Source organism: Triticum aestivum, chromosome 4A (assembly GCF_018294505.1).
Source record: "Triticum aestivum cultivar Chinese Spring chromosome 4A, IWGSC CS RefSeq v2.1, whole genome shotgun sequence".
Taxonomy (NCBI): domain Eukaryota; kingdom Viridiplantae; phylum Streptophyta; class Magnoliopsida; order Poales; family Poaceae; genus Triticum; species Triticum aestivum.
In genome coordinates, this window is record NC_057803.1 from 186,499,591 (window position 1) to 186,643,769 (window position 144,179).

Sequence of the window (144,179 nt, forward strand, 5' to 3'; positions counted from 1 at the left end):
GACCGTTAGGATTTTTGGTGGGACTGAGATGCAACTCGGTAGGACCGATATGGTTAGGGTTAGGGCATAACGTAATCTCGGTGTGACCGATTACACAAACTCGGTGGGACCGATTTTGGTAATAAGCTAACCAGAGAGTTGGTCAGGTAAACTCGGTGGGACTGATTTGCTCATTTCGGTGGGACCGAAACGTTACAAAAGGGAAACAGAGAGTTTACATTGCAATCTCAGTGGGACCGAGCGCTAATCTCGGTACGACCGAAACGTTACGAAGGGAAATAGAGAGATTACAACCCCATCTCAGTGTGACCGAGATCCCTATCGGTGAGACTGATTTGCCTAGGGTTTGTGGCAGTGGCTATGACATCTGAACTCGATGGCGCCGGATAGAAAGAATCGGTGGGGCCGAGTTTGACTTTTGGTTTAGGTCATATGTGGATGTGGGAAGGTAGTTGAGGGTTTTGGAGCATATCATTAAGCACTATGAATCAAGAACCTCATCAAGCAACACCTTATCCCTCCTTGATAGTATTGGCTTTTCCTATAGACTCAATGTGATCTTGGATCACTAAAATATAAAATGTAGAGTCTTGAGCTTTGAGCTTGAGCCAATCTTTTTGTCCTTAGTATTTTGAGGGGTCCACTTTCCTCATCCATGTCATGCCATTCATTGAGCTTTTCCTGAAATATTAATCTTGGAATAATGTTAGCTCAATGAGCTATATGTTGCTACGAATTACCAAAACCACTCAGGGATAGTTGCACTTTCAATCTCCCCCTTTTTGGTAATTGATGACAACATATAGATCAAAGCTTCGATGAATGATAATAAGAGTGAAAAACATTGTCGCTTTGAGAAGTATGTGAAAAGCAAGAGCTCCCCCTAAATTTGTGCATAGTTTATGATTTGCTTTGGACTGCAAATTCGTAGAGAGTTAGGCTCATGGGTTACTCTTCCATGTCACATACATCTTGGTGGAGCGCTCAAAATGATAATAATTAAATACATGCACTCATCACCAAGCAAAGTGAATGATCATATAGGGATAAAATGGTAATGTCATCCAAAAAGCATTAATGTAGCATATGATCAAACACACATGATCATCCAAGTATCACACAGACAGAAAGTATCTCAATCAAGCAAATAAAGTTCAACCACCAAAGCAAGAGAGAATAAAAAAGCAACACACTCTCTCGAAGCCTATGATCTATACATTTTTCTCCCCCTTTGGCAACAAGTTACCAAAAAGTTCATAGAAAATGCATAGCACTAAATCGTCTCTCAGGCTTGGTCTTCAGGTGGTGGTGTCCGGAGAACTCCAAGAACGAAGGCTTCAGTCGATGTAGACGGAGCTGGTGGAGTAGGTGCTGGAGCTTGTGGCACTGAAGCTGTAGCTGGTGTAGATTAAGTGGCTCTGGTGTCTGTTACTGGCACTGCAGTTGACCTCTGAGCTCTAGGCACTCTGGCAAATGCATCAGTGGTTGTCTTGCCCTTCCTCTCCTGCATATCATCCTGAAGTTGCTCCACAACAGACTGGATCTCAGTTACCTTCACATCCATGTCATAGAACTTCTGCTCCACGATCCTTTCCAAGCTCACCTGGTTTTGAGTCAGTGTGGCCAGCCCTTTCTCAATCCTTAGAGTGGATGCAATCAAGTAGCCAAGCTGATCTTGCTTGCTCTTCAGAAGATACTGAGATGCCTCTTCCATGGTTGGCACCGTTGCAGCTTTCTCAGCCTTTGCCTTCTCCCTCTTTGCTTGAACGTGCACAGAAGTTGGTTCATCCTCATTCATAACCACTTGGTTGTCCTCAAAGTCTGGATAGATAGGCATGTGCTTCTTGTCCAACAAGTATGTGCCAGTGCCCATCTTGGAGTTAATCAACTCCTGGATCTGTGGTGCATACCCATAGCTTCTCTTTTGGTCAACAGCTGTCCTCTTGATAGTTTCAACTATAAGACTCATGACCTTGAACTTTTGTGGCACATCAAATATATGTAGCAGATTGATGGACTGGCCTCTGATCATTTGTGATCACCAGACTTGGGCAAAAGAGTGTTCCTGAGGATCCAATTGATAGTAGGCAGTCCTGACAGCAGGTGTTTCACCGATCCAAATTGGTGAGTCTCAAGATATGCATCAGGAATCTCCTTGTACATGCTAGCCATGGAGTTGTGATCCTTCTTCTTCTTAGCATAGACATCCAAGTCATCTTCATTCTCCTCAGGAGCATTGATCAATTGAGCCCATTCTGCTACTATTGACTGGTATCTAGTGCCTTCAGACATCCAGACTATCTTGCCATCTGGGTAGAAGTGAGCTGTGGAGTAGAACACCATGATAAGCTCATCATTCCACTTTGTGAGCTTCTGAGCAACAAACTCATCAACTCCACAAGCCTTGAAACTGTCATATACTCCTGGATAGTGTTCTTCATTCTCCTTGATGTACTCCCAGTTGACCCATCTCATGTCACATACTATTGGTTTCTTGTCAAGAAACACTGTCTCATAAAAATCCTGCTGTTCTTTGGTATGGAACCTGTAGTGCATAGCAGTTCTCCTTCTGGTGGCATATGGATCTGACTCTCTCCATAGCCTCAATCCCGAGTCCTTCCTGATCTTCATGTTTTCTGCTACAGGATGAGCATCATTATGATCTAGAATTTTTGGCTTTAACTTCCTCAAAACATGTGTCTCATCATCTTCTTCTTCAGCAACAGTTTCAGGCATTGGGGCCTTGTTTTTCTCAGCAGCTGGAATGTTCCTGGTACTCCTCTTTGGTGCAGTTTTGGGTTTTGGAGCAGCTGGCTTGGGAGCTTCTTTGGGCTTAGATGTAGCAGCCCCTGATCTTATGGCATCTCCCATAAGTTTCTATGCCTTAGGTGCTGGTGCAGCATTTTCTTCCTCTTCTTCTTCAAAGTCTCTCATCATAGAATAGCTCCCAAGCACTCTGGCAGTGGTCTTCTTGACCCTCTCTTTCCTTTTCTTTTCTGCCACAGCCTGCTCTTTGGGTGCAGATCCCAAAGTCTCTTGAGTAGATGCTTTGGTTTTAGACATTGGAGCTCTCTTGGCAGGAACCTTTTGCTTCATCCCTGGCTTGGTGGCAGCAGCTGTGCCATATTCCTTTTTGAGCACTTTCCTCTTTGAGGTGGTTTCTTCTTCCTCAACTGCATAGTCTTCATCCTCAGATTCAGAATTTTTCTTCTTTCTGGCCCTGGTGGCAGCTTTTGGCAAGTTGCTGGGTGTGCTCCTGCTTCCATCATCTGAGCTGCTAGAGGGACTAGTGCCCTCACTCATGTGAACCTGCTCCTCTGACTTGTTCTGACTGTCACTTTGATCAGACATAATGCAATCTCTGACAGCTGACCCTGTGAATAGATTATAGATGAGGTAGAGTGGATGAGCATCACAAAATACAGAGCTTTTTGCAAAAGAATGAATCAAAAACTTAGTTTTAGTTTTCCTCAGAAAGCATTTCGGATCAACCGATTTGTAAACTCGGTGATACCGAAGCAGCTGTTGGAACCTAAACTAGTGAACTCGGTCAGACCGAGTCACAGTTCGGTGGCACCGAGACTGCTAGGGTTTCACAAAGTCCTGAACTCGGTCACACCGATTTTCAATTCTCGGTCAGACCGAGAATCACATGTGCAATGGCCTGAGCCGAATCGGTGGTACCGAGTTCCACAACTCGGTTGGTCTGAGATGGTTTCGGCAGAAACCTAACCCTAAATTCTCAAATCATCTCTAATCTACGGAGTGTTTTTGACTGGATAAGATAGTTTCAATCGTGGCAAGATTCATGGCGAACACAATGTGCTAGGAATCAAATAAGGATAGCACAGTGATCAAGTTCGTACCCTAGTTCGGCGATGAACTCACTACGGCGGCAACGGCGGGGATGGTTCCTGTTGACGGCGGCGGAGACCAGCGGCAGGAGGCAACTAGCGATGAGGAGGATGATCCGGAGACCCTGGAGGTAGAGCGGGCTAAGCGCGGGCGAAAGAGTTCGAAGAAAATTTTCAAAATTTTGCCCGTGGGTATATATAGCCCGACCTTGTCGGTGTGACCGAGTGGAACAACTCGGTGGCACCGAGATGCATAACTGCAAGCAGTTGCTGCAACTCGGTGTGACCGAAAAATTCAAATCGGTTGCATCGAGATTGAAAACCTAGATCGACTTACTGGTCTCCGTATGACCGAAATGGGTGAATCGGTCAGACCGAAACGGACAAAGAAGTTTTGGAAGTTTAAGTCTATGACGAATCGGGGACTCCGAGTGCTCCTCACATAGAGTGGTTCGAATCTGACTTTATCAAATTTTGTGATGTAGCATGAATAGAGTTTGAGACGAGAAAAGCATAGATAGCTAGAGAAGGTTCTTAGGCATTCTTGTCCATCCACTTGGCAAGAGAAAAAGAAACCAATCAATCAAAACAACAAGTGGATGTCCTTGAATGAGTAAATTATGCAACCAACATGCTCACACAATAAAATGGCAATTGAAATATGTGGCAAAGCATGCACAACCAATTCTAGCATCTATCAAGCAATTGGCGATGACTAGGTCATCTATATATGAGTATATTGACTTAGGAGTCAAATGAGAACATTTGATCATAGGTCATACTCATCGTTTAAGCACAAGTGGGGTTACCACTTTTACATAAAGCGTTGTTGTTTTCACACCATTAGAGTTGCTTTAGCTCAATTCTTAGAGTAAAGCTCCCCCTAGATGTGAGATCCCCCCTAAGAGGGATGAACTAACCTTGGGTTTTGTCGATGATGACTTCATGTAGATGTTGAAGATGTGGATGCTCAATGTTGATGTAGATCATTTGGAGCTATCCTTTGGAGTGAGTTGCACTTTCAATACCTACACGGGTTAGTCCCACAAGGAACAAACAAGGATATCCATAGGCATAGAGTGATGCACACACAAGATGATGTCTATGAAAGCTTTAGGTTACCTTGTCCCTTGTCTTACCAACAAGAGGGTTTGTGACTCCTTGAACTAGTGCAAGATGTGGAAGTTGATTGCACTCGTTCTTGCCAAAATGATAAGAGTGAAGTATGTTGGCGGAGTCACCCTCAAGAACTCTCTAGTTCTTCTTCTTCGGGATCCACACCATCTTGATGGGAATCCTCGGAGTTGTAGTTGTACTTGATGAAGTGGAACTTGATGTAGTCTTGGGAACCCACTTGACCAAGGCCTTAGGAGCTTCTTCAAATGCATCAATTTCCTCTTGAAGCTTGTCCTTGCCTTTTTGCTTGTGGTCTTGTGGTGGAAGATCATCTTGAGCTTGTGTCCCTTTGAAAGAAGTAGGATCATACTTCTCTTGTTGAGGAACAAACTTCGTCTTGGGGTATTGATCTTCTTCCCACTCAACTCCATTGGCATTGAACTTTCGTTCAAAACCAACACCTTGGTTCTTCCGATGCCTTCCTTGCTTGCGTACAATTTCCTCGAATTGCTTACTCCCGGCAAGGCTCTTGTAAACACCTTTCTCTATAATTCCCTTCAATAAGCTATTTTCTTGCTCAAGTGTAACTTGGCTAAGAGAATCATTAGTGGAATCAAGAGAACTACTAGAAGCAACAACATTGGATTTAGCATGATTATTGTTACTACTAGAGGAAGAATCTTTCTTGTTCTTGTTACTAGACTTGACTTGAGGCATGTAAGTGGATAAGAGTAAACGCTTGGCAATGTAAGAAGAACTTTTCTTGCGAAGATCATCATTGATTGCCTTCAAGAACTCATGCTCTTGCTCAAGGTTGAGCTTTTCAAAACGTAATTTCTCATGAGTCCTTAAAAGTTCTCGATGATCTCCTAAGATAGTTTCATGAGCTAACTTAAGAGTGTTTAGTTCTTTAGTTAGAGACTCAATCTTCTCCTTATCATTGTCATTCGTTTCATCTTGATTAGCATGATTAATTGACGTTTCATCATAGTATTCATTACTATAGTTGTCAACAAGTAAATCATCATCACCTAACAAGTCATCTTCATCACTATTGAAATCAACATACTCGGGGTGTGATACCTTTGGACATTTGGCCATGAAGCATCTTCCAATTCCTTCATTTGGTGAATCAAATATGTCGTAGGAGTTGGTTGACACAAGTGCTAGACCGGCAACACCTTCATCTTGAGTATATTTGGAGTCGGAGTGATAGCTTCTCTCGGAGTCATTGTCGGAGTTGGAGCCGGATACCCATTCACCAACATTAGCTTGATGTCTTCTTTTTGTGTAGCTCCTTGATGACTTGTCCTTTCTTTCCGAATCCTTGCTTCTCCATGACGGTCTTCGTTCATAACGATCATCTCTACTCCTTCTTTCTCTAGGTGGTGATTCTTCTCTTCTACTTCTTTTTGGAGAATCTTCTCTTCTTTTGTGGGGTGCCGTACACTCATTGGAATAGTGTCCGGGCCTTCCACAATTGTAGCAGTTTTGCTCTCGACTAGAAGATCTTTTGTCATTGTAGGACCTTGACTTGGAGTTTCTCTCTTTGCTTATACTCTTGTAGAATTTGTTGAAGTTCTTCACCATTAAGCTCAATTCTTCATTGAAGGTTTGTTTCTCACTTGATGATGTGGGGGCTTCGCATGAGGCTTTGTAAGCACCACTTGATTTGTTGTGAAGTTCCTCCTTATCCTTGAGTGACATCTCATGAGCAACAATTCTTCCAATGACTTCCGTTGGCTTGATATCTTTGTAATTGGGCATCATTTGAACCAATGTGCACATGGTATCATATTTTCCATCCAAGGCTCTTAGGATCTTCTTGATGATGAATCTGTCGGTCATCTCTTCACTTCCTAAGCCGGCAATCTCATTTGTGATAAGAGCAAGCCTAGAGTACATTTCAGCGACACCTTCACCATCCTTCATTTTGAACTTGTCAAGTTGACTTTGAAGCACATCCAACTTGGATTCCTTGATGGAGTCGGTACCTTCATGCATGTCAATCAAAGTATCCCAAATTTCCTTCGCATTCTCAAGATAGTTGATTTTGTTGAATTCTTCGGGGCACAATCCGTTGAACAGGATATCACAAGCTTGAGCGTTGTATTACAGCATTTTAATCTCTTCCGCGGTGGCTTCACGATTCGGTTCTCTCCCATCAAAGAATTCACCTTGCAAGCCAACACACACAATAGCCTAAACGGAGGGGTTATGTCCAAGAATATGCATTTTCATCTTATGCTTCCAACTAGCAAAATTAGTACCATCAAAGTAAGGACCTCTACGATGATAATTTCCCTCGCTAGACGCCATACTCTCCTAGGTTGTGAAACCAAGGCTATGACCACCAAAAGCTATGGAAATCAAAGCAAATGGAGACCAAAGCTCTGATACCACTTATAGGATCAAAAGTATGTCTAGAGGGGGGTGATTAGACTACTTGACCAATTAAAAATCTATCCTTTTCCCAATTTTAGTCTTTGGCAGATTTTAGCTATCTTAGCACAAGTCAAGCAATCTTAACACAATTCAAGCAAGCATGCAAAGAGTCTATGAGCAGCGGAAAGTAAAGCATGCAACTTGCAAGAATGTAAAGGGAAGGGTTTGGAGAATTCAAACGCAATTGGAGACATAGATGTTTTTGTCGTGGTTCCGATAGGTGGTGCTATCATACATCCACGTTGATGGAGACTTCAACCCACGAAGGGTAACGGTTGCGCGAGTGCACGGAGGGCTCCACCCGCGAAGGGTCCACGAAGAAGCAACCTTGTCTATCCCATCATGGCCATCACCCTCGAAGGACTTGCCTCACTAGCGGTAGATCTTCACGAAGTAGGCGATCTCATTGCCCTTACAAACTCGTTGGTTCAACTCCACAATCTTGTCGGAGGCTCCCAAGTGACACCTAGCCAATCTAGGAGACACCACTCTCCAAGAAGTAACAAATGGTGTGTTGATGATGAACTCCTTGCTCTTGTGCTTCAAATGATAGTCTCCCCAACACTCAACTCTCTCTCTCACAGGATTTGGATTTGGTGGAAAGAAGATTTGAGTGGAAAGCAACTTGGGGAAGGCTAGAGATCAAGATTCATATGGTGGGAATGGAATATCTTGGCCTCAACACATGAGTAGGTGGTTCTCTCTCAGAAAATGTGTATTGGAAATGTAGGTATGTTCTGATGGCTCTCTCCATGAATGAAGAGTGGGTGGAGGGGTATATATAGCCTCCACACAAAAACTAACCGTTACACACAATTTACCAATCTCGGTGAGACCGAATTGAGAAACTTGGTCGGACCGATTTAGCAAACCTAGTGTCCGTTAGGATTTTCGGTGGGACTGAGATGCAACTCGGTAGGACCGATATGTTGGGGAACGTAGCAGAAATTCAAAATTTTCTACGCATCACCAAGATCAATCTATGTAGTAATCTAGCAACGAGGGGAAGGAGAGTGCATCTACATACCCTTGTAGATTGCTAAGCGGAAGCGTTCAAGTGAACGGGGTTGATGGAGTCGTACTCGTCGTGATCCAAATCACCGATGATCCTAGTGCCGAACGGACAGCCCCTCCGTGTTCAACACACGTACAGCCCGGTGACGTCTCCTACGCCTTGATCCAGCATGGGGAGAAGGAGAGGTTGGGGAAGACTCCATCCAGCAGCAGCACGATGGCGTGGTGGTGGTGGAGGAGCGTGGTACTCCAGCAGGGCTTCGCCAAGCACCGCAAGAGATGAGGAGGGAGAGGGGTAGGGCTGCGCGAAGAAGGAGATGTTCTCGTGTGTATGGCAGCCCAAAACCTCAAGTATATATAGGGGAGGGGAGGGGCTGCACCCCCACCTAGGTTTCAACCCCTAGGGGTGGCGGCCAGCCCTAGATCCCATCTAGGGGGCGGCCAAGGGGGGAGAGAGGGAGGCGCACCACTAGGTGGGCCTTAGGCCCATCTGAGCCTAGGGTTTCCCCCTTTTCCCTTCTCTCTTCGCCTTGGGCCCTGGTGGGGGGGCGCACCAGCCCACCTGGGGCTGGCCCCCTCTCACACTTGGCCCACGCAACCCTCTGGGGTAGGTAGCCCCACCTGGTGGACCCCCGGGACCCTCCCGGTGGTCCCGGTACGTTACCGATAGCACCCGAAACTTTTTTGGTGACCAAAACAGGACTTCCCATATATAAATCTTTACCTCCAGACCATTCCGGAACTCCTTGTGATGTCCAGGATCTCATCCGGGACTCTGAACAACATTCGGTAACCACGTATATCTATTCCCTATAACCCTAGAGTCATCGAACCTTAAGTGTGTAGACCCTATGGGTTCGGGAGTCATGCAGACATGGTCGAGACAACTCTCCGGTCAATAACCAACAGCGGGATCTAGATACCCATGTTGTCTCCCACTTGTTCCACGATGATTTCATTGGATGAACCATGATGTCAAGGACTTAATCAATCCCGTATACAATTCCCTTTGTCTAGCGGTACGATACTTGCCCGAGATTCGATCGTCGGTATCCCGATACCTTGTTCAATCTCGTTACCGGCAAGTCTCTTTACTCGTTCCGTAACACATCATCCCGTGATCAACTCCTTGGTCACACTGTGCACATTATGATGATGTCCTACCGAGTGGGCCCAGAGATACCTCTCCGTTACACGGAGTGACAAATCCCAGTCTCGATTCGTGCCAACCCAACAGATACTTTCGGAGATACCTGTAGTGTACCTTTATAGCCACCCAGTTACGTTGTGACGTTTGGCACACCCAAAGCACTCCTACGGTATCCGGGAGTTGCACAATCTCATGGTCTAAGGAAATGATACTTGACATTAGAAAAGCTTTAGCATATGAACTACACGATCTTTGTGCTAGGCTTATGATTGGGTCTTGTCCATCACATCATTCTCCTAATGATGTGATCCCGTTATCAACGACATCCAATGTCCATGGTTAGGAAACCGTAACCATCTATTGATCAACGAGCTAGTCAACTAGAGGCTTACTAGGGACATGTTGTTATCTATGTATCCACACATGTATCTGAGTTTCCTATCAATACAATTCTAGCATGGATAATAAACGATTATCATAAACAAGGAAATATAATAATAACCAATTTATTATTGCCTCTAGGGCATATTTCCAACAGTCTCCCACTTGCACTAGAGTCAATAATCTAGTTCACATCGCCATGTGATTAACACTCACAGAGTTCTGGGTTTGATCATGTTATGCTTGTGAGAGAGGTTGTAGTCAACGGGTCTTGCCATATTCAGATCCCCATGTACTTCGCAAAACTTTATGTCATATTGTAGATGCTGCTACCACGTTCCACTTGGAGCTATTCCAAATTGTTGCTCCATTATACGTATCCGGTATCTCTACTCAGAGCTATCCGGATAGGTGTTAAGCTTGCATCGACGTAACTCTTTACGTCGAACTCTTTATCACCTCCATAACCGAGAAACATTTCCTTATTCCTCTAAGGATAATTTTGACCGCTATCTGGTGATCTACTCCTAGATCACCTTTGTACCCTCTTGCCAGACATGTGGCAAGGCACACATCAGGTGTGGTACTCAGCATGGCATACCGTATAGAGCCTATGACAAGATCATAGGGGACGACCTTCGTCCTTCCTCTTTCTTCTGCCATGGTTAATCTTTGAGTCTTACTCAACTTCACACCTTACAACTCAGGTAAGAACCCCTTCCTTGACTGATCTATTTTGAACTCCTTCAAAAACATGTCAAGGTGTGCGTTCTTTGAAAGTACCATCAGGCGTCTTGATCTATCTCTATAGATCTTGATGCCCAATATGTAAGTAGCTTTATCCAGGTCTTCCTTTGAAAATCACTCTTCAAACAAACCCTTTATGCTTTCCAGAAATTCTACATTATTTCGGATCAACGATATGTCATCCACATATACTTATCAGAAATGTTGTAGTGCTCCCACTCACTTTCTTGTAAATACAAGTTTCTAGCAAACATTGTATAAACCTAAAAGCTTTGATCACTCCATCAAAACATATATTCCGATTCCGAGATGCTTGCTCTAGTCCATAGAACGATTGCTGGAGCCAGCATACCTTTTAGCATCCTTAGGATCGACAAAACCTTTTATTGTATCACATACAACTTTTCTTACGAAAACTGCTAAGAAAACTTGTTCTGACATCCATCTGTAAGATTTCATAATCGAAAGATACAGCTAATGCTATCATGATTCCGACAGACTTAAGCATCGCTACGGGTGAGAAATTCTCATCGTAGTCAACTCCTTGAACTTGTGAAAAGACTCTTTCCCACAAGTCGAGCTTCATAGATGGTAATATTACCGCCTACGTCCGTCTTCTTCTTAAAGATCCATTTGTCTCAATGGCTTGCCGATCATCGGGCAAGTCCACCAAAGTCCATACTTTGTTCTGATATATGGATCCTATCTCGGATTTCATGGCTTCTAACCATTTGTTGGAATACGGTCCCACCATCGCTTCTCCATAGATCGTAGGTTCATTGTTGTCTAACAACACGATATCTAAGACAGGATTACCGTACCACTTAGGAGTAGTACATATCCTTGTCGACCTACGAGGTTCGATAGCAACTTGATCCGAAGCTTCATGATCACTATCAGTAACTTCCTATTCAACAGACATAGGCTCCACAGAAAACATCTTTCTATGTTGCATCACTCTCTGGTTGAAATAAAGGTTCGACAACCTCATCAAGTTCTATCTTTCTCCCACTCAATTCTTTCGAGAGAAACTCCTTCTCGAGAAAGGACCCGTTCTTAGCGACAAACAATTTGCCCTCGGATCTGAGATAGAAGATATACCCAACTATCACCTTTGGGTATCCTATGAAGATGTGTTTGTCCGGTTTGGGTTCGAGCTTCTCCGGCTGAAGCCTTAAGCATCGCAGCCCCAAACATTAAGAAATGACAACATTTGTTTCTTGCCAAACCAATGTTCATACGACGCCGTCTCAACGGACTTAGATGGTGTCCTATCTAAAGTGAATGCAACTGTCTCTAACGCATAACCTCAAAATGAAAACGGTAGATTGGTAAGAGACATCATAGATCGCACCATATCTCATAGGGTTCGATTACGACTTCCGGACACACCATTACAACCGTGGTGTTCCAGGTGGCTTCAACTGTGAAACAATTCCACAATGTCTTAAGTGATTTGCCAAACTCATAACTCAGAAATTCCCCTTTTGATCAGATCGTAGGAACATGATCTTCTTTGTTATGATGATTCTTAACTTCACTCTGAAATCGCTTGAACTTTTCAAACATTTCAGACTTGTGCTTCATTAAGTAAGTATACCTATATCTACTCAAATCGTCAGTGAAGATGAGAAAATAGCGATATCCACCGCACGCTTCAGTTCTCATTGGATCACACGCATCAGCATGCATGATCTCCAACAAGTCACTTGCCCGTTTCATTGTACCTGAAAACGGGGTCTTAGTCATCCTGCCCATGAGGCATGGCTCGCATGTGTCAAGCAATTCAAAATCAAGTGACTCCAAACATCCATCGACATGGAGTTTCTTCATGCATCTTACGCCAATATGACTTAAGCGGCAGTGCCACGAGAAAGTGGTACTATCATTATTAACTCTACATCTTTTTGGCGTGAACATGTGTATTACCACGACCGAGATTCAATGAACCATTCACATAGGGTGCATGACCATGAAAGGTATTATTCATGTAATCAGAATAACCATTATTCCCTAACTTAAATGATTAACCGTATTGCAATGAACATGATCTAATCATATTCATGCTCAGCGTAGACATCTGATAACATTTATCTAGGTTCAATACTAATCCCGAAGGCAGATGGAGTGTGCGATGGTGATCTCGTCAACTTTGGAAACACTTCAAACACACATCGTCACCTCGCCCTTAGCCAGTCTCCGTTTAGTCCGTAGCTTTTGCTTCAAGTCACCAGTAATAGCAACTGAACCGGTATCCAATACCCAGGTTCTACCAGGAGTACTAGCGAGGTACACATTAATAACACGTATATACTTTGTTGAAGTTGCCAGCCTTCTTATCTACGATGCATTTGGGGTAATTCCGCTACCAGTGACCGTTCCCCTTACAATAGAAGCACTCAGTCTCGGGTTTGGGTTCAACCTCGGGTTCCTTCACTGGAGCGGCAACTGGTTTGCCATCCATGAAGTTTCCCTTCTAGCCCTTGCCCTTCTTGAAACCAGTGGTCTTGTTAAACCATCAACACTTGATGCTCCTTCTTGATTTCTATCCATGAAGCACTATGAAGCAAGAACCTCATCAAGCAACACATCATCCCTCCTTGATAGTATTGGCTTTTCCTATAAACTCAATGTGATCTTGGATCACTAAAATACAAAATGTAGAGTCTTGAGCTTTGAGCTTGAGCCAATCTTTTTGTCCTTAGTATTTTGAGGGGTCCACTTTCCTCATCCATGCCATGCCATTCATTGAGCTTTTATTGAAATATTAATCTTGGAATAATGTTAGCTCAATGAGCTATATGTTGTTAGGAATTTCCAAAACCACCCAGGGATAGTTGCACTTTCACAAGGACGTGAAGCGCAAGGGAGTTGACGTACTGGCGGCGGAGCCGGCCATGAAGCACGGCTGGGACCACCCCAAGTCGTCCAAGAGCAGCCGTCCATTTTGCGCCTTCCACAACGTACACAGCCACAACACCAACGATTGTCAAGAGCTCAGGGCCATCTGAGATGGACGCTTCGGTCAACGCCCCGAGCGCAGTGACTAGGGCTACGGCCGAGGAGGAGGACGAGGTGGAGGACGCTGGGATGACCGCGGCCCCCGCCAGGAGTGGCGCGACTGACCTCGTGAGGACCACTGGCAGGAGCAGCCTCGTGAGGGCGCCTGGCGTGGCCAACCTCGCGAGGACCGTCCTCAGGGCAATCCTAGCCTCCCTCCACTGCCGCCACCACCAAGAAGGAACGACGACCACCATCAGGACGAGGGGGCTGGGGGCTTCCAGGAGCCACGCACCATCGCTTGCATCTTGGGCGGTGCTCAGGCCCTGGCTTCCCAGCGCATCTTCAAGTAGTTCTCTCGCGAGGTGAATGTAGCCCTCCCCAGGCTCGAGGCCATGCGCCCGCTCAGGTGGTCCAAGTACGACATCACCTTCAGCTTGGCGGACCAGATCAAATGCGCGGCGACCGCCGGCGTCCTCCCGATGCTCTGTTCACCCGTCATCAGCAACGTCCAAGTCACCAAGAACCTCATCGATAGCGGTGCGGGGCTCAGTGTCCTGTCTGTCGAGACGTTTGATAGCCTTCAAGTACCCTATGATCAGCTGCAACCTACTAAGCCCTTCTCAGGAGTTACCGACGGCTCCACCACCCCGATAGGGCAAGTTCGTCTCCGTGTCACCTTCGGATAACGCAACAATTACCACACCGAGCTCGTCGACTTCGATGTCGCCCACATCCATCTGTCGTACAATGCCATCCTCGGGTACCCAGCATTAGCCAAGTTCATGTCAGTGACCCACCATGGCTACAACATCCTCAAGATGCCAGGAAGCAGTGGAATCATCACAGTCCTATGTGAAGAAAGAAATGCGGTGTTCTCCCTCGAGCGCGCCTTCCAAGCCGCAGTAATCGAAGATCCTAAGAGCGAGGGCACGTAGTACCCTCCTGAGGCCATCCCCAAGAAGAAGAAGCAGCTACTCCGCATAGGGCCTCAGGGGGGCGGTGTCTCTAGCGACGGCGCCTCAGGATCAACACCCGCACCTGGGGCACCTCCCTCCCTCGCATAGGAAGGCACGCCCGGTGCCCTCCTCGGGCGAGGCTTGGGGCTCTCTTCTGGAGGGCCTCAGACCTAGCCAACATCAAGAGGGAGGTGCTCAGGCACCACGTGGAGGCCTGCTTCGCGGCACGTTTCCCTCAGGAGGGCACCGGGCGAGGAGAGCCCGGCGCTCAGGAGTTCATCATCAAGGCCACCCAGGAGCTTCGAGAAGCAAGGGCTATGCACGGCGCCCACCGCCCACCTAGTGCAGATCCCCATCCGGGCGAGGGTGGCGAGCTGCGCGTCTGCATCGACATCCCATGGCTCAACAGGGCCGCATCTCATGAGTGCTTCTGGCCTTCGCGCGCTGGCTAGTGCGAGGGTCCACCTCACAGCTATGTTCGCATGCCGTTTGGCTTGTCGAGCATGGCAGTCTCCTTCCAGCGCAACCTACGGAGCATCCTGGCAACCCAGGAGGCCAGGCATCACGCGGTCCTGGCAGAGATGGAGATGGTCCTCAAGGAGCCACCTGAGCCCCCAGAGCCTCCCGAGGCTCAGGGTCTTGGCGGCTCGTGAGGAACGACTTCTTCAGTGCGCGCCTTCAGCTACCCCAACGCTCCTTCGACAACAAAACCAGGTGACATTTTCCAAGTTTATTCAGCTGGGAGCGCCCCTCGGGATGCATTATTCCCAGGTCGCATGGGTATGTCCCTACGGCATGAATCCTTTCGCTTTTTAGCTTACCTTACCGGGGGCACCCCTCGGGCTGCATCATCCCCAGGCCGCTCGGGTCCGTCCCAGTGGCATGTATCGTTCTCGCATCTATCTAAGCTAGCCGGTTCCCATGCATGATTTATTTATAGTCATTCCTTGCTTTATTGTCATTTGCCGTGGCCGCCTGCATGGCCGATCGATCCCTCGATCATCCCGCAACAGGGGCTACTCATGCTGGCACGACGCTTGTGCTCAGGCCCGTCCCTGCAACACTAACAAATCTGAGCGGTCAAGCTCTGGCTCGCGGCACGCCCGCGTACGTCACCTCACTAGGCCCTCAGTGCCTTCGTCTTCTCGCGTAACGACTAGTGGCAGGCCGGCAAGCGTGGTTGAAATTTGTACTCCTCTTCGCGCTAACCTGCAGGAACCTCCCAAGGGAGACAGCAGGCGGTACCGCGGGCTCCCTCTTTTCCCATGCGATTTGCTTGCGCGTTAAAGGGGGGGTCCTGAGCATCGCGACTCAGGAGCTCTTACTGGCTCTCCAACCCTCACCCCTGGCCTTGACCACGGTATCGCGACCTGGCATACCGGTGGCGGCTGAGCTCGCTCGAGGGCCGGGACCCGTGGACGTAGAGCACCCAGAAGAGTGTGGGAAAGAGGGGGAGACTTGCGCGGGCCTAACCTGGCTACATTATGGCCGTCGACGCGGAAGCCTGGCGCTGCACAAGGAATCAACTCTGGACTGCCAAGATAAGTTTCGCACCCGGGTCGGCCGAGCGCTACGGCATAAGATTCCCACCTCTTGCAGCCCTGCTGCGGTGACATCACCTCCCTTTCCCACCTTTAGGTAGCTGCTTGCACACTAAAGGGGACCTCTTGAGAATCGCACCTCAGAAGCTCTAACTGGACCTCGGGCCGCTCACCTCCTGGCCTTGACCACGGCATCGCGGCCTGGCATACCAGCGACGGTTGTAGCCTGCCTGTGGGCCGCGACCTGTCGGCGTAGAGCACCAAGCTACCGTGAAGTTGGAAAGGGGAGACCGAGCCGAAGCAGGACATGCATTCGTAAATCTTCATAATAAGGACGATAGCAACAAAAGGCATTACAGACCCTTTACACGCCCCCACGGGGTCCATCTTGATTCCTCATAGGGAACAAAAGAAGGAAGTTCTAGGAGCCCTATCTACATGCGCCAAACGCCGCTGACGCCATCATCAATAGTGGGCCACGGGAGGATGACGCTAACCTCATCCAAATCAGCGGCGGCCGGATGCCGCGGCAGTGCTCCGGGCACGGCGCGAGCTCGGAGGCACGTAGCTGTCGTCGCTTGTCTCTGGAGTCTCGTCAAGCTCGGGAGAGTCACTGGACCACCATGAGTCACCGGTGCTGCTGGAGGAGCTCTCAGCAGGTCCAAGGGCAGGTTGAGCACCTGCCGCCGCAGCGTCCTGGCGGCCCCCTTCAGGACAGCACTCCAAGCGGCGGCCTTCCTCGTCGAAGACCTTGAAGAACATCATGGAGGCGCCGCCGTACTCGAAGTGGATGGAGAGGGCACCCTCCGTGCAGCAGACGCGGATGACCTCACCCCATCCGCGGGTCATGAAGACCTTGCCAGGGGAGATGACCTCAACCTCCGCAACCGTTGCCGGGGTGTCGCACCCAGCGTGCTGCAGCCATAGCTCCAGCGGCCCCCTCGGCAGCATTACCTCGGTGATGAACAGCGGGAACCGAATCCATGTGCTCGGTGGCATCACCACCCACACCACGAGTTCACGCGAGGAGACCTCGGCGTGGGTTCCCGGGGCGGCAGCGCGCGCCGCCACTATACGGCCACCGCGGTCATGGTGCGGGGGGGGGGGGGGGGCGTCGGTCCCTGCTACCTCTTCTGGAGCCCTCTACCTGGGCATACAAAGGCAACGGATAGCCCGGGGGAGGCGTTTGTGCCAGGACCTTGTCACCTCCAGCCTCACAATGGCATCGCGGCAGCGGGCAAGTCTCGTCTTCGGGGGAAGCAGCCTCTGCTCTTCGCGGGGGGTTTTCCCCTTCTCGGTGGCGGAGAACCTCCGAATTGGCGCCATAGGTGACGTGGTGTGGCAGCAAAGCAAGGAGGAAGAAGAAGAAGCAGGAGTAGCGAAGGAAGGGATGGGTGACGGGGGCTCTGCCCCCCTTCCTATTTATAGCCAGGAGGAGGCCAACCGCCGGCCTCCACAATCTAAGGTAATAATGACCTTTTTATGCATGCAAGAGGGATTCGTCAAGTTGGGCAGTTGCCAAGGCAGCGTGGGGAAGCGGAGACGCCCACGTCCCATCAATCGACACGCGTCAACTGAGGTCGTAGGCTGTTGGGGCCTGCGGCGCTCCGCACTAGCCCCTTGGCTTCGCCTCGATGCCAAGTCCGAGTGCGCCTTGGGCCCGGGGGCTATTGTCGGCGTCCTGGGAATGGGGGTCCCCAGACTTTCCTGCCTGCGGCAGGCGGCGTCGCTCCACCAGCGGCCCTGTACGACCCATCTTCATCGGCGAACACTCAAGACCCTCGCGAGGGGCCAAGCCTCGCGAGGCGGACGACGCAAGACCTCCTCGGGGGCGGCCTCACCAGGCTGGCTCATGAGGGGTGGAGAGATCAAGATGAGGGGCACCTCGCGAGGTCCTTGTGATGCAAGCCATGAAGACCAAGGCCAGGCGGGCGCCAGCGCGCGCAGTGTACTCGTATCCTCCTTGGTGCTAAAGAGGCAAGCGCTGGCGAGGAGTCCCGAGGCATCGGGCAAAGGTTTCCATATCAGTGCAACAAGACCTAGACCAGCAGGATGGTAGGATGGAGGTCGCCATGGAGCCCAGGACGGCGTCACTCCCAGAGCCTTTGGCAGGCGAAGACCACCTTTTGTCAGGATAACTTGTACTAGTTGTCTCCCTTCAAATTTGGCCGTTGTTGGATCCCTTCCCGCCTACATTTGGGAAGAGGACCAGGGCCTCTATAAATAGGGCTAGCCACCACCGTAGTCAGGCATCTCATCTAGAACTAGACCCACTCCACCAAGACCACCATACAAGCTCATCGAGCCCAAGAACACCTCTCCTCAGGAGGCTGTTCTTCCCTTGTACTTATTCATCCTCAGCCCAAGAGGCAATCCACCACACCACACTGGAGTAGGGTATTACACCACAACGGTGCCCCGAACGAGTATAAACCCTGTGTCCTTTATTCTGTGAGCTCGACGCGCTGAGCTTTGAGATCATGGTGAGAGCGTGAGCTAGGGGGAGAGATCTTCATGCTCACCCCAGAGTTCGAACCTCAAGGGTTTTGCCGGAACCCGAAATCCAACAATCACTGACAACGGCTCACAATTCACCAGCAATCTATTCAAAACATATTGTGCTTATCTTGGAACGCAAATATGCTACGCCTCGGTGGCACACCCCAGGAGCAACGACCATGCTGAGCGCGCCAACGCGGAGGTCCTGTGGGGCCTCAAGACAAGAACCTTCAAGAAGAAGCTCGAGGCTTGTGGCAGGGGCTGGCATGATGAGCTCCAGTCCATGCTGTGGTCCATCTGCACCACCTCCACCAAGCCAACAGGCGAGACCCTGTTCTTCCTCATCTACAGAGCCGAAGTTATTCTCCCTCACAAGGTCAAGCATCGCTCCGCGCGGGTCTTGGAGTTTGCCGAGGCACGTCAGGACGCTACACGGGGGATGGACCTCATGCTGGGGGACGAACACCGCAGCCAAGCCTCACTCCAAGCGGCAAGGTACCATCAGGCGCTGCGACGGTACCACTGCTACAGCGCTCGCTCCAGTATGCTCGAGGTGGGTGATCTCGTCCTGAGGCGGGTGTTCTCCAGGGAAGGGCTGCATAAGCTCTCACCCATGTGGGAGGGCCCGTTTAGGATCGCCCGCGTCTCCAGGCCTGGTGCTGTGCGCCTAGAGATGCAGGACGTGATCCCCATCCAGAACGCCTGGAACATCCAGCACCTCCGGAAGTTCTACCCATGAAGCAAGGCCCAGTGCCTATGAAGGTCTCCGCTCGTGACACTCTCACTTAATAATGAGTGGGGTTGTACATGCTCCAAAGTCTCTGGAGTGCCGCCCTCGGGCCTCGGGGGCTCCCTCCCATGTCCTAGTGGCAACACTTAGCTCCTCCCTGCTGAGAAGACTAGACTAGGTGCCGAATGCGGTTGTTCATTTGCTTTCTCTAGCTGGTTGCAGCCTTTTTGTGAAATTTGGACTTCTGGCATTTCTCGATTGCTTGGTTGAGCCCCCCTTTTCTCTATTTCTTCGCTTGCTTCTTTGTTTTGCGCCAGGGAGGACGGCAGTTGTCCGACGTTCTCCCTCGTGCGCCACACGCGGGGGCTTGGCAGGTGTGTGCGTGCGCTGGGCTAGCCTGAACCACAGACACACCTCGCCAAAGCCCTGTTACCCCAGAGCTTCGACTCCCTTGATGTCTGCGAGGCGCCCTCAATCGAGCTCGTGATTGGCGCACCCCCACTAAGTTCGTGCCCCATGGGTATTGCGATGCGGTGCACTAAGCCATGTTTAGCCCATGCCTGAGGGCTCACGTAAGGAGCAGTAAGGCACCCGAGAGATGACATAACAAACTCTGCAGCTTGCGACGCCTCCTGAGGTCAGCGGCTCCCAAGTCGACAACAAGGAGGCCTCACTAGATGCCGGGAGGCGCCCCCCTCCCCCAAGCCAGGAAACTACCCCGAGTGTATCAAGCTAAGTCACCCCCTTCTTTTTGCATCCACGCGGAACACGAACAACGTTGGAGCAATAAACATAACATAGCAGCATAGAGGTCACAGTTCATTACATGCCCCAGGAGGGCCATCTACCTTTTTTTTCAAAACACGGGAAGAAAGGAAAGGTCAAACAAAAGCGACCGCATGACCACGACAGCTGACGAGGCGCGACTCCAAGGGCCTCCCGGACTCAGCTCAATATGAGTCCCTCTCGCGCTTCACCGTCGCATGGCGGTGGGTCGTCCTCAAAGAGGGCCCGGCGGCAAGGCAAGGACAAGCTCGCCCTCAGCCTCGTCACGGCCGTCACCCAGACCGAGATCGTTGTCGTCACTGCTGTCTTTGGGGCGGCACCCTGCGTGACAACTATCTTCCCCAAACACCCTCACGAAGAGTGTCGCGGCACCATCATACCTGAAGTGGAGGGTACACCACCCGCTCAGGCCGTGCGCATGGGCAAATGTCTGCCAGCCATGGGCCAGGGCCACGTTGCCTGCGGCTGAGACCTCCACTACGACCCATGAGGCCTTGCTGCAGCAACTGTCGGCCTGCAGCCAGAGGCCGGCAAGACCCCGGGCTGGCAGCTCGCCGGCAAAGGAGCGCGGAAGCTGGAGCTAGGTGCCGGCCAGACTCTCCAACCATACCACGAACTCCGGGAGCGCCTCCAGCAAATGGAAGCGCGGCCGGGGAGGCCGGGCGACCACGGCATGCCTCCCCTCGGTGCAGGGGTTACTCCGCCTGGAGCGGCCCTCGCCGTGGGAGGAGACACCATTGCATCCACCAAGGACAACGCTAGTCCCCAAAGGAGTGCGACCGCGCCCCCGAGGAGCCACGGCAGAGGTCACGGTATGCTTACGAGGACGACCCCGCCCCCTCTTGGGCGTTGGCGAGCTGGGCCCCTCCTGGCAAGCCTTGCCCTTCTCCGCCACCAAGAACCTCTTCGTGGGCGTCATGGGATTGCAGCAAGATGGCAAGGCGAGGAGGGAGAAGAAGGAGCAATCGGCCAGGAAGCAGAGATGAGCGAGGGAGCTCTACCCTCCCCTCATTCATAGCCAGAAGGAGGCCAACCGCCATCCTCCATGATCACAGGTAATGATGGTTTTCTTCTGCATGCAGCAAGGTCTCATCAAGTCGAACGGTTACCGAGGCAGCATGGGAAAGCGGAGACGCCCACGTCCCATCAATCACCACGCATTAATCAAGGCCGCAAGCGGTTGGGGCCGGCGGCACTCCGCACTTTCCATACTGTACCTGCTCCCTTGCTGGAAAGTAGTTCATCACAGAAATTAGTTCCAGTGATTCCTACACCAATTAGTGAGGAAGCTAATGATGATGATCATGAAACTTTTGATCAAGTTACTACAGAACCTCGTAGGTCAACCAGAGTAAGATCCGCACCAGAGTGGTACGGTAATCCTATTCTGGAGGTCATGTTACTTGACCATGACGAACCTACGAACTATGAGGAAGCGATGATGAGCCTAGATTCCACGAAATGGCTTCAGGCCATGAAATCTGAGATGGGATCCATGTATGAGAACAAAGTGTGGACTTTGGTTGACTTGCCCGATGATCGGCAAGCCATAGAGAATAAATGGATCTTCAACAAGAAGACTGACGCTGCCGGTAATTTTATTGTCTACAAAGCTCGACTTGTTGTGAAAGGTTTTTGACAAGTTCAAGGAGTTGACTACGATGAGACCTTCTCACCCGTAGCGATGCTTAAGTCCGTCCAAATCATGTTAGCAATTGCCGCATTTTATGATTATGAAATTTAGCAAATGGATGTCAAAACTGCATTCCTTAATGGATATGTTAAAGAAGAGTTGTATATGACGCAACCAGAAGGTTTTGTCGATCCAAAAGGTCCTAACAAAGTGTGCAAGCTCCAGCGATCCATTTATGGACTGGTGCAAGCATCTCGGAGTTGGAATATACGCTTTGATAATGTGATCAAAGCATACGGTTTTATACAGACTTTTGGAGAATCCTGTATTTACAGGAAAGTGAGTGGGAGCTCTGTAGCATTTCTGATATTATATGTGGATGACATATTGTTGATCGGAAATGACACTGGATTTCTAAATAGCATAAAAGGATACTTGAATAAGAATTTTTCAATGAAAGACCTCGGTGAAGCTGCTTACATATTGGGCATCAAGATCTATAGAGATAGATCAAGACGCTTAATTGGACTTTCACAAAGCACATACCTTGATAAAGTTTTGAAGAAGTTCAAGATGGATCAAGCAAAGAAAGGGTTCTTGCCTGTGTTACAAGGTGTGAAGTTGAGTCAGACTCAATCCCCGACCACTTCAGAAGATAGAGAGAAAATGAAAGTTATTCCCTATGCTTCAGCCATAGGTTCTATCATGTATGCAATGTTGTGTACCAGACCTAATGTGTTCCTTGCTATTAGTTTAGCAGGGAGGTACCAAAGTAATCCAGGAGTGGATCACTGGACAGCGGTCAAGAAGATCCTGAAATACATGAAAAGGACTAAGGATATGTTTCTCGTTTATGGAGGTGACAAAGATCTCGTCGTAAATGGTTACGTCGATGCAAGATTTGACACTGATCCGGATGACTCTAAGTCGAAAACCGGATATGTATTTTTATTGAATGGTGGAGCTGTTAGTTGGTGCAGTTCTAAGAAGAGCGTCGTGGCGGGATCTACGTGTGAAGCGGAACACATAGTTGCTTCAGAAGCAGCAAATGAAGGAGTCTGGATGAAGGAGTTCATATCCGATCTAGGTGTAATACCTAGTGCATCGGGTCCAATGAAAATCTTTTGTGACAATACTGGTGCAATTGCCTGGGCAAAGGAATCCAGATTTCACAAGAGAACCAAGCACATCAAAAGACGCTTCAATTCCATCCGCGATCAAGTCAAGGAGGGAGACATTGTGATTTGCAAGATACATACGGATCTGAATGTTTCAGACCCGTTGACTAAGCCTCTCTCATGAGCAAAACATGATCAGCACCAAGGCTTCATGGGTGTTAGAATCATTACTGTGTAATCTAGATTATTAACTCTAGTGCAAGTGGGAGACTGAAGGAAATATGCCCTAGAGGCAATAACAAAGTTGTTATTTATATTTCCTTATATCATGATAAATGTTTATTATTCATGCTAGAATTGTATTAACCGGAAATGTAGTATATGTGGGAATACATGGACAAACAGAGTGTCCCTAGTATGCATCTACTTGACTAGCTCATTAATCAAAGATGGTTAAGTTTCCTAGCCATGGACATGTGTTGTCATTTGATGAACGGGATCACATCATTATAGAATGATGTGATGGACTAGACCCATCCGTTAGCTTAGCACTATGATCGTTTAGTTTATTGCTATTGCTTTCTTCATGACTTATACATGTTCTTATGACTATGAGATTATGCAGCTCCCGAATACCAGAGGAATACTTAGTGTGCTATCAAATGTCACAACATAACTGGGAGATTATAAAGATGCTCTACAGGTGTCTCCGATGGTGTTTGTTGAGTTGGCATAGAGTGAGATTAGGATTTGTCACTCCGATTGTCGGAGAGGTGTCTCTGGGCCCTCTTGGTAATGTATATCACTATAAGCCATGCAAGCAATGTGACTAATGAGTATGTTGCGGGATGATGCATTACGGAACGAGTAAAGAGACTTGCCAGTAACGAGATTGAACTAGGTATGATGATACCGACGATCGAATCTTGAGCAAGTAACATACACATGACAAAGGGAACAACTTATGTTGTTATGTGGTTTGACTGATAAAGATCTTCCTAGAATATGTAGGAACCGATATGAGCATCCAGGTTCCGCTATTGGTTATTGATCGGAGATGTGTCTCGGTCATATTTACATAGTTCTCGAACCCGTAGGGTCCGCATGCTTAACGTTCGATGACGATATGTATTATGAGTTATGTGATTTGATGTACTGAAGGTTGTTCAGAGTCCCAGATGTGATCACGGACATGACGAGGAGTTTTGAAATGGTCGAGACATAAAGATTCATATATTGGAAGGCTACATTCGGACACCGGAATGGTTCGAGTCGTTTCGGATAAGTTTCTGAGTACCGGGGGTTACTGGAACCCCCTCCAGGAAGTTATTGGGCCTCGTGGGCCTAATTGTGGAAGAGAGGAGTCAGGACAAGGTGTGGCGCACACCCCCCAGCCCAAACCTAATTGGACTAGGGCTAGGGCCCCCCTTTCCTTCTCTTCTTCCTCTACTTCCTTCTTCTCCTAATAGGACTAGGAAAGGGGGGAACCTACTCCTACTAGGAGTAGGATTCCCCCCCTTGGGCGCGCCCCTTGTGGCCGGCCCTCCTCCTCCTCCCCTCATTTATATACGGGGGAGGGGGCTCCTCATAGACACACAAGTTGATCTTTAGCCGTGTGCGGTGCCCCCCTCCATAGTTTTACACCTCGGTCATATTGTCGTAGTGCTTAGGCGAAGCCCTGCATCGGTAACTTCATCATCACCATCAACACGCCATCGTCTTGACATAACTCACACTCGGCCTCAGCTGGATCAAGAGTACGAGGGACATCACCGAGCTGAACATGTGCAGATCACAGAGGTGTCGTCCGTTCGGTACTTGATCAGTTGGATCGCGAAGACATTCGACTACATCAACCGCGTTACTTAATGCTTCCGCTTTCGGTCTACAAGGTTATGTAGACACACTCTCCCCTCTCGTTGCTATGCATCTCCTAGATAGATCTTGCGTGATCGTAGGAAACTTTGAAATACTACGTTCCCCAACAGTGGCATCCGAGCCAGGTCTATGAGTAGATGTTATATGCACGAGTAGAACACAAAGAGTTGTGGCGATAATAGTCATACTTCTTACCAGCATGTCATAGTTTGATTCGGTGGTATTGTTGGATGAAGCGGCCCAGACTGACATTACATGACCGCGTTCATGAGACTGGTTCTACCACCGTGCTTTGCACACAGGTGGCTAGTGGGTGTCTGTTTCTCCATCTTTAGTTGAATCGAGTGTGACTACGCCCGATCCTTGTTGAAGGTTAAAACAGAACACTTGACGAAAAATCATTGTGGTTTTTGATGCGTAGGTAAGAACGGTTCTTTCTAAGCCCGTAGCAGCCACGTAAAACTTGCAAAAACAAAGTAGAGGATGTCTAACTTGTTTTTGCAGGGCATGTTGTGATGTGATATGGTCAAGACATGATGCTAAATTTTATTGTATGAGATGATCATGTTTTGTAACCGAGTTATCGGCAACTGGCAGGAGCCATGTGGTTGTCGCTTTATTGTATGCAATGCAATCACGCTGTAATGCTTTACTTTATCACTAAGCGGTAGCGATAGTCGTGAAAGCAATAGTTGGCGAGACGACAATGATGCTATGATGGAGATCAAGGTGTCAAGCCGGTGACGATGGTGATCGTGATGGTGCTTTGAAGATGGAGATCAAAGGCACAAGATGATGATGGACATATCATATCACTTACATTGATTGCATGTGATGTTTATCTTTTATGCATCTTATTTTGCTTAGTACGGCGGTAGCATTATAAGATGATCTCTAACTAAATTTCAAGGTATAAGTGTTCTCCCTGAGTATGCACCGTTGCTACAGTTCGTCGTGCCAAGACACCATGTGTTGATCGGGTGTGATAAGCTCTACGTTCACATACAACGGGTGCAAGCCAGTTTTGCACAAGAGGAATACTCAGGTTAAACTTGATGAGCCTAGCATATGCAGATATGGCCTTGGAACACTGAGACCAAAAGGTCGAGCGTGAATCATATAGTAGAAATGATCAACATAGTGATGTTCACCATTGGAAACTTCTCCATCTCACGTGATGATCGGACATGGTTAAGTTGATATGGATCACGTGATCATTTAGATGACTAGAGGGATGTCTATCAAAGTGGGAGTTCTTAAGTAATATGATTAATTGAACTTTAATTTATCATGAACTTAGTACCTTATAGTATTTTGCATGTCTATGTTGTTGTAGATAAATGGCTCGTGCTACTGTTCCTTTGAATTTTAATGCATTCCTAGAGAAAGCTAAGTTGAAATATGATGCTAGCAACTACACGGACTGGGTCCGTAACTTGAGGATTATCCTCATTGCTGCACAGAAGAATTATGAAGCACCGCTAGGTGCAGAGCCCGCTACAGGAGCAACACCAGATGTTATGAACGTTTGGCAAAGCAAAGCTGATGAGTACTCGATAGTTCAGTTTGCCATGCTTTATGGCTTAGAATCGGGACTTCAATGATGTTTTGAACGTCATGGAGCATATGAGATGTTCCAGGAGTTGAAGTTAATATTTCAAGCAAATGCCAGAATTGAGAGATATGAATTCTCCAATAAGTTCTATAGCTGCAAAATGGAGGAGAATAGTTTTGTCAGTGAACATATACTCAGAATGTCTGGGTACCACAACCACTTGACTCAACTGGGAGTTAATCTTCCTGATGATAATGTCATTGAAAGATTTCTTCAATCACTGCCACCAAGCTACAAAAGCTTCATGATGAACTATAATATGCAAGGGATGGATAAGATAATTCTCGAGCTCTTCGGAATGCTAAAGGCTGCGGGGGTAGAAATCAAGAAGGAGCATCAAGTGTTGATGGTCAACAAGACCACTAGTTTCAAGAAGAAGGGCAAAGGGAAGAAGGGGAACTTCAAGAAGAATGACAAACAAGTTGCTGCTCAAGTTAAGAAGCCTAAGTCTGGACCTAAGCTTGAGACTGAGTGCTTCTACTACAAAGGGACTACTCAGTGGAAGCGGAACTGCTCCAAGTATTTGGCGGATAAGAAGGATGGCAAAGTGAAAGGTATATTTGATATACATGTTATTGATGTGTACCTTACTAATGCTCGCAGTAGCGCCTGTGTATTTGATACTGGTTTTGTTGCTCATATTTGCAACTCGAAATAGGGGCTACGGATTAAGCGAAGATTGGCTAAGGGCGAGGTGACGATGTGCGTGGGAAATTGTTCCAAAGTCGATGTGATGGCGGTCGGCACGCTACCTCTACATCTACCTTTGGGATTAGTATTAGACCTGAATAATTGTTATTTGGTGCCAGCGTTAAGCATGAATATTATATCTGGATCTTGTTTGATGCGAGACAGTTATTCATTTAAATCGGAGAATAATGGTTGTTCTATTTATATGAGTAACATCTTTTATGGTCATGCACCCTTGATGAGTGGTCTATTTTTATTAAATCTCGATAGTAGTGATACACATATTCATAGTATTGAAGTCAAAAGATATAAGGTTAATAATGATAGTGCAACTTATTTGTGGCACTGCCGTTTAGGTCATATTGGTGTAAAGCACATGAAGAGACTCCATCCTGATGGGCTTTTGTAATCACTTGATTATGAATCACTTGATGCTTGCGAACCATGCCTCATGGGCAAGATGACTAAGACTCCGTTCTCAGGAACAATGGAACGAGCAACAGACTTATTGGACATAATACATACTGATGTATGCGTTCTGATGAGTGTTGATGCTCGTGGAAGGTATCATTATTTTCTCAGCTTCACAGATTATTTGAGAAGATATGGGTATATCTACTTGATGAAACATAAGTCTGAAACATTTTAAAAGTTCAAAGAATTTCAAAGTGAAGTGGAAAATCATCGTAATAAGAAAATTAAGATTCTACGATCGGATCATGGAGGTGAATATTTGAGTTATGAGTTTGGTCTTCATTTGAAACAATGCGGACTAGTTTCGCAACTAACGCCACCTAGAACACCACATCATAACGGTGTGTCCGAACATTGTAACTGCACTTTATTAGATATGGTGCGATCTATGATGTCTCTTACTGATTTACCGCTATCATTTTGGGGTTATGCTTTAGAGACGGCTGCATTCACATTAAATAGGGCACCATCGAAATCCGTTGAGACGACACCATATGAACTATGGTTTGGAAAGAAACCCAAGTTGTCGTTTCTTAAAGTTTGGGGCTGCAATGCTTATGTGAAAAAGCTTCAACCTGATAAGCTCGAACCCAAATCGGAGAAATGTGTCTTCATAGGATACCTAAAGGAAACTGTTGGGTACACCTTCTATCACAGATCCGAAGGCAAGATATTCATTGCTAAGAATGGATCCTTTCTAGAGAAGGAGTTTCTCTCGAAAGAAGTGAGTGGGAGGAAAGTGAACTTGATGAGGTAACTGTACCTGCTCCCTTATTGGAAAGTAATTTATCACAGAAATCACTCCCAGTGATTCCTACACCAATTAGTGAGGAAGTTAATGATGATGATAATGAAACTTCTGATCAAGTTACTACAGAACCTCGTAGGTCAACCAGAGTAAGATCTGCACCAGAGTGGTACAGTAATCCTGTTCTGGAGGTCATGTTACTTAACCATGACGAACCTATGAACTATGAGGAAGCGATGATGAGCCCAGATTCCGCGAAATGGCTTGAGGCCATGAAATCTGAGATGGGATCCATGTATGAGAACAAAGTGTGTACTTTGGTTGACTCGCCCGATGATTGGCAAGCCATAGAGAATAAATGGATCTTCAAGAAGAAGACTGACGCTGACGGTAGTGTTACTCTCTGCAAAGCTCGACTTGTTGTGAAAGTTTTTCGACAAGTTCAAGGAGTTGACTACGATGAGACCTTCTCACCTGTAGCGATGCTTAAGTCCATCCGAATCATGTTAGCAATTGCCGCATTTTATGATTATGAAATTTGGCAAATGGATGTGAAAACTGCATTCCTTAATGGATATCTTAAAGAAGGGTCGTATATGATGCAACCAGAAGGTTTTGTCGATCCAAAAGGTGCTAACAAAGTGTTCAGGCTCTAGCGATCCATTTATGGACTGGTGCAAGCATCTCGGAGTTGGAATATATGCTTTGATAGTGTGATGAAAGCATATGGTTTTATACAAACTTTTGGAGAAGCCTGTATTTACAAGCAAGTGAGTGGGAGCTCTGTACCATTTCTGATATTATATGTGGATGACATATTCTTGATCGGAAATGACACCGAATTTCTGAATAGCATAAAAGGATACTTGAATACGAAGTTTTCAATGAAAGACCTTGGTGAAGCTGCTTATATATTGGGCATCAAGATCTATAGACATAGATCAAGACGCTTAATTGGACTTTCACAAAGCACATACCTTGATAAAGTTTTGAAGAAGTTCAAGATGAATCAAGCAAAGAAAGGGTTCTTGCCTGTGTTACGAGGTGTGAACTCGAGTCGGACTCAAACCCCGACCACTGCAGAAGATAGAGAGAAAATGAAAGTCATTCCCTATGCTTCAGCCATAGGTTCTATCATGTATGCAATGTTGTGTACCAGACCTGATGTGTGCCTTGCTATTAGTTTAGAAGGGAGGTACCAAAGTAATCCAGGAGTGGATCACTGGACAGCGGTCAAGAACATCCTGAAATACCTGAAAAGGACTAAGGATATGTTTCTCATTTATGGAGGTCACAAAGAGCTCGTCATAAATGGTTACGTCGATGCAAGCTTTGACACTGATCCGGATGACTCTAAGTCAAAAACCGGATACGTATTTTTATTGAATGGTGGAGCTGTTAGTTGGTGCAGTTCTAATCAGAGCGTCATGGCGGGATCTACGTGTGAAGCGGAATGCATAGCTGCTTCAGAAGCACCAAATGAAGGAGTCTGGATGAAGGAGTTCATATCCGATCTAGGTGCAATACCTAGTGCATCGGGTCCAATGAAAATCTTTTGTGACAATACTGGTGCAATTGCCTTGGCAAAGGAATCCAGATTTCACAAGAGAACCAAGCACATCAAAAGATGCTTCAATTCCATCCGCGATCAAGTCAAGGAGGGAGACATCGAAATTTTCAAGATGCACACGGATTTGAATATTGCAGACCCGTTGACTTAGCCTCTCTCACGAGCAAAACATGGTCAGCACCAAGACTCCATGGGTGTTAGAATCATTATTGTGTAATCTAGATTATTGACTCTAGTGCAAGTGGGAGACTGAAGGAAATATGCCCTAGATGCAATAATAAAGTTGTTATTTATATTTCCTTATACCATGATAAATGTTTATTATTCATGCTAGAATTGTATTAACCAGAAACTTAGTGCATGTGTGAATACATGGACAAATAGAGTGTCCCTAGTATGCCTCTACTTGACTAGCTCGTTAATCAAAGATGGTTAAGTTTCCTAGCCATGGACATGTGTTGTCATTTGATGAACGGGATCACATCATTAGAGAATGATGTGATGGACTAGACCCATCCGTTAGCTTAGCACTATGATCGTTTAGTTTATTGCTATTGCTTTCTTCATGACTTATACATGTTCCTATGACTATGAGATTATGCAACTCCCGAATACCGGAGGAACACTTAGCGTGCTATCAAATGTTAAAACGTAACTGGGTGATTTTAAAGATGCTCTACGGGTGTCTCCGATGGTGTTTGTTGAGTTGGCATAGATTGAGATTAGGATTTCTCACTCCGATTATCGGAGTGGTATCTCTGGGCCCTCTCGGCAATGCACATCGCTATAAGCCTTGCAAGCAATGTGACTAATGAGTTAGTTGCGGGATGATGCATTACGGAATGAGTAGAGAGACTTGAAAGTAGCGAGATTGAACTAGGTATGATGATACCATGATCGAATCTCGGGCAAGTAACATACCAATGACAAAGGGAACAACATATGTTGTCATGCGGTTTGAACGATAAAGATCTTTGTAGAATATGTAGGAACCAATATGAGCATCTAGATTTCGTTATTGGTTATTGACCAGAGATGTGTCTCGGTCATGTCTACATAGTTCTCGAACCCATAGGGTCCGCACGCCTAGCGTTCGATGACGATATGTATTATGAGTTATGTGATTTGATGTACTGAAGGTTGTTCGGAGTCCCGGATGTGATCACGGGCATGACGAGGAGTCTCGAAATGGTCGAGACATAAAGATTCATATATTGGAAGGCTACATTCAGACACCGGAATGGTTCGGGTCGTTTCGGATAAGTTTCGGAGTACCGGGGGTTACCGGAACCTCCTCCAGGAAGTTATTGGGCCTCATGGGCCTAATGGTGGAAGAGAGGAGGCAGGCCAAGGTGTGGCGCGTGCCCCCCCTAGCCCAAACCGAATTGGACTAGGGCTAGGGGGGCCGCCCCCCCTTTCCTTCTCTTCTTGCACTCCTTCCTTCTTCTCCTACTAGGACTAGGAAAGGGGGGAACCTACTCCTACTAGGAGTAGGATTCCCCCCTTGGGCGCGCCCCTTGTGGCCGGCCGGCCGTCCTCCTCCTCCCCTCCTTTATATACGGGGGAGGGGGCACCCCATAGACACACAAGTTGATCTTTAGCCGTGTGCGGTGCCCCGTCCACAGTTTTACACCTCGGTCATATTGTCGTAGTGCTTAGGCGAAGCCCTGCGTCGGCAACTTCATCATCACCGTCAACACGCCGTCGTGCTGACGAAACTCACCCTCGGCATTAGCTGGATCAAGAGTACGAGGGACGTCACCGAGCTGAACTTGTGCAGATCGTGGAGGTGTCGTGTGTTTGGTACTTGATCGGTTGGATCACGCAGACGTTCGACTACATCAACGGCGTTACTTAATGTTCCTCTTTCGGTCTACGAGGGTACGTAGACACACTCTCCCCTCTCGTTGTTATGCATCTCCTAGATAGATCTTGCGTGATCGTAGGAATTTTTTTGAAATATTGTGTTCCCCAACAACACTCTACATAGTGTGTGTGCTTGGGAAAGAGAGATGCCAGGAGACCTAGAGAGTGGGGTAAGAGATGTGTGCATGCCCGAGAGACAAAGTGATAGAGACCTATATTGGGGTTTGGACTTGAGAAGAGAGGGGGTGTTAATGTGCTCGTGTGTTCGTGTCTGGGGGAGAGAACAACTTGTGTGTGTCAGGGGGCGCGGGTGGCTTTAGATAAAGAGTGAGGTGTCTATATTTGAGGGACTTTAGCATAATTGAGATAACAATACACTCATGGTTGATCAATTTGTTTCACGGCTTGGACAATGAGATAACGATACTTTTGAACATGCCTGATATACCTTGAAGTACCAGAATTACAAACCTAAGATTGGAATTTGGGAATTCGACTCCATCATTAGCTTTTGTAGTTCATTTTAACGGAGGTACATTTTTAAGCCAGGATTTCTTGATTTCAAATTCATATATCAAACCTAGAGATATACACATACGGGCATGTTCAAACTTTATAATCATCCACTTTATTCATACACATACACATTTTTGCTTTTGTCATCATATTTAGGGTAAACACATTTGGAATTTCATTTGTATTGGACCGTATGATGGTATTTGCTTGTACTAGCTCAATGATCCATATTTGACTTGAATGGACAATCTAAGTTTCGAGTTCGAGACACTGATTTTCAAAACTTGCACTTTTTTGCATGCAAAACAAATAAATTCTCGGCCATGATATCATAGTCGGCCATACAAGAGCAGAACACTTATAATTTCAGGCGCCAAAAGCTTTCAAACTTCCCGCTCACATCGAAATATCTCGCGCCCGAAAGTTTAGCCCTGCGATATTCCTGTTTTACCCTGCCACATGAACGGAAAAGGGCTGCTTTGGTAACTCCATTGTTTCCCCCTCTTTGCCCCCAACATTCTTCCCTAGAACCCCTCCCCTTCCCCTCCCCAACCCCCCCCCACCACGGCAAGCCGCCAAATCTAGTCCTCCACCGCAGCGGTGGACCTCACACCCCGCCAAATCTACCTTTCGCACCTTGGAACCCCCAACTGCCAACTCACCACTCCACCGGAGCAGCTTCACCGACTAGCTTGTCCACGGCTCCAGATCTCCTTGACCGCCATCATGGTCCACCGCACCGGATCTGCTTAACTGGCGCCCTCGTCCACCACAGTGTAGGCCCTTCACTGACTCCCTCGTCCGCCCCATCGTTGGCCCTTCATACAAGCCCTCGTCTGCCACAACAGATCCGTCTCACCGAAAGCAGTATACACCGCGCCCGTCGACGCCTTCGTCCACTGCACCAGACCCGCTGAGGGAGTCCTGGATTATGGGGTCCTCGGGTGTCCGGGCTGTGTGATATGGGCCGGACTGATGGGTCGTGAAGATATAAGGCAGAAGGCCCTCCCCCGTGTCTGGTTGGGACTCTCCTTTGCTTGGATGGCAAGATTAGCGTCCGGATGTATAGTTTCCTTCTTCTGTAAACCGACTCTGTACAACCTTGGGCCCCTCCAGTGTCTATATAAATCGGAGGGGTTAGTCCGTAGAAGCTATGATAATTCACATAGGCTAGACAGCTAGGGTTTAGCCATTACGATCTCGAGGTAGATCAACTCTTGTAACCCCTATACTCATCAAAGTCAATCAAGCAGGAAGTAGGGTTTTACCTCCATTGAGAGGGCCCGAACCCGGGTAAACATCGTGTCCCCTTTGTCTCCTGTTACCTTCGATCCTCAGACGCACAGTCCGGGACCCCCTACCCAAGGTCGGCCGGTTTTGACACCGACATTGGTGCTTTCATTGCATGGAAGTCATATTCAACTTCATCGGCCCTACTTTACTGACGCCATAGCCTCATCAGGTTATTTCGATTTGTACTCCTTCGGTTTTTCTCTTCTTTATCATGGAACTGTTCACTTTCCACATATGAGCTTTCTTGTATGTCGACAGGCTCTACAACCGAGGCACCGGAGCCGCTTCAGCAACAGCGACACCCGGCCCAAACTCAACCGCAACATGAGCACCATCGACGATCCGTAGCTATCAAGTATGACAATGATACCCATACGCCACCGAGAATCAGGTACTATTATCCAACGGTCGGCGCCTACGTTCACTTTCTTAGCATAAGCACCACACCTTCGAATTTCTTCAGGGCATCATTCAATTTTTCATGAGACACGTTATTCTGCTTGCACCTGTAGGGCCATACTTCTGGCAGTGAACATGTTACATGTGCTAAATTACAAACCACTGCACATATAGCTACAATGCTTTAGTTTTGTCCAAAGTATTACTGTACTTCCTAGATATCACTGCCTACTATTTTACTTCTTGCATGCTATATTTATGATAATGGTGTTGTTCTAATGCCACCTGTTGGCTCCATCAGACTGCTTCATGTTCTCTATGCTTAATTACACATTAGAAAACTAGCATGTGGTTCTGCTACTTTTTGTTCGTTTTACCCTACATTTTCTGATGCTAGTGTAGCGATCCGACCTCAGACGGTCAAATCTCTGTGTATAAGTGTCATCCCTGGATCAGTAATGCTGACACACACAGTACTTAAAGGATTTATAATAGAGTTCAATCACACACTTATTACATCGAATGTCTCAAAAGAGAACTTATTACAATAATATGGCTGAAGGCCATCTAAATAAGATAACAGCGGAAGCTTCGAAGGTAAAATGAGTTCATCAACTCCAACGGCAGAGCTGAGTGCACGACAACGACCTAGCGCACCTTACTCTTCGTCTAAAAACTCTGCAACATAATACGTTGCAGCCTGTGTAGGTCAGCACATGGAATATGCTGGAAATATAACACTATAAATCAATGAACAAGTAACAGCTATAACTATATGCATATTTGGCTGGTGGAGGCTCTATGATTAGCATTTGCAGAAAGCTAGTTTTTCCCTACAACAAAGGAATATATTTTATTTATCTACAAAGTTTGTTGAAAACATTGGGAAGGTTCCTCCAACTCAATCCCAAATTAAAGTAATCATCAACCCAACAATTTAATTAAGTAAAGTGATGACATCAAATCAATAATTCAAGCACCAGATAGTCAAAATGTCCATAACCGGGGACACGGCTAACCATAATTAGTTTGTACACTCTACAGAGGTTTGTGCACTTTTCCCCACAAGACTCGATCTCCTCTGTTGAATTTCTCGCACTGCATGATGTTTGATAAACGGATGACCGAGACACAGTCCTTCCGAAGAGGTCCCCTTAACCGATAGATAGGCCGGTACACCTACAATCCCCTACATCTGCTAGCCCATCATGGAAAGGTTTCCCGCAACTTACTCAACTATGCCAGAGCCCATAATGACTTGTGGCTGCACACGGAAGTTTCCAGCATGAATAAATTATGATCCTTTGAGCCTGGGTGGCAAACTGTAGGATAATCACATGGGTACTCCAGGATATCCCAGGACAACGCTGGATTGCTCCAGGTGCCCAGAAAACCACTGGGTACTCCAAGGTGCCTCAACCAATCCACCCAGATGTGTGTTAAAGTATCCACCTTAAATAAACCCTTAGTTCATAATAATTCTCACAACTGTCATGAATCACTCAATCCAAACCACGTCTACGAGCATAGCATAGCAAATATAATAAGCGTAATGTAGTAACTCCCGAGTTTCGAATGAAAGGGAAATAGGTACTACCTCAACATCTACTTCTCAAAACCCACATGTTAATCAGGTCCTAACCATGCAGTGTTTGAGGATTCAAACTAATGCATAAAAACTGGGTAACAAAGGGGTATGATCAAAGTGTTACTTGCCTTGCTAACGATCTGAAAACCCTAGTGACTCGTAGTAGCACGCTTTGCACTCTGGAAAACTCTATCGTAAACAAACAATGGCATACATAGTTAATCAAGCATAAGATGAAAGGTTAAACTCAAATAAAAATATCCGAACCGAAAGTTCAACTGAAGAGCTTCGATTTGAAAAAAGAATCAATCGAATCGGAGCTAGGAAACTCAAACTGCGGTCAAAAGAAATTCGAAATCAAATCTGCTTGGAACCAAATTTTAAATTGTCAAAACCATGTTCAAGTTGGTTATCTGGAAAGAGGGGAACAAGACAAAGATTTTGGCGCTGGTTTCACTGGATTTGGACGAGCGAGCAAAAAGTTGTGAGGGTTTGAAGACCAGGGGCTAATCTGCGATAAAAATAATCGTGGATAGGTCCCTGACTGAAAAATAAAACAAAAAGAAACGGCTATCGAACGAACGTTCGCTATCAAGGTCAAACGAGCGAATACGTTCGCTAACAGAGACATTCAAACGAACGCTCGCTAATTAGCGAACTCGAAAAAAAACCAAACTAAACCGATCTAACGAAAACCCCAAAAAAACTGGGTGATGGTTCGGTCTTTACCAGTTCTTAAAAAAAAGGCGGGCGGCGGCGGCGGGATCCGGCGAACGGCGCGGGGCTTCGGCAGCGGGTGACGGCGTCGTCGGCGGTGCTAGCGGCGACGGAGAGCAGCGGCGGTAGCAGGGCAGTAGCGATGAGCGGCAACGGTGGCGCTGGTGCGGCTCTGTGGCGTCGGCTGCGGGCGGCGTTGGCTGGGGCGGCTCGGGATGGGAGGAGGAGGCGGCGGGGCGGGCGCTTATAAAGGCAAGGGGGGCGGCTTCGCCTTGCGGGAGGGGGCGTCGGGTCGGACCGGGAGTCGTGCCCCGACCGGACTCGGGCGGCGACGGCGGCTCGGTCTCCCCGTGTGTGAGGAAGGCGGCGCGGAGGTGGGCCGCGGCTTGCTCGGCTGGGCTTCGGCCCAGTCGGGCAGGAAAAGATTTTTTTAAATAAAATTCCGCCCGTATAAAATCCTAATAAAATATAAAAAACAATAAAATCCTAAAAATACCAGAAACAATTTTCACCGTCTAAACGTAATATTTAGAACAAAGTGAACATCTTTCTGGTCTAAAAATGCAATTTTAAAAAATGCATATTTTTCTAATTCAAATAAAATAGCAAATAAAATATAATTTGATTTTAACATTTCTCCTCCAATATTCCTCTCTTTTTGAAGAAGTCATATTATCTTCTCTTTTTTATTTTTAATATTGGAAATAATTTGGAGAGAAAAATATTAAAACCAAATTGATCCTCTTTTCAAATTTGAGAAAATTCAAATATGAAAATAAATGAAATCCCCAACTCTCTCCTTGGGTCCTTGAGTTGCTTAGGATTTCTAGGATCACCAATAAAATGCAAATAAAAAATGATATGCATATGATGACCTATGTATAACATCCAAATTGAAAATGGGATGTTACAAACCTACCCCCCTTAAGATGAATCGCGCCCTCGAGATTCGGGTTGGCTAGAAAATAGGTGTTGGTGGTCTTTCCGTAGGTCTTCTTCTTGCTCTCAGGTTGCTTCATCCTCGGTATGGTGGCTCCACTGAATTTGCAAAACTTGATAACCTTGCTGCGTGTAACTCGGCTGGCAAACTCGAGAATCTTCACGGGTTTCTCCTCGTAAGTTAGGTCATTATCCAATTGAATTGCTTCCAGGGGCAATGTATCTCTTAGAGGAATATCGACAATCTCAGCATGGCACTTCTTCAATTGGGAAATGTGAAACACATCGTGAAGTCCTGACAATCCTTTGGGTAACTCCAACTTGTAGGCCACCTCTTCCATACGTTCTAGAACTCGGTATGGCCCTACAAATCTTGGGGCTAACTTACCCTTCACTCCAAATCGTTTAACTCCTCGCAGGGGTGACACGCGGAGATACGCTCGGTCTCCAATCTCATAAACTACCTCCTTGCATTTTGTATCGGCATAACTCTTCTGCCTGGATAGAGCTACCTTCAGTCTATCTCGAATCAACTTAACCTTCTCTTCAGTCTATCCGGTCCAAATAACTGACGGTCTCCGACTTCATCCCGTATCAACGGTGTCCTGCACCTCCTTCCATACAAAGCTTCGAAAGGTGCCATCTTCAAACTAGCTTGATAACTGTTGTTCTATCAGAACTCTGCGTAAGGCAAATCATCATCCCAACTAGATCCATAATCTAGCGCACAAGCTCTCAACATGTCCTCCAGAATCTAATTGACTCTCTCGGTCTGTCCATCTGTCTACGGATGAAAGGCTGTACTGAACTCTAGCCTAGTACCCAAAGTCTGGTGAAGCTGATTCCAAAACTTCAAGGTAAACTGCATTCATCTATCTGATACGATGGTCCTCGGAACTCCATGTAGACATATGATCCTAGTCATATATATCTTGGCCAACTTCTTGCTTCTATAGGTGGTTTTCACTGGGATAAAGTGAGCTACCTTGGTCAAGCGATCAACTACTACCCAGATAAAATCATACCCTGATCGGGTCCTGGGTAATCTGATGACGAAATCCATGCCAAGCTTGTCCCACTTCCATTCGGGTATCGGCATAGGTTATAATAATCATGTTGGCTTCTGATGCTCTGCCTTTACTCTCTGACATTCATTGCATATTTCTACATACTCAGCAATATCCTTCTTCATTCCTGTCCACCAGAAGCGTTCCTTCAAATCCAGATACATCTTGGTGTTTCCGGGGTGAATCGAGTATGGCGAGTCATGAGCTTCCTAAAGTATTAACTTCCTGATCTCCACATTATTGGGCGCATATACACAATCCACAGACCACAAAGTCTCATGCTCATCCTCACGAAAACCCTTGGCTTTTCCTTTGCCCATTCTCTCCTTTATCTCAGCAATTTCCTTATCATCCTTCTGGGCCTCTCGAATCTTTCCCAATAACATAGACTGAACTTCCATTGCTACAACAAAACCTCTTGGAACTATCTCAAAACGAAGTTCCTTGAGATCGTCGGCTAACTCCCGCGGTAATCCTCCGCTTACGAGGGTATTGACATTACTCTTGCGGCTCAAAGCATCTGCTATGACATTGGCCTTTCCTGGATGATAGTGCAGCTTCATATCATAATCCTTTATTAGCTCCAACCATCTCCTCTGCCTGAGATTCAGCTCCTTCTGCGTGAAGATATACTTCAAACACTTATGATCCGTATATACATCACAACAGTTTCCAATAAGAAAATGTCTCTAGGTCTTGAGCGCATGCACTATGGCTGCTAACTCCAAATCATGCGTGGCATAATTCAACTCATGCGGTCGAAGCTGATGTGAAGCATATGAAACAACTCTTCCGTCCTTCATAAGTACACCTCCAAGTCCTAAGCGGGAAGCGTCACAATACACTTGGAAATCCTTGTGTATATCCGGAAGAATCAGTACCGGGGCTGTAACCAAACGTTTCGTCAACTCCTGAAAACTGGCTTCACATTCCTCGGTACATTTGAACTTAGTGTCCTTCTTCAATAGCTCTATCATGGGTTTCACAATCTTGGAAAATTCTCAATGAACCTCCTATAATATCCTGCAAATCCCAGAAAACTATGGATCTCTCCAACTGAGGTGGGTGCCAACCACTCGGTGACAGATTGAACCTTGGTGGGGTCTACTGCTATACCTTCTCCTGATATAACATGTCCAAGAAATCCAACTTCCTTCAACCAAAACTCACATTTGCTAAACTTGGCATAAAACTGATGTTCCCTGAGCTTCTCGAGAACTAAGCGCAAGTGTTCCTTGTGTTCCTCTTCATTCTTCGACTATACCAGAATATCATCAATGAACACCACAATGAACTTATCCAAAAACTCCATGAACACCTTGTTCATCATACTCATAAAATAGGCAGGGGCATTAGTCAATACAAATGACATGACCGTGTATTCATATAGCTAGTACCTTATGGTAAAAGTTGTCTTAGGTATATCCTGTTCCCAAATCTTCAACTGGTGGTACCCTGATCGAAGATCGATCTTGGAGAATACTTTAGCTCCTTGCAACTGGTCAAACAAATCATTGATCATCGGTAGTGGGTACTTGTTCTTGATCGTCACTTCATTCAACTCCCAATAATCAACAACCATTCTCAAAGATCCATCCTTCTTCTCAACTAAGAGTACTGGGGCTCCCCAAGGTGATGAACTTGGTCGAATATAACCTTTCTCCAGTAACTCCTTAATCTGCTTCTTAATTTACTCCAGATGATTTGCGGGCATCTGATATGGTCTCTTCGATATTGGTCCGGTGCCTGGCAATAGCTCAATCAAAAACTCTATGTCTCGATCTGGGGGGCATGCCTGGTGGTTCCTCTGGAAATACATCCGGGTAATCCTTCACTATAGGCACTTCTTCCTGAACAACTCAGAGAATTTACTTGGGTGCTCCTTAGCGCATGCCTAGACACATACTTGATCCTTTTTCCCTCCGGGGTGGTGAGTAAAATTTACTTACTAGCACAATCGATATTTCCTCCATACATGGATAGCCAATCCATGCCTAATATCACATCCAATCCTTGCAACTCCAAAATTATCAGGTCTAAGGGGAAAACATGCCTACATATGGTTAATGGCATCTGAAAACATCCACTGCTTGCCATATACTCCGATCCAGGTGAGCTTACTAACATAGGTGTCTTAAGATATTTGGTGGGCAACTTAAATTTATCCACAAATCCCATTGATATGTATGAATGCGATGCATCAGTATCAAAAAGAACTATTGCAGTAAATGACTGAATCAAAAACTTACCTATAACTGCATCTGGCTGTTCTTCAACCCCCTCCACATTAACGTGGTTCACATGTCCTCTAGTGAAAGGGTTGGGCTTCTTCCCAGATTTTCCATTTCCATTGCCGTTCCTTGCTTCAGGGTATTTGGTGGCGTAGTGTCCAGTCTTCCCGCATTTGAAACAAGTAATGTGACTTAGACCCTTCTTGGCGGGTTGCTGGGTTGGAACAGTTTTGGCTGCTACTTGCTCCATTCCCATTTCCATTCTTGGTTCCATTGTGGTTGTGTGTGCTCCCTCCATTATGGGTATGGACTCCATGGTTATGGGTGTATCCCCCCGAGTTAGAGGTAAAGCGAGGCTTCTGTTGAGCGCTGGAATTATACATCCCCTGTCCATACTTCCTTTTGCGGCTCTCTATCTGCTGCTGCTTGCGTTCGATCATAAGAGCCCCATCTACCAACTCCTGGTAGTTAGTAAATGTTGCCACCATCAACTGCATACTCATCTCATCATTCAGCCCTTCCATAAACTTCTCATGCTTCACGGCATCTGTGGCCACATCATCTGGTGCATAGTGAACTAACTTACTAAACTCATCCACATACTGCCCTACAGTACGATTTCCTGGCGTAAGTTGCGAAACTCACGCTTCTTCATATTCATTGCTCCCGTAGAGACATGGGCTATGCGGAAAGCTTGTTGAAACTGATCCCATGTGACATTGGCTATGGGAAAAGTGGTTGTGTAATTCTCCCACCATGAGGCTGTTGGTCCATCCAATTGATGTGCGGCAAAGCGCACCTTCTCGACATTTGTGCAACCTGCGGTGGTTAGCTCCCTTCCAATCCTGCGGAGCCAGTCATCAGCAACAATCGGCTCGATGTTACTGGAAAACACTGGCGGATTCAACCTCGGAAAACGGGCTAAGTTGTCAACTGGAGGTGGTGGCGGTGGGTTGTTGTTGTTGTTGTTGTTGTTGTTGCCTTGGTTCTGAACTAGTAGCTGCATCAAGGCATTCTGCTGCTGGATCAACTGAGTGAGCTCCGGTGGGAAGACAAATCCGGGGTCACGTCTCTGAGGCACCTGATGGGTTTAGAGGGGAGAGATTAGAATAGAGTGAGGTCTAAAAAGAAATCACTACCCATATGCACATGAGACAAACACACAATCATAATCACACCACTCAATTCAAAACAAGGGCATACAATCGATCTAACTATAGTTACAAAATACTCGAACTATCCTATATACATGGGGGAATACTATTGATAATATGGTGGTCGACTAAAACCTTTCATCAGTGGAAGACTCCATGATATTTGCTCCAGCTTCGTCTTCATAATCATCATCACTGTCGAGGTCAGAGTCGGTGTCGTCAATGATGATGTAGTCTTTGGGATGGTTGTCCTCTCCAGGTGCGGGATCTCCCATGAATACTCCTTGCTTCTTCTTCAGATCTTCATACTTCTCCAGTAGTACTGCAATTTCTTCTTCATATCCATCGCGTATATACTTGAGTTCCTCTTCTAGCTCCATGTTCCTGGTCATCAACTTCTTCATGTCTATCATGCTGGCGCACATCTGGTTCTCTGGGCGACGAATGTGTTGGTTTAACTCCTGGATGTAAGCTGCAATGGACTTGTCCCCCCTGGCGCGAATCATCTCCCATTGCTCATCTCAGCATCCACATATCTGGTAGATGGTGTCCTTAATATCCTTCTGGTAAACTTCGCCAATGCGTCCCATGGCGATGTGAGCTTCCATGCTCTTTCCTAGACTCCAGGTTGGTGCATCAAAGGAAAACTCTATGGGCTCTGTAACTAGTGTGAATGTCCTTCCGGGAACATCTACTCGAATCATCCAACGCTCCTCTTCTAGTAAAGTGGAGATGTAGGTCCCGGTGAAGCTTGGTATTCCGATGTTCAGGTACCTAGTGGCTTCCTTCAAGTGTCGTCCAAAAGGTGTATCTTCATCCGGTTGAGCAAACTTATTCCTTGGGTCCGCCATCTATAGAGTAGAAAATGGAGAAGAGTCAGAAATGAGTAGAGAATAGGGTCCTATGGCTCATCTTAGTGGTCGCGTCCTATAGTCAGTGTGTGCTCTGGTACCAACTTGTAGCGATCCGACCTCAGACGGTCAAATCTCTGTGTATAAGTGTCATCCCTGGATCGGTAATGCTGACACCCACAGTACTTGAAGGATTTATAACAGAGTTCAATCACACACTTATTACATCGAATGTCTCAAAAGAGAACTTATTACAATAATATGTCTGAAGGCCATCTAAATAAGATAACAGCGGAAGCTTTGAAGGTAAAATGAGTCCATCAACTCCAATGGCATAGCTGAGTGCATGACAACGACCTAGCGCACCTTACCCTTCGTCTGAAAACTATGCAACATAATACGTTGCAGCCTTTGTAGGTCAGCACATGGAATATGCTGGCAAGATAACACTATAAAGCAATGAAAAAGTAACAGCTATAACTATATGCATATTTCGCTAGTGGAAGCTCTATGTTTAGCATTCGCAGAAAGCTAGTTTTTCCCTACAACAAAGGAATATATTTTATTTATCTACAAAGTTTGTTGAAAACATTGAGAAGGTTCGTCCAACTCAATCCCAAATTAAAGTAATCATCAACCCAACAATTTAATTAAGTAAAGTGATGAGATCAAATCAATAATTCAAGCACCAGATACTCAAAATGTCCATAACCGGGGACACGGCTAACCATGATTAGTTTGTACACTCTACAGAGGTTTGCACACTTTTCCCCACAAGAGTCGATCTCCTCTGTTGAATTTCTCGCACTGCATAATGTTTGAGAAATAGATGACCGAGACACAGTCTTTCCGGAGAGGTCCCCTGAACCGATAGATAGGTCGGTACACCTACAATCCCCTGCATCTGCTAGCCCATCATGGAAAGGTTTCCCGCAACTTACTCAACTATGCCAGAGCCCATAATGGCTTATGGCTGCACATGGAAGTTTCCAGAATGAATAATTTTATGATCCCTTTGAGCCTGGGTGGCAAACCATATGATAATCACACAGGTACTCCGGGATATCCCAAGACAACGCTGGATTTCTCCAGGTGCCCAGACAACCACTGGGTACTCCAGGGTGCCTCAACCAATCCACCCAGATGTGTGTTAAAGTAGCCACCTTAAATAAACCCTTAGTTCATAATAATTCTCACAATTGTCATGAATCACTCAATCCAAACCTCGTCTACGAGCATAGCATAGCAAAGTATAATAAGCGTAACATAGTAACTCCCAAGGTTTGAATGAAAGGGCAATAGGTACTACCTCAACATCTAGTTCCCAAAACCCATATGTTAATCAGGTCCTAACCATGCAGTGTTTGAGGATTGAAACTAATGCATAAAAATGGGTAATAAAGGGGTATGATCAAAGTGTTACTTGCCTTGCTGGCGATCTGAAAACTCTAGTGACTCGTAGTAGCACGCTTCGCACTGTGGAAAACTCTATCGTAAACAAACAATTGCATACATAAGCAATCAAGCATAAGATGCAAGGGTAAAACTCAAATAAAAAGATCCAAACTGAAAGTTCAACTGAAGAGCTTCGATTTGCAAAATGAATCAATCGAATCGGAGTTACGAAACTCAAACTGCGGTCAAAAGAAATTCGAAATCAAATCTGCTTGGAACCAAATTTTAAATTGTCAAAACCATGTTCAAGTTAGTTATCTAGAAAGAGGGGAACAAGACAAAGATTTTGGCGCTGGTTTCCTGGATTTAGACGAACGAGCAAAAAGTTGTGAGGGTTTGAAGATCAGGGGCTAATCTACGATTAAAATAATCACGGATAGCTCCCTGGCCGGAAAATAAAATAAAAAGAAAAGGCTATCAAACGAACGTTCACTATCAAGGTCAAACGAGTGAATATGTTCGCTAATAGAGACGTTCGAACGAATGCTCGCTAATTAGCGAACTCGAAAAAACCGAACTAAACCGATCTAATGAAAAACACAAAAAAACTGGCCGACGGTTCGGTCTTTACCGGTTCTTTTAAAAAAACTGGCGGGCGGCGGTGGCGGGATCTGGCGAACAACATTGGTGGCGCGGGGCTTCAGCATCGGGCGGTTGCGGCGGTGCTAGCGGTGGCGGAGAGCAGCGGCGGCGGTGGTGCGGCTTGGTGGCGTCGGCTGCGGGCGGCGGTGGCTCCGGTGGCTCGGGACGGGGGGAGGAGGCGGCTGGGCGGGCGCTTATAAAGGCGAGGGGGGCGGCGTCGCCTTGCAGGAGGGGGCGCCGGGTCGGACCAGGAGTTGTGCCCCGGCCGGACTTGGGCGGAGGCGGCGGCTCGGTCTCCCCGCGCGGGAGGAAGGCGGCGCACAGGTGGGCCGCGGCCTGCTCGGCTGGGCTTCGGCCCAGTCGGGCGGGAAAAGATTATTTTTTAAATAAAACTCCCCCCGAATAAAATCCTAATAAAATATAAAAAACAAAAAGTCCTAAAAATACCATAAACAATTTTCACTGTCTAAACCTAATATTTAGAACAAAGTGAACATTTTTCTGGTCCAAAAATGCAATTTTCAAAAATGCATATTTTCCTAATTCAAATAAAATAGCAAATAAAATATAAATTTGATTTTAAAATTTCTCCTCCAATATTCCTCTTTTTTTGAAGAAGTCATATTATATTCTCTCTTTTATTTTTAATATTGGAAATATTTTGGAGTGAAAAATATTAAAACAAAATTGATCCTCTTTTCAAATTTGAGAAAATTCAAATATAAAAATAAATGAAATCCCCAACTCTCTCCTTGAGTCCTTGAGTTGCTTAGGATTTCTAGGATCAGCAACAAAATGCAAATAAAATATGGTATGCATATGATGACCTATGTATAACATCCAAATTGAAAATTGGGATGTTACAGCTAGCTATTACATCATTGCTCCGAGCCTCTATTCATTACTTTTTTGTGTGTTCATGATCTTCCCAAGTTGCATGACTAATTTCATGCTTCTATTAATTATGGAGCTCCCAACCCCATCAAGCAAAATATTTGTTCTTTTGGGGCTGGCACATCGAACAAGCATAAAAATAGAGTGAAGCACATATATTGTCATGTAAGCACACACCCTTCATTCATTAGTTTAGATGAACCATTGATGATCAATTCAAACTAGTGTGTGCGATTAAAATTAATTTTACCTAAATAGAGGGTGTAGAATAAACTACAACAACTAGATTTGCAACCACAACATGCTGACGATATCTTCAAAGAACATTGCAACAGCAGCGAGGCTTCACAACAACATATGGTAAGCCAGTGTGTTTTAGATACATGTGAAATGTAATGCGTGTGGGCTGCTTTCTTTTCCCTCAACCTGTAATCCTAAAGAATTACAAATAGTTCAGTTGTCTGCTTTGCTGTATTGCTTGATACGAATGCTTGTTTCTTACTTGTCAGGCTATACCTGAGTTGGTGCATGATGTACTATCATAAAGAAATGCATGCCTAGTTCATTTGAGTCCTTAACTTTTCCTATGAACTTCATCACAAGACTGTCTTCGTAGTTTATATGAGGCCACAATGTTAAGTGCTTTCTCAGATTATTTCAACTGCTTAGATGCCTTGGCAACTTAAATATAGTGGTGGTACACTCCCTTTCAACTAGGGATGTCAACGGGGTCCCGTTTAATCCAGATTAAAGTCGACTAGTGGTATGATAGTTCAAAAGAGTTTTTGTTTTTTGAGGAAAATGAATTAGGGAGCTAGCAAAAACTAACTAGATGGGACTGGTGGATGTCGTTTATTTTCCACTTACATCCCTAGTTTCATCTTACCATTTTAATTTCTTTTCGGCTGATGCTGCTTCGAACCATTTAAATATAGCTTGCCAGGCTAGGCAACAATTTGTATGTCCTTTACCATGTAAGCTTACTACCTAGATCATGTGATAACTATCTCTTACTTATGTTACCAAATGGAAGCAGTGCGTCATCCATGTTACCAAATGGTAGCAGTTCAGAGGCAACACCGCCGGAGAGCAGTCTGAGCACATATATTATAGTTCTTGAGGCTCTACTAGAGGCAGAAAGAGATGGTGTGGCTGCCATGAATGAGGTAATCTCGATCTTGAGGCTGGAAATTATGCAATTAGCTGCACGCATTATGCAAGCAACCCAAGAATTGGAGGAAGTAAGAATATTGCATTTGAAGACGGAGGAGGTCCTGCTGTTTCTGCTAACTGAAGCCCAGGGTAGTCACAGTTCTTCTTTAGATACTAGTTGAAATTGTCATTAGATTATTGTACTTGCATGTTGTGTCATGTTTGTGAATGAGTTATTCTGTAAGACCCCCTATGTTGTCCATGTGTTGTAATGATCCGAATTTTTTAGGCGAGGTAATCCTCAGTACTTGTATGATTGACATAAGGTGAACTGTTTTTCGTGTGAGCATATTGTATTGGATGAAATAACTGTTTGACTCAAAGTGTATCCAACCTACTGAAGTCGAAGATCACGACATTTCTAAATCATAATCATATATAAAGGTGGAATAAATCTTTGTCGTGGTTTTGTAGAAATAAATAACAAAATGTAGAATTATCTATAGATATTCGCAATCAAATACAAATTGGATTTTAATTTAGTTGCCAGGGCCCAGGGTAAACATGAATGCTAATTCTCCCAAGTTTTGAACGAAGCAGCTAAACACCCACTATCATTTGTGGGCTGCCCGAAGCAAGTGTTTGCGAGATGGAAATTACTGTCTAACCCTGACAACTAACATCTTAATCGACCGGATTTACACTGCTGTCGATAGGGATAGACTAGTAACTTCAATCAGACGCGACACGACCGCCTCTGAGCCCATTCAGACATGGTGGGCGCCAAACATGGGCGGAAAAACACATTTGATTCAAGATCTTCCAAAAGACATGTGTCTCTCCCTCCATTTGCCCATTCATCCACGATGGGCGGCAAAACAAACTCTCCTTGTCCGAAATCGATGTAGGCAAATATTTTAAATAGGGGCAGATGTGTAACTTCCCTTAGACGTGACACAACCGCCCTACCTATCAGCCCCGTTCATACACCGTGGGTGCCAACCGTGGGCGGCAAAACACCCTCTCCTCGCCAAAAATTGCCACTGGCAAATATTTGGGAGATGCGAGATTACCGTCCTATCCCCAACCGACGTGATGTCCGAAATTTTAAACGGGGGATAAGTTCATAACTTTCCCACATTTCAGACAAGCGCGTCCCAAAGTTTGAGACCCCCCTCCATTTCCCCATTAATACACCATCGGCGCTACAACAACCTCCCCACTGCGGCCAGCCTCCTCCGTCCGCCACCCCATCCTTCACCTTGCCGGAGCCGCTACCCCTACCCCGTCGTCCACTGCAAGAGATGGACATCTCTCATCCATGGAACCGGACCAGGATCCTTTCATCGCGTCCTCTCCCTTCATCAGCGCCATCTTCCACCTTGTCGTTGCCGCTCCTATGACCGCCTCATCGATGACAACATGATTTATCCCCCGACCCGGCCGTGTGCCGTCTAAAGTCTTTTTCCGCGCCGCCAACAACCATCGCACCCACAACACCCTCAACGTATCAGCAGGGGCCTACACAGCGTCGCAAGAGAGGTGGTTGTCACATCCCTAGCTTCTGATTTGCTCTGAGCTAGCTAGTCATGTGTTGCATCATGTTTAAATTTTGCCTAAAATTGAAATCGGGATGTTCAAACCCTAGCATTAAATCAACTCAACTAGGGTGAATTAAAATCTTTTCAATAAACCCAAAAGGTTCCTAAGAAAAGTTCATGATTTCTGGTTGAGGTGGAAACCTCTGCCAAAAATGATGAATATATTCTTAGGTCATTTTTGGATTTTTTGAATTAAATCATATTGCATTTGACTTTGGGCATTTAAATACTATAAATAATTTAAATGTTCAAATAAATGTTGAAAATTGTTAAGGGTCACTGAAATAATTCAGAAAGCACCCATAATTGTTTCCAGGATTTTATTAAATGATTTGGTATTTTAAATCAAATCAAAAAAAAAAACAGAAATAGAAAAGAAATAAAAGAGAGAGAGAGAAGGAAGTTACCTGGCGCCCACTTACCTGGCCCAGCACGGCCCAGCCCATCTCCACTTCCCCCCCTGTCATCTTCCTCTGCCAGTAGGCAGAGGCGAGGCGTGGCGCGCGCCCGAGAGGCCTCGGCCACCTCCTGCTTCCCCCTGGCCACCTCCTGCTTCCTCCTCGACGCCTGGAGACGCCACGCACCTCCCTGCCTCTCTCCCTCACTCTCCCGCGTCCTCATCCTCTCCCCGGAACACTCTCCCCCTCCTCTGTTCTCCTCACCCGAACGGAGCCGCCGCCACCGACGAGAGCCACCATGGCTACCGGCCACCCCACGGCTCACCGACGCCCCAGGAAGCTCCGCCGGTCCTCCCTCTTCCTCCTCACCAAGACGGAAGGCGCCGGAAGCCCTGGATGGGGCCAGCTTCGCCGTTCCCCTCCTCGGCCACCGCGGATCGTCACCGTCAAATCCGTCCCCGTCCGGCCTCCCTCAAGCTTGCCGTCCACCTCTACAGGGTCTACGTGAGCTCTCTGTCCGTTTTCCCCTCTCTGTTTCGTCGTTCGCACGCCGTAGCTAGGTTATCCACCAAGGCCGAAACCCCATCGCCGCCGGCCATGGCGCCGCCGTGGCCAGGGCCACCGCAGCCCGCGCCTGAGCACGTCACCGTGCTCGGTGAACCCCCAGGAGCACGTAGCCCTCCTCGTTTTCTCCTCTAGTGCGTCGTAGCTTCGCCACCGTTCGCGCCCGAACTCCGGCCACCGCGGAAGTGCTCGCCGCCGTCGTCTCCGGCCACCCCACGGCCCCTCGTGCAGCCAGCTAGGTGCGGTCGTGTACGGGCTACCTTCTGGTGGCCTTCGCGCGTCCAGCCGCCGCCCGTAGCGCAACCCCGGTGAACATCCGCCGCGTTTCGTGTCGCCGCCGGCCGAACTCCGGTGACCAGTGACGTGGCGCTGTCATTAGCCACTAATGACGCACTAACCAACCCCCTAGGCCACTGACAGTGGGCCCTACCCCTGGTCAAACCCCAGTCAGCGCTGGGTTTGACCGGGATTAGCTCCTGTGTCACTGACGTGTGGCCCCCACACGTCAGGTTTGACCTGGGGCGCCCAGTTGACCCTGCTGACGTCACCATGACGTGGTGCTGACGCCATAATTCATTTCTGGATTTATATTATTCAGGAAATTCCAGAAAATGCCTAAAACTTCTAAAAATCATAGAAATTTAACCGTAGCTCCAAATTAAATAATTTATATATGAAAAATTATCAGAAAAATTCAAGGAATCCATCTGTACCATTTTCATGCATGTTAGAACAACTTATAGCTGCTGTTTAGCACAAATCAATTAAATGGTATTTGAATAATCACATATGGAGTTTGAATTTGAATCTTGTATTCAAACCAACTTCATTTAATCTGTTGCTAGTTGCATTAGCTCAAAACACATTCATATTGCCATGTCATGAGCATGCATCATATTGTGCATTGCATTGATTGTATTTCTTCTTTGTTGCCGGTATCTGTTCCCTCCCGGTAGACGATGTTCCGACGTTGTGATCGTTGACACTGATGAAGACTCAATGTTATCTTCAGAAGTGCCAGGCAAGCAAAACCCCCTTGTTCATTCCGATAAAATCCCACTCTCTCGCTCCTGCTCTCTATTACTGCATTAGGACAACAACGATTCAACTGTTACTTGCTGCGGTAGCTGAACCCCTTTATCCTTTGCATGACCTGTCATTCCACAGTAAATAGATGAAACCCACTAGCATGAGTAGGAGTTGTTTGAGCCCTGTTGTGCCTACTCATTCATGTTTGTTTGTCATGCCTGCTATTGCTTAGAGTTGAGTCAGGTCTGATTCATCGGGGATGTATCAGAGGCGTGTGAACATGTCCTACTGTGTGTGAGCTAAGTGTGTGAACACGATTTGGTAAAGGTAGCGGTGAGAGGCCATGTAGGAGTACATGGTGGGTTGTCTCATTGCAGCCGTCCTCAGGAACTGAGTTCTGTGTTTGTGATCCATGAACAGTTACTACCACACATTGGGTTCCGGTAACTCGACCCCTCTCGGCTTCTTAATCACCCTTGTTCTCTGTCCAGGAGTTGCAACTAGTTTCTGGTGTTTGTAGGTAGTGTTAGTAGTCTACCAAGTGGCACCCGGTACAGGTGGGCTTGGGACAGACTAGGCACAGTGGCCCGGTGTACCAAGTGGCACCCGGATGGTGGACTTGGGAACCCTGCACACATCGTTTGGGGCCGTGAGCGACACCCCGGCCGGATCTCCTTGCGGATGGAACCCGAATAGGCGATAAACCTGGACAAGAGACTTGAGTGTTTAGGTAGGCCGTGGCCGACTCCCTCGCCCGGCTTCCGCTTGAAGGTTGCCGAGATACATGACGTGTACAGGGCGATAAGTGGCGAGAGCGTGTGTGAAGAAGTACACCCCTGCAGGGTTATCACTGTCTATTCGAATAGCCGGATTCCTCGGATATGGAAACTTGGACCCCATTGCATAGTTCATAGACAAGTGAAAGTGGATACCCTAAAATACGCAAGATAAGCGTGAGTGCTATGGATGGCGTTCTCGTAGGGAGACGGGAGCGGATCCATAGTGGTGTATTGATATGGTGAATATGTGGACTCGTGTGCGCCACCTCAAAAGAGTTACTTGCAGTCGTAGTTCAGGTTAGCCACCGAGTCAAAGCTGGCTTGCTGCAGTTAAACTCCACCACCCCCTTGTTGATAATGATGCATATGTAGTTAGTTCTGATGTAAGTCTTGCTGGGTACATTTGTACTCACGTTTGCCTATTTTATGTTTTTGCAGAGAGACTTCAGTCTCACTAGTAGTTCCGCTTGGACTTCGACGTTTAGCTTGTTACCTCAGCTACGATCTTGTGCCCTCGGCAGGATCTGGTAGATAGTCAGGCTTTCAGCCTTTTTCATTTATAGACGTCTGTACTCAGACATGATAGCTTCCGCTTGTGCTTTGATTTGTATTCTCTGAGTGTTGGGTCATGAGACCCATGTTTGTAATATCTCGCTCCTCGGAGCCTATTGAATAATTACTTGAGTTGTAGAGTCATGTTGTGATGCCATGTTGTATCTGCACATATCGAGCATATTGTGTGTATGTTATTGAAATGCTTGGTATGTGTGGGATCTGACTATCTAGTTGTTTATCCTTAGTAGCCTCTCTTACCGGGAAATGTCTCCTAGTGTTTCCACTGAGCCATGGTAGCTTGCTACTGCTCCGGAACACTTAGGCTGGCCGGCATGTGTCCTTCTTCGTTCCTGTGTCTGTCCCTTCGGGGAAATGTCACGCGATGAATACCGGAGTCCTGTTAGCCCGCTACAGCCCGGTTCACCGGAGTCCTGCTAGCCCAGTGCTACAGCCTGGATTCACTCGCTGATGACCGACACGTTCGATGTTGGGTCATGGATGCCTGTCCCTGTAAGTTTGTGCCACTTTGGGTTTACGACTAGCCATGTCAGCCCGGGCTCCTTACCATATGGATGCTAGCGACACTATCATATACGTGTGCCAAAAGACGCAAACGGTCCCGGGCAAAGGTAAGGCGACACCCGTGGGAATACCGTGCGTGAGGCCGCAAAGTGATATGGGGTGTTACATGCTAGATCGATGTGGCATTGAGTCGGGGTCCTGACAGCGTTGGTATCAGAGCTTGACTGCCTGTAGGATTACCAAGCCAAACTGGTCGAAGTTGAGTCTAGAAATGCTTTAGTTATATGTAAGGGAATTGATTGTGGGATGGAACGTAAGGCTCTTTTTACTCCTTATACCTCATGGCCTTCTGATCTGAGTCATCATCTTATCTTCTACGGGGATTAAGAACTAGGCTATCTCTTCTTTCTATCAGGATCACGTGTTACTAATCAGTAGACTTATAAGATTGTTGGACTTAAGCCTCGTTTCAGTTCCTACTACTTCTGTATGTTGATTGTTGATCTCGAAACCTTGATATTGTGCTTCTGAGTGGTTATGCCACCATTTTTGTGAATGTCTCAAATCTTTTCTGAGCATTTACAGCCGTTATGTTGTCCGAGTCATCCCAGGTTTCCAAAGAGTCTGATGCAATTGCAACATCCTTTTTCCTCTGGTTTCAATGTCTTTCTAGGCCAGGTTAATCACACAATTGTTGAGTTGAGGTACTCTACTGCCTCGACCTATATGATGGAGCTGGTATTATGACCCTAGGTGTCTTAGGGGATCATCTAGTAATCTAGCAATGTTCTGTGTTCCCAGTGTGAAGATTCTGGCCGTTGTTCTCGAAAGCATCCCATGATGCCACTAGTAGTAGGTATTCTACTCCTGGGTTTTGAACCCGAGATTCACCCTACTTGCTTCATGTTGATAGTTTTGCTCGTTCCTTTAGGTTATTAGTAACCTTTGCATTAGTCCTCGATGTTCGTGGTATTCCTTTCTTCCAAATACTATGAACCGCTTATGGCAGATGTTCCTCGCTGATCGAAAGATCACAATCAGAGTGCTCTCGATGGGTTCTCGATTCTACATTGTGACTCTGCCAGTTCTACCTTTCTGCATGGGTTATCCGGAAGAAAATGTTGGAATTCGTTCGACATGCTAAACCATGCATCCACAACTCAGAAAATCGTATGTTCCTTTGAGTTGTCCCTCTTTAGTTGTCTTCTGACCCTCGTCTATCAATTGATAGTCAAGAGTATGTGTGCATTCGTTCATCGATGCCTATTACTCTTGTGGTCTGTCAAGCCATTCTATTCCGGAATGACTAGGAGAAACAAACTCCAGTACCTCATCCATATCTAGGATTGGGTCAAAGCAATTGTGCTCCGCAGATCAAAATGCCAGCCCAGCTTTTGATTCTGTTCTACCCTGAAGTATTACCGTCTTTATGTCAGGATTTTCATGAGGATTGCACCGGCTCTTGTGAATTCTTGATGTAGTGATACTTCTCGCCATCATTATTCATCTCTCGGTTCCGTGTTTTCGCAACCGGAATGCCGACAAGTGAATCGTGATGTGTGAATTCAATACTCCTAGCAACCTTGTTGCTTGGTAGTTAATGGACAATAACCTCATTCTTAGCATGTTGATTTTTGAATCATCGCCCTAAGGTTCATTGTGCTACCTAGTCCTTATTTCTTGGTGCACTCTTTGATTGATGAGTTAGGATTTTGTCAAGTCCTCGCTCACTTGATCATATCGTCTTGCCCTGAAAAGCAAGATTGTTCCCGATCTTGGTAACATATCGGTGGTTCGTGATTTTCTGAATATCTTCTCGGAAGTATCACCAGGTCGTCACCTGATTGCTATGATTGAGTTCGTGAAACAAGTTGGTTTATTTCTGTAAACCACCCTTTCTCGAAGAATCCATGTTGGATACCCCTGATGCTAGTTGGTTAAGCCGAACAACAACTTGGAGAGTTGGAAGATAAAAGCTTGTCCGACTTAGTTCATGTTAAGGGATATCTTTTTGTGTGTGTGTGTGTGTGTTGAAGAAAGATGATATCTTTATTGGTTGATCCTCGTGATCAATTGTTGGATCTATTATCTTACCCAAACCTTTGATTTGAGTATGGGCTATCGTCAAATCAAATCAGAACCAGCGATATTTGTAATGTTGTCTTACTCGTGGTTGTTCCTCGAGCATACACCATTATATCTTTCGGGCCTGACCAATGCTATCACCTTGTTCACATAATTGTGGAATTCCACTAATATGGAAACCTGGATGAATTGTTGTTGAGCCCATTGACAACATCCTTATCTCCTCCATGATTTTGTTGAACATTAAGCTAGTGTTGGAAACTTGTGTAAGCATTATCTTCATGACTCGTTCGTGAAGCATATGTTTGGACAAAAGAAGTGAGTCCCTCTAATTCATGTGCACTTGATGCAAGTTGCCGCCATGAATTTGAGAAGGCTTGTCTTACCTCTTTTGGAATCATCCCAAGTCAGTCATGCACGTGCGAAGAATTCGGTGGTCTGTTAGACTGATCATCTTCATTCCATATGTATATCCTAGCACACCAAGCCACTGATTGAGTTGTTGAAAGATAAAGGAGTCTGTCCAAGGTGAACTCTTTGGACTTCCACGCGTGGAGACTTCGATGTCATTAATAATGGTTCCCCACCTGAACTCAGTAGTGTTTTATTGTAAGACTACCATGTGATAATGTTGTCTGGGACAACGTGTTCACATGTGTGTAGCAGAACCAGCTCATGTTTTGGAGCTTGCTATCATAGTTCATCTCCCGAGAATCCCGCAACGTCATCTCGTCGATTTGTGTTGCAAACTTTCATTTTTCTTCCTAGACCCGATGAGCCTGGAATATTCTGACACCAACCAGATCTGAATCTCAGGCAGATGTGATGGTTGGAACATTTTCCAAGAACTATAATATTGGTCTCGCGATAACCGGTAAAGTGGATGTCGTGGCCAACACACCCCGCCGGAAGACCTGTTATTATAATATCTTGATTGAGGAAGTTGGCCACCTTTCCATAAGGACTTCGTAGGATTTACTCCCTAGATGCGCCTTATGATTTTTGTGTTCCGAAGTCCGACCTTTTACTTGATGTTCTAGATACCAAACCATATCTATGAATGGGTTACACTAGCACATCAAGGAGAACATTAGAAGCGGAGTGCTAAATGTCTCTCGGTCGATCATCCAGATTTTATTTCCTTGGCCCTGCCAAGGGTGAAATCTGAGAAGGTGTTATCTTCCTTTGCATCTGCATCCTCCATCACCATTCATCATGGTAGTAAGTTGTGTTACCGGAACCTTGACACGGATGTTGGTAAAACCTTGATGATTATGGAATTGCTCAAGTTCTTGAGAGCACGCGCAAGTGCTAGGTTTGATCGTCGGCATTAACTGTATAGCGCTCTCAGTTTCCTCGGTTATGCTATAACCATTCCAATAGTGGAATAACTCTCTATTGTTGAGCCTCTCCCCAGTTACTAGAATCATTCCCATCATTTGTGTTTTGTTCCCAGCTTTCACCGCCAATGTGCCATTCTACCATGGGTCTCTTCCATTTCCGGTGATAAGCAAATTCATCCATTACGTTGTCTTCAACAAGGTAATCCACATCATCCAAGTTCGGGTATGCCATTCTACCGAACCCCTCTAAATGATCGATTATGATTTGCCTTAAGCTGGTATAAAGAGTTTCAAGGATCTTTGAATCAAAGGTAATTCTTTTTGCCACTTAAGGGGATATTTCTACGAGTCACCTTCCCTAAGGTGCATCATTATGGTATCATGGCAACTCAAACTCCTCGCTACGTTGACAATCGTTTACCACCTTCTTAAGCGTGAAATTGATGTCTACCTAGTGAACCTTTGTCATCTGCTTCACTCCAATTCCTATGGATGTGTACTTCGTCTCTCAGCTCGAGAGATGTTGTTATGTCTCATTCCGTGGGTTAACCCTGAGTTGTTCGACCTTCCAGAGGAACAATTCTTTTAGGGTCTTTCCTTTCCTCTCGTGGTCATGATAGTTGGAGTTCTCAAGGCAAGACTTCAAGACAATGATGGTGAATGAATCAACATTCAATTGAAGTGCACCCTGGATCGTGAAGATTATACTAGTCTGCGTTACCCCTTCACCTTACCCTACGCTTGAATCTCGAGACGAGATTCTTGTTTAGTGGGGGTGAGTTGTCACATCCCTAGCTTCTGGTTTGCTCTGAGCTAGCTAGTCATGTGTTGCATCATGTTTAAATTTTGCCTAAAATTGAAATGGGGATGTTCAAACCCTAGCATTAAATCAACTCAACTAGGGTGAATTAAAATCTTTTCAATAAACCCAAAAGGTTCCTAAGAAAAGTTCATGATTTCTGGTTGAGGTGGAAACCTCTGCCAAAAATGATGAATATATTCTTAGGTCATTTTTGGATTTTTGAATTAAATCATATTGCATTTGACTTTGGGCATTTAAATACTATAAATAATTTAAATGTTCAAATAAATGTTGAAAATTGTTAAGGGTCACTGAAATAATTCAGAAAGCACCCATAATTGTTTCCAGGATTTTATTAAATGATTTGGTATTTTAAATCAAATCAAAAACAAAATAACAGAAATAGAAAAGAAATAAAAGAGAGAGAGAGAAGGAAGTTACCTGGCGCCCACTTACCTGGCCCAGCACGGCCCAGCCCATCTCCACTTCCCCCCCCCTGTCGTCTTCCTCTGCCAGTAGGCAGAGGCGAGGCGTGGCGCGCGCCCGAGAGGCCTCGGCCACCTCCTGCTTCCCCCTGGCCACCTCCTGCTTCCTCCTCGACGCCCGGAGACGCCACGCACCTCCCTGTCTCTCTCCCTCACTCTCCCGCGTCCTCATCCTCTCCCCGGAACACTCTCCCCCTCCTCTGTTCTCCTCACCTGAACGGAGCCGCCGCCACCGACGAGAGCCACCGTGGCTACCGGCCACCCCACGGCTCACCGACGCCCCAGGAAGCTCCGCCGGTCCTCCCTCTTCCTCCTCACCAAGACGGAAGGCGCCGGAAGCCCTGGATGGGGCCAGCTTCGCCGTTCCCCTCCTCGGCCACCGCGGATCGTCGCCGTCAAATCCGTCCCCGTCCGGCCTCCCTCAAGCTCGCCGTCCACCTCTACAGGGTCTACGTGAGCTCTCCGTCCGTTTTCCCCTCTCTGTTTCGTCGTTCGCACGCCGTAGCTAGGTTATCCACCAAGGCCGAAACCCCATCGCCGCCGGCCATGGCGCCGCCGTGGCCAGGGCCACTGCAGCCCGCACCTGAGCACGTCACCGTGCTCGGTGAACCCCCAGGAGCACGTAGCCCTCCTCGTTTTCTCCTCTAGTGCGCCGTAGCTTCGCCACCGTTCGCGCCCGAACTCCGGCCACCGTGGAAGTGCTCGCCACCGTCGTCTCCGGCCACCCCACGGCCCCTCGTGCAGCCAGCTAGGTGCGGCCGTGTACGGGCTACCTTCTGGTGGCCTTCGCGCGTCCAGCCGCCGCCCGTAGCGCAACCCCGGTGAACATCCGCCGTGTTTCGTGTCGCCGCCGGGCCGAACTCCGGTGACCAGTGACGTGGCGCTGTCATTAGCCACTAATGACGCACTAACCAACCCCCTAGGCCACTGACAGTGGGCCCTACCCCTGGTCAAACCCCAGTCAGCGCTGGGTTTGACCGGGATTAGCTCCTGTGTCACTGACGTGTGGCCCCCACACGTCAGGTTTGACCTGGGGCGCCCAGTTGACCCTGCTGTCGTCACCATGACGTGGTGCTGACGCCATAATTCATTTCTGGATTTATATTATTCAGGAAATTCCAGGAAATGCCTAAAACTTCTAAAAATCATAGAAATTTAACCGTAGCTCCAAATTAAATAATTTATATATGAAAAATTATCAGAAAAATTCAAGGAATCCATCTGTACCATTTTCATGCATGTTAGAACAACTTATAGCTGCTGTTTAGCACAAATCAATTAAATGGTATTTGAATAATCACATATGGAGTTTGAATTTGAATCTTGTATTCAAACCAACTTCATTTAATCTGTTGCTAGTTGCATTAGCTCAAAACACATTCATATTGCCATGTCATGAGCATGCATCATATTGTGCATTGCATTGATTGTATTTCTTCTTTGTTGCCGGTATCTGTTCCCTCCCGGTAGACGATGTTCCGACGTTGTGATCGTTGACACTGATGAAGACTCAATGTTATCTTCAGAAGTGCCAGGCAAGCAAAACCCCCTTGTTCATTCCGATAAAATCCCACTCTCTCGCTCCTGCTCTCTATTACTGCATTAGGACAACAACGATTCAACTGTTACTTGCTGCGGTAGCTGAACCCCTTTATCCTTTGCATGACCTGTCATTCCACAGTAAATAGATGAAACCCACTAGCATGAGTAGGAGTTGTTTGAGCCCTGTTGTGCCTACTCATTCATGTTTGTTTGTCATGCCTGCTATTGCTTAGAGTTGAGTCAGGTCTGATTCATCGGGGATGTATCAGAGGCGTGTGAACATGTCCTACTGTGTGTGAGCTAAGTGTGTGAACACGATTTGGTAAAGGTAGCGGTGAGAGGCCATGTAGGAGTACATGGTGGGTTGTCTCATTGCAGCCGTCCTCAGGAACTGAGTTCTGTGTTTGTGATCCATGAACAGTTACTACCACACATTGGGTTCCGGTAACTCAACCCCTCTCGGCTTCTTAATCACCCTTGTTCTCTCTCCAGGAGTTGCAACTAGTTTCTGGTGTTTGTAGGTAGTGTTAGTAGTCTACCAAGTGGCACCCGGTACAGGTGGGCTTGGGACAGACTAGGCACAGTGGCCCGGTGTACCAAGTGGCACCCGGATGGTGGACTTGGGAACCCTGCACACATCGTTTGGGGCCGTGAGCGACACCCCGGCCGGATCTCCTTGCGGATGGAACCCGAATAGGCGATAAACCTGGACAAGAGACTTGAGTGTTTAGGTAGGCCGTGGCCGACTCCCTCGCCCGGCTTCCGCTTGAAGGTTGCCGAGATACATGACGTGTACAGGGCGATAAGTGGCGAGAGCGTGTGTGAAGAAGTACACCCCTGCAGGGTTATCACTGTCTATTCGAATAGCCGGATTCCTCGGATATGGAAACTTGGACCCCATTGCATAGTTCATAGACAAGTGAAAGTGGATACCCTAAAATACGCAAGATAAGCGTGAGTGCTATGGATGGCGTTCTCGTAGGGAGACGGGAGCGGATCCATAGTGGTGTATTGATATGGTGAATATGTGGACTCGTGTGCGCCACCTCAAAAGAGTTACTTGCAGTCGTAGTTCAGGTTAGCCACCGAGTCAAAGCTGGCTTGCTGCAGTTAAACTCCACCACCCCCTTGTTGATAATGATGCATATGTAGTTAGTTCTGATGTAAGTCTTGCTGGGTACATTTGTACTCACGTTTGCCTATTTTATGTTTTTGCAGAGAGACTTCAGTCTCACTAGTAGTTCCGCTTGGACTTCGACGTTTAGCTTGTTACCTCAGCTACGATCTTGTGCCCTCGGCAGGATCTGGTAGATAGTCAGGCTTCTCAGCCTTTTTCATTTATAGTTGTCTGTACTCAGACATGTTAAGCTTCCGCATGTGCTTTGATTTGTATGCTCTGAGTGTTGGGTCATGAGACCCATGTTTGTAATATCTCGCTCCTCGGAGCCTATTGAATAATTACTTGAGTTGTAGAGTCATGTTGTGATGCCATGTTGTATCTGCACATATCGAGCATATTGTGTGTATGTTGTTGAAATGCTTGGTATGTGTGGGATCTGACTATCTAGTTGTTTATCCTTAGTAGCCTCTCTTACCGGGAAATGTCTCCTAGTGTTTCCACTGAGCCATGGTAGCTTGCTACTGCTCCGGAACACTTAGGCTGGCCGGCATGTGTCCTTCTTCGTTCCTGTGTCTGTCCCTTCGGGGAAATGTCACGCGATGAATACCGGAGTCCTGTTAGCCCGCTACAGCCCGGTTCACCGGAGTCCTGCTAGCCCAGTGCTACAACCTGGATTCACTCGCTGATGACCGACACGTTCGATGTTGGGTCATGGATGCCTGTCCCTGTAAGTTTGTGCCACTTTGGGTTTACGACTAGCCATGTCAGCCCGGGCTCCTTACCATATGGATGCTAGCGACGCTATCATATACGTGTGCCAAAAGACGCAAACGGTCCCGGGCAAAGGTAAGGCGACACCCGTGGGAATACCGTGCGTGAGGCCGCAAAGTGATATGGGGTGTTACATGCTAGATCGATGTGGCATTGAGTCGGGGTCCTGACAGCGGTACTCTTCCATATGTGCTTAACTTATTGATCTCACCCAGAAAATAGATTGTAAATTGTTTGCTGCACTTTTCTTGTCCGTACCAAATCATAGTGGCTAGTTGAAAGCAAACATTGGTTGCGAAGCAGCTTTGTCCGGTTTGCACCTTCAGATCTGCCATGGCACGGTCATTATACTCGTAAAGCTTATGGTTCCCCTTTATATTCACTACCATCATCGTAGGTGCTTCGTGTCATGCTAGCACTGCTCCTCAAGACCTCAACCCATCAAGCGAAACAACATGCCACTCATAATTCCAAAGCTTAGGTGTTGACATACGAATATGATATGATGCTCATATTACTTAAGCAAAGAATGTTTAATTGGTCACCTAATGTTCCTATATTAATTTCAAAAAGCATGTGCGCCACCCACTGGTCTAGCTAGTTCCACTTTCCTTATTTTACTCTTGATTCTTAGGGTTTTCCCCTTTTGTCTACTCTACTATGATCTTCGTAGGTGCTTGATACGTCTCCAACGTATCTATAATTTTTGATTGTTCCATGCTATTATATTATCTGTTTTGGATGTTTAATGGGCTTTAATATGCACTTTTATATTATTTTTGGGACTAACCTATTAACCAAAGGCCCAGTGCAAATTGTTTATTGCCTATTTTAGTGTTTCGTAGAAAAGGAATATCAAACAGAATCCAAACGGAACGAAACATTCGCGAGGATCTTTATTGGAACAAATGCAACCCAGGAGACTTGGAGTACAAGTGTGGAAGTCCGCAAAGCTTCCACGAGATAGGGGGCGCACCCAGGGGGAAGGCACAGCCCCACCCTCGTGATCGAATCCCCCTCCGGCAGATCGCCAGAAAAGGCCCCCAATAAAGAAGTAGGTTGGTGGAGCTTCGTGGAGCCCACGAGGGTGGGGGCGCGCCTACCCCCTGGGCGCCCCCTGCCTCGTCAAAGCTTCGCGGACTTCCAGACTTGTACTCCAAGTCTCCTGGGTTGCGTTTGTTCCAAGAAAGATCCTCGCGAAGGTTTTGTTCCGTTTGGATTCTGTTTGATATTCCTTTTCTATGAAACACTAAAATAGGCAAAAAACAGCAATTTGCACTGGGCCTTCGGTTAATAGGTTAGTCCCAAAAATAATATAAAAGTGCATATTAAAGCCCATTAAACATCCAATACAGATAATAAATAGCATGGAACAATAAAAAATTATAGATACGTTGGAGACGTATCAAGCATCCCCAAACTTAATTACCGCTTGTCCTCGAGTAGGTAAACGATTAAAATAGAATTTTTGATGTGGAATACTACGTAACATAATTTTCAATGTAATTCTCTTTATTGTGGCATGAATATTCAGGTCCGAGAGATTCAAGACAAAAGTTTAATATTGACATAAAAACAATAATACTTCAAGCACACTAACCAAGCAATTATGTCTTCTCAAAATAACATAGCCAAAGAAAGCTCATCCCTAAAAAATCATATAGTTTGGCCATGCTTTATTTTTGTCACACAAAATGCTCCCCTCATGCACAACCCCGATGACAAGCCAAGCAATTGTTTCATACTTTAGTATTCTCAATTTTTTTCAACTTTCACGCAATACATGAGTGCGCGCCATGGACATAGCACTATGGGTGGAATAGAATACTGTGATGGAGGTTGTGTGGAGAAGACAAAAAAGGAGAAAGTCTAACATTGACGCGGCTAATAAACGGGCTATGGAGATGCCCATCAATTGATGTCAATGCAAGGACTAGGGATTGCCATGCAATGGATGCACTAGAGCTATAAACGCATGAAAGCTCAACAAAAGAAACTAAGTGGGTGTGCGTCCAACTTGCTTGCTCACGGAGACCTAGGGCATTTTGAGGAAGCCCATTGTTGGAATATACAAGCCAAGTTCTATAATGAAAATTCCCACTACTATATGAAAGTGACAAAATAAGAGACTCTCTACCATGAAGATCATGGTGCTACTTTGAATCAAAAGTGTGGAAAAAGGATAGTAACATTGCCCCTTCTCTCTTTTTCTCTCATTTTTTGGGCCTTCTCTTTTTTTGTCCTTTCTTTTTCTTTTATTTTTCCTCACGGGACAATGCTCTAATAATGATGATCATCACACTTCTATATATTTACAACTCAAAAATTACAACTCGATACTAGAACAAAATATGACTCTATATGAATGCTTCCGACGGTGTACCGGGATGTGCAATGATTCAAGAGTGACATGTATAAAAATTATGAGTGGTCGCTTTGCCACAAATACGATGTCAACTACATGATCACGCAAGGCAATATGACAATGATGGAGCGTGTCATAAAAAATGGAATGGTGGAAAGTTGCATGGCAATATATCTCGGAATGGCTATGGAAATGTCATAATAGGTAGGTATGGTGGCTGTTTTGAGGAAGATATAAGGAGGTTTATGTGTGAAAGAGTATCATATCACGGGGTTTGGATGCACCGACGAAGTTTGCACCAACTCTCAAGGTGAGAAAGGGCAATGCACGGTACCGAAGAGGCTAGCAATGACGGAAGGGTGAGAGTGCGTACAATCCATGGACTCAACATTAGTCATAAAGAACTCACATACTTATTGCAAAAATCTACAAGTCATCAAAACCAAGCACTACGCGCATGCTCCTAGGGGGATAGATTGGTAGGAAAAGACCATCGCTCATCCCCGACCGCCACTCATAAGGAAGGCAATCAAAGAACACCTCATGCTTCAAATTTGTCACACAATGGTTACCATACGTGCATACTACGGGACTTGCGAACCTCAACACAAGTATTTGTCAATTTCACAATTACTTAAATCGCATGACTCTAATATCACCATCTTCATATCTCAAAACAATCATCAAGTATCAAACTTCTCATAGTATTCAATGCATTCTATATGGAAGTTTTTATTATACCCATCTTGGATGCCTATCATATTAGGACTAATTTTATAGCCAAAGCAAATTACCATGTTGTTCTGAAAGACTCTCAAAATAATATAAGTGAAGCATGAGATATCAATAATTCCTATAAAATAAAACCACCATCATGCTCTAAAAAGATATAAGTGAAGCACTAGAGCAAAATTATCTAGCTCAAAAGATATAAGTGAAGCACATAGAGTATTCTAATAAATTTTGATTTATGTGTGTCTCTGCCAAAAGGTGTGTACAGCAAGGATGATTGTGGTAAATAAAAATCAGAGACTCAAATCATACAAGACGCTCCAAGCAAAACACATATCATGTGGTGAATAAAAATAAAGCCTCAAGTAAAGTTACCGATAGACGAAGACGAAAGAGGGGATGCCTTTCGGGGCATCCCCAAGCTTAGGCTTTTGGTTGTCCTTGAATTTTACCTTGGGGTTCCTTGGGCATCCCCAAGCTTCGGCTCTTGCCACTCCTTATTCCAAAATCCATCAAATCTTTACCCAAAAACTTGAAAACTTCACAACACAAAACTCAACAGAAAATCTCATGAGCACCATTAGTATAAGAAATTAAATCACCACTTTAAGGTATTGTAATGAACTCATTCTTCATTTATATTAGTGTTAAACCTACTGTATTCCAACTTCTCTATGGTTCATACCCCCCGATACTAGCCATAGATTGATCAAAATAAGCAAACAATACATGAAAAATGGAATCTGTCAAAAACTGAATAGTTTGTAGCAATCTGGAGGTTTTGAATACTTCTGGAACTCCAAAAATTCTGAAAACTTAGGACAACCTAAATAATTTGTATATTGATTTACTGCAATTGGAATTGGTATTTTATCGCTCTCTGGTAAAAAAAATGAAAATTACTCTCGTGAGCGCATACTTTTTGTTTTTTCACCAAGATCAAACAACAATCACCCAAGAAGATCATAAAGGCTTTAATTGGCACAAACACTAATTAAAATATAAAATCACAATCATAACAGAGGATAGATTAATTGTTTATTACTAAATAGGAACAAAAAGCAAGGAACACAAATAAAATTGGGTTGCCTCCCAACAAGCGCTATCGTTTAACGCCCCTAGTTAGGCATAAAAGCAAGAATAGATCTAGGTATTGTCATCTTTTGTATGCAATCTATAAGTGGCTCTCATAATATATTCATAAGGTAATTTAATTTTCTTGCTAGGAAAGTGTTCCATGCCTTTCCTTAATGGAAATTAGAATCTTATATTTCCTTCTTTCATGTCAATAATTGCACCAATCGTTCTAAGGAAAGGTCTACCAAGAATAATAGGACATGTAGGATTGCAATCTATATCAAGAACAATGAAATCTACGGGCACATAATTCCTATTTTCAACAATAAGAACATCATTAATTCTTCCGATAGGTTTCTTAATGGTGGAATCCGCAAGGTGCAAATTTAAAGAACAATCATCAAATTCATAGAAACCTAACACATCATACAAAGTTTTTGGAATTGTGGAAACACTAGCACCCAAATCACATAAAGCATATCATTCATAATCTTTAATCTTAATTTTAATAGAAGGTTCCCACTCATCATAAAGTTTTCTAGGGATAGAAACTTCTAGTTCAAGCTTTTCTTTATGGGATTGCATTAAAGCATCAATGATATGTTTGGTAAAGGCCTTATTTTGATCATAAGCATGAGGAGAATTTAACATGGATTGTAACAAGGAAATAAAATCTATGAAAGAGCATTCATCATAATTAAATTTTTTGAAATCCAAAATAGTGGGTTCATTGCTATGTAAAGTTTTGACCTCTTCAATCCCACTTTTATTAATTCTAGCATCAAGATCTAGAAAATCCGAATCATTGGGACGCCTTTTAACTAAAGTTGACTCATCTCCAGTCCCATCTTTATCAAGATTCATAATGGAAAACAAAGATTTAATAGGAGACACATCAATCACTTTTAGATCTTCATCATTATTATCATGAAAACTTGAAGAAAACGCTTTCACAAAGCAATCTCTTTTAGCACGCATCCTAGCGGTTCTTTCTTTGCACTCATCAATGGAAATTCTCATGGATTTGAGAGACTCATTGATGTCATGCATAGATGGAATATGTCTAAGCTTCAAAGAATCAACATCAAGAGAAATTCTATCCACGTTCCTAGCCAACTCATCAATCTTAAGCAATTTTTCTTCAATCAAAGCATTGAAATTCTTTTGCGAATTCATAAATTCTTTAACACTAGTCTCAAAATCAGAGGGCATCTTATTAAAATTTCCATAAGAGTTGTTGTAGGAATTACCATAATTATTAGAGGAATTACCAGGAAACGGCCTAGAATTAAAATTTCCTCTATACGCGTTGTTACCAAAATTGTATCTACCAACAAAATTCACATCCATAGATTAATTAGTATTCTCAATCAAAGTGGACAAAGGCATATCATTAGGATCAGAAGAAACACTCTTATTAGCAAACAATTTCATAAGCTCATCTACCTTTCCACTCAAAACATTAATCTCTTCAATAGCATGAACTTTTTTATTAGTGGATCTATCGGTGTGCCATTGAGAATAATTAACCATAATATTGTCTAGGAGTTTAGTAGCTTCTCCTAAAGTGATTTCCATAAAAGTGCCTCCCGCGGCCAAATCTAAAAGATTTCTAGAAGCAAAATTCAATCCAGCATAGAAATTCTGTATAATCATCCATAAATTCAAACCATGTGTAGGGAAATTACGTATCATTAATTTCATCCTCTCCGAAGCTTGTGCAACATGCTCATGATCAAGTTGCTTAAAACTCATAATATCATTTCTAAGAGAGATGATCTTAGCGGGAGGAAAATACTTAGAGATAAAAGCATCTTTGCACTTATTCCATGAATCAATACTATTTTTAGGCAAAGAAGAGAACCAAGTTTTAGCATGATCTCTAAGCAAAAACGGAAATAACTTCAATTTAACAATATCACTATCCACATCTTTCTTCTTTTGCATATCGCACAAATCAACAAAGTTGTTTAGTTGGGTAGAGGCATCTTCACTAGGAAGCCCAGAAAATTGATCTTTCATGGCAAGATTCAAAAACGCAGCATTAAGTTCACAAGAATTAGCATCGGTAATAGGAGCAATCAGAGTGCTAATAAAATCATTGTTGTTGGTATTGGAAAAGTAACATAATTTAGTACTATCTTGAGCCATCTTGATAAACAATCAATCCAACACACAAGAACACAAGAAGCAAGCGAAAAGAGGCGAATGAAAAGGGCGAATAAAACGGCAAAGGTGAAGTGGGGGAGAGGAAAACGAGAGGCAAATGGCAAAAAATGTAATGCGAGGGATAAGAGTTTGTGATGGGTACTTGGTATGTCTTGACTCGAGCGTAGATCTCCCCGGCAATGGCGCCAGAAATCCTTCTTGCTACCTCTTGAGCATGCATTGGTTTTCCCTTGTAGAGGAAAGGGTGATGCAGCAAAGTAGCGTAAGTATTTCCCTCAGTTTTTGAGAACCAAGGTATCAATCCAGTAGGAGACTACATGCAACTCGACTAGTACTTGCACAAACAATCAAGAACCTCGCAACCAGCGCGATAAAGGGGCTGTCAATCCCTTCAGGGTCACTTACGAAAGTGTGATCTGATAAAGATAATAAGATAAATATTTTTGGTATTTTTGTATAGATTGGAAAATAAAGATTGCAAAATAAACGATGACAGAAATTGGCAAGTTGACGGGAAACTAATATGATGTAAAATAGACCCCGAGGCCATAGGTTTCACTAGTGGCTTCTCTCATGATAGCATGTATTACGGTGGGTGAACAAATTACTGCCGAGCAATTGATAGAAAAGTGCATAGTTATGATGATATCTAAGGCAATGATCATGGATATAAGCATCACGTCCGTGTCAAGTAGACCGAAACGATTCTGCATCTACTACTATTACTCCACACATAGACTTCTATCCAGCATGCATCTAAAGTATTAAGTTCATAAGAACAGAGTAACGCATTAGGCAAGATGACATGATGTAGAGGGATAAACTCAAGCAATATGATATAAACCCCATCTTTTTATCCTCAATGGCAACAATACAATACATTCCTTGCTTCCCCTGCTGTCACTAGGAAAGGACACAGCAAGATTGAACCCAAAGCTAAGCACTTATCCCATTGCAAGAAAAATCAATCTAGTAGGCCAAACTAAACCGATAATTCGAAGAGACTTGCAAAGATATCAAATCATGCATATAAGAATTTAGAAAAGAACCAAATAATATTCATAGATAATCAAATTCATAAACCCACAATTCATCGGATCTCGGCAAACACACCGTAAAAGAGTATTACATCAAATATATCTCCAAGAACATTGAGGAGAACTTTGTATTGTGAACCAAAGAGAGAGAAGAAGCCACCTAGCTAATAACTATGGACCCGAAGGTCTGTGGTAAACTACTCACACATCATCGGAGAGGCTATGGTGTTGATGTAGAAGCCCTCCATGATCGAATGCCCCTCCGGCAGATCGCTGGAAAAGGCCCAGATGGGATCTCACGGGTACAGAAGGTTGCAGTGGTGGAAAAGTGGTTTCGTGGCTCTCCTGGATATTTTCAGGGTATAAGAGTATATATAGCTGAAAGAAGTAGGTCAGTGGAGCTCCGTGGGGCCCACGAGGGTGGGGGTGCGCCTACCCTCCTAGGCGCGCCCCTGCCTCGTGGAAGCTTCACGGACTTCCAGACTTGTACTCCAAGTCTCTTGGGTTGCGTTTTTTCCAATAAAGATCCTCGCGAAGGTTTCGTTCCGTTTGGATTCCGTTCGATATTCCTTTTCTGCAAAACACTGAAATAGGCAAAAAACAACAATTTGCACTGGGCCTTCGGTTAATAGGTTAGTCCCAAAAATGATATAAAAGTGCATATTAAAGCCCATTAAACATCCAAAACAGATAATATAATAGCATGGAACAATAAAAAATTATAGATACGTTGGAGACGTATGATGGGTTTATGATCAAGATTATCTATGTACAATATTTGGTTCTTCTGTGAATTCTTATATGCATGATTTGATATCTTTGCAAGTATCTTCGAATTATCGGTTTAGTTTGGCCTACTAGATTGATCTTTCTTGCAATGGGAGAAGTGCTTAGCTTTGGGTTCAATCTTGCAGTGTCCTTTCCCAGTGATAGCAGGGGCAGCAAGGCACGTATTGTATTGTTGCCATCGAGGATAAAAACATGGGGTTTATATCATATTGCTTGAGTTATCCCTCTACATCATGTCATCTTGCCTAATGCGTTACTCTATTCTTATGAACTTAATACTCTAGATGCATGCCGGATAGCAGTCGATGTGTGGAGTAATAGTAGTAGATGCAGAATCGTTTCAGTCTACTTGACACAGACGTGATGCCTATGTTCATGATCATGCCTAGATATTCTCATAACTATGCGCTTTTCTATCAATTGCTCGGCAGTAATTTGTTCACCCACCATAATATACACTATCATGAGAGAAGCCACTTTTGAAACCTATGGCCTTGGGATCTATTTTACATCATATTAGTTTCCCGTCAACTTGCCAATTTCTGTCGCCGTTTATTTTCCAATCTTTACTTTCCAATCTATACAACAAAAATACCAAAAATATTTGTCTTATTATCTCTATCAGATCTCAATTTTGCAAGTGGCAGTGAAGGGATTGACAACCCCTTTATCATGTTGGTTGCAATGTTCTTGATTGTTTGTGCAGCTACTAGGCGACTTGCGTGTAGTCTCCTACTAGATTGATACATTGGTTCTCAAAAACTAAGGGAAATACTTATGCTACTTTGCTGCATCACCCTTTCCTCTTCAAGGGAAAATCAACTCATGCTCAAGAGGTAGCAAGAAGGATTTCTGGCGCCGTTGTCGGGGAGATCTACACTCAAGTCAAGACATACCAAGTACCCATCACAAACTCTTCTCTCTCACATTACATTATTTTCCATTTGCCTCTCGTTTTCCTCTCCCCCACTTCACCTTTGTTGTTTTATTCGCCCTCTTCCGTTCATCCTTCTGTTTGCTCATGTTACCATGTGCATTCTATTAGCTTGCATCTTCGCTTGCTAAATATCTATTGTTATGGATCCTCATCCTCTTGCTAATGTTTTTAAAAGATCCAATTGTGATGAACCAATTGCTAGTGAGTAGAGTGCACTATATTATCTTTATGGAGTTTTGCTTGAAATCCATGTATCTGGAAATTGTGATGAAGTGCGTTATAAAGTGATTCACAGTAGATCTTTGAATAAAAAGCATGATTGCAATGATGTTGTTATAAATTATATGAATGTCAATTGTGCTAATAATATGCAAAACCCTAAGCTTGGGGATGCTAGTTTTGCTATGTCCACTACTTGTTACAATGATCATGATTTGGGTGACTCTTCTTATGATCTTGAAAATGTATTTAAGCCCCATGATGAATATGAGATTGATAATAGTGTTTTCAATATTACTGAAAGTGGGTTTGGAAGAGTGTCAACTTTATACCCCCACATATTGGGAGAATTTTCATTCTTATGAAATTTCTGATAAAAGTGGGTTTGGAGAGGTCATGACTTTAGTTAATGTTAATCCCACTATTTTGGAAGAGTGTCAACTTTGCATGCATGTGGATCGTGTTGAAAATATTTTATGTGATATCTATTTTGTTGAATTTTCTTATGATCCCACATGTAATTATTATGAGAGAGGAAAATATGATTGTAGAAATTTTCGTGTTACTAAATTACCTCTCATTATGTTGAGATTGCTATTGTTTCTTTCCGCTTCTTTGCACATGCTAGTTTTTGCTTGCTATGATAATTTGTTTGCCTATAAGATGCCTGTGCATAGGAAGTATGTTAGACTTATATGTGTTTGTCACATGTTTCATGATGCTCTCTTTGTGCTTCAATTCTTGTCTTTCATGTGAGCATCATTGAAATTATCAAATGCCTAGCTAGGGGCGTTAAACGATAGCGCTTGTTGGGAGGCAACCCAGTTTTATTTTTGTTCTTTACTTTTTGTTCTTGTTTAGTAATAAATAATTTATCTAGCCTCTGTTATGATTGTGTTTTATGTTTTAATTAGTGTTTGTGCCAAGTAAAGCCTTTAGGATCTTCTTGGGTGACTGTTGTTTGATCTTGCTGATAAAAACAGAAAGTATGTGCTCACGAAAATAATTTTCATTTTTTACCAGAGGGTGATAAAATACCAATTAAAAATGCAATAGATCACTATACAAATTTTCCTTGCCGTCCTATTTTTTCAGAAATTTTGGAGTTACAAAAGTATCCGAAACCTCGAGATTGCTACAGATTGTTGTGTTTTTGACAGATTCTGTTTTTCGTGTGTTGTTTGCTTATTTTGATGAATCTATGGCCAGTATCGGGGGGTATGAACCATGGAGAAGTTGGAATACAATAGGTTTAACACCAATATAAATAAAGAATGAGTTCATTACAATGCCTTAAAGTGGTGGTTTGTTTTCTTATACGAACGGAGCTCATGAGATTTTCTGTTGAGTTTTCTGTTGTGAATTTTCTAGTTTTTGGGTAAAGATTTGATGGATTTTGGAACAAGGATTGGCAAGAGCCTAAGCTTGGGGATGCCCCAGAAGGCATCCCCTATTTCGTCTTCATCTATCGGTAACTTTACTTGAGGCTATATTTTTATTCACCACATGATATGTGTTTTGCTTGGAGCGTCTTGTATGATTTGAGTCTTTGATTTTTAGTTTACCACAGTCATCCTTTCTGTACACACCTTTTGGGAGAGACACACATGAATTGGAACTTATTAGAACACTCTATGTGCTTCACTTATATCTTTTGAGCTAGATAATTTTGCTCTAGTGCTTCACTTATATCTTTCTAGAGCACGATGGTGGTTTTACTTTATAGAAATTATTGATCTTTCATGCTTCACTTATATTATTTTGAGAGTCTTTTATAACAGCATGGTAATTTTCTTTGTCTATAAAATTAGTCCTAATATGATAGGCATCCAAGATGGGTATAATAAAAACTTTCATATAGAGTGCATTGAATACTATGAGAAGTTTGATACTTGATGATTGTTTTGAGATATGAAGATGGTGATATTAGAGTCATGCTAGTTAAGTAATTGTGAAATTGAGAAATACTTGTGTTGAGGTTTGCAAGTCCCGTAGCATGCACGTATGGTAACCGTTGTGTGACAATTTTGAAGCATGAGGTGTTCTTTGATTGCCTTCCTTCTGAGTCGCGGTCGGGGACGAGCGATGGTCTTTTCCTACCAATCTATCCCCCTGGGAGCATGCGCGTAGTGCTTGCTTTTGATGACTTGTATATTTTTGCAATAAGTATGTGAGTTCTCTATGACTAATGTTGAGTCCATGGATTATACGCACTCTCACCCTTCCATCATTGCTAGCCTCTTCGGTACTGTGCATTTCCCTTTCCCACCTTGAGTGTTGGTGCAAACTTCACCGGTGCATCCAAACCCCGTGATATGATACGCTCTTTCACACATAAACCTCCTTATATCTTCCTCAAAACAGCCACCATACCTACCTATTATGGCATTTCCATAGCCATTCTGAGATATATTGCCATGCAACTGTCCACCGGTCCGTTTTTATGACATGCTCCATCATTGTCATATTGCCCTGCATGATCATGTAGTTGACATCGTATTTGTGGCAAAGCCACCGCTCATAATTTTTATACATGTCACTCTTGAATCATTGCACATCCAGGTACACCGCCGGAGGCATTCATATAGAGTCATATTTTGTTCTAGTATCGAGTTATAATTTTTGATTTGTAAATAAATAGAAGTATGATGATCATCATTATTAGAGCATTGTCCCATGTGGAAAAAAAAGAAAGGCCAAATAAAAAAATAGAAGGCCCAAAAAAATGAGAGAAGAAGAGAGAAGGGGCAATGTTACTATCCTTTTTCCACACTTGTGCTTCAAAGTAGCACCATGATCTTCATGATAGAGAGTCTCTTATTTTGTCACTTTCATATAGTAGTGGGAATTTTCATTATAGAATTTCGCTTGTATATTCCAACAATGGGCTTCCTCAAAATTCCCTATGTCTACGTGAGCAAGCAAGTTGGATGCACACCACTTAGTTTCTTTTGTTGAGCTTTCATACATTTATAGCTCTAGTGCATCTGTTGCATGGCAATCCCTACTCCTCGCATTGACATCAATTGATGGGCATCTCCATAGCCCGTTGATTAGACGCATCAATGTGAGACTTTCTCCTTTTTTGTCTTCTCCACACAACCTCCATCATAATATTATATTCCACCCATAGTGCTATGTCCATTGCTCGCGCTCATGTATTGCGTGAAAGTTGAAAAAGTTTGAGAATACTAAAGTATGAAACAATTGTGTGGCTTGTCATCGGGGTTGTGCATGATGAGAGCATTTTGTGTGTCGAAAATGAAGCATGGCCAAACCATATGATTTTGTAGGGATGAGCTTTCTTTGGCTATGTTATTTTGAGAAGACATAATTGCTTGGTTAGTATGCTTGAAGTATTATTATTTTTATGTCAATATTAAACTTTTGCCTTGAATCTTTCAGATCTGAACATTCATGCCACAATAAAGAGAATTACATTGAAAATTATGTTAGGTACCATTCCACATCAAAAATTCTAGTTTTATCATTTACCTACTCGAGGACGAGCAGGAATTAAGCTTGGGGATGCTTGATACGTCTCCAACGTATCTATAATTTTGATTGTTCCATGCTATTATATTATCTGTTTTGGATGTTTAATGAGATTTAATATGCACTTTTATATTATTTTTGGGACTAACCTATTCACCAAAGGCCCAGTGCAAATTGCTAATTTTTTTGCCTATTTAAGTGTTTTGTAGAAAAGGAATATCAAACTGAATCCAAACGGAACGAAACCTTCATGAGGATCTTTCTTGGAACAAACGCAACCCAGTTGACTTGGAGTACAAGTCTGGAAGTCCGCGAAGCTTCCACGAGGCAGGGGGCGCGCCCAGGGGGGTAGGCACGTCCCCCACCTTCATGGGCCCCATGGAGCTCCACCGACGTACTTCTTCCGCCTATATATACCCATGTACCCTAAAAATATCCAGGGGAGCCAAGAAACCACTTTTCCACCGCCGCAACCTTCTGTACCCGTGAGATCCCATCTGGGGCCTTTTTCGGCGATCTGACGGAGGGGGATTCGATCACGGAGGGCTTGTACATCAACACCATAGCCTCTCCGATGATGTGTGAGTAGTTTACCACAGACCTTTGGGTCCATAGTTATTAGCTAGATGTCTTCTTCTCTCTCTTTGGTTCTCAATACAAAGTTCTCCTCGATGTTCTTGGAGATCTATTCGATGTAATACTTTTTGCGGTGTGTTTGCCAAGATCCGATGAATTGTTGGTTTATGATCAAGATTATCTATGAACAATATTTGGTTCTTCTCTGATTTCTTATATGCATGATTTTATATCTTTGCAAGTCTCTTCGAATTATCGGTTTAGTTTGGCCTACTAGATTGATCTTTCTTGCAATGGGAGAACTGCTTAGCTTTGGGTTCAATCTTGCGGTGTCCTTTCCCAGTGACAGCAGGGGCAGCCAGTGACAGCAGGGGCGGCAAGGCACGTATTGTATTGTTGCCATCAAGGATAAAAATATGGGGTTTATATCATATTGCTTGATTTTATCCCTCTACATCATGTCATCTTGCCTAATGTGTTACTTTGTTCTTATGAACTTAATACTCTAGATGCATGCTGGATAGCGGTCGATGTGTGGAGTAATAGTAGTAGATGCAGAATCGTTTCGGTCTACTTGACACGGACATGATGCCTATGTTCATGATCTTGCCTAGATATTCTCATAACTATGCACTTTTATATCAATTGCTCGGCAGTAATTTGTTCACCCACCATAATATATGCTATCATGTGAGAAGCCACTAGTGAAACCTATGCCCCCCGGGTCTATTTTACATCATATTAGTTTCCCGTCAACTTACCAATTTCTGTCGCCATTTATTTTGAAATCTTTACTTTCCAATCTATACAACAAAAATACCAAAAATGTTTATCTTATTATCTCTGTGAGATCTCACTTTTGCAAGTGGTCGTGAAGGGATTGACAACCCCTTTATCGCGTTGGTTGCAAGGTTCTTGATTGTTTGTGCAGGTACTAGGCGACTTGTGTGTAGTCTCCTACTGGATTGATACCTTGGTTCTCAAAAACCGAGGGAAATACTTACGCTACTTGGCTGCATCACCCTTTCCTCTTTAGGGGAAAACCAATGCATGCTCAAGAGGTAGCAGTTCTTTCTGTCGTACTAGCATCACTCCACCCTTCAAGCTAAACAACAGAACACTCAAAATTCCAAAGCTTAGTTGTTCAAATATGATTGTGATATGATACTGACATTAGTTAACAGACACATTTAATTGGCTAGCTAAAGGTCCCACTTGAGTTCCCAAATGCATGTCGCGACATATAGAGAGACAGCAGAATTGCATTTCTTTGTCACTTGTTGACTGTACTTTCTTGTCTGTACCAAATCTTAGTTGTTATTTCAAAGCCAACATCGGTTGCTAACTACCCTTTGCGCGGTTTGCAACTTCAGATCTGCCATCCCAATGCCATGGTCAACACTATACTCATCATGCTTACGGTTTCCCCATTTTATGATGACCACGATCAGCCTACGTGGTTCGTGTCGTAATAGCACTGCTCCACCCATCGAGCTAAACAAGCTTAGTTGTACAAATTCAAATATGATATTATGCCGATATTAGTAAAACTGAGAGATGTTTAATTGGTCAGCTAAATGTTCCTACTTTAGTTTTGAAATGCATGTGCGCTCTGGTTCATCATGGGTGGGCAACCGACATTGTATAGAAAGACTTGTAATATCTTCAATCTGCTTGGTCTTCTGCTCTTCTTTAAGATGACCATCTTCTCTTCTGTAATAAATATGTTCCTTGTTGGGAAGAGTAGCAGAGACACTTGCGGTCGACTGGTCAGGTCGAGTTGTTCTCCCTTAGTATATTTTGAATCTGTCAGGTCAGGTCGACTTGTTCTTCTTTACTATATGTTGAAGCTGTCATCTGCGAAGTATCACCACTTCTGGAGCTCTCATATTTTGAGTAGTAGGCCACATTATATTAATGCACACACCAAATTATAGCATGCATGGCCTCTCTCAGAATAATTGCAGAGATAGCACAAAGGCGTTTACAGGGAGGCCGTATTGGATTAGAATCACTTCTGCCTTATAAAGATAATCTCACTTGTTTTTATGCATGTCAGGTATTGAACATTATCGAAATGAATATGAGAATGGGCGCATGAGAGGAATATTGCAGAACAATCCACTGGCTAACAAACTTGGCATGGTGGAGGATGGCCTATCTTACTCACCCATCAAGGTGCTTGCTCTAACTTGGCAAGGTTGTATTGGTCGCACATATTTTGCATCTGACCTCTTGCATTACTTCTACTATGTTACACCATCTGCTTAGTTTAAGCATCATAATGAGTATATGCCATACCTATCCATTTTCTGTACCTATTCCATGTGTCGTCATACTATGTTTTTCCAGTCAAATGTTGTTCTTTCGTAATAGATGTCCAAAAGGAAGAGGGTGAGTGCAGATCCTCAAGGAGTACAAACTAGGTATTCGGAAAACGTAGTGATACATGTTAAATCAGATAGATCAGCAGCCACAGAAAACACAGACCCAACTGTACCACACTTTACCCCTACTCCACTGGCCAAACCCCTATTAAAACTGCTGAGAACCCAGCGTCAGGTACTGTCTACGATATCAATTCAAAATTTGAACTCCTAAATTTATGCATGTGCCCTACCTTCTCTCTTGTATGAAAACTAATTTCAGATGAATCTCCTTGCTCAAAGGATCATAGGATCTCACAACAATACTGGTCACTGCATTGCTCTTGTCAGTACCTCTTGCCCTTTGTCAGCATACTTCCACTCATTGTTGTTTGATTATGTAGCATCACTGTAAATTTTCGCTTCTTTATCCTCCCTTTGCTTGAAATTATAAGATCTATATTTACTCTTAGATAAATGTAGAATTAACACAATGGTTATGAAGTTTTTGATTGCTCATGCAAGTACCTGTTGTCATGTACACCCTCTGTATCGAATTAATTGTTGATCAATTGGATGTATTTAGAACTTAATAGTGCTATATATATATCCATTTGAGTGACAAGTAATAACGGATGATGGTGGTATTACTGTACTTGCATCGCGAGATAGTTGATTGTCTAGCATTACCCTGCATCTTATCTGCCCTGCCCTCCACTTTCTCCAAATTATCATATCTACATTTACTCTTACCAAAATATTGAATAAAGCCAATGCCACTACACACGTTGATGTCTGCATTCCTCTTGTTAGTATCCTTTGCCTTGTAACGTTGTACTTAATTAATTTCTATTTGATTATGTATCATAAGTCTGTACCCAAGCTTCATTATCCTCTGTTTCTTCCAATATTATTTGATCTATATTTACTCTTTGCAAAATGTAGAATAATGGCAATGCTTATAAAGTTTCTTTGGGGAATTGATTGAATTATTCTTCCATCAACATGGAGAAGGGCTTTGTCCAGCCCGTGTTAACATGTAATGTAAGTTCATCCTTCTCAAGCCTTCAAACTTTGTTCTAGTATAGATTTGGATAGGCATCATTTCCTCCACTGCTGTTTACTTTGCTGTTTACATCTGATTGGATGTTTGCAACAACTACCAGTTTTAAATTGTAGTTGTAAAAACATGTTCCTTATGCATAACAGATCCATTTTTTTGCTTATTGATACGTCCATTTTGCATCATGCTTTTATATCGATATTTATTGCATTATAGGCTGTTATTACACATTATGTCACAATACTTATGCCTATTCTCTCTTATTTTACAAGGTTTACACGAATAGGGAGAGTGCCGGCAGCTGGAATTCTGGGCTAGAAAAGGAGCAAATATGAGAGACCTATTCTGCACAACTCCAAAAGTCCTGAAACTCCATGAAATATTGGGCGAAGAAAGCACCAGAGGGGGGCCACCCACCATCCATGAGGGTGGGGCGCGCCCCCTGCCCCGTGGGCCCCCTGGCAGGCCTCCGGTGCCTATCTTTGGCTATATGGAGACTTTCGTCCTGGAAAAAATCATAAGCAAGCTCTCGGGACAAAACACCGCCGCCACGAGGCGGAACTTTGGCAGAACCAATCTAGGGCTCCCGCGGAGTTGTTCTGCCGGGGAAGCATCCCTCCCGGAGGGGGAAATCATCACCATCGTCATCACCATCAATCCTGTCATCGGGAGGGGGTCAATCTCCATCAACATCTTCACCAGCACCATCTCATCTCAAACCCTAGTTCATCTCATGTATCCAATCTTTGTCCCAAAATCTCAGATTGGTACCTGTGGGTTGCTAGTAGTGTTGATTACTCCTTGTAGTTGATGCTAGTTGGTTTACTTGGTGGAAGATCGTATGTTAAGATCCTTTATGCATATTAATACCCCTCTCATTATGAACATGAATATGATTTGAGTAGTTACGTTTGTTCCTGAGGACGTGGGAGAAGTCTTGCTATAAGTAGTCATGTGAATTTGGCATTCGTTCGATATTTTGATGAGATGTATGTTGTCTTTCCTCTAGTGGTGTCATGTGAACGTCGACTACGTGACACTTCACCATTGTTTGGGCCTAGGGGAAGGCATTGGGAAGTAATAAGTAGATGATGGGTTGCTAGAGTGACAGAAGCTTAAACCCTAGTTTATGCGTTGCTTCGTAAGAGGCTGATTTGGATCCATATGTTTCATGCTATGGTTAGGTTTACCTTAGTACTCCTTTTGTAGTTGCGGATGCTTGCAAGAGGGGTTAATAAAAAGTGGGATGCTTGTGCAAGGAAGGGCAGTACCCAAGCACCGGTCCACCCACATATCAAATTATCAAAGTAACGAACGCGAATCATATGAGCGTGATGAAAACAAGCTTGACGATAATTCCCATGTGTCCTCGGGAGTTTGTCCAGGCTTGTCCTTTGCTATAAAAAGAATTGGTCCATCTTAAAGCACCTTATTTACTTTTATTACTTGATACCCGTTACAAATTACCTTATCACAAAACTATCTGTTACCGATAATTTCAATGCTTGCAGAGAATACCTTACTGAAAACTGTTTATCATTTCCTTCTGCTCCTCGTTGGGTTCGACACTCTTACTTATCAAAAGGACTATGATAGATCCCCTATACTTGTGGGTCATCAATACTCTTTTCTGGTGCCGTTGCCGGGGAGTGAAGCGCCTTTGGTAAGTGGAATCTGGTAAGGAAAAATTTATATAGTGTGCTGAAATTTACTCTCACTTGTTACTATGGAAAGTAATCATTTGAGGGGCTTGTTCGGGGTGTCTTCACCCTGACCAGTAGAGCAAAGAATTGCTCCTCAACCTACTGAACCTACTGAAAATGTTTACTTTGAAATTCCTTTGGGTATGATAGAGAAACCGCTAGCTAATCCTTTTACAGGAGATGGAACATTACATCCCGATTTGCACCTAATCTATGTGGATGAAGTTTGTGGATTATTTAAGCTTGCAGGTATGCTCGAGGATGTTATCAAGAAGAAGGTCTTCCCTTTATCTTTGAAGGGAAAGGCATTGACATGGTTTAGGCTATGTGATGATATTGGATCATGGAACTACAATCGATTGAAATTGGAATTTCATCAGAAGTTTTATCCTATGCATCTGGTTCATCGTGATCGTAATTATATATATAATTTTTGGCCTCGCGAAGGAGAAAGCATCGCTCAATCTTGGGGGAGGCTTAAGACAATGTTATATTCATGCCCCAATCATGAGCTCTCAAGAGAAATTATTATTCAAAAAATTTATGCTCGACTTTCTCTCAATAATCACTCCATGCTCGATACTTCTTGTACTGGTTCTTTTATGATGAAGACTATTGAATTCAAATGGGATTTATTGGTAAGAATTAAACACAACTCTAAAGGTTGGGAACTCGACGAAGGTAAGAAGTCAGGTATAACATCTAAGTTTGATTGTGTTAAAGCTTTTATAGATACCAATGCTTTTCGTGAATTTAGCACTAAATATGGACTTGACTCTGAGATAGTAGCTTCTTTTTGTGAATCCTTTGCTACTCATGTTGATCTGCCTAAGGAGAAGTGGCTTAAATATCATCCTCCCATTGAAGTAAAAGTAGTTGAACCTATTAAATTTGAAGAAAAGACTATCACTTATAATGTTGATCCTATTGTTCCTACCGCTTATATTGAGAAACCACCTTTCCCTACTAGAATAAAGGATCATGCTAAAGCTTCAACTGTGGTTCGTAAGAGTAATACTAGAACACCTACACCCCCTGAGCAAATTAAAGTTGAACCTAGTATTTCTATGGTTAAGGATCTCTTGGCCGATAATATTGATGGGCATGTTATTTACTTTTGTGATGAAGCTGCTAGAATTGCTAGACCTGATACTAAAAATAAACATAGACTTGTTGTAGGCATGCCTGTTATTTCTGTTAAAATAGGAGATCATTGCTATCATGGCTTATGTGATATGGGTGCTAGTGAGAGTGCAATACCTCATTCTTTATATGAAGAAATTATGCATGATATTGCACCTGCTGAGATAGAAGGTATTGATGTTACAATTAAGCTTGCAAATAGAGATACTATTTCACCAATTGGGATTGTTAGAGATGTTGAAGTCTTGTGTGGGAAAGTTAAATATCCTGCTGATTTTCTTGTTCTTGGTTCCCCATAAGATGACTTTTGTCCCATTATATTTGGTATACCCTTCTTGAATACTGTTAATGCTAAGATAGACTGCAAAAAGGATATTGTTTCTGTTGGTTTAGGGGATATGTCTCATGATTTTAATTTTGCTAAATTTCGTAGACAACCCCATGATAAAGAATTGCCTAGTAAATATGAAATTATTGGTCTTGCTTCTATTGCCGTGCCTCCTAATGATCCTTTAGAACAATATTTGATATACCATGAAAATTATATGTTTACGAATGAAAGAAGAGAAATAGATGAAGTATTCTTTAAACAGGGTCCTATTTTGAAACACAACTTGCCTGTCAAAATTCTAGGGGATCCTCCTCCACCCAAGGGTGATCCCGTGTTTGAGCTTAAACCGTTGCCTGATACTCTTAAATATGATTATCTTGATGAAGAGAAGATATATCATGTTATTATTAGTGCTAACCTTTCAGAGCAGGAAAAAGAGAAATTATTGAAAACTTTGAAGAAGCACCGTGCTACTATTGGATATACTCTCGATGATCTTAAGGGCATTAGTCCCACTTTATGCCAGCACAAAATAAAATTGGAAAAAGATGCTAAACCGGTTGTTGATCATCAACGACGGTTAAATCCTAAGATGAAAGAAGTGGTAAGAAAAGAAATACTAAAGCTTCTTGAGGCAGGTATAATTTATCCCCTTGCTGATAGTCAGTGGGTAAGTCATGTCCATTGTGTCCCTAAGAAGGGAGGTATTACTGTTGTTCCTAATGATAAAGATGAATTGATCCCACAAAGAATTGTTACAAGTTATAGAATGGTAATTGATTTCCGCAAACTAAATAAAACTACTAAAAAGGACCATTACCCTTTACCTTTTATTGATCAGATGCTAGAAAGATTATCCAAACATACACATTTTTGCTTTCTAGACGGTTATTTTGGTTTCTCTCAAATACCTGTGTCAAAAGAGGATCAAGAAAAGACCACCTTTACTTGCCCTTTTGGTACCTTTGCTTATAGACGTATGCCTTTTGGTTTATGTAATGCACCTGCTACCTTTCAAAGATGTATGACTGCTATATTCTCTGAATTTTGTGAAAAGATTGTTGAGGTTTGCATGGATGATTTTTCTGTATATGGAACTTCTTTTGATGATTGCTTAAGTAACCTTGATCGAGTTTTGCAGAGATGTGAAGAAACTTATCTTGTCTTGAATTGGGAGAAGTGCCACTTTATGGTTAATGAAGTCATTGTCTTGGGGCATAAAATTTCTAAAAGAGGTATTGAAGTTGATAAAGCTAAAGTTGATGCTATTGAAAAGATGCCGTGTCCAAAGGACATTAAAGGTTTAATAAGTTTCCTTGGTCATGTCGGTTTTTATAGGAGGTTCATTAAAGACTTCTCAAAAATTTTCAGGCCTCTAACTAATCTCTTACAAAAAGATGTTCCTTTTGTCTTTAATGATGATTGTGTAGAAGCATTTGAAATACTTAAGAAAGCCTTGATTTCTGCACCTATTGTTCAGCCTCCTGATTGGGATTTACCCTTTGAAATTATGTGTGATGCTAGTGATTATGCTGTAGGTGTTGTTCTAGGACAAAGAGTTGATAAGAAGTTAAATGTTATCCAATATGCTGGTAAAACTCTAGATAGTGCCCGGAGAAATTATGCTACTACTGAAAAGGAATTTTTAGCAGTTGTATTTGCTTGTGATAAGTTCAGACCTTATATTGTTGATTCTAAAGTAACTATTCACATTGATCATGCTTCTATTAAATACCTTATGGAAAAGAAAGATGCTAAACCTAGACTTATTAGATGGGTTCTCCTACTACAAGAATTTGATTTGCATATTATTGATAGAAAAGTAGCTGAGAACCCCGTTGCGGACAACTTATCTAGGTTAGAGAATGTTCTTGATGACCCATTACCTATTGATGATAGCTTTTCTGATGAACAATTAGCTGTCATAAATGCTTCTCGTACTGCTCCATGGCATGTTGATCATGCTAATTACATTGTTGCTAAATTTATACCACCTAGTTTCACACACCAGCAAAAGAAAAAGTTTTTCTATGATTTAAGACATTACTTCTGGGATGACCCACACCTTTATAAAGAAGGAATAGATGGTGTTATTAGACATTGTGTATCTAAGCATGAACAGGAACAGATCCTACGCAAGTGTCACTCCGAGGCTTATGGAGGACACCATGCTGGAGATAGAACTACACATAAGGTATTGCAATCCGGTTTTTATTGGCCTACTCTCTTCAAGGATGCCCATAAGTTTGTCTTGTCTTGTGATGAATGTCAAATAATTGGTAATATTAGTAGACGTCAAGAAATGCCTATGAATTATTCTCTTGTTATTGAACCATTTGATGTTTGGGTCTTTGATTATATGGGACCATTTCCTTCCTCTAATGGGTATACACATATTTTAGTTGCTGTTGATTACGTTACTAAGTGGGTAGAAGCTATTCCAACTAGTAGTGTTGATCATAACACCTCTATTGAGATGCTTAAAGAAGTTATTTTTCCGAGGTTTGGAGTCCCTAGATACTTAATTACTGATGGTGGTTCACATTTTATTCATGGTGCTTTTCGTAAAATGCTTGCTAAGTATGATGTTAATCATAGAATTGCATCTCCATACCATCCACAGTCTAGTGGTAAAGTAGAACTGAGCAATAGAGAGCTTAAATTAATTTTGCAAAAGACTGTTAATAGATCTAGAAAGAATTGGTCCAAGAAACTTGATGATGCATTATGGGCCTATATAACTTCATATAAAATCCTATGGGTATGTCTCCATATAAAATGGTTTATGGAAAAGCATGTCACTTACCTCTCGAACTAGAACATAAGGCATATTGGGCCATTAAAGAGCTCAATTATGATTTCAAACTTGCCGGTGAGAAGACACTATTTGACATTAGCTCACTTGATGAATGGAGAACCCAGGCCTATGAGAATGCCGAACTGTTTAAAGAAAAAGTTAAAAGATGGCATGACAAAATGATACAAAAACGTGAGTTTAATGTAGGTGATTATGTATTGTTATACAACTCTCGTATAAGATTTTTTGCAGGAAAACTCCTCTCTAAATGGGAACATCCTTACGTTATCGAGGAGGTCTATCGTTCAGGTGCCATAAAAATCAACAACTTCGAAGGCGCAAATCCGAGGGTGGTGAACGGTCAAAGAATCAAACATTATATCTCAGGTAATCCTGTAAATGTTGAAACTAATGTTATTGAAACCGTAACTCCGGAGGAGTACATAAGGGACACCTTCCAAAACGTTTTGGCCTCCGAAAAGGAAGAGGTATGTGGTACGGTAAGTAAACCGACTCCAAAACAGTTCTAATAGCAATTTTTCTCCGTTTTGGATTATTTAAGAAAATAGGAAAATAAGAAGCAGTTCGAAAAGGACACGAGGCATCCATGAGGGTGGAGGGCGTGCCCTACCCCCCAGGGCACACCCACTGCCTCGTGGGCACCTCGTGTGCCCTCCGGCCTCCGTTTTTGTTGGCGTTCTAGGAACGGAGGTCCCCAGACTTGCCTGCCTGCGGCCTGTGGCATGGCTCATAGGGGGGCCCAACATGGCCCATCTTCATCAACACAGACTTAAGACCCTCGCGAGGGGCCAAGCCTCGCGGGGCGGACGACGAGGAGCTTCCTCAGGCACGGCCTCACCAGGCTGGCTCGCGAGGAGGCGGAGAGATCAAGGCGGGGTACCTCACGAGGTGCCCGTGACGCAAGCCATGACGACCAAGGGCGCCAGGCGGGCGCCAGCCCGCGCAGTGTCCTCCTTTCCCCTTTGGTGCAAAGGGGGCAAGCGCAACCGCGGAGTACCAAGGCATCAGGCAAAGGCTGCCATTTTGGTGCAACAAGACCAAGACCAGGAGGACTGCAAGATGGAGGTCGTCGTGGAGCCCAAGACGGCATCACCACCAGAGCTTTGTGCAGGCGAGGACCAACTTTAGTCAGGATAAGTGTACTAGATGTTCCCCTTCAAAATGGCCAATTGTTGGCGCCCTTCCCGCTCAATATTTGGGAAGAGGCCCAGGGCCTTTGCATATAAATATGACCGGCCACCCACAGGGTAGGGGGGATCGGATCGAAATCAGAGAGAGAGAAGGGTGACCGAACTCCTCCTAGCAGTTCATCCCCCCCCCCCCCAGCAAAGAACAGACCCTCGCGAGGCTGTCCTCCCTTGTATTGTTCATCATCATCAGCCCAAGAGGCAATCCACCACACCACACACCGGAGTAGGGTATTACACCACAACGGTGGCCTGAACCAGTATAAACCCTGTGTCTCTTGTGTTGTTCTTTCCATAGCTTAGATCTTAGCGAGGCGGAGGGGTGCAGGTAGGTAGAAGGCGAAATCTCCACGCGCACCCCAGTGTTCGAACCTCAAGGGTCTGCCGGAACTCGAAATCTGATATTTGGTGCGCCAGGTAGGGGTGCACCGGAGTTTTCCTTTCCGCCACCGCCACGACCTGCCTCGCGATGAGTAGCGCGTTGCCCGCTCCGGCCGCCGACGCCAGCACGGGGGCCAGGGGGCTCCGAGCCCTGGCCACAGCAAAGCAACGGGTACGGTGGCCGGACAAGTTCAAGCCAACAACGCCGCCGTGCTACGGCGGCGCGACTGATCCGCTGGCCTTCTTGCTGGCGTACGAGGATGCCAACCTCGAAGCTGGAGGTGACGATAGGGTCATGGCCAACTGGCTCCCCATGGCCCTCACTGGCGCTCCGCGCGCATGGCTGCTCCACCTGTCGGCAGCCTCCGTGGCCTCTTGGGAAGAGCCCCGTGGCCTCTTCTCCGCCCATCACGCTACACCAACACCCCCGGTCATCGCGGTCCTCCTGGGCGGCTCGCAGGCGCCGCCTACAAGTCACCACGTCAAGCCGTTCATCCGCCGGGTCAGCGCCGCTTCCATGCGGCAGGGGGCTCTCCCGGACCGGGCGGCGCCCAAGGCCGGCCTGACCTTCAGCTCGGAGGACCACCCCTCCAACTCGGCCTGCTCGGGTGCGCTCCCCATGCTGTGCACCCCCACCATCTGCCAGGTGGTCGTCACCAGAACTCTCATCGATGGCGATGCGGGCCTCAGCGTGCTCTCGGTCGAGGCCTTCAACCTCCTCTGCATACCCCTGGAATGGCTGCAACCCAGCCGGCCCTTCTCAGGCGTTGGGGGCGGATCATCCAGCTCCTTGGGACAGATCCGGCTCCCAGTACCCTTCGGCACCTACAGCAACTTCCGCACGGAGCTGGTCGACTTTGACATCGCCCCCATCGGCCTCCCCTACAATGCCATCCTCGGCTACCCAGCGCTGGCCCAGTTCATGGCCGCGACGCACCCGGCGTACAACCTCATGAAGATGCCCGGGAGCAACGGTGTCCTCACCGTTCACGGGGACACCAGAGACGCGCTGCGGGTGCTCAAGCTCGCCTTCAAGACGGCAGCGGCACAGCCCGCCAACTCAGAGACCACCGAGCCCAAGGGGGCTGCACCCGCCAAGAAGAAACAGTTGTTCACCCAAGACAAGGCAGAAACCAAGCAGATACCCGTCGATGAGGACGGGTCCACCAATGCCACTTTCACCATAGGCGCCAACCTCGAACCCGAGCAGGAGGAGGCCCTGGTCGGGTTCCTGCGCGTGAACAAGAAGGTATTCGCTTGGGAGCCTGACAAGTTGGCGGGGATCCCTAGGAGTGTAATCAAGCATCACCTCAACGTGTGCCCCAACGTGCGCCCTGTGAAGCAGAAGGCAAGGCGGCAGTCCACAGAAAAGCAAGCCTTCATCGTCCAAGAGACCTGCAAATTAGAAGCCGCTGGGGTCATTCGCGAGGTCCGATACCCGGATTGGTTGGCCAACCCTGTCGTTGTGCCAAAGAAGGGAGGGAAGGAGCACATGTGTGTCGACTTCACCAACCTCAACAAGGCATGCCCGCAAGATCCGTTCCCGCTCCCCCGCATCGACTAGATCATCGATTCCACCGCGGAATGCGACCTGCTATGCTTCTTGGATGCCTTCTCCGAGTATCACCAGATCAAGATGGCAGTTAGAGAGGAGTGTCGCATCAAAACCACAGCAGCACCCCAGGACAAGACAAAACAGGAACAAGGAAGGCCCACAGAAACCGCCACCGCAGCTGAGGAGGATCAGCCGCCGCAGAGGAGTGCACCGGAGGCGGGAGAGGCCCCTCTCCCAGATGGCCAGCCTCAGGAGGCCTCATCGCCTCAGGAGGCGCCATGGTCTCCCAAAGGAGCCACCAGCACTGACGCACCCAACCTCGTTGAGCACCCAGTGTACTTCGTCAGCACGGTGTTGTGGGACGCGAGGGCACGGTACCCCATGCCTAAAAAACTCCTCCTCACTCTACTGGTGGCCTCGCGCAAGCTGCGGCACCATTTTCAGGGTCACCCCATCAAGGTCGTCTCGTCATACCCCCTGGAGAGAGTGCTCAGGAGCCCTAACTCAGCTGGAAGGGTCGCTGAGTGGAACATAGAACTGCAAGCGTTTCGGCTCGAATTCAGCACGACCAGAGTCATCAAGGGAGCAGCATTGTCGGATTTTGTGGCAGAATGGACGGAGGCACCAGGCCTCAAGGCCGACGAGGATCAGTCCCTCTCCCCGGGAAGCGAGGCGCCAGAAGGCTGGGTCATGTACTTCGATGGGGTGTTCTCCAGGCATGGCACTAGGGCTGGGGTGGTGCTTATATCTCCCACTCAGGACAAGCTCTACTACATTGTGCAGCTCTGTTTCCAGCAAGGTGAAAAGGTCTCCAACAACATAGCGGAGTATGAAGGTTTAATAGCAGGCTGGAAGGCCGCAGCTGCCCTGGGGGTGAAATGCCTCACCATCAAGGGCGATTCGCAGTTCCTTGTCAATTTCTCCAACAAGGTGTACGAGCCGAAAGATGAGCACATGGAAGCCTACCTTGCGGAGGTCCGCAGGATGGAGAAGCAGTTCTGGGGGTTGGAGTTGCAGCATGTGCCCTGTGGCACCAATCAGGAGGCCGACGACATCGCCAAACGGGCGTCCAGGCGGTTACCTCAGGATCCTGGCGTTTTTGAGGAGTGGCTCTTCAAGCCCTCAGCCCTGCCGTCATTGTCAAACACGGCTCAGCCTCAGGAGGAGCTCCCCCAGCCACCTGCCTCAGGAGCCCCAGCCTGTGGCCCGGCCTCAGGAGCACGCCTGCTCCTGACGATGGAACCTTAGGAGGGGTGCTGGATCATGGAGCTCCGGAGTTACTTAACATAAGGGACCTTGCCGGAGAAGGAGGAGGAAGTGGAGCGTGTGGCACGGCAAGCCACGGCATACTGCATCAAGGATGGGGAGCTCTACCGGAAGCGACCAAACGGTGTATCCCTGCGCTGCATCTCCAGGGAGCAAGGAAAGGAACTGCTGGAAGATATACACGACGGAGACTATGGACATCATTCATCATCACGGACCCTCGTCGGCAAGGTGTTCCGTAGTGGGTTTTATTGGCCCACCGCACTCAATGACGCCATCGAACTAGTGAAAGCTTGTGAGGCCTGCCAGTTCCACGCCAAGCAGATCCATCAGCCGGCAGGAGGCCTGCAGACTATACCCCTTTCGTGGCCATTCGCAGTCTGGGGGATGGACATCCTAGGCCCGTTTCCTCGGGCGCCAGGGGGCTACCGCTACCTCTACATCGCCGTGGACAAGTTCACCAAGTGGGCTGAAGTAGAGGCCGTCCGCACCATCCCCGCGGGTTCCGTGGTCAAGTTCATCAGGGGCATCGTGAGCCGGTTCAGGGTGCCGAACCGCATCATCACGGACAACGGTTCGCAGTTCACCAGTAACCTTTTCAAAACATACTGTGCTAACCTTGGAACACAGATATGCTACGCTTCGGTGGCGCACCCCCGAAGCAACGGCCAGGCCGAGCAAGCCAACGCAGAGGTCCTGAGGGGCCTCAAGACCAGGACGTTCAAGAAGAAGCTGGAGGCCTGCGACAGAGGTTGGTATGATGAGCTTCAGTCTGTGTTGTGGTCCATCCGCACAACTGCGACCAAGCCGACTGGAGAGACCCCGTTCTTCCTGGTCTACGGAGCCGAAGCGGTCCTCCCTCACGAGGTCAGACGTCGCTCCGCGCGGGTCCTGGCGTTCGACGAGGCACAGCAGGACGCCATGCGGGGGATGGACCTCGTGCTGGGGGAGGAACGTCACCGAGAAGCCGCGCTGCGAGCGGCAAGGTACCAACAAGCACTGCGACGATATCACTGCCGCAACATCCGCCCCAGAACTCTCGAGGTAGGAGACCTCGTGCTCAGGCGGGTTCTCTCCAGGGAGGGATTGCACAAGCTCTCTCCCATGTGGGAGGGCCCGTTCAAGGTTGTTCATGTTTCCAGGCCCGGCTCCGCGCGCTTGGAGACTCAGGAGGGGGTGCCGGTCCAGAATGCATGGAACATCCAGCACCTCTGGAGGTTCTACCCCTAAAGAGGCCCAGAGCCTGTGAAGAAGGCGAATGCCTGTGAAGCTGTCGCATTTTGGAAAAGGCCCAGAGCCTGTGAAGAAGGCGAATGCCTGTGAAGCTGTCGTGTTTTGGAAAAGGCCCAAAGCCTGTGAAGAAGGCGAATGCCTGTGAAGTTGTCGCGTTTTGGAAAAGGCCCGGAGCCTGTGAAGAAGGCCAATGCCTGTGAAGCTCACCGCCCGTGACACTCTCAGGTAATAATGAGTTGGGGCTGTACACGCCCCGGAGTCTCAGGAGCGCCGGCCTCAGGCCCTGGGGCTCCCTCCCACACCCAGTGGCAGCACTTAGCTCCGCGCTGGTGAGAAGACGTCGAAGACTAGATTAGGTGCCGGACGTGGCTTTTTCATTTGCTTTCCACAGTTGGCTTGTTCATTCTCATTCAAAGTTTTATTGAAGTTGTTGCCATCTTTGGCTTGTGGTTCTTCGACTTTTCACTCTCCTGCCTCGATTTCTCTTATGCAAGGCCTCGCGAGGGGGGCAGCCGAGCGCCCTTGCGAGTGTTCCTGTCCTAGTCGTTCAAAGGTTTCGCGACCTGGGTCCATTACAGGAGCACCCCTCCAGTCCGTGCCCCACGGGCACCGCGACACGAACACAGGGCCTGGGTCGGTCGCCCCCCACGGCTGGGGCCAGGAACTATCCACGCGCGGGCACATAGCCGGAAGGCACGATAACGGAAGCAAAACAATGATTAATAGCAATAACCCAAACACGCCCCCGTGGGGCTCCACACTACTGTCCTTTTATGCAGGAAAAAGGAAAAGAAAGAATGAATCAGGCGCAGCTCGCCTCACACCGGCCTGCAGGGAAGACTCGAGCTGCCTCCGGGGCTCAGGCCGACTCCCTCTCGCGCTTCACCGAGGCGCGATGGCGGGCAGACACGCTACCACCTCCCCAGCAGATACGACGGCGTGGAGGCTGACCGCGGCCACTGCTAGAAGAGTCGCCGCCTGAAGAAGAACCAGAGAAGCTTGGGGAAACCTGAGCACCGCCAGTCATGCGAGCGTTGTCCTCTCCATCATCGCCGGAGCTGGGTTCCCGGCCGCGGTCGTCGTCCTCAGGGCAGCACCCTGCACAGCGACAATCTTCCCCAAACACCCTCACGTAGAGGGTGGCATCGCCGTCAAACTTTAAGTGCAGGGTGCACCGACGGCTCAGGCCACGCGTGCGGGCAAACGTCTGCCAACCGCGGGCCAAGGCCAGGCTACCGGCTGCGGAGACCTCCAATGAAGCCCATGAGGCCCGGCTGCAGCAGCCGTCAGCCTGGAGCCAGAGGCCGCCCGGGGCGCCGGCCAGGAGCTCGCTGAGGAGGAAGCGAGGAAGTGGAAGCCGGGTGCTTGTCGGCTCCGCCGACCACACAACGAACTCCGGCAGCACCTCTGCAGCGTGAAAGCGCGGCCTAGGGGGACGCGCGACCGAAGCGCGCCCCCCGGCCGCAGCAGTCCGCCTGTCACCATGCTGGAAATCGTCTCCGCGGCCGCGGGGAGCTGCCGTGGCGGCCACAGGATGTTTGCGAGGGCGCCCTCGGCCGCGCTTGGGCGGGGGAGAGGCAGGCTCTACCCGGCGAGCCTTCCCCTTCTCTGCGGCCGAGAACCTCCTCGACGGGGCCATGAAGAAGAAGGAGAAGCAAAGGGGGATGAACTGGAAGGGCACGCACCGATCCATACTTATAGCTGGCGAGAGCCAACCGTCGGCCCCCACTATCGCAGGTAATCATGACCCGCTTTGCATGCAGGGACTTGTCCAATCCGTGCAGTTGCCGAGGCGCCATGGGGAAGTGGAGACGCCCACGTCCAATCAACTGCCATGCAGCGCCCAAGGCCGCAGGCTGTTAGGGCCCGCAACACTTCGCGCTTACCCTTTCACCTCCCTGCATGGCCAAGTTTGGGCGCACCTTGGGCCCGGGGGCTGCTGTCGGCGTTCTGCGAACAGGGGTCCCCAGACTTGCCTGCCTGCGGCCTGTGGCGTGGCTCAAAGGGGGGCCCAGCACGGCCCATCTTCATCAACACAGACTTAAGACCCTCACGAGGGGCCAAGCCTCGCGGGGCGGACGACGCGGAGCTTCCTCAGGCACGGCCTCACCAGGATGGCTCGCGAGGAGGCGGAGAGATCAAGGTAGGGTACCCCACGAGGTGCCCGTGACGCAAGCCATGACGACCAAGGGCGCCAGGCGGGCGCCAGCCGCGCAGTGTCCTCCTTTCCCCTTTGGTGCAAAGGGGGCAAGCGCAGCCGCGGAGTACCGAGGCATCAGGCAAAGGCTGCCATTTCGGTGCAACAAGACCAAGACCAGGAGGACTGCAAGATGGAGGTCATCGTGGAGCCCAAGACGGCGTCACCACCAGAGCTTTGTGCAGGCGAGGACCAACTTTAGTCAGGATAAGTGTACTAGATGTTCCCCTTCAAAATGGCCAATTGTTGGCGCCCTTCCCGCTCAATATTTGGGAAGAGGCCTAGGGCCTTTGCATATAAATAGGACCGGCCACCCACAGGGTAGGGGGGATCGGATCGAAATCAGAGAGAGAGAAGGGTGACCGAACTCCTCCTAGCAGTTCACCCCCCCAGAAAAGAATAGACCCTCGCGAGGTTGTCCTCCCTTGTATTGTTCATCATCATCAGCCCAAGAGGCAATCCACCACACCACACACTGGAGTAGGGTATTACACCACAACGGTGGCCCGAACCAATATAAACCCTGTGTCTCTTGTGTTGTTCTTTCCATAGCTTAGATCTTAGCGAGGCGGAGGGGTGCAGGTAGGTAGAAGGCGAAATCTCCGCGTGCACCCCAGTGTTCAAACCTCAAGGGTCTGCCGGAACTCGAAATCCGACAGATTTCTTGCATGATACTTCTTTCAGTCGGTAAAAATTCATTATATAATCTCAAGAAGGTTTTGACCACCGTACCACACAAATATCTCCTATCTTTGTTTCGAGCTGTTTTTTTCGATAGATCTAGATCGCCATGACGTGTTCAAGCGCCCCCAAGGACAAGTTTTTCGAGAGGGTCATCAACCCCTACCTCGCGGAGGTGCTGCAACACCCTCAAACCATTGAGTTGTGTGAGGGGGTTTCTGCACATCCGCGATGTTGAGGGACCAAGAAGGACCGGAAGCATGGAGACAATACTCGAAGCAATGGAGCAACAAGTTTTCAAGTGCCATCGGATGGTGGAACGCGGACTCAACGCCAACCACATGATGATCGCAGAGTTCACCAACAATCACAAGCTGGATGCTAATGACATTGGGGAGACCATCTTCAAGCTTCATGAGAAAATCGAGCACCTCTAAGCCCAGATCTATGACCTACAAAACCAAAACCGTGAGTATGAATATAGATTCAAGAGGATGAGTTTGGCTGCAGATTCGAGGATCCCGGAGACTCGATCATCCTTCTAGGATGGTGAGCCTATGCCTTGGAAGATGGACGACAAGCCTACATCATCAACAACTCCATCATCACTACCACCACAGGAGAACTGAGTATCGGGTATGGGCACTCCCCTTGGCAACTGCCAAGCTTGGGGGAGTGCCCTGGTATCGTATCACCATCACACTTTTATCTTTACCATTTTCTTAGTTCGATCATTTTGGTTATATCTTGCTCTAATAGAATAAAGTTTTAGTATGATCTAGTTTGGAGTTTTGCTTTATGATCCTTCTACGTAATCGAGTCCGTGAGCTATATATAATAAAGATTAGTTTTGAGTCAAGGGCTTGGTTATCTTGCTATGATGTTGAGAAAAAGAGAAAGAATAAAAATAAATAAAAAGATCATATTGATCTTATGGAGAGTAATGACTTCACATATAAAGAGTATGATGAATAAAAGTTGTTGAGAGTTGACAAACATAGTTTTGGTCATCCTTGCAATTAATAGGAAGTAATAAAGAAAGAAATTTTTTCACATATAAATATACTATCTTGGACATCTTTTATGATTGTGAGCACTCATTAAAATATGACATGCTAAAAAGTTGATGTTGGACAAGGAAGACAACATAATGGGTTATGTTTTCTTACATCCGAAATAAATTATATTTTCATGGATCATCCAACATGTTGAGCTTGCCTTTCCCCCTCATGTTAGCAAAATTCTTTGCACCAAGTAGAGATACTACTTGTGCTTCCAATTATCCTTAAACCCAGATTTGCCATGAGAGTCCACCATATCTACCTATGGATTGAATAATATCCTTCAAGTAAGTTGTCATTGTTGCAAGCAAAAAAATTGCTCTCTAAATATGTATGATTTATTAGTGTGGAGAAAATAAGCTTTATACGATCTTGTGATGTGGAAGAAATAAAAGCGACAGACCGCATAATAAAGGTCCATATCACAAGTGGCAATATAAAGTGACGTTGTTTTGCATTAAGATTTCGTGCATCCAACCATAAAAGCACATGACAACCTCTACTTCCCTCTGCGAAGGGCCTATCTTTTATTTTTGTCCTATACTTTATGCAATAGTCGCGGTGATCTCCACCTTTCCTTTTTATATTTTATCCTTTGGCAAGCACTGTCACTACAAAAAATACACTTCCATGATGATACGTGTTTGTCACAGTAGGTCACGTTTTCTGTCATGCATGTACATCCATGACAATTTTGTGACAGAATCAAGATAGTCATACCTGTGCTGTCGTAGAAGTGTTCCATGACATTACCAAAATTATCATCATGGAAGTGTCCACTTCCATGACGATAAATCGTGCGTCACAGAAGTGCTTTCGTTAAGGGTGACCGACACGTGGCATCCACCGTAACAGAACACCGTTAAGCTATCGGGTCCGGTTTTGGATCCGATAACCCGTTAACAGCCCCGACCAATAGGGATTTTCCACGTGTAAAATCATCGTTGGCTGGAGGTAACACGTGTTGGCTCACCGTTGGGACAGATGTCATCCACTCATTGGACCCAAAGCGCCTATGATACATCGACACGTGGCACGGCCCAACAGAGGCCCATTCCTGTGAAAAGGCCGGCCCGTTTGACTTGGTCAAAAGGTGGCGGGCCAGCCCACGGCAAGCCTGTTAACGGCCTGTTCGCATATAGCCCATTTACAACCCGCTAACCCAGGGCCCGTTTACGGCCTATCCGAATTAGGCCCAGTAGCATCATCTGGGCCGTCCAATATAATTCCAGCCCGTTTTAACTTCCGGCCCATGTATGGCCCATGACGTCTTTTGGCCCATATGAGGCCCTTAGTAACCCTCAGCCCATTAACGGTCCATGGTAAAACTGGCCTGTAATGAATAGTGTATAACTTTATACCCATTGACGGCCCATTATTCCGTTGGGCCATTTCCAGCCCATGTTATCTTTCGGCCTTCTCAGGGCCCATTTATTCTTGGGCTCATTTCCAGCATTCGGTTACTTACGGCCCATTAATGTCATTTTCTGCTTGTGGGCCAATTTCAGCCCATGCTTACAGTCGGCCCGTTTGTGGCCCGTTAATACGTTGGGCTGTTTTCATAGCATCATTAAATACGGCCGATTAACGATGGCCTATTATGGTCGGCCCATGAACGGACGATTCCAACTCAAGCTTGTTTACGGCCATAAAGCGGTATGTTATTGGCCTATGTTTGGGCAATCGATCATACGGCCCGTATAAGGCCCATTGATGGTACGACCCGTAGAAGGCCCATTGATGATACAGCCCGTAGAAGGCCCATTGTTTCTATGCCCCATAGAAGGCCCAGTGTCACTATAGTAAATATGTAGCCCATGGTTATTGTGGCCTAGTTTTAAAAAATAGGTTATTGCGGCCAATAGCAAACCGCGGAAAAAGAACAGCACTGACTACAAGCAAACAAATAAACAAGACAACAAGGAAATAAATAAGCAAGCAACTTACGCTAGGCTATCACGGCTATTACACATATTACGTCCACTGGGCATCAAAGTTCACCACCAGTGCAAATATAGGGAACAAAGCAGCATATCATATACACTGGTTGTCAAAGTTGGCGACCAGTGCAGATAAACGCCGCAGCAACACAAGTCCAGAACTGAAACCACTTCAGAAGATCTCAAGAAACAATATCCTGGGTACCCATAATGCTGGCAAGATGCTTAGCAAGCTTATTAACTTTCTCTTGTTTGGCGCTTAAATCCTCCAGCGCTTGCTGTTGCACCAGAAAGTATGCATCTGAATTCTGCAGGGACTTCCTCAGTCCTTCAGCTTCCCGTTGCAACACACCTGATCAATGTCTTTCAACTTGAAGCCGAGACTCAAGAAGACAAACTGATTCAGGCAGCGAGTTCGAAGAGCTTGTGCCAGCAGTAGTGGCCAGTAACTCAAACACTACATCAAGACAGGACTTCTGGGTTCTCTCACTGTCGTCAAGGTAGTTTTTATCATCTCTCTTGGAGACCAACAGGGATGTCTCACTATCTTGAACCTTATCTGCATTACTTCCTTCACCATTGCATAACGGGGTATTGTTCTCCAATATTTTGTCCGCATTCTAAAAGAGAAACAAGCCGACACGTCATAGGTTTACCATGTTGTATATGAAACTCATGTTGGTAAATCAGTTCAGTAGTAAAGTGCACGGGATAACAGCATGAAAAAACATATATCTATGTACCATGGTCACTTTATGGTCTATATGATTCTAGTTTTTGTTGCCAAATCAAGATAGAGACACAATTCAAATAATATGTGTTCAAGACAAAGCAGAATAGACAGAATATAAGTGTGGGAAACTATAGAGACACTTGTAATGTGCATGACATGAGAACATAACTGTTTATTCAATTGAAACTGAAATCAATATAGAGCAAGTTACAACAGCAAACCTGTTAAAGAAACAATTTTAAAACATACCTGTTGCGCCATTGGAGTTTCAATTCCGTCCTTCAAATTTGAAAATAGTTGGTCAGAGTAAATACAGTGATGCAAGAGCAAACGAGTATGAACCATAGCTACAGAACCTGACCTGAGAACAATTCTTCTTCTCCTTTAAGCGTTGACTTGGGATTCGGAGTGGTGGTCCTCGTGCTTTGGGCACTACAGTCCCCTTACTAACTGCTCGTGTTTGGGTGCTCTGTGGTGGAGACGGTGCTGTGTCAACTGGAACTGGGTTACTATCTGCTGGGGTTGGGGTTAGAAGGGGTGTAGCTGGTTCTCTATCCAACTGGTAGGGGTACAATCTGTGAGAGTCTGGGTTATGTGTGGTGGGGCTGGTTCTTGGACAAGTACAACCGTGGTTCTATCTGCATCAACTGGTAGCACTATCTTTTCTGAAGACTATGTTGTTACTCCCTTAGATACTGCCATCACCCTCTCCAATTCAAATGGCTGATAAACAAGAAAAGTAATTGAATGTACAGACATTGTATGATAGACAGGTGCAATGGATAGTGGGGAATAAAAGAGGGCATGAATTCACATTTATGTTTTCTAACCAAACAGGATAGCATGACACAATTTCAAATATATGATGGCTAACTAAACAGGATAGCATGATACAATTTCACATTATGATGGCTAACTAAAAAAGATGGAAAGACATAGTTCAAAATATGATGACTATGTAAAAAGGATGACATGATATAACTATATAATGTGTTTATTAAATAGGTTGGCATGCCATAATTCACATACATGCCACCTATGGAAACATGATAGCATGATATAATTCCCGGATAGAATGACATAATTCAAAATATGATGACTGTAAACACTAAACAGGATGAGATGATATAACTATATGATGTCTTTATTAAATGGGTTGCCATGCCATAATTCAGATAGATGTTGTGTATGTAAACATGACGGCATGATATAATTCAAATATATGATTTATATAGTAAGCAAGTAAGCAGATGGCAATCCATATATGATGTAAAAACTAAGCAATGCAAGACAACATGCATGACATGGGTAATATAACCCTGCCAAGTTTGAGCATAGACCTCATGGGGGAAAAAGGACTGGTCATTAGTCTCTGAATTCTCCTCTGAGGAGCTCTCTGTATCCAGCAAGACGTCTGCTTCAGCAGGTAGCATCGTCTGCTCTGAATACCTTGTTGTCACTCCAGATACTTCCATCACCGCTTCAAATGGCTAATGCACAGGAAGAGTAGTTGAATATACAAAAGTTGTCGACAAATGGAACACGTAATACAAAAAAATGATAGCATGATATAATTCACATACATGATGATTGGCTCAACAACATGGCATTGCATAATTCACATATATAATGCCTTTGCAACAAGATAGCATTGGATAATTCACATATATAATGTCTTGCAACAAGATGGCAATGCATGATTCACATATATGGTAATTAGACACTAAACAGGTGGCATTCACACAAAGCATGTCTAAACTAATCAAATGACATCGCAATGCAAGACACGATACACACGATATGAGCAACATAACCCTGCCAAGTTAATTAGAGCATACACCTTGGGGGGGAATAGGACCGGTCATCTGTCTCTGAATCCTCCTCTGAGGAGCTATCCGTAACCAGCGAGATATGCGCTTCATCAGATAGCATAGTCTGCTCTGAAGACCTTGTTTTCACTCCAGAATTTTCCATCACCTTGTCAAATGGCTGATGCACACGAAGAGTAGTTGAATGTACTAACATTGTTGACAAATGTAATACGTAATGAAAAAAAGGATGGCCTGATATAATTCACATATAGGATGACTGGCTAAGCAGGATGGCATTGCAAAATTCACATATATGATGCCTGGCTAAACAAGATGGCATTGCATAATTCACATAAATGATGAATAAACTAAACAGATGGCATTCACACAAAGCATGTCTAAACTAAGCAGTTAACATATTTGATGTATAAAGTAAGCAATGCAAGGCACCATATGCATGATATAACCAACATCAGCATGCCAAGTTAGAGCGAAGACGTCATGGGGTAAATAGGAGTGGTCTTTTGCTTCTGAATCCCCCTCAGAACAGTTATCTTCCTCTTGATTACGATCTGAAATGGGTGGAGGGGTGGCTTCCTTTGTGCCCACCATGCAACGAAGTCTGTATGAAATTTTATTGCCACGCAAGGCTCATCTCTTGTGCTCTACATGTTCAGTTCCATTGTGTACAATAACTGACATGCATAGGAATAAAACATAGTGAGATTATGTAAGGAGTGCATGCACAAATCCAGAGTGATGGTAGAAAACTATGGATAGACCCAAAACCAATGATAGCAGGCAGATAATAGCTTTAGTTATAAAAATACTGATAATGGCTCCTTTAATGTTTGTTTGCACCCAACATGAAACTCATAGTAGACACCCGAGATTAACCAGATAGTAGACAAATAGTACTGATTGCTGCCCCAATATGTACCCCACAACCATTTAAAAACTCAAGTTTCAACATAAGTTTGGACCTGACTCGGAGTCTAATAGGTGAACACGGTGATAAAGTAGCATGTCATCATATTAAGCAATGCATAACGTAAGCAGACACGGAAGAGTGTGACCTCTCTTGCGGACCCGTGTAGTCCTCAAGGTCATCTGCTGAGTTGATGATGGTAATGCAGTTGTCGTGGCTGCCGGCGGCGGGGAAGAAGATCTGAGGCAGCAAAAGACAGTCTGGAGAGCAGATCCCTGCTGTAGTGAACCCTTTCATCGTTGGAGGAGCTGAGCTGGGGTGGAACACAACACCGCAGGAGCAGGACAAACTACACAAGGTTTTCTTTGAGACATATCTATAATAGAAGTAATTGTGTAAGGGCTTGTTTGAATTTGAGGATTCTAACAATGCAGGGATAGGAAATAGACAGGAATAGGATAGGAATGCACGTGCAAAACAGAGGATTTCTGCCAATCTTGGTGTTTGGTTCACAAGAATTGGAAGATCACAGGATGCAAAGAAGCAGGTGAGATTAAGTCAAACCACAAGAAAATGTACCGTTATAATGCTATTATGCTACTATCTCTTAGTCTTGTGCTTCATGAATAGGAATTTGAAAAGGAGGACAAGTGGAAATTAAAGTTCCTACGGTTTTTCTTTCAAGGAGACACTAAAGGAACAAATCCTACAGTTTTCCTTTGCTCCATTCCTTTGCACCAAATTCATGAAAAGTAGTACCATACAAAACTTTCGAATTCCTATTTTTTTCATTCACTTTTCCTTTCAAGCACTGGCGATTCCAGTAGGTAGGCTTGAGCAAGGAAAATCCTACGCTAAAAAATGTTTTGTGCTACTTCTATTACTTTGGACCCAGGCCACTGCCCTACTAGCTCAACTCCCAGGGCCATCGACAAATGCACAGCTCAAACACACAAAGATAAATAATGATGGCATTCAAGAGAGTCCATCACAGATAACTAAGTTGCCTGGTACCTCACTGCTTGTCATATAGTAGGATAAAATGATCGTATTTCCCGTTACTCCGTGTGCTCAGTGGACAATATATATAACATGTAGAGTAAAAAAGATATGCAACAAGTGTACAACCTCTTTGGTGAAGCCATGTCGATCTCAGCGTGATTGGGTTGGCCAGTGAGGATGCTCCGACTGACTTGGCTGTCGGAGGAGGGAAGAAAATCTTAGGCGTCTGGAGATGGAGCCCGAGGTACTGCTCCGCTGTGATGGAGGGTTTCGTCGTTGGAGCAGCTCCAATGAGTTGTACGACGCCGAGGCTGAAGCAGGACAAGAGAGACAATGTTAACCTGAGTGGAATTCAATAGCATCTCCAATAGATGACGTAAAATACATAACCACAAAGTGCTAGATGTATACATCAGCCGCTCATCTCTGAACTTAACTGTCGAAACTGAATTTAACTGTCGAAACTGAACTTAACTGTCGAAACTGAATTTTACTGTCGAAACTGAACGGACTAAAGGTGAGGCTACACGTCAGTCGACTGACTTTTTCATCTCTGGTCAGTCGATTTTGCAGCCGTCAGATACGAAATCAAGGGCCTGCAACTCATCTTCAACCTCCACCCCCCTGAGCCGCCAGCCACTACCGGCCAAACAGCCGCCCCCTGCCGCCCGCCACCCGCCGCACGCCCGCCCCAAAAACACTCCCCACTGCCGGTTCGCCGCCGCCCCAGCCATCCCTATAGGGCCACCCGTGTCGAGCTTTTTCTTTGGTGATCCCCACGCCACCGCCCCACCACCGCCGGCGACCACCTCCCCCACCCTGAACCCTAAGATAGATAGTGGGGTACCTCTCGGGCGAGCCCCCTCCCCGCTGCGGCTGGTTCTTCCTTAACTCCGGCGAGCCCCACCCCCTGAAAATCGGCTGACCCAAAAGTTGATTCAGTCGACTGAAGTGTAGCTAAATCAGAGCAGCATCGCAAGCAAGAGCAAGAGTGAGAGCAGCAGCGCGAGCAAGAGCAAGAGAAAGAGCAGACTAGGAAAGGTACCGAGAGCAAGAGCAGAGCAGCAGCGCGAGCAAGAGCTAAAGCAGCAACAGCTCCTACTGATGTGGCCGCCACCACTGAGGGAGCGACGTCATGGAGGAAGTGGCCAGCGATGACGCCGTGGATGGAGACGCGCCGTGTCGGCTCGGGACCGAGCGCCGGCAGCACCATGAGATCGAATCAAGAAGAAAATGCAGCGATTAGTGTACAACCTCTTTGGTGGCGCCGATTAGGCTGCAACTTCATCCAAGGAAATGGTGATGATGATGCTCTTTCGGTGGTGCAGGTGAAGACGGCGGTGTGGGAATGGAGGTGGCGCGAAAGACAAGGGGAACATCGGGGCAGCTCCTTGGAGGTGGAGGATGAGGTGGCTTAACTGGCGGGACGACCAGATCGACGACGGATCCTCATCCGGTACGGTGGATGAGGGACGTCGAGGTGTTGCTGTGGACGACGTCGTCAGGGAAGAGGCTCCGGCTGGGTGGTGGACGGAGGAAGGTGTGGGGTGTGATGGCCTGGCTTATTAGGGATGATAGACTACTCATATCAATAAGGAATTCCTTCTTTTCCGGTAGCCCATTCGGACAGAACTCCAAAGTTAAGCGTGCTCAGCTTGGAGTAGTGTCAGGATGAGTGACCGACCGGGAAGTTGCTCCCGGATGCGCATGAGTGAGGACAAAGTGCGCAGAAAAGACTAGTATTGATCTGTGGGGCCAGTCTAGATCCCGCCAGGAGTAACGACCCGTCGTGGCACACGACATGGCACATGTACTGGACTGGAAGCACAGACATATGTGCCAAGAGGGAACGTTCCTGTGGCCCGACGAGGACGTCGGTTCCTCTGAGTGGGGGTGTATGTGATGGCCTGGCTTATTAGGGATGATAGACTACTCATATCAATAAGGAATTCCTTCTTTTCCTGTAGCCCATTCGGACAGAACTCCAAAGTTAAGCGTGCTCAGCTTGGAGTAGTGTCAGGATGGGTGACCGACCGGGAAGTTGCTCCCGGATGCGCACGAGTGAGGACAAAGTGCACAGAAAAGACTAGTATTGATCTGTGGGGCCAGTCTAGATCCCGCCAGGAGTAACGACCACCGGCGGGTGTGTCCGGGGCGTTACATGGGGCTTCGCGGGTTTTCCCGGCCTCGGTGTATGAATGGGTGGCAGATGGGATGGGAGTGGGGAACCATGGCTTAGGGACGCGCTTGTCCGAAATGTGGGGTAAGTTACGAAAGTACCCCCACCGATTTGAGGCGGTTCTTTCGGTTCAGGGGTATCACGGGCATTTCACGTGTCGGGATTTCACAGGAGCTGGGATTTTTCGCGCGCATTGTAATTTTGGAATAGCAAGGCGCGGGTTGAGATGGAGGGAGTTGTCGGAGCACAATGAGATAAAGATATATCTTAAATATTTCGGGCTAACAAGGCGTGGGCTGAAATTTCCGGACAAGCCTAACGTGTACTGTACCAAATCAATTCGCACTACAAATGTCATTCAAAACTTTGAATTCATGTTATGTTCAATTAAAATATTTCGCTATGTGTATAATGCATGCAACCTAGTACTCAAATGAACGTTTTAGTGCATTCCAAACGTATATACTACCGCTTCAATATGAACTAAACTTGAATTTGTTTCTCTATTTGAATAAGATCTACAATAATGATTGTTGTGAAGTCAAAGAATTTGAATTTGTTTCTCTATTTTAATAAGATCTACAATCGTCATTATTGTCAAGTTAAACCATCGTTTGTGTATTATCTTCACAGCACACCACATGATTAGTCTCGAGTTACATATGAACTATGTGTACTATATGAACTCGAACTCGATTTTTTGAATCCACTTTATGGTGATTTCAAATCATAGTACATTTCAAGCTCTAGCTAGATCTTCAAAAACTAAACCATGTCTCATATGTATAATGTGTTTATCACATTATGTATGGTGCCCCGCCCCCTACGCCTACAAGTATTTAGATGTGAGTTGCAAACACCACACATTACCGCAAATTCAAATAAAATGTGAGAATGTTCGATATATAGTATTGTTTAGATTGTTCTCTATTTAGTTGTAAGCTGCAAACGCCACACATTACCACAAATTCAAATAAAATGTGAGATTGTTCGATGTATAGTATGGTTTAGATTGTTCGACATTTAGCTGTGAGTTGCAAACGCCATGCATTATCACATTATGGTATAACATGTGCAAAACCACAACACGTGTATCACCGCTATATTCATGCATGCATATGTTTAAAACACTATGATCTCTTGTTCAAATATATGAATCCACTTTCATATCAAATTATGATCTTTGTTAGTCTCTTACAACCACACAATCCTTTAACCTTTGTAGCTACCACTAACTTTCTCTCGTGCATGCACACGCCCTCCTCGCCCTCCCCCTCCCTCAGCATTCTATCCATCCCGCACATTCATTTTTTTCTTTAGGTCGTTCTCCCACAGTCTCCACAACTCCTTTCCAACACACACCGATCGATAAACCTCTCCAGCGATGTCTGCCTGCAACATACACACGCACCTTCTATCTCCTCCTTTATGTGTCCTTGCCTCGTGTCTCTCATACGGTCCCACACACGTGTAAACTCTCGCCCCTCTTTTCATCGATCTCACAACCGCACACTCCTCCCCCTATCTAGCTAGTAGCTGGGCCTCTCGCACCACCTCCTAGCTCCATTCTCTCTGTCTATCCGTCACGCCGGGCCTTATTTGCCTCTAACAAATGGACGTACACCGACCGATCTCCCGCTATACATATAGCTAGCTAGGTCCTTATAAATCGTTTTCCCCACGCGTCGATCGATCTACCTCATTAGTTGTGTCTCTCCCTTCCTCCAACAAACAACAATTGATCTACTGATCTAGTTAGGTTTGCTTACCAAACACATGGTTCCCCTTCATCATGCATGGATGTGTCCCGACAGATCTATCACGCACAGGCACACACAGAAACACATCCCCACTCTTATTGATAATATTGCAGTTCCACCCTTAGTTTGTCTAGTAGGCCTCTCCCACCATCTTCGAGAAGCAACTCCATCACCCATCCAGCACTCTACCCCTCTCCCTCCCTCCCTCTCCCTCCTCTCTCTCTCTGTCCCATCCTATTTCCCGTCCTTCAGTTATGTATGGAAGTCGACCGATCTCCCTCAAGACATAGCTGGGTCTCTCCTTCTCAACACATATACGAGTCGTTCTACCTCTATAGTTAGGCCTCTACCTACCCCTCCCCCCACCCCTCGCACACACACTGATACATCGAGCGCTCTAGTCATGTCTCCCTGCCACACACAAACTTGACCTGTGCCCTCTGACGTTCCGGTAGCTAGGCCAGTCGCCCTATATCTTTGACTTGGACACACACACAATTTCGATGGCTCTCTTCATTGATCTCATACCCACCCATTTGATCCTCTCTTCGACTCTATCGATATCTATGACCCCTCCCTCTCGTCTCGTGGATCGCCCGACCCTCTATATATGATATGGATAGGCCTCCATTTCACACACATTGCATGCAAAATTTTGTTTGAGATGTCATCGACACATATGCCCACAAATACATTCACGAACGCACAAGGCATTTGTCTAGGTTTGTATCTCTCACAAAAACCCACGTAGGTGGGGGACGTGCACGAGCAGAAGAGGTGCACGCACGGCGCACGTACTCCCGTCTCTTTCCCAACCACACCCGCGCGGGTACACGGTGGAGCTCATTTCTGTATGAAAAGGCAGCCCACGTGGTAACTTGACACGTGTACTGGTTGTCCACTAGATGGAGGGAGGATCGTCTACCACGGGTGAACAAACAAATTGTGACTTGACGTGTTATGTTAAAAAAGAGGCAAACCATGTGGGGCCTACCTTAGAGGCAAGGCTCTATACACTGGAGTACTTTTGATGTGTCCCGTCAACTCGTAGAACAAGGAGAAGCTTTCTTAGTATGCCCGCTCCCTCGCCCACGCGCGCGGTGGCTCGCAGGACGAGGAGAAAATTTTACTAGTACTCCCTCCGTTTACTCCTCGTCCCTACCTTGGTTAGAGCGATTATCATATTGTTTGGAATATATGTCCTTTAGTAGATTTCAATATGAACTACTAGTACATACTCCAAACACTGATGTATATAGACATATTTTAGAGTGTAGATTCACTCATTTTGCTCTGTATGTAGTCCATATTGAAATGGACGTAATAGTACGCACTCGCCCTCGCCCCTCGCCACGTGGTGGACGTGCAACAATTCATTCGGTCTCATATAGCCAAAACGATATATACTGCAGTACCATTATTGCTCGACTTCCTGAAGAGGCGAAGAGCCAATCGCAAGGTTAATACTTTGGAGAAGCCAAGCGCAATGTTTATAGGAGAACGAGTAGTAGGTGTCGCGTCATTTATAAATAAAGTTTTTTTTTCTTCAGTGGCACGTACACAATATAAATAGGTTCATATGGAGAGAAAAGGAAACCGCTCCAGTATATACATAGGCAGGACGAGCCTACACGGTTGCTTGCTGGGGTTGCTCTCTTTAGTTTTCACACTCTCTCGCTCAAAACCACTGTGGCCACATCTCTAACATCCCGGCGGATCACGTCCGCCGGGGGAAGGGGTGGATGCTTAGTGTAGATGCGGTCGCCGTCGCTGATGGCGAAAACCCACTGTCGGCACGTCCCGATCAGGGGTCCCCGCCATTCTCTCTCACAAAGCCGGTGAGGTTGCCTTCGTCCATTGCTCACTACCGTGACGTGGGTAGTTGCCTCCTCCCGCCGCCCTCCTCTTGGTTGAGCTACGTCCCGACATCCCTTAGGTACAACGCCCTTTACAGCCGGCTTGCACCACTGCTCCAGCTACCCACATCACTCCATGTGGATATTTCTCTACTTCTTTGCCCCGCACATACCTCTACTGACTTCTACGTACTGTATTTGTGATGAGTTTATGTCTCAGTAATCTTGAATCACACATACCGCATTGTACTATCTCGCTGATAAATTACAGTACGTACTATACAAGTACTTCCTCCATTCCTAAATATAAGTCTTTGTAGAGATTTCACCATGAACCACATACGAATGTATATAGATGCATGTTAAGTGTAGATTCATTCATTTTGTTCCGTATGTAGTCCACCTAGTGGAATCTCTACAAAGACTTATATTTAGGAATGGAGGGAGTACTATGTAAAGAGTTAGGTGTCGCACGGTGTCTAGAAAATATGGTAATAGTGTGAGGTGGGCCATGTAATCACTGAGCCTGCGTGTTTTCACTGCTCTTGCACTCCTCCGCCATAAGAATGGAGAAAATTGTAATCTAGTAGTACCTCCTTTCGTCGAAAGCGTGGGACATCCAGCAGTCCTACCACCTCAGTAATAATGACCAATGAGCCGTCAAATCACATAGACCCAACAGTAAGTTGGACAGACGAAGCAACCATCACTCTTGAATCCGCTTCTCCCTTCAACGCAGGCGCCAGTGAGAGGTCGCGTCCGCTCTGCCCAGGCATGAATGCGGCACTGACCGTTTCGGGCGGGAAGCGTGCGTGGGCAATGGAGGGGCTTTGGGTGGGCCAGGCTGGTCAGGAGCGGGCGTGGCAGCTGTCCGCCTGTCCCTACCAGACGCCCGAAAACAAGAGGATGCACCAACTCTGGCGGCTAAAATCGTACACTACACACCATCTCTTTATAGGAGTAGGTCGATCTGTCGCTCTCTCTAACACACACATGCTGTTAAACACACACACACACACACACATGCACACACACACACACAAGTTCATAGAATAGGAAAATCGTGCAAGTGCGAAGCCACAGGAAGTGAGATACAAATGGAGTACGTACAAGAAGAGAAGAGGTGACGAATATTCCATCAAACCTGGACTGAGGAGTAGCACTCCCTCCGTCTAGGTGTTAAGTCATCCTACATAAATCAGTTATTCCAAAAATGTTTAGGCATCGTCCATTAACTTCGCATCTCAATCCCCTCCTGGCCTCGTTGCTAGCGAGCGTTGTTACTTAGGGAGCGTTTGGATCCTTAGCAAGAACATCTTATAGCATAACCGGGCAAGGTTAGGCGTTTGTAACTGTTAAAATATGTTAGCTTTTGTGCGCCAGCTAGCTTGGGTGGGCTAGAAAAACCTTGCTAGCTCAGGAGAGCCAGATCGGCTCGCTTCTGACGGCAAACTTCGCGTAGTAGTAACATAGACTACTAGGCTTCCGAAAAAACATAGACTAGTAACATATGCATGTTGTACTAGTCCAAGTTACTCACCACTATGGTCAGCCTAAGCAATTTAACAAAACGCTCCTTACTCTGCCTTGTTATCTCCCCCGGAAACCAAATACATGGAGCGCAACTACGCGTTGATCAGTCAAGAAATCAAAGCGAGTTTGCATGCGAGTTAATACGTGGCCCTGCATGGTAGCTAAAACGACATCTCTTAGTTGTTTGGATTAATTGTTGTGTTTAGAGACAGAAATCAGGGCTTTGATTGGAGGAATGCCCGGTCAAGTTTCTCCTTCTCCTCCAATCTGCTTGCACCTTGGTCCCGCTGCACCTTCTAATGTGAGTTATTACACCTAAACGGAGGGAGTCGTACAAGATATGGTGGCACACTAACTTAGGTCGAATACAAGTGCCCAAAATTGTGTGCATGTTATAATAAGGATTCACTTAAAATAGTATGTGAATGAATAGAGGCATCAATTGGACAGTGTTCCCGAGCAGTAGCAAGATGTGTCAGGTAAGATACACCGCTGGCGCTTTTAATTTTTCTTATTAATTTGTTTGTTTCACCCTCTGATTGGTGGGACCCAACGTACTACGTGGAGAGAGGTAACGTACTACTGGTCAAAATGGATGGATACGGAGCTATACGATCTCGTAGTGACCGTATAATCACCTCATCACGTATAAGCTGTAGCCTTGGTGCTTGTTTTCTAGGGTTTGCACTCTTCACACTCTCTCCAGTATATATATACACGCTGGAGCCTCAACGCTCGTAGTTGCTCTCTTCACACTCTCTCATCCTCTCCAGATCTAAACAAGACTTCGTTGGCCTCTCTCTCTCCCCTCACTGCTGGTCTGCTTGTAGTTGCTCTATTCACACTCTCTCACCCTCTCCAGATCTAAACAAGACTTCGTTGGCCTCTCTCTCTCCCCTCACTGCTGCTCAAAGAGCCGGCTAGATCCGTCCGCCGGGAAGGGAAGGAGGCTTAACGTTGTCGCCGTCGGTGAGGGAGGAGGGAATCCACTACTGGCGCAGCTGTTCACTTTCACCCAGCGGCGGCGCGGGAGGGCCTCCGACCCCTTCTTCTTCGCCGCCGTACATAGTGTGGGTTGAACGGCCTCCTGTCGCCCACCGAACCACACCCCAAGAACCTTAAGGTATAATTTACTTATTCCACATGCATTGCTCTAGCTGCATGTGGGCTTTTTCCGCTTCTACACTTGAATCTAGGTGTTGGATCAAACAGGAAAGTAGTGGGGAAAGTTGTACACCATGAATCTAGGACGTGGTTCAAAGAGGAAAGGAATGGGGGAAAGTAGTGGGAAAAATCTGTATAGCATGAATCTAGGACGTGGTTCAAAAAGGAAAGGGAGGGGGAAAGTAGTGGGGAAAGTTGTATCGCACGAATCTAAGACTTGGTTCAAAGAGGACAGGAATGGGGGAAAGTAGTGGGGAAAGTTGTATAGCATAAATTTAGGACGTGGTTCACAGAGGAAAGGAAGTGGGGAAAGTACTAGTACAGACTAGCTATCCAACACCTACGTTGGTCGAAAAGGGAAAACAATGACAAACGCAGTACACACATCTGTAATGAACTGATCTTTTGTTTTGGGGGACAAGGCTGTAGAGTTTGAGCGGGGTTAGATTTGCTGCGCTCACATGGGGAAAGGTGTATAAATATAACAAAACTGGGACCAACACAAATATGCTCCTTGGTTGTTTGTTCTTTGTTGCAATAGACTGTGCATCACCCCAGTACATCGGTAGATGCACATGGTGCTGGTGCATCCACTGTCCCGTGCAACTCTTTAGCTGTTGTTAATCTAAAGCCCTATTTGGTTAAAAACTCCCTAGTCCCTACCTGCTTGATTCCAGTGACTAAACATGGACTAGAGGTTATTAAATGACATGCTAAAAGACCATGTTACCCCTAGTAATGAACTAATAGAGACAAGGTGCGATGCGTGGCAGGGGCAACTGTTGGAAAAAGTCCCAAAAAGACTCCCTCGGGGTCTTCTTTCTTTAGACCCAAATGCCCACGTTTAGTCCCTAAAAGTCCCTCATGTTTGGTCTAGATGGGACTGACATGGAGTTTTTTTAGTCCCTCCAACAAAATGTCCCTGTAAACAAGCACCCTCTAATAATGCCGCTGGAAAATTGATGCAATGCCATAGTTAAAAGCAAATTACATGTTTAACGAATTTTATTGTTAATATAATCTCTCTGTTAATATTAATCAATGCCACCGTTTGAGAAATGCTACTATCTTGCTTTCTTTCCCATTTAGGTAAGGTAGATGCTTCTTTTTGTTGGCTTCTATGTCATCCACCGTTATTGACCACTAGTTGTTTCCTTTGCACCTATGTGTAAACAGGGTTATCTACCTCACCTCGTTGCCATTGTGACCTTTTGTTGCACTGCACAAAACACTATTGTTTTAAGAGTGTTTTGTGCAGTTCAACCAAAATGTCACACCGACAACGTTGGTTTATTGCTTGATCTTAGTGGAACTGCACAAGAGGAGATCTTACTTCCTATCCGTGTTGGCAAATTTGGTTCAGATCTTCTTCTTGTGAGTTGTTTGAATTCCGCGTCATCATAGGTCAGTACTAGCCTTCTTTAACATGATTCTGCAATGTGATTTCATATGTTGTGCTACTTGTACGGTAATGTTGCTTGATTTTAGTGAACTGCACAAATGGAGACAAGACTTCCAATCTGTATGTGCACCGCAATATCCCATTGAGGTAAGATAAGGATATTTCACAACTGTTGGCCTGTATTTTGCCACTTTCATCAGAAAATTAATGTCATTGTTTAGTGCTATACTTGTGCAACCTAATTGACATGCCAAATCTTACATTGAAGGCGAAGCTTGTCTGTTATTGAACCAAGTGATGAAGGGGAAGAACAAGCGGAAGAAAAACAAAAATCAACTCCTAGTGCTGTAATGAAGCACTGGAACTATGATGACACAAGTAATGATATAGTTTTGCATCTTAATTTATTGCTATGGCTAGAACGATCAATTGTTTTGCCACTGATTTGATGCCACTCTTAATGTAATACGTAATTATCTCTACTTGTGCAAACAGGGATCTTCTTTGAAGATACCATATATTTTAGTGGAACTACACAAGAAGACGTTGGAAACATTAATCTAATCGAGGAGTATATAGTAAGCATGGCCACCACAGTAGATAGCAACAGATGGTTACGGAGAAGTGCTTCATCTGTATGCTCTACACAATAAGCCTCCTGACAAAGGTTGGTACTCACCCACTGATTTCATCCATATGATTGAGCTTTGTTATCTCTATTGGTGTTGTGCTACTGTTTAGATACTGTCATCAAAAAGTGGAATTGTCCTTGAGAAGTGCTTCATCTGTGCTGTTTTAAATATTTCCTTTCCTTTTTTTTGAGAAAATAGGGATGCTAGCATTTAGTTATCCTCTTGTCCTTGCACAACAGGATCATCCTCCTCTAAAGAAGAATATGGAGTACGTGAAGTGACTAGTTCTGATTATGCCAGGATGAAGAAGCCCTGTCTATCTTCTCATCAGAAGGAGCAGTTGAAGGATGGTTACATTACCCCCCCCCCCACAAGACCAAACTAACTTCAGCTCAGAAGGACTGAAAAATCTCCATTTTCTTGCTATGATGCGCGAGTACAATGTTGTTCTAGGATTCTTTCCGGTGAGTTCCAATTTTTCGAAAAGTGTGCTCTACATGGACCATGTCAGTGCCTGTTTAAACTGTCCATTCATAGTACAGTTTGCTGTATACTAATCACTTTTTTGTATTTGTGCAAACAGGGTGCTCAGCTTAATTTCAATGGGAACTGCACAAAATGTTCATGAATACATCGAATCATTCATTTCCACCACAAGAAAGGAGGTTCTGATAAGTTCAAGGTGTTGCAACATATAAGGGCGAAATCATACAAGCTACGCGTGAATTTGGTTGATTTTGGTGGAACTGCACAAAAAGAACACGTGGTTTATTTAGCACGAGGTACCATGTCAATGTCCGAACTGATGACAAACCCCACCCATTCCACAATCGTAGGCATTTGATATTTTGGAATGGGAAAACCTTGTCAAATTTTGCTCATTGATTTTAGCAAGAAGACATGCGTTTGATATTTTCGAATGGGACGCCCATTGCTGTCAGCAGGGTCGATCCATTTTTCTTTATTCTTTAGTTGTGAAGTAAATATTGGCTCTGACATGTGAATCACTAAGATGCATACTCATCAATCATTTTGAATGTTCTCTATGAATTGCCAGGCCAGTGTGTTTGATTGCAATGTACAGGAACGCTAAAAAGCTGCTCAAACTCTTTGTACTCCATGTATTCCTTTTTACTTCGCATATTGTGAAAGTGCATACTTTTTTCTATAAGATTGGTCAAAGTAGAGATACTTTGACTGCAGACAAAACTTGTATGCAGACTAGAAAGGACCGGAGGGAGTACATGTGAAACTGCTGCAAACGAGGTGATCACCCAGGGAATAATGCTAGTACGTATTGTTTTGCATGTTCATCCAATGCTAGTGATACAAGAATTCGAAGTAATCGAAATAAATTCATTCATACATGGTCGGATTTCATATAAACATGCCGGATTTCATTACATTTCATACATTCTTCAACTAAAAAGGGGTGTGCTGGAGGTATAATTAATTAACCGAAGCTACCCACATGTGTCCTGCTGAGCCGAATAGAAGCTTCAGTGACTTAACTGCAGGTGTAGTTGCATAACTAACATGTGGCCCAGATGCCTATTGGGCCCACGTGTCAGTTAGCCAACTGCACCCGCAGTTAAGTAGAAGCAGTGTCCTTCTCCAACACAGCTCTCTGACTCCACGTCGCCGCCAAGAAGCTAACCGTCCGTCAGTGGTCAACCCGCCTAGCTTGGCTTCAACCGAGGGTAGCAGCGGTGGCCTTACTTGGACCCGAGCGGCGGCGACCTACCGTGTTCTACTCATCCTCGTTTTATGTGTGGTGCGGCCTCGCTGGCAGCGGGGCAGGGCCTCGGCGGAGCCGGCGATGTCCTTTGTCTCGTTGCCGGCGGGCGGCGCCTCGGCGGAGCAGGGGAAATCCTCCCCTTGTTGCCGGCAGGGTGGGGCCTTGGCGGAGCCGGCAGTGTCCTCTGCCTCGTTGTTGGCGCCGCGGGCCTCGTCGACGCCAGCGGAGCGGGGACTCATCGGAGCCGGAATTGTCCTCTGCCTCGTCCTAGGTCTCGCCAAACAGCGCCTCGCCCGCTTCATCGCCCTCTTTGTAGGCAGCCGCAGCCTCCGCCACCAGCATGCGGTACCGCCAGCACTCGAGGCGGCCCTCGCAGGTGGAGCGGAATGATTCAAGCAGCGCCTCTTGCTCCGCCTACTCCTCGGCGATCTGCTCCTCCGCCTGCAGGTGCTCCTGGAGGAGATGGTGGTTGTAGGCGGCGTCGGCCTACGCCTCCCGGAACTGCTCCTCACGCTTCTGCCTCACTGTGTCCCTATATTGAGCATGAGCCTCGCCGATGGTCATGGTGCAATGCACCGGCGAGGATGGCGCGTAGGAGGGGGTTGGCGCCGGATCGTCGACTACCATGTTCTCCATTGGGACGTCGTCGTCCTCCGGCTGCCTGCCGGCCAGCCAGTCGGCAGAAATGGCTGCCATCTCCTTGTGGTCCGTCGTCCGCCCGTCCCGAAGAGCGCTGGAGCATGATGAAGGCATGGTGGGCAGTAGTGGTGTGCACAGGAGAACAGGAACGTATGCGGATGACTACGGCTATGGCCGGCGCAACAGTTTATATAGGAATGGTGGGCTGTAGAGGGACGGATGTGTGGCGCCGGAGTAGCCACCTCGGCAACCATGTATCATTAATGTGGGTGGCAGAAGGACGGACGGACGACACTTGTGTCATTTCAAGGCGGAGCAATCGCATGCACTGGGAAGTGGGGCGGGTGGCGCTGACCATTTCGGGCGGAAAGCGCGTGCGGGCGAGGGAGGCGGTCTGGGTGGGCCAGGGCAGTCAGACTCAGTCCAGCAGCCGGACATGCTGGCTCGCCAGCTACCTTGCCAAGCTAAGCAACGACAATCAGACGATGGACGTAGCTTCCGACCAGGAGCCGACGCCACTGTCCAAGCCGGTTCATGTTGTGTTCACCATAGAGGAGGTGCGGCCGCACTTCGATGCCCTAATGGCGGAAGAGCTACCAGCGCAGGAGGACCTATGCTGCAACCTCCGTCTCCTCAGCGAGCATCGGTGAATAAGCGAACGACAATGCCATTGCGGACATGTGGCCCTATGATCCTGGCTTCTCGAATGAGCAGCGGGCGCTGTATCAGACCATCCGTAGGGCCCGCGAGGCCCTCTCTGTCGTCCTTCAAGTTGTTGCGCTTGTCGTGGCGCCGCCGTCTCGCGTTGTCAACACGGTCAACGGACATGAGGATGAGAAGATGACTTTACTTGGAGAGGATGACAATGGGGACCCACCAGGGCCATAGCTGCACGTACACAAGTGCCTCCTTATTAGTATATAAAACAATATTTTTTTTGCTTCCTCCTGGTTTCCTGACATCAGGGTCCCACACTATTGTCAACCTATGTAGTCAATAAACGAGAGATTTAAACAAGAAGCGACCGACAGCTGGGACCAAGAAGCTCAAGCAGTATTTGTGTTTTTTAGGTGTGAGCACTGCAGAGTTTTTCTTGAGCGATGTTTAGCCCAGATATTATTTTTTCTCCTCTAAACAACAACGAAAACATCGTTGCAACTATTAACTAGGCGGGCTGTGGCCCGTCTAGCCCAGGCCAGATATCCAGCCCAGATATTAATTTTTTTCAAGCTGAAAATGGCTAGCCCAGCTATACTTTTTTTAGGAATACCCACGCAAGGTCAAGTTGTTATTCTCTGACCCGCTGGGCTGCAAATCTTTCCTAGGAGGGATGCATTAGGCTTAACAAGAAAATGGTCTTTAAGAAATAATCAATGGGATGTAATTATAAAAACTCGGCAGTAACTATAAAAAATGCACCAAACACATAATTACTTTATAAAATATTATTTTTGGATATTGAAAATTTTAATTTCATTAATTGTTGCGAGCATAATATTTCGTTGGATTTTTACGTAATATAAATTTATATTGAAATTGTATTTAATCTGACTAGAAATCTGGGGATAAAAATATTTCGGATCCCATCAGAATGTGGGAAATTTTATTGAATTCTGTTTTGAAAGGTTGGTTGAAATGGGCTGTACTTTTAACAAACTGTAAATGGGTTGTAGTAAATTCCATTAGAATTCAAAAATTGGCTGCACATTCTTACAAATCTCAAATGGGCTATAAGTTCTCTGCCACTCACTTGTGGCCTTACTAAGTTGACGTGTCCCCTCAAAAAAAAGAGTTGACGCGTATGCAAGGCTTTGTCAACTTATAGTCAACACACGCTTCTAGCAGTAGTGGCCGTTGGATGTCCATCCAATGGATGTCGTGCTTCTTCTTCAATCTCAGATATTCTAGCTTCACCCGCCCAAAAAATGATTCCTCCCCCTGACATCTGGGACGCACCGTTTCGGAAGCTGACAAGTGGGCTTACTAAGTAGACGTGTACCAAGGGCTTTGTCAACTTAGTCAATATAAACGATTCTAGCTGCAGTGACCGTACGATGTCCATCCAACGGCCGTCGTGCTTCTTCAACCTCTGGTCTTCTTGCTCCAGCCGCCCAAAGCAGTGCCGGTCGTGCCGCCTGCTCCTACCTCCCGTGGCCGGTTGTGCTGCCGCGCATGCCTCACCGCCCCTACTACTTCCACCGCTGGCCAGGGTATCCCTCCACTCACCCACACCCCCTGTTATTTTGCGGCGATGGCAGCCTCACACTGCAGCCGAACCAGTGAACCCTCATACTCCTCTCCGCGTGGGCATCCACTGCCGCGTCTTCCCCGGCTCCGCATCGTCCCCTTCCTAGGCCTCGCCGTCATCCACTGCCCTGGTGCTCTCGGTGCGGCGTGGTCAACATGGTCAAGAAACGACTTCCATCAGAAGAGTACAGTACGTGGAGAGGCTGACAGCTGGGTCCATGGCAGCCGCAAGGAAGTGCCTCCTTATTACACAAAAAATAATTTTTCCTCCACCTGACAGTGGGGACCCACCGGACGGGCCACCGTATTTGGCAAAAAACATTTCCCCCTGACTGCTGGGACCCAGCGTACGTAGCATTGTCGGATTTTGGGTTCCGGCAGACCCTTGAGGTTCGAACACTGGGGTGCGCGCGGAGATTTCGCCTCCTACCTACTTGTACCCCTCTGCCTTGCTAGGATCTGAACTAAGGAAAGAACAACGCAAGAGACACAGGGTTTATACTGGTTCGGGCCACCGTTGTGGTGTAATACCCTACTCCAATGTGTGGTGTGGTGGATTGCCTCTTGGGCTGATGGTGATGAACAATAGAAGGAAGAACAGCCTCGCGAGGGTCTGTTCTTGGCTGGGGTGATGAACTGCTGGGAGAAGCTCATTCACCTTTCTCTCTCTCTCTCTTTCCGATCTTCTCTCTCTCTCTCTCTTTCCCTGCCTCTCCTTGCTCCGTCTCTCTGTCCCTCCGTGTTCTGTGGGTGGCTGGTCCTATTTATAGAGGCCCTGGTCCTCTTCCCAAATATCGAGCGGGAAGGGAGCCAACAATGGCGGGCTAATTTGAAGGGGGGCAGCTAGTATCAACTATCCTGACAAAAGTAGTCTTCGCCTGCACAAAGCTCTAGTGATGACGCCGTCTTGGGCTCCACGGTGACCTCCGTCTCGTAGTCCTCCTAGTCTTGGTCTCGTTGCACTGAAATGGCAACCTTTGCCTGATGCCTCGATACTCCGCGGCTGCACTAGCCCCCTTTGCACCAAAGAGGAAGGGAGGACGCTGCGCGGGCTGGCACCCGCCTGGCGCCCCCGGTCCTCATGGCTTGCGTCACGGGCACCTCGTGAGGTACCCCGCCTTGATCTCTCCGCCTCCTCGTGAGCCAGCCTGACGAGGCCGCGCCCGAGGAAGCTCTGCGTCGTCCGCCCCGCGAGGCTTGGCCCCTTGCGAGGGTCTTGGGTTTGTGTTGGTGAAGATGGGCCGCGCTGGGCCCCCTTTTAGCCACGCCGCCGGCCGCAGGCAGGCAAGTCTGGGGACCCCCATTCCCAGAACACCGATAGTAGCCCCCGGGCCCAAGGCGCGCCCGGACTTGGCCGTGCTGGGAGGCGGAAGGGCAAGAGCGAAGCGCCGCGGGCCCTAACAGCATGCGTCCTTGGGCGCCACATGGTGGTTGATTGGACGTGGGCGGCACTGTTCCCCCACGCCCTCCTTATCTTGCGCCATGCTAGGTGGACCCGTAGTCGTACACAGCCGTTCCCCTGTTTGGTTGCTCGAGCGCCCTCTGTCCTTCCTCCGATTGAACTCTAGTTACTGTTTCCAACTCAATCTTGAACCTTCCCCTCCTTCCCATCGCCATGGCTCCGACGAAGAAGGGAAGAGGGGAGAAACCCGTGTCTCCACCTTGCCTGCTGCCGTTGGCGGCCCCCGCCGAGGGCTTGGGCAAGGTCAGCTTGGCTCTGGCCACCATCTTCAATGAATGCGGGAGGACGAGGCTTGGCCCGTGTCCCACTTCTCCATCGGCAGGATAGCCACCGAGGTCCCGTATTTTGCCGACGCCCTGTGGGCGGGTCTGGTTCCTCCCTTTTCTGATTTCCTCAATGTCGTGCTCTCCCATTATCAGATCCACCTGATGCATCTGGGTCCTGAACCCATTGCTCTCCTTTCGGTCTTCGCCTTTGTTTGCGAGGCTATGATGGGCATCCTTCCTTTGGTTGCCTTGTTGCGCCACTTCTTCTCGCTGCGTCTTGTTGACCCTACCCAACGCTGGACGTGTGTGAGCTTCGTTGCCGCGCCTGAGACAGTGGCCTCTGGGATTGACTTCAAGCTCCCTCTGCCCGCGGCTGGGTTCCGCGAGCGGTGGCTGTATGTGGATGCTGGGGTGCCCAGCCCCCTGCTGTCGGAGCCAACTTCGCCTGCTGTCCCCAATTTGGGTTGGGGCCAGGAGACGCTTGAGAGCCCTCGGCTCGTCTTCGTCTGGCACCGCTTCGTGTTCTTGAGGTCGCTTGGCGTGACAGCGCCAAAGGTGGTGAAGGAGTTCCTGCTACGCCGCGTCGCTCCTCTCCAGCACCACTCCCACTGGATGTGGGCCTTCAGCGGGCGCGATGATCGTATGAGGCTCCAGGAAGAGGACCTGACACCTGAAGTGCTGAGGACAGCGCTCTTGACCCTGACGGGGGACCCCAACCCTGGCAGTATCCAGCAGGGAGGGGCCTTGTTGTACCTCTGCCAGAGCGGGGGCGATCTTGTGAGGCAGATGCCTATCTTCGATGAGTGGGGGCCGCACCCCGTCGGCCTTCAGGGGCCTCGTGAGAACCCAGTGGTGGTGACTGCCCTTCCAGTCGGCCCAGGCAACTCTTCCTCAAGTGGCGGAGCAGGGAGGCTCGAGGCGCCAGAGGCCGAGGGGGCTCCCGGTGGGGTGACAGTGCCAGGCAAGGCTCGTGAGGAAGCAGTTATCGGGGCCCGTGCCGCCGAGGCTGAGGGTGACAAGCAGCTGCCCTCTGCGCCTTCGACCGAGGCCACCAAGGCTCCGGCGGCTTCTCTTGGCGAGGCGATTGGCGGTGCACGCCAGGTAGGTGCCCCTGACGCAGATCGCCTTGACGCTCCATCTTCGTCGCAGGTTGATCCCTACGCCCGACTCTTAGGCTGCTTCCGTGTGGACTTCCAGGCCCTCCGGAAGAGAAGGGAGGCCCTGAGCGACGATTACCCTTGTCGCCTGCTGAAGCGTAGGAAGTACTTCGCCACTAATGAGTAAGCCTTCTCCTTTCCCAGCTCCCGATCCTCCTGTTGCTCTTACTGACTCTTGCTCCACAGGCCCCTTCCAGTCGAGCTTGCGGAGACGGCTGAGGAGCTGTCCCCCTTGGCTTCGCCCCCTCCATCGTTCTCAAGCGCTCCAAGCAGTGGAGCCCTTGTGGTGCGGGCGACTGACAAGGCGAACCGTCCCGAGGCGTATCGAGGCATTGCGCACCTCGCGATCCTTCGCGGGCCTTCTCGTGGCATAGCTGGCCTGCCGTGGGCTTCTCGCCTGATCGTGGACTGCGATTGGCTAAGGTGCTTCCTGCGATCTTCACCTGGGGACGAGCTGGCCCCCGGCCGAGCTTCTGACGCGGCGTGCCCGGCCGTCGCGAGGGTGCTAGCCCTCAGCCCGGAGGGGGAGTGCTGGCTCGCGGCCCCCGACACTTGCTTGGGGCAGAAGATGGTGTGGAGGACGTGATCGAGCATGCTCGGGAGCGTCGCGCTCTCCGCCAAGGATTCCTTCGAAGGGCGGCTGACGCGGTAAGCCTGCTTGGAGAGGAGCTTGCCGATGAAGACGCGCGCCTTGAGGCCGAGGGCCTGCGCCTGGCTGCAGAGAGGCGCGAGCTGGAGGGCGCCATCGCCCTTGCGTGCCGTCAGCGCGATCTTGACGATGCAGAGGCCAAGGCGTCGCTGGTGGCCTCTCGGGAGGCCCGATCTTGGGCCGCTGAGGAGGCTCGGGAAGCTGACCGGCGGCGAACGGCGGCGGAGGAGCGGGCTCGGGAGCTCCTGGCCTGGTGCCACTCACTGGAGGAGCAGGTGGAGCTGCGCGAGGCAGCTCTCGCGTCGATGAAGGTGGCCTCCGGCGACTCAGCAGAGCTCTAGAAGCGTGAGGAGGCGCTGACGCTGGAAGCCGCCGAATGCACCCATGAGTACGAGCGTCTGGAGACGAGGGAGCGCTTGGTGATGCAGGCGGAGGATGATGTCGCCGCACGAGAAGCCCGTGTCCTGGAGGAGGTCGGACGCCGAGTGGCGATGGCGCATTTGAACCTCGAGCACGAGTTCAACGAGAACCTCAGGTTGATCCGGGCCGAAGCTGAAGGCAGGACTGCTGCCTTGAGGGCCAAGCTAGAGGAGGCGACGCGGCGGGCCGACGCTTTCCAGGCCGCTCTTGAGGTGACGCAAGGTGAGTTAACCGCTTCCCAGGCCGAGGTGCTCCTTCTTCGCCAGCGGGTGGAGGAGGCTGATGTCGTCGCGGGCCAAAACACGGACGAGATCCGTCAGCGGCGGATCCTGGAGCATGAGCATGGCCCCATGCTTGCCACGCTCCGGGAGAGAGCCATCGCAGCCTTGGGCAACATTTGCGAGGCGGCTGTTGGCGAGCCGCACGCAGTCAACTATGCTGGCAATCTTCAGTTCTTCACTGACGTGGTGACGCAGCTGGAGGCGCGGTCGGTCAGGGCTGACAGGTTGGTGGAGGAGAGGAGCCGCGGCCTGCTTGGGCGCGCCTTTTCTCGCGTCTTCAGCCACCTCCAAGACATGGATCCCCACTTTGATTTTGACGCCGCCATCGCCCCAGTCCCCCAGGCCGTCCGAGGCGACCTGGCGCGCTGGATGGAGGACAATGTGGACGCTCTTATCAGAGCCTTTGCTTCAGACAACGACGACGCGATCGTGGCGGCCGACGAGGGCGGCGTGATGAACGGCCCTGACGCCGCTGGCGGCGACGCGGGCAGCGATGGCGAGTTCAGCGACGCCAACAACGGCTCGGGTGGTGCTCTTGAGAACGCATTGGGAGATTCATCCGACTGATTGTGCATCGCTCCTACTTCCTTACCCTGCATGAATAGAGCTCAGGTTTTGGCCTGATTGCAGTGAGAGCATTTTGGAGGGGGAGCCCCTTATGTAAAACTTGTGTTCATCATATTAGTAGACGCTACATTGCCCATGCGCCCGCGCCAAGTGGTTGGCCCAAGCGACGCGCTGGTCGGCTAGTTTACCTTTGTCCCGTGCTGGCCCTGAGGCAGCCCGCGGGGGGTTGTGGTGTTTCGGGTGTTCCCTGATTGGGTTCGTAGGATCTGCAGTAAAACATCCTCCTGAGAGGTCACGTCGGCGGCAGTCTGGGTTGCGCGCAAGCTAGGCCTGACCCGGCTCGCGAGGGGCTCGCGAGGGGAGGAAGCTGGGGCGATGCGGCAACCAAAACGCGAGAAATTGCTCGAACGAGACTAAGCACCCCTCCCCGAACACACGCAAATCTCAAATTCGAATCCAACTTGAATCCAACGGGGGAAAACGACAACCAAAGGGAAAAGCGACGAAAGCAAACAAAAGGCCGCATCCGGCACCTAGTCTAGTCTTGGACGTCTTCTCACCAGCGCGGAGCTAAGTGCTACCACTGGGCGTGGGAGGGAGCCCCAGGGCCTGAGGCCGGCACCCCTGAGACTCCGAGGCGTGTACAGCCCCACTCATTATTACGTGAGAGTGTCACGGGGCGGCGAGCTTCACAGGCACTGGGCCTTCTTCATAGGTACCGGCCTTGCTTCATATCGCCAGATGAGGGCCCCGCCTTGCGCCACACTCTAGTGACATCGACGACGACCGGAAACCAGGACGCCGCCGATAGGGTAGAGCGGTCGCCAGCGGTTCCCCCAACGACCACGGGTCCTCCGCCGGGGGCAGGCCCTGAGGCACCTCCCCAGTGGAGGGTCTACCTCCTGAGAGCACCTTGCTCCGAACGCTGCGGTGATGATGTCGGATCCCGGCCCCTCTCCTGCAGCCCCCTGCGCCCTCCTCCCGAGGGGCAGGAGACTGTGGGAGCGGGGCAGCTGCTCGCTGTGGCAACCTGCACCTCCTGCGATCCATGGTTAGCGTATGCCTGCTCTTGAAAAATTAGCGGTACCCGATAATCGTTGGCGCCATCGTGGCCAGTGGGACCATCTCGGGGCTCCCGGAAAGGCTCAGCTTCTGGTGCCTCGTCCCCCCAGCTTGGGCTGAGGAGCGAGCCTTGTTCGCTCTCATGTGGGTGTCCTCGGTCTATCATGAGGGGCACGTATTCCTCCGGCGCATGCCATGCGGAATCCTCCGTAATGCCCCGCATGCCACGCGGACCTGCCTGACGCGCCCACCGTGGGGGGTAGCGTGGCTGTCCACTGGGGTCACGGGTTGCGTCGAGTCCTTCTTCTTCGCGGACCGCCCCCACGCGGGCCGCCCTGGGCCTGAGATGGGAGCTGGGTGGAGAAGGGGTGAGCCCCCGAGGCGGTGAAGCCCAGGAGCTCTGCCACTCGCTCCAGCAGCACGTCGTGGCCGCCCTCTAGCAGTCTGCACTGCAGCAGCTCTCGGGCCACTGTAAGCACGACCTTCAAGTTCGCCTGCTCCCTGCGGGTGTACAGTGTCGTGATCGCGGCGTGATTGGAGGCCCTTGCTGCCGACCGCGCATGCCGCGGTGTGAGAGATGTCGGAGCCTGTCTGCGTCGCCCGCGGTCCGCAGCGCCCTGCGGACCGCGAGCTGCCTGGGGCACGGGGTCGCCGGAGGCAAGCCGCTCTGCGCGGGCGGGCCATGCTGCCCACGGATCTGGGTTGCCCGCCTGGTCGCCGGACATGGTGATGACAACGCGATGGGGCGCGAAGCGGTAGAAGGTGGATTCCGGCGCACCCCTACCTGGCGCGCCAAATGTCGGATTTCGGGTTCCGGCAGACCCTTGAGGTTCGAACACTGGGGTGCGCACGGAGATTTCGCCTCCTACCTACCTGCACCCCTCCGCCTTGCTAGGATCTGAACAAAGGAAAGAACAACGCAAGAGACACAGGGTTTATACTGGTTCGAGCCACCGTTGTGGTGTAATACCCTACTCCAGTGTGTGGTGTGGTGGATTGCCTCTTGGGCTGATGGTGATGAACAATACAAGGAAGAACAGCCTCGTGAGGGTCTGTTCTTGGCTGGGGTGATTGAACTGCTGGGAGGAGCTCAGTCACCTTTCTCTCTCTCTCTCTCTCTCTCTCTCTCTCTCTCTCTCTCTCTCTCTCTTTTTGATCTTCTCTCTCTCTTTCCCTGCCTCTCCTTGCTCTGTCTCTCTGTCCCTCCGTGTCTATGGGTGGCTGGTCCTATTTATAGAGGCCCTGTTCCTCTTCCCATATATCGAGCGGGAAGGGAGCCAACAATGGCGGGCTAGTTTGAAGGGGGACAGCTAGTATCAACTATCTTGACAAAAGTAGTCTTCGCCCGCGCAAAGCTCTGGTGATGACGCCGTCTTGGGCTCTACGGTGACCTCCGTCTCGCAGTCCTCCTGGTCTTGGTCTCATTGCACCAAAATGGCAACCTTTGCCTGATGCCTCGGTACTTCGCGGCTGCGCTAGCCCCCTTTGCACCAAAGAGGAAGGGAGGACGCTGCGCGGGCTGGCACCCGCCTGGCGCCCCCGGTTGTCATGGCTTGCATCACGGGCACCTCGTGAGGTACCCCGCCTTGATCTCTCTGCCTCCTTGTGAGCCAGCCTGACGAGGCCGCGCCTGAGGAAGCTCCGTGTCGTCCGCCCCGCGAGGCTTGGCCCCTCGCGAGGGTCTTGGGTTTGTGTTGGTGAAGATGGGCCGTGCTGGGCCCCCTTTTAGCCATGCCGTCGGCTGCAGGCGGGCAAGTCTGGGGACCCCTGTTCCCAGAAGGCCGACAAGCATTGTCATTCTGGTCGCAAACGTGTACATACATACTGGTCGATGTAGAGGCGCGCACGTGTCATAGTAGAGGCGCGCAGGTGGCATGTACACGTACGTATAGCGGCCAGTGTGCAAGAAAGAAAATACGGCCACATACGTACATATGAGCAGTGTCTCGAACGCCTACTCGCGCATACGTACGGCCAGGGCTCATGTACATGGCTGGGTCAGAACGGAGAAACAACGTTGTCGTCGTGTTCATGGGGAGCCAACCGGCTAGGTCAGAACGGAATGTGTCGTCGTGTTCATCGGGAGGGCTTAGACGGAACAACCGATGGAAACGAGGCCTGGCGTATCACAGAACATAGGAAACGGCCTTGTGTTCGACCGGCCACATTCGAAATGGGATCCTGTTCATCGAGAGGGGTCTGGCGTACCGCAAAACAGAGGAAACGGACCTCCTACGGTCGAAACGGGGGTCCTGTTGATCGGGAGGGGTGTGGCGTACCGCAAAACAAAGGAAACAGACTTGTGTTGGAGCGCTACGGTCGAAACAGGGGTCCTGTTCATCTCCACCGTTGACCCCCTCCAGCCTCCATGGGCTACTGTTCATCCACCGTCCACCTCCTCCAGCCTCCGCCTGCGACTGTTCATCCATGGGCTCCTGTTCATCAGCCTCCACCGCGCGCTACTCCACTGGCTACTGTTCAACCAGCCCTCTCCACGGGCTCCTGTTCAACCACACCTACACGGGCTACTGTTCATCCAGCCCTCCACCATCTATTGTTCATCCTGCCCTCCACAGGGTGGTCCTGTTCATCTTGCCCTCCATGGGGTCCTGTTCATCCAGCCCCAACCGGCTCGATCGATCGGGGTACTGTTCATCCAGAGGCAACACCACGGGGTCCTGTTCACCCACCCCCACCGGGAACTGTTCATCCAACCCCCCCTAAAATGCTCATTGTTCATCCAGAGGCAGCATCGATCGGCTTCAGTTAGCAGCAGTAGCGAAGGAATCGCTCGATCGGGTTCAGTTAACAGCCATCGATCGGTCGCTCGGGTTCAGTAACGCGTAGCCTGTAGTGCAATCGCTCGGGTTCAGTTAGAGCCCAACGCCTCGCTCGGGTTTAGTTAGAGCCCAATGCCTCATACCAACGCGCATGCGCGTATGAGAGAAACGCGCATCGCTCGGCCCTGACCACCCACCGTAACCGGGAACACCCTGATATTTTCCTCGCCCTCGCTTCTACCACGGTTTTTTCTGTCCTGGACGGCCCAAAGAATGTCATGCCCACCCAGGACGAAAAGCCCATTTTCTGTCATGATTTTTTGTCATATAAGTAGGACCCCACCACATCTATGATGATACCGGGTTTTGTCACAATTATCGTCATAGAAGTGTCATAAGTATGACAGGAAAAAAATTGTTCAGCCTAAAATGTCACGGATGTGTCTTTTTTTTGCAGTGAGTGTGTGTTGGAAAGATTCCTGACATATATAGCTAATTGGATGTGGGTTTTCATAAACTATTATTGTTGACATTACCCTTGAGGTAAAAGGTTGGGATGCAAAACTATAAGTCCCTATCTTTCTGTGTGTTCGATTAAAACTTTATACCCATTAGTATTGCGTGAGTGTTAGCAATTGTGAAAGACTAAATGATAGTTGAGTATGGGCACTTGCTGAAAAGCTCTTATATTGACTCTTTCCGATGTTATGATAAATTGCAATTGCTTCAATGACTGAGATTATAGTTTGTTAGTTTTCAATGAAGTTTCTGATTCGTACATAAAATTGTGAATGAATTGTTACTTTAGCATAAGAAATCATATGGCAATATATATATATATATATATATATATATATATATATATTGTTGTTCTAAGAATGATCATGATGCCCTCATGGCCGTATTTTATTTTATCTACATCTCTATCTCTAAACATGTGGATATATTTTTCGATATCGGCTTCCGCTTGAGGACAAGCGAGGTCTAAACTTGGGGGAGTTGATACGTCCATTTTGCATCATGCTTTTATATCGAGATTTATTGCATTATGGGCTGTTATTACACATTATGTCACAATACTTATGCCTATTCTCTCTTATTTTACAAGGTTTACACGAAGAGGGAGAGTGTCGGCAGCTGGAATTCTGGGCTGGAAAAGGAGCAAATATTAGAGACCTATTCTGCACAACTCCCAAAGTCCCGAAACTCCACAGAAGTCAGTTTTAGAATATATAAATAATATTGGGCAAAGAAATCACCAGAGGGGGGCCACCCACCATCCACGAGGGTGGGGGGCGCACCATACCCCCCTAGGTGCGCCCCCTGCCTTGTGGGCCCCCTGGCAGGCCTCCGGTGCCCATCTTTGGATATATGGAGTCTTTCATCCTGGAAAAAATCATAAGCAAGCTCTTGGGATGAAAAACCGCCGCCACGAGGCGGAACCTTGGCGGAACCAATCTAGGGCTCCGGTGGAGCTGTTCTGCCGGGGAAGCATCCCTCTCGGAGGGGGAAATCATCACCATCGATCCTCTCATCGGGAGGGGCTCAATCTCCATCAACATCTTCACCAGAACCATCTCATCTCAAACCCTAGTTCATCTCTTGTATCCAATCTTTGTCCCAAAACCTCAGATTGGTACCTGTGGGTTGCTAGTAGTGTTGATTACTCCTTGTAGTTGATGCTAGTTGGTTTACTTGTTGGAAGATCGTATGTTCAGATCCTTTATGCATATTACCCCTCTGATTATGAACATGAATATGATTTGTCAGTAGTTATGTTTATTCCTGAGGACATGGGAGAAGTCTTGCTATAAGTAATCATGTCAATTTGGCATTCGTTCGATATTTTGATGAGATGTATGTTGTCTTTCCTCTAGTGGTGTCATGTGAACGTCGACTACATGACACTTCACCATTGTTTGGGCGTAGGGGAAGGCATTCGGAAGTAATAAGTAGATGATGAGTTGCTAGAGTGACAGAAGCTTAAACCCTAGTTTATGCGTTGCTTCGTAAGGGGTTGATTTGGATCCATATGTTTCATGCTATGGTTAGGTTTACCTTAATACTCCTTTTGTAGTTGCGGATGCTTGCAAGAGGGGTTAATCATAAGTGGGATGCTTGTCAAAGGAAGGGCAGTACCCAAGCACCGGTCCACCCACATATCAAATTATCAAAGTAACGAACGCGAATCATATGAGCGTGATGAAAACTAGCTTGACGATAATTCCCATGTGTCCTCGGGAGTTTGTCCAGGCTTGTCCTTTGATATAAAAAGGATTGGGCCATCTTGTTGCACCTTATTTACGTTTATTACTTGATACCCGTTACAAATTATCCTATCACAAAACTATCTATTACCGATAATTTCAGTGCTTGCAGAGAATACCTTACTGAAAACTACTTATCATTTGCTTCTGCTCCTCGTTGGGTTCGACACTCTTACTTATTGAAAGGATTACAATAGATCCCCTATAGTTGTGGGTCATCACTTATATAATTATGAAACCTGTTACGTGTCTCCTTATTTCTCTTTCATAGTCGTATCTCTTATGCCAGGCAGAACTTTAGGGAAGATAGTGAGCCAAACCATCTTGAAGAGAGCGAGATGACCCCAATGTCCTATCTTGATGAAGATAGTGAGTTGAAGCTACTCACCAGCAGCTATGAGACAACCTCTATGTAGCCGCTGCCTCAATTAGTTCGACTTCTTCAGTCCCAACTTAAAGCGGAAAGGCTTACTTCAGCTCAGCTCTGACTTGAAGTCAAAGATGCAATGAAGATCTCGGAGGACTGCCTTGCACACTATGGTGCTATACAGTTAGGGATGGAGCATCTAAGGTTGACACAACTGAGGTCTCATCGGCTTGTTCGACTTCTTGCGGAGCCCGTCCTGGCCAGGCCTAGTGCCTTCTGAAGTGCTCTCAGTTTTGTATATTATTTTGTCAGAGCATTTATATGCACTGGTGGTGACCTTTGATCCCCAGTGTATGTAATCCATGGTCACGTTGCGCTTTATTATCAATGGTAGTGAACTTTGATTCCCAGTGGATTTAATATGCCATGATTCTTTTATTGTATAGTCTAGGTTTATTCTTGGTCGGTATGCTATAATTTAGGCCAGAAGGTTCAGTGGATCTCAGTGTTGTCGGTCTTTAGGCCGGCCCATTACTCATATGGGCCAAAACGTAGGCCTATAATCATCTTGGGCCATTAGCAAGTCTAAACCTATTGTTGGGGATATGATTACTTGAGGTAAGCTGACTAGGAGTGGCGAGGTTAGCTCCACAAAGATAGAAGCCCATGAAGACGTGAGGATGGAGGTGCTTTACGAAGGCCCAAGGCCCAAAGGCGGGTTAAGGCCTGTAGATGTAAACCGACTCTTTCATGTATCTTGTATTGTAAGTTAAAGGAATAAAGACCGAGCCGGACACATCTATGATCCGGCCTCGGGACTCTGTAAACCGGCGGGCATCAACCTATGTATATAAAGGGACGACCCGGGCGCAGTTTAGGGACAACAGACAACTACTCGAGAGCCAGGCAAAGCGGATTCGCTCCCTGGTCATCGGAACCCTAGAAATATCAATCACAACTAGACGTAGGCTTTTACCTTCAACGAAGGGGCCGAACTAGTATAAAATCCCTCGTGTCCCCTTGTTTGGTTTAACCCCTTTAAGCTAACCTGTAGCGATGGCTCCACGACTAAGTCCTTTCACGAGGACATCTGTCGTGACAAACCCACGATAGTTGGCACCCACCGTGGGGCTATCGCACGATGGTTTCGAGTTCATGAAGGTCGGCTTTGATGGACTCAAGGGATACGTTGTGGGCCAGATGACGAAGAGTCGTCGCGGCAAGCTCTACATCGATGACGCGGGATGGGGTCCCATGGCCGGTTCGATCGAATATGGGTACCGGGTACCCTTTGGTGGGATTCACGTCTTCATCGGCAAGATTGGCGAGCCGGGCCCTGAGCCCGACACCTGCACCGACATCATCGAGACAGCTCAGCGTGCAAGCCCTTCCCCAGTTCAGCCTGTAGCAAGGCATGTTTTCGTAGGTGTCATCCATGGGGCGGAATATGAGGACGGACCGACATCTGATGGAGAAACCGTTGTCTGTTCTGATGACGAGTCTTCAACTAGAGAGACCGAATCATTGTATCAGTTGTAGGACAGCCGGATTAGCAGAGGTTCCGACGGCAAAAGTATTCCGGACCCCCTCGATCTGCCAAACCGGGTCACTGTTTTCATGGCCGGTACACAACCAGCGCATCACTCCTCTACCGCCACAGCAATGCTCTCCTGTTCAGCAACAGCAACGCCAGCAGGGGCAGGGGGCTCTACGCCACCTTCGGCCCAAGTTTTGTCTGATTTGTTCGACGCTTTGGCAACGTTGATGGCAGCAGGGGCCGACGCCGCAGCCCGAGATCATCACAATGCAGAGATTGCAAAGGTGAAAGACCAGATAACTTAGGCTAAAGCGGACTTGGCGGCAGAGAACGCCAGGATGGCTACAGAATGAGCCGAGTTGGAAGCTTGGGCCTACCGGCTTAGGTTGGACCAGAATGCTTCATATGAGGTCAGGAGGAGAAGATACCGGTCGCACCCCCCGCCGGGTTATGAGCCAAGAAATCCATTGTGGCCGCCGCTTCACGATTGGCAGCCCTCCTGACCGACGCTGAGTCACCAGTTGCGATTGAGACACGACGGGTCAGAGAGCTCCTTCAAACAGCTTTAAACCAGCAGCAGGCTTATTTGCATAGTCGCGAGAGGATTCATTCCACCCCCCGTCCAAGACGGAGCTACAGCAGGCGCGTTGAGGATGAACCGGCTGTATCAAGTAGTGCACGTCACCGTAACTCGCCACAAGGGCACAACCCGGCAGGTGGAGGTGTTAATGTGCAGGATGTGGTGGATCATGGTCATGCACATCGAGAGGCCGAGTTAGAAGCTTTGCATGTAGCTCTTCAACCTACTCCGGTTCACCATACCTCTACAGTGGAGCCAGGTGTGGTCTTCAGTTCCTTAGAGGTGCCGTGTCTCACCCCTGCTTTACGTAATGTGCGACTGCCCAAGGATTTTAAAGGCCCTTGTAAGGTGCCCAATTACACCGCCGATTTGCAACCAGAGTCATGGGTTGAAAGTTATGAGATGGCAATGGAGATGTTAGATGTGGATGAAGCAGTGTGCGCTAAATATTTCACCATGATGTTGGAGGGGACAACTCGTACTTGGTTAAAGAGCTTACTGGTTAACTATGTCGGATCATGGGCCGAGTTAAAACACCGGTTTATCCATAATTTTAAGGATACTTGTAAGCAGCCTATGTCGATTGTGGACCTGGCCACTTGTGTTCAAGAGGATGGGGATTCTACAGCCCATTAGGTGAAGCGGGTCTGAGCTATTTTGCATTCATCCGATCGCATCAATGCGGATACAGCAGTGTTAACGTTGGAGGGCAAGTGCCGGTTTCTACCGCTAAAACAGAAGTTAGGAAGGCTCAAACGTCACTGCAATGATATGGCAACACTTATGGACGCTTTGGTTAAATATGCCGATTCAGATAATACCAAAGACCCTGAGTCAGAGGAGGACAAACTGGAGAAAGGGAAGAAGAACTGCAAGACCATGGGACAACAGCATAACCCGACAGGTCATGGGAACAATGGTAAGCGCAAGGCAGACAATAGTTTGGACTTTGTGGCTAACACCAATGCTCAGGATAACGGTCAGCGTCATAAGGGTAAACAACCCCAGAAGGGCGGAGGTTCAGGCCCCAATCTAGAGCGCCTGTTAAATCAACCTTGTCCGAAGCATGGATCAAAGGAGAGGCCAGCTTCACATCTTTGGAAGGATTGTTATATCATGCGAGAATTCAAGAACTCCAATATGTTTCAGTACGACAATGGCCCGCCCGGCGGTTCAGGAGGTGGTTTCCATGGGCCGGGTTATGGAGGCGGTAGCTCCGGTTCAGGATTTCAAGGCAATCAAACCGGATATAGCAATCAAGGGAACCATGGTAACCAGGGAGGTTATAACCATCAGGGGAATCAGCAGCAGCAGTCGGGTTATCAGAGCAATCCGAAGCAGTTGAATAGTGGGCAGTATCATGTCTTCACCACTAGCTTGTGTAAGCGTGATCAGAAGGTTCACAAGAGGGCCGTGAACTCTGTTGAGCTGGCAGTGCCTCAATATTTGCGCTGGTCTGAGCAACCCATTTTATGGAGTAGAAAGGATCACCCACCCCGGGTTGATAATCTGGGTCATCTGGCTTTAGTGGTGGCACCTCAAGTTTGGGGGTACAAGTTCACCAAGGTGCTCATGGATGGGGGAAGCAGTATCAATATTCTCTACTATGACACCTTCCGCCATATGGGGTTGATAGATAAGAATCTTAAACCGTCGAACGCCGTTTTTCATGGTGTGGTGCCCGATAAATCTGCATATCCAGTGGGCAAGATAGCCCTAGAGGTGGCCTTTGGATATGATCATGATTCAAGGTCAAAAACATTGACTTTTGAGGTGGTGAAAATCAAGAGTCCGTATCATGCTCTATTTGGGCGACCGGCTTATGCCAAGTTCATGGCGAGGCCGTGTTATGTTTATCTGCAGCTTAAGATGCCACGTCATATGGGGACCATCACAGTACATGGGAGCAGGAAGATTTCTTTGGAATGTGAGGAAGGTGATGCGGCTTACGCTGAGTTGGTTTGTGCCACGGAAGAGCTGAAGTTTTACAAAGACAAGGTTGATCTGGCAGACATGACTTATTTGAAAAGCCAACTACAGAGCACGATCCGGCGTTGAAGTTTAAATCGGGCACAGACACTAAGATGGTTGATTTTGTTCCTGGCGATTCATCCAAGCAGTTCAGCATCAGCACTAACCTGGATCCCAAATAGGAAAGCGCGCTCATTGAGTTCATCCGTGAGAACCGGGATATCTTTGCATGGAAGCTTTCTGACATGCCAGGTGTACCAAGGGAACTCACTGAGCACACACTTAATATAGATCCTAAGTTTAAACTAGTCAGATAGTTTCTCCGCCGCTTCAACGAAGAAAGCTGCAAGGCTATTGGTGAAGAGGTAGCTCGGTTGTTGGCCGCAGGGTTTATCATGGAGGTAGCTCGGTTGTTGGCATATGTGTGTGGACTACACAGACTTGAACAAGGCTTGCCCAGCAGATCCCTTTGCCCTCCCTCGTATTGATCAGATTATTGATGCTACGGTGGGTTGTGACCGCTTGTGTTTTTTGGATGCTTATTCTGGTTATCATCAGATCAGAATGGCAGTTAAGGACCAGGAGAAGACATCTTTTATAACTCCCTTTGGAGCCTTTTGCTATGTCTCCATGCCCTTTGGGCTCAAGAGTGCCCAGGCGACTTATCAACGCTGTGTTCAGAATTGTCTTCATAAGCAGATTGGGCGCAATGTTCATGCATATGTGGATGATATTGTGATAAAGTCCAGGAAAGAGGAAACATTGATAGATGACTTGAGAGAAACCTTTGACAACCTCCGGGTTTACAAGATGATTCTCAATCCAGACAAATGTGTCTTTGGTGTCCCGGCAGGCAAACTCTTGGGATTTCTGGTATCAAACAAGGGCACTGAGGCTAATCCGGAAAAAAATTCAGCAATCATGTCTTTGGATAAACCGGCATGTATCAATGACGTTCAATGTTTAGCCGGCCGGATTGTGGCTTTGAGCCGGTTTGTCAATCATCTCGGGGAGAGAGCTATCCCTTTATACCAGATGTTAAAGAAAACGGATGACTTTGTCTGGAGCGATGCGGCTGATAAAGCGTTTGAGGATCTGAAGAGGCAGTTAGCTGAACCGCTTGTGCTTGCAGCTCTGGTCGATAAAGAGCCCTTACTATTGTATGTGGCTGCTAATTCCAGGGCTGTTAGCGTGGCTACTGTTGTGGAGCGCAAGGAGGCTGGAAAGGAATATCCGGTTCAACGGCCGGTTTATTATATCAATGAGGTGCTTATCGAATCAAAGCAGAGGTATCCACACTGGCAGAAGCTGGTGTATGGGGTGTTTATGGCAAGCCGGAAGCTCAAACATTACTTTCAGGGTCATCCTATCACAGTGGTCAGTTCAGCCCCTCTGAGAGATATCATTCAAAACAGAGAAGCAACTGGCCGGATTGCCAAGTGGGCTATCGAGCTTGGACCTCACGGACTCAAGTATACACCTCGCATAGCAATCAAATCTCAAGCACTTGTGGACTTCATCAATGATTGGACAGAGTTGCAGGCACCAGCGGAAAAGCCAGATAGCACGTATTGGACTATTCACTTTGATGGGTCCAGGCAATTGGAGGGCTTGGGGGCTGGAGTTATATTAACTTCCCCACGAGGTGACAAGTTTTGTTATGATCTTCGCTTAATGTTCCCTTGTACTAACAATGCAGCTGAGTACGAGGCCTTACTCCATGGTCTTCGGATGGCTAAGGAGATGAACTTAAGCCGGGTTAAGTGCTTCGATGACTTGGACCTAGTGGCTCAACAGGTATCTGGCACTTGGGATTCTAAGGACCCACTCATGGTTGCGTATCGACGAGAGGTGGACATAGTGGCTGGTCATTTCAAGGGTTATCAAGTTGACCATATAGACCGGCGAAAGAATAAAGCGGCGGGCGCTTTAAGTCACCTTGGCTCTCAGCGTAAACTGGTCCCACCTAATGTTTTCCTCGATGTCCTACACAACCCGTCGGTTAAGATACCAACAGAGGAGGAGTTGGCTATTCCTGACCTGGAGGCCCAATTGGTGGCAGCTTTGCATGTTATACCAGATTGGACAGTCCCGTACTTGGTTTACATGAACCAGGGCGAGTTACCTGAGGATGAAACCTTGGCCCAGCAGATAATCCGACGTTCCAAGTCAATGACCATAATCAATGGGGAGTTACATCGTTACAACATCACAGGGGCAATTCAGCGATGTGTATCTCCTCAAGAGGGTTATGAGATTTTGCGAGAAATCCACGAAGGAGATTGTGGTCACCACGCTGTTTCAAAATCCTTAGTGGCTAAGGCTTTTCGTAACGGTTTCTATTGGTTGACAGCCCATGCTGATGCTGAGGATTTAGTCAAAAGGTGTGACGGTTGTCAAAAATTTGCACGCCGTGCTCATGTTCTGGCTCAGGAGTTGAGGATGATTCCAATAACTTGGCCATTTGCAACTTGGGGGCTTGATATGGTTGGACCCTTTAAGAGATCCAAGGACAAAAAGACCCACCTATTAGTGGCAGTGGACAAGTTCACCAAGTGGGTGGAAGCAGAACCAGTCAGTAAGTGTGATGCAGCCACGGCGGTTCAATTGATCAAAAGGTGATATTCCAGTTTGGTTTCCCACACAGTATTATAATTGACAATGGTACTAATCTGTCAAAGGGTGAGATGGAGGAATTTTTCCAACGAGAGCACATCCGGCTTGATGTAGCATCAGTGGCTCACCCCCAGTCTAATGGTCAAGCAGAGAGGGCAAATCAAGAAATTTTGAGAGGTATTAAACCCCGGCTTATGGTTCCTTTAAAGCAGACACCGGGTTATTGGGTGGAGGAGTTACCTTCTGTGTTATGGAGCATCAACACCACACCTAATAGATCTACGGGTTACACGCCTTTCTTCATGGTTTATGGAGCATACGCGGTTCTTCCTAGTGACATCCGTCACGACTCACCCCGTGTGGCGGCTTATGTTGAAGCTGACAATGAGAAGGCACGTCAGGACTCACTGGACCTGCTAGATGAGGAGTGTTATCTTGCAGCATCACGTTCGGCGATTTATCAACAAGATCTCCGACGTTATCACAGCCGCCGGGTTAAGACCAGAACTTTTCAAGAGGGTGATCTAGTGCTCCGGCTCATTCAGGATCAGACTGATATGCACAAGTTATCCCCACCTTGGGAAGGACCTTTTGTGGTCAGCAAAAATCTGCACAACGGGTCATACTACCGCATTGATGTCTGAGAGCACAAAGACTCACGTAAATCAAAGGAGGAGACCAAGCAGCCGTGGAATATAGCTCTTCTTCGGCCTTACTATACCTGAGCTACACGCTCTTCTTATGTACATACTTATGACAATGTATATATTATATAATAAACCGGGGCCTCGAATAAAGCGGGATCTTTGTTCTTTTTACATCATGTGTGAGCCTACAGGAGCTTCTACTGACAAAGTGGCATTTTATTAACCCGGCCTATACGGCCACACAGATATAAAGAAAATCACTAGGGGGCTCGGTCGTATCCGAACCATAGCTACACCTCTTGATTGGTTTAAAACCAAAAAGGGATATCACTAAAGGGCTTCATTGTCTTCACACCATAGCTACACCTCTTGATAGGCTTCGAGCCAAAAGGAAATTATGTGGAACCAAAGAGAGTCTGTTGCATTAAGCACAGCTCAAACATAGGTAACCACTAAGCACAGCTCAAATATTACCTGGGGGCTCCTTGCTTCTCAAAGAACAACGAGCTTGCACCCTTGTAATAAGCTATCAAGCCAGGCTTGGAAGCCAGGTGTATTCACCTAAAACCCCGGGTTATCCTGCCTCTTTAAGTAAGCCACTACATCCAGGTAAACCTGGTATGACCCATCGAACGTTTGACAAGTCGATCCCATGGACCCTGAACTTGTCAAAGTTAAAACGGTGATTGGCTAAAGATTGAGGTCCATCTTAAAAGGCTTTGCAAAATGGTTTAACTCAGCGGCCTGGCAGCCCATGAAAAGCCTTGATTTAGGGCCTGGCAGCCCATGAAAAGCCTTGCATATTTCTTGTCTTTCTATTTTTTATGATAAGGGATTTATGAATATTTTCTGATAAACCGGTGTTCATTACAACCCGGCATGACTTTCAACACTTAGTTTTCAGTATATGATCAGTTTTACATCGGTATTATATTCTTCCGGTCTAGTTTTGACTAGATGTCATCAGCATTATGCGGCCATTATAGCCCAATAGGGTTTCTATATGAACTGGCAAGAGGGTAAGGAGTTGTCAACACTCCGGATTAGTGTTTTTCACCTTTACCATACAAGCAGTTCGTCAGCCAACGAGGTATGTCACGGATATTATTTATTTTATCTGGTTAATATAAATCTTGGTTGTCCATCCAAGTTATGTATATATTTTTTGGGCATCATGACCCGTCCAGTGGTAAACCACTAGGACGCTTTCAAGTTCTTATATGCAGGAACACAAAGTATAATGGACTATGCATAAATAGATCCCAAAAGTGGAACAAGTTTTCAAAATATCAAGCAACACAAGCATGCTCGATGGCATGGCAGATAAAGGTGTTTCTGCTATCCTATTACAGGGAGCTTCAAAACGGCCCAAATTGAATAATTGTTTTCAAGCAGTGGCAGACTGTAGCTAATAAACCGGTCGCCGGTTTAGGATGCTTCATCGGGACGGCTTGACGATTGCGGGTCATCTTGTGCAGTCACATCCTCTTCATCCCTCCCCAGACGATGGAAATCAACCATTGACCAATCGATTCCGGTTAAAGCTTGAAACCCGGCCTCTTCATGGATAAGGCTGGAGGGGTCAATGTCAGGAGCGTAAGTATGCTTACGGATTGGAGGCACAAGCTCTTCAACATCATGGATCACAGCGGGCTGTCTCTTTCCCTCAGCATCATAAACCGGTTGGAAGTGAGATAAATCGGTGTCCTCCGCCAGTTTGCTTGCTATTGGCCGCATCTCCTTTGTCAGCCTTTGCAGATCGTCATTATTGAAGTCTGAGCCGTCCTCTTTCACGCCAGGATATCCTTTGATGATATCTGCCGGTTCAAGATCTGGAATCCATGCCTTGGCCTAGATTAGCGCGGTCAGTGCTCCTGATCTTGCGGCTGATCTCTTCAGTTTGGTGATCTGGGCAGGTAACATGGCCAGCTTCTCAAGCGTTTCCTTTATCAACGATGGCGCCGGCTTGTTATACGCTGAAGTGCAAATAGCACGCTGGGATCCAGAGAATAGCGGTTCTATCAAGGTGTACGCCGCTTTAAGCTTCATCCGCATGTCAGAGCCTAGATGAGCAATGCGTGTCCCTGTCATGGTTCAGCATCAATAAACCGGTCGTTGATAAAATCTTATGATTAGACAAACTGCACGAGAGAGCACTTACCAAATACAGCGAATGTCATGGCGTCAACCTGCCGCTTTAAGCCGGACAGTTCTTCCTCTACCGGTTTCAGGGCTGCCTCTGCGTCCTCGGCCTTTTTTTATCAAACCGGCCTTTTCTATTTCCCAGTCAGCACGCTCCTTCTTGAAGGTCTCTTTCAACTTCTCCATAGCTTCCAAGGCATTGGTCAGCTCCTCTTTGGCTTTGGAAGCCTCTACTTGTTGAGACTTTACGTTCTCTTGAAGATCAGCGGTTTGAGCATCCCTTTTACTTAGCTCGGCCTACAAAGGCGAAGATATATCAACAATGAGATGTGTATTTTCTAAGTACCAAGCGTATAACAAGTTATGCACTTTGTACTTGGGGGCTAATGCCTATTTGCTTTGTCATCAACATATTTTTCACAAGTCTCAAGTACAACAAGCATTATCCTTAACACTTGGGGGCTAATGTACATCTGTTCAAAACTGACGCATTGATTAAAGACCCGGTTTACCTTGCAAAGCTAAACCGGCCCTTGGGGGCTACACCGATGAACACTACATGAGTACAATGATAAAGTACCGGGTTGTTTCTAAACGATGATTTCACATATGGAGGATCAGCATGCAAGGATTAAGATATTACAAAGACCCGGTTTACCTTGCAAAAGTTAAACTAACCCTTGGGGGCTACTTGGGCTGATGTTTATACTTTGAAATCAAGAAAGGAAAGGTGATGAAAATACCTCATAGTGTTCTTTCATCAGGTTCACCAAACCGGCTTCATAATCACGGTTTGAGTGCAGACGGTTTAGAAAAGCGGAGTGGAGTTCTTGAGCGCTGAGATGAGCGCAGCTTGATAAGTCAGTGCTCCATTTACCTTTTTCCATGGCAGCACGCTCTTCCTTGGCACTATGTTGGGCCAAGATTATAGGATGGCCAGGAGAGGTGTGACCAATACTAGTAATGGTAACTTCGCCTTCTTTATCTCCAGCAGCTTTGTCTGGAGTTGATGGAGTTTCAGTAGCACTCACCGGACTAGCCCGGATTTGATCTGCCGGTTCAATATCAGGCACAGTAGTATCATCTTCTGGTTGTTCATCAATATTGTGATCTTGAGGGGGTGGGTCATCAAAGGTGACTTCAGGATTGGGACCCTCCGGTTCACCAGTTTGGTCTGGTTCACCTGTTTGCTCCGGTTCAAGAACCACCTGGTCTTCAGACGGATTGTTCACCCAAGCCTTTTTGCTAGGTCTGGCTTTGGCTCTACAAACAAAAAAAGATGTGAAAATTAAGCATAGTATACAAGGTATGAAAACATTCAGAGAAGGGGTTTAAGTACTTACCCAGCTACAGTTTTGAGAGAAGGGAGTTGGGTTGCTGTTGACTCGCCAGATGATGAGGGAGGTGTCACTTGATAATTTGAATCAGATGGATTAAGAGCTTGTCGGAAATAACCTGCCTTGGGGTAAGAATTGTCAAAAGGAGGTGAGACCTCAGATCGGCGCTTTCGAACCGGGGTGTCAGGTAAACCGGTCGAAGTGACCTTTTGGCCGTTGTGCCGGGTTGTACGGCGAGCCTCGTGCTGTTGCTTCTTCAAAATAAATGTTGGATCCAAGTGAGCAAGAGGATGTGAAAAGCTTACTTTCCAGATCGCTTAACGGATTTTTTGTGTTGGCAGAGAGTCTGAACCGGAGGAAAGGACAATTACCTCTACACTGTCGGCTTGGCTGCCTTCCGCGCCCTCCTGATAAATATCATTGTTAATGAGATGCATAAATAGGGAACCAAGTGAATCAAGTTCTACCTCAACTTCCAGTTCATCCGTGTCGTCATCCAGTTCCATGCTGATACGTTCAGCTGCCTTCCGCTTTGAGGTTTTCTTAACGGTTTTTGTTTTGTGGCGGGAGGGCTTTGCCGCTTTCTCTGCAGGTTTCTTCTTCCAGAATGGATTATCACCCTGTTTATAAACAAACAGAAGGATATTCACAGGTTGAATAGTTTAAAAATATGTCAAAGGTAAAAAGGAAGGACAGTACTTACATCAAGCGGTTTGTTTTTTTGTGTAAAAGGGGTTTAAGCCGGTTTGGCGGCAGACAGATTCCGATTCGTTCAAAATCTTCTTGACACCCTCAGTAACTTCTTCATCAGTTAACTGACTGTCGATGTGACGTTGGGAGTCTTCTACTTCACCAGTGTACTCACACATTAAACCGGAGCGGCGACTTAATGGCAAGATGCTCCAGGATATCCAGCAACGCACAAAGTCGACGCCTGATAAACCGTTGGCCATAAAGGCTCGGAGTTTGGCGAGTTGAGGGGCATATGAGGCCCGTTCCATAGCGCTTAGATGTTGCGGCAGTGGATGAGTGTTGGAGAGCCGGTGGGCACGGTAGCCCGGCAGAGGGTTCTCGTCTTCAGGGGAGGTATCTTTACAGTAGAACCAAGTTTGGTTCCAATCTTTGGGGTGGCTGTGCAGCTTGGCATGAGGAAATTCGACCTCTTTTCTTTTTTGAATTGAGACACCCCCAAGTTCAGCGTTGGGTCTGTCTACAAATTCAGTGCACCGGTTCAGATGGAAAAAATCCCGTAATAGCTCAGCAGTTGGTTCTTCTTGTAGGTACACTTCACAGAAGACTTGGAAGTTGCATATATTGGATACTGAGTTAGGTCCAATATCTTGAGGGTGGAGCTGGAAACTGGCAAGCACATCCCGGAAAAACTTTGACCCGGGCGGTTTGAAACCACGGCCTATGTGGTCAACAAATACCACTACCTCACCCTGCTTAGGGGTAGGAGGATTCTCCGACCCAGGAACTCGCCACCGGATCTCATTCTTTTTTGGCAAGGTACCGATCCTGACCATTCCGTTAAGCTGTTCTTCGGTAACCCGGGAAGGAGCCCAGTTACAAGCATAAAACTGTTTGGCCATTGCAAGCGAAAAGTTGAAAGGAAATACTAGTTAACAAATTATTCATGGTGATACATAAGATGCGACCGAATAAAGACATACAGGTATGTAAATTGCGTAAACCAGAGGCTGATACAATAATGAATGACAAGGCAATATCAGAACAAAGGTATGCACATGCTGTTAAACCAGAGTATAACAACGGAGGTAAAAGGCTTGTCCGGTTCACCAAGGGACTAATGGTATAGGATAGATTGCTTTTACAAAGGTAAACCGCCTATGTGGTAAAGAGGATACAGATCTAAGGCAAAAATGACTAAGTAAGGTAAAAACAGATTTCATAAGGTTGCAGGGAAATTTTGGATCTACCGTAAGAAAGGAAAATAAAAGGATTTAGACCTAAAAGGTTGATCCCAAAGCAGTTCACAAAGGACCAGATCAGTGTTTTATGCGCGTAAAGGTTTGTTTTGGTAAGAGAAGATAAGCCATTACGTGGAATACATCAAGTTTGAAGTTTTTATCCATGGACTAAGAAGAAACAGGGAAGAACAGCGCCGGAGCCTCGATGAACTTCAATGAACGAGGAAACCCTAGGTAGATCTACAACGGAGAAAGGAAGGGACTTACAGTGGCTGTTGAAGCAGCGGAGGTATGCCGCGGCTCTCTGGTGCAACCAGGTTAATGCAGCGGCCGACGGAGAGACGAAGGCGAAGCTCGGTGACGGCGGCGGCGCTCAGGTGCAGAGGTGTCGCAAGGAGGAAGAAGAAGTGAAGGAGACAAAGGGGAAAAAAGAGAAGGGCCCGTTGTCCTATTTATAAGGCGAAGCGATAAGCGACAAGTGCGTGAATCGAGGAGCTCAAAATGGATAGTTAATAAGGATGTCTCCTTGATGGTTGGATATTCATTATTGAAGGGAATCTTCGGCTTGAACGAATAGATGACTCCATGGCGGTTTACTACGGATCTAAAGGATGACATCACGGCGGTTTACCAGACCAATATGAAGGTGACAGGGCAAGAATTTTTCTAAGTATTGAAGATTGACATGAACAAATTCAAATCAATCTGGGGCCTAATGTTTGGGATATGATTACTGGAGGTAAACTGTCTAGGAGTGGCCGGGTTAGCTCCATGAAGATAGAAGCCCAGGAAGACGTGAGGATGGAGGTTCTTTACGAAGGCCCAAGGCCCAAAGGCAGGTTAAGGCATGTAGATGTAAACCGACTCTTTCATGTAACTCGTATTGTAAGCTAAAGGAATAGAGACCGAGCCGGACATGTTTATGATCCGGCCTCGGGACTTTGTAAACCGGCGGGCATCAACCTATGTATATAAAGGGACGACCCGACCGTAGTTTAGGGACAACAGACAACTACTCGAGAGCCATGCAAAGCGGATTCGTCCCTGGTCATCCAAATGCTAGCAATATCAATCTCAACTAGACGTAGGCTTTTACCTTCAATGAAGGGGCCGAACTAGTATAAAATCCCTCGTGTCCCCTTGTCCGGTTTAACCCCTTTAAGCTAACCCGTAGCGATGGCTCCACGACTAAGTCCTTTCACGAGGACATCTGCCGTGACAAACCCACGACACCTATAGTAGTTTCCCGCCTTTAACAGGCCGAGTAAAGTTCTCGCCAGCTGGGCTAGAGAATACCATGGGCTTTTAACATGCTAAAACCTAGATTTGGCTAGCATTGAGCCGAAAAATTCACGGGCCAATACAGGCCGAAACTGCCTAAGGCCCATGATTGGCCCAAATAGGACAAGCAGTTAACAGGCCAAAATATATCTCGGGCCTGTTTGGCCCAATAAAATTATGAGCTTTAAGCAGGCCAGTATCCACGCAGGCCATAGGCCCAAAAGTGTCACAAGCCATTATAAGATGGGTTGTAAGCAGGCCGGATTCAACATGGGCTATAATTAGGCCCAACTGTTACACGGGCCATTAACAGGCCGATGGGCCAGTTGGGCTGAAATTTATCCACGAACACTACGGGCCATTAAGAGGCCTAAAGTTACCTCGAACAAGAAATAGCCCAATTTCTACATGGGCCGTTAAATGGCCTAAAGTTAAACCGGGCCGACAATGTCCCAGATGCACCACGGTCCACTAACAGGCCAAAAATATTATCGGGTCGAACTGGTAAACAGGCATTTAACAGGCTGAAATACAAACTCGTCTTAGAATGGGCCCAAAAGAACAATGGGTTGTTAATGGGCATGATCCTATATGGGCCATAACTTGGCCCAAAACATGGCAAACTGTGAACGGGCCTGATCTGATATGGGCCTCAATTTGACCCAAAACATGGCAGGTTGTTAACGGGCCAGCCCACTAGTGTCTGAAAAAACATGGTGGGCCTTTAGATGGGCCCGCCTTTTCACCTAAAATGGGCCACTGTTGGGCTTTGCCATGTGTCGACATATCATAGGAGTCTTCCTTCCATTGTAGGAATGACATCTGTCCCAACGATTAGCTGACAAGTGCATTATCCGGCGAATGAGAATTTTATGCGTGGAAAATCCACATTGGTTGGGGCTGTTAACGGGTTATCGGATCCAAACTAGAACCCGATAGCTTAACAGCGACCCGTTATGGTGGATGCCACGTGTCGGTCACCCTTGACGAAAGCACTTCTATGACGCGTGATTTATCGTCATGGAAGTGGACACTTCCGTGATGATAATTTTGGTAATGTCATGGAACACTTCTACGACAGCACAGGTATGGCTATCTTGATTTTGTCATAAAATCGTCATGGATGTACATGCATGACAGAAAATGTGACCTACTGTGACAAACACGTATCATCACGGAAGTGTATTTTTTTGTAGTTCATGCATGGTCCTCAATTCAATATTTAAAATGAACAAGAAACTGAAACATGAATATTAAGTCTAGTACTACATACATGCAAATGTTGTGTTTAGGCAGAGTTATGTAGATTGTCGGGGGTTAACCCCTCGACCTTAGATAAAATTGTGAAGCTCTATTTAGGATTTTTAGATTATATTCTCTGAACATTATATTTGCCCCCACCCTCCCAAACACCAATTGGTTGTGCACCCCGCCTCCCCGGGAGAATATCATGTGCCCCACACCTTGGATGCTATATGATGATACGAGTTGCTTGAAGCTTGTAGATCTGAGATAGAGCAGCTAACAGGATGTCTTAATATTTTTACAGGAAACCTTAATGAGTTTGAGAATTGCACACAATTTGTACAGAAACTACTCAGATGCCCTTGGATCCCATATCCAACAACCTCGAAGCTCGTATCACCGTAACATCTAAGATGAAGGAGGACCTCATATTCTCCTGTATGTAAGAATATCATGTGCTACCACACCTTAGATGCTTTGGTGATACAAGCTCTTCAGAGCCTTTGGATCTGTGATCCAACAACTCCTTGGTGGTTCGGATATTTTTTCTAGAAAAGCCCCCAAAGAGTTTGGCCACTGCTTACAAGCACAAAGACTGCTCGGATGCCATTGGATCTCAGATCGAACGACCTCGAATCTCGTATCACCGTAGCATCCAAGTTGCGAGAGCACCTGATGTTTTCTCGCACAAGAGAATATGTGGTGCTCCTGCATCGTATATTCTATGGTGATACGAGTTCCCGGAGATCTAACGGCTCATAGTAGGAGGTTTGAATGTTTTTGCAATATACGCCTGAGAGAGTTTGGGAATTGCGCAGAAAGTACAAGTACTATGCATGTGGCATATAATCATAGATCATACGACCTAGATGCTCGTATCACCGTAGCGGCTAATTAAGCTACAGGGAGCACCTAATATGAGCAAGTGGGAGCCGTTGGATCCAAGATGCAGCGGCACACATGAGGCATGAATGTTTCATTTGCAAAAAAAACCTGGAGAGTTTGGAAATTGCGCATAATTACAAAGACTGCTCCCAAGCCATTGGATCTCACTTCCAATGACGTAAAAACTCGTATCACCATAGCATCTAAGCTGCGGGGTGGATGTGATATTCTATGCCACTGTCATTTTTGTTCCTAAACTTGCAAAATATGTGTAACTCGTGTCGTTACTTGTCTAACCGCGCAAAGTGTTTGTGCAAAAAAACCATCCTACACCAAAATATCGTAACAACACATGGGGCCCCACTTGTCATTGATCAAATTTGGACCTAAAACTAACAAATCTGAAAGATGAGATTCAAACTGGCAACATGGACTACAAAGCATAAGTCGATAGCCTGAAACAACAACGGTTGTTGGCATTATCCCATAACTTGATTTTATACAGTATTACGTTGAGTAGAGTAGAGGGAGTGGCTCGTCAACACATGCATGACCATTGACTCACTTACTGGTGGGTCCCATGTATGCGTTCTCTCTCTCCTCTCCATCGTCTAACCTTTAGACGCACGGGCACACACAAAGAGCGGCGCGACCTTGCCGTGGTGTTATTATAACTAAAAAAGCTTGGAAAATAGAAGAATCACCTAGAACAAGAGACGTTGTGGCTCGTAGAGACAGAGCTAACCACACCTATCCTTTGTGCCACGTTAGCATGATGAAGTTGTGTGACTAGTGGGGTGTTTTCGACCGACTGGCTGGGTCCTAAGGTCGAACCATAGGTAGTACGTCTGATACAGTATATTTTTACACGCACATTTTTCCTCCGTGCCGAGACGTGGCACACCCTACTGCGCAGTTTCGGGGTCATCCTGGGTGGTGCATGCATATTTTCTTCCTTGCCGAGACGTGGGACGCCCTACCGCGCATTTTCTGGGTACTCCTTGGTCGTAGCGCAAGCAAGTAAATGACTCATCAAATCATGAAAGACCACATTTTCCGCCGAGTACATCAGTGAAGCGCGGTGGTAGCTAGTTGGGCTAGTGCGACCGATTAGCTAGGCTGCCGCCACATTTGTTTTTTCACCCCTTTTATCTCCTTGCCAGTAGGTAAATTTAAATATCCACCACGGCGTTGCTCTAGTCTTTGGGTGCGGCATGCGCGGTAGGATTTTTTTTTGATTGACGGGAGCAAGCGCGACAACAATTAGTCACGATGACTCCACCTGTAAAACCCACTGCTCCCTGATGTGAAAATTCATCGACTGGTGTTTTCCCATGGTGAAAACCAAATGATTCACCCCTCTACTCAGTTGGCTCCCTCCGCCTTCCCATAGATTGCATTGCCTTTCAGCCGTTTCAACCCATTTGCTTCCTCTCCCCATTGCTTCTACCTGGTTCCATGGCGGCGCACCAGATCACGGAGTCTGAGGTGAGGCGCCTGACCCAGGAGCTCTAGCACTATAGGAAACAGTTAATTTGCCGTCTGTGGATCACATACGGCAAAGACCTAAATCCATACGGCAAAGATTTTGCTGTCAGGAAGCAGAAGGCAAAGTCAGACGGCAAAGTCGAAGCGGCAAAGAATACTTTGCCGTCAGCTTTTCATCAAACAGACGGCAAAGACTTTGCCGTCAGCCAAACATCAGATTTGCCGTCAACCGCATAAATTACAGATGGCAAATAAAAGCATCTTTGCCATCAGCCAAACGTCATCTTTGCCGTCAACCTCATACATCACAGACGACATAGAAATATTTTTTAATCAAGTGAAACATAAACCCACAGTGCATAGGTGAGATCAGCTAGCAAATATTTCACGGGATGGTCAACACGGTCAAGGAAACCCCACTACCAATCTTCGTATACAATACACATTATCGATATTTCCAGATGGACAAAAACCCACAAGATATACCACACTAGATTGTACATAATACACATTATACAATATGGAGAATATCTTCTGGATCCACCGTGGCTTCAATCTAATGGAGACGAACAAGTGCTTCTCGATCTGCCGCTCCTCTATCTGTGTAGGCCACTGCGGGACACACTCGATCTGGTGGCGCCAGCACTGGCTTCGGCCGGTGGCGACGGCGGAGGCGGGCTCCAGCGAGCGGACGGCGCTCGCGGACGCAGGCGACGGCGGGCGGACGCTGGCGTGTGGCCGAGGCGGGCGGCATACGGCCGGTTGCACGGGCGGGCGGCGCACGGCCGGTGGCATGGGCGGAGGCGGGCTCTGATGGCGTGGTGGAGGCCGAGGCGGAGGCGGGCTCCGATGGCGTGGTGGAGGCCGAGGCGGAGGCGGTCGCCGGTGGCGCGGCGGAGGTCGAGGCGGAGGCGGGCTGCGGTGGCGCGATGGAGGCCGAGGCGGAGGTGGGCTCCGGTCGCACGGCAGGGCGGAGGCGGGCTCTGGTGGCGCCGTGGAGGCGGACGGCGCGCGACGGGGCATGGAAGCCGACATTGGCGACGGGGGT